Source organism: Martes martes (assembly GCF_963455335.1).
Source record: "Martes martes genome assembly, chromosome: 14".
NCBI lineage: Eukaryota > Metazoa > Chordata > Mammalia > Carnivora > Mustelidae > Martes > Martes martes.
The window spans coordinates 8941941-9055530 of record NC_137902.1 but is presented as its reverse complement, the minus strand read 5'-3'; the positions used below and the strand labels follow the sequence as shown (position 1 = coordinate 9055530).

Genomic DNA, 113590 nt, shown 5'->3' with positions numbered 1-113590 from the left:
TGGGAATTTCTCCCTCCTGGTGCAGACCCGTCTCCTGGGGGAGTGCCCTGTCCTCATGACAAATTCCTTACAACCCAGAAAGGACGAGGAGGCTCTTGATGACCAGAGCTGGCTCTACTCCACGAAGCCACCCTCATGTCCCTCTTGGGCTCTCGGGTCATGCCATTCGCCCCCCGCGTTGTGCACCTGCCGGGCCCACGTGCTCTCTTCCCTTCCGGCATCTCCCCCTCTGCACTGTGTGGGGCTCCTTGGTTTGGGGCCACTTGGTCTCTGCTCAGACAGGGCCCCTCTCCTCCCATGGGTTGTTCTTATAACGTCCTCTTGATCTCTGAGCTGGGCATACTGCATCCGAGCCCTTGAGTAATTCCTTACTAGGCTGGCAGAGTCGCAAAGTTCCCCTTGAACACCTTAGCTGGGGTGACGGCAGAGCTGTGTCCACTAGGGGGCGAGCTGGCTTCAGGAAACTCCGGGGAGGTGTCCAGAGACCTGGAGGTGAAGGGGAAGGATGCCAGGAGGTAGCAGCCAAGAGAGCAGGAAGCCGCGGACGGGAGCGGGCAGCTTCCTTCCGCTCCGCCTGTGCATTGCGCGGTCCTGGGCAGAGGCTCTGAGCCTACCGCCTCTCTGCCCTCCTGTCGCCGCAGCCCTTTCTTGTGCACGGTGCTCCTGGCCCCCACTGATTTGTTTATTGCTTGTTTTTCTGGCGGAAATGTCACCCCCTGTAAGGGCAGGGACCTTGGGCCACAGCCCCATAGGAGGAGGAGAGCCTGGTAGGAGAGGAACACTTGGAGGAGAGGCTGAAGACGGGCAGTCGTAGAGACACGTCTGCGGCGTCCTGCCTGTTCTCTGGGAGGCGTCCTGCAGCCTCTGGCCGGCGTCCTGCAGCCTCTGGCCGCCTGCGCTTTGGAAGTTGGGACTATTTTAGGGGCAGGGGAGCACCGCTTGGCCCTGGGAGCACCTCTCTGATCTTCCATTTGGGTGGCTTCTTCTCCCTCCTGCTGTATTTACCTTCCCTTGATGGCTAAGCATTTCTCCTAATTTTGAAAGTTAGCGGGATTTAGGTGCCCCCCTGGCACTGGGCTGTGATCTGGTTTAAGCCACTGTGCATTTGCTCATGGGACACTCCTTGCCCGAGGACCCCCTCTACCATGGGTGCCTGACCCCACACACCCACCCAGAGCAGAGCCTGGGAACCTGCCTGCTAAGAGGCGCTCCAGCTGAGAACCCCTGCCTGCGGAGACCAGACAAGGTGTCTCCTTGTCACGCTGGGCCAGAAACACCGGGAACCAAGGCGACAAGTGGGTCTTCTCCAGGGTGGCAAATTGTCAGACCAGGAACGTTTATTCACAGGCATGTCTGCCTTCCTCTGTGCCCATCCCCTGCCCCCGAGGGCCCTTGGGTCCCTGCCATCATCGGATGCTTTTTTGGGCTCTGATGTCCGTCACTTGCCCCTTTCTGGGGTGCTCAGCAAGCAGTTCCCCCTCCCTGGGCCTCTGGAGCCCTCCCTGGTATTATCGGTTGAGGCTGCTGGGGTTCCAGGCAGAGGATGGGGAGAGAGGGGGACAAGTAAGGAGGAGGAGCCGGCAGGCATGATGGGTCCAGCTCGGGGCGAGGCAAAGGCAGGAGCTGAGCAGAACCGGGTCAGAATGCACTTGCTGCTGGTCCACAGCCGGGAGCGCATTTTCACCAGCATCTCAGGGATGCTGCAAACACTCTTCAGCTGCCTCTGGCCTTGGGCTTCGGTTTCTTCCCGTCTCTGACTCTGAGCAACCAAACACCCCTTCTCCGTCCAACCACGTTTAACAATTGCTTACACTTTGCTCTATTTCCTGTTGATAAATAAAAAAAAGAAACACCCCGGAAACATATCTGAGCTCTCCTTTGATTGCTTTTGCGCAACCCACTCTCCCTGCCCCTCACCCGCTTGTTATTAGTTCAGTGTGTCCTTTTTTTCATACACGTATATGTTACATACATACCTATGGGCAGTGTGTATCGGTTTATGTGGCTTGAGGAATTTTGTTAATGATATCTAGTGTGTACTATTCTACAACTTGTTTTTTTGTAACTCAACTTTGTCTTTTGAGATCACCCTGTGTGTGTGTGTGTTTGTGTGTATATACACACACATCTACATTTACATATATATGTAAAATTTGTGTATATATATGTAAAATGTATATATGATATGTGTATATATATATAAAAGAAGTATATATATTATACATAATATAGGATACAATAATGTATATTATAACATAAGTATACACACACACATATTTCTATTTCACTCCATGTTAGTATTCCATCATATGAATATGTCCCAATTGATTTTTCCATTTTCTGAATGATTGGACCCTTATGGCGATGGGGTTCGGCCTCTTGATCTGCAGAGCAGGAATTGCTACACCTCTGTCACGCACCTTGGAGCTTATGTGAGGGGGCACAGGGGATAGTACCTTGCATGGCGATTGGCCACAGAAACTTCTCAAGACCTTCCAGGGGGAGTGGTTTTCAGCTCCCAGGATAAGTGCTGGTGCAGGACACTCTATGTCCAGTGTCTTCTCCAATGTTCAGTGATGGCAGCCTCTCAGGTTGACCCCACGAAAGGGGGGCTTGTGACCCAGCGAGTAAGGTCAACACTAGGCTCCATCTGACACTGGAAGAAACATTAGGAGTCATGTAACCCAATTTCCTCCACAAGGGACCACCACGGGCTGCCCACCCCTTGCGTGCACCGCCCGCCCCCCCCCCCCAGGAATGGGGAACCTCTAGCCCCAAAGGCAGCTCAGGCTTGTATTGGGTCAGAAATCTGTGTGTCCTGGTGAGTTCCACTTTTCTGTCTAGGGCTCCACGGTATGTGGCATATCTAGCAGCGGCTGGTGTACGGCCCAGACCCTGGTCTTCCATTCTCCAGGCTAACGTCACACTTTAGAAAGGAGATGTGACTCTCCGAGGACACCTTCTCTTACGCCCTTGCGTCCTGCCCATCCTCTGAATGTGCTCCTGTTCCCAGTCGTCGGTAAATTCTGGCTGAGCTGAGAGCCGGCTGGAGTGTTTGGGCCTGCAGGACACACCAGAGAGGGCATGAGGCGCCCTCTGCGGCTGCTTTCTGTCTCTGTACAAACAACGTCATCCTGAACGCCTGGGGCTTTTCTGCTCTCGTGTCTTCCTCCCATTCATCACTTTGCTTGGAACTGATCCTTCAACCAGTTCGCACGGAAATCCAGACGGATGTCTAGGTAGCCTCTTAATCAGTGCGGCCTCTCTCCTGGCACCATGAGGGGACCAGGGGCCTGGCGGCTCTGCGAGCCTAGACTCTTCCTTCCCAGGCCTCTGAAGCCCACTCCCATGGGCCCCCATTCTTTGATGACGACAAGTGATGCTCAGCCTTGGATAACTTGCACTTGAAAGCAGTGTCGAGCGCTGCCTTTTCACTTGTCTTTTCAGTGAGAACCAAGAGCTTCTGGGCTCCAGGTTGTGGGTCTCTTGGAAGGAGCACATGCAAATGCTAGAGCTGTTGGCAGCCTGAGGTTTCCTTGAGAAGCAGAGAAAATGCAATGAGAGGGAGGGAGGGCGGCGAGAGCAATACAGAGCAGGGCGTGGACAGGCAGCGAAGGAGGGGGCCCCGGTGCGTCCAAGCCCTGCTTCCCAACCACTCGCGCGGCCCACCAGACGCCCCGCGTGCTCATAATGAGTCTTCCTTCGGCACAAGCCAGTTTCGAAACTGTGCAGTGTCTGTTCCTTGCAACTGTGTGAGCCTTGATTGACGCAAACACGAAGCCAAGACAACTTTCTTGCCCAAACCAGCCACTTGACCCACTCCAGAGCCACTCCTGCCCCCTCTCTGTCCTGTGCCCTTGGCCTCTCGGCTGCTGTCCTCCCAAGTGCACTTCTGCAATGTGTTTTTATCATGAGCCGTGTCTATTGCCTTGGATGGTGGGAGGACACCACACTGGAATTAATAAAACGTGGGAACACAAGAGGAAACTCCTCGTTAAAAGGGCCAATCTGGACTTTGTTAGGGACTCCGTTCCCCCAGTTCATCTGGCCTGGAGAGAGGAAAACAGCTTCCAGATGGAAAACACCTGGGCTTAGAACAGATCTTTGAGTTTACGCAAGCAGAACCGTCCAGCCCGAGACCGCCGGAAGTGCTCGGCTGTCTGGGCCTGGTTCAACGTCAGTCACGCCAGGTTGCTAGAAAAATTGCGTTACCTAAGGAGAAAGTCCGCCCCCGTCCCTGGCCCACTTCGGGCCACCCAGTGTGGCAGCTTGGAGCCTTGAGTTCCACAGCAGCTCTGCCGGGACGCAGGGGGCAGCCTCGGTTCTGGCCTGAGCTCCGCCACTCAGCTGGGCCACCTTGGCCAAGGGAACCTTCACTTCTGTGGGTTGTTGTTTTTTTTTTTTAAAATGGTTGTAATGAGTCCTGGGTCCACCTATTTCGTAGAGTTTTGGGAGAACGAAATGGTAAGAGTAAGGAGTGAAGGAGTTTTTGCCGAGCAGCCATAGGCATGACAAGAATGGCTGCCATCTCTACTGAACGTAGAAGTGTGTGGACTCTCGTATTTCGACCTCTAACACCTGCAGAGGATGAGATGAATTTGGACTTTTCCTGGGAAGCCCGGAGAGAAAGGTTAGCAGGCTCAGAAAAACCAAGGGCAGAGGGGGCAAGGGGCACAGCATGTGATAGGAAAACAATGGGAAGTTCTTGAAGGTGTGAAGAACCGAAGGAAGGATTTCTCCACGGTGTCCCGGCTCTTCTGTAAACTCCCTTCCTTGCCCCCAAACTTCAGTGCAGGTTTGCTCATGGGTCAACGCTTGGCAGAGAAGAGCAATGGGGGAGGTGGCAGTACCATGGCAAGACCAGCTTGGAGCTCAGTGGGCACAGGAAGCTGGAGCCTACAGTGACCTTGAATATGAGCTACAGAAATCATGGGGATTGTGCTGATGCCCTCAGCAGGTGGCAGAGGAGCGGGAGCCCTTTCTACATAAATCTTATAGACCTGGGCGCGTGTCATGGGAAAGGGCTTGAAGAATCATGGGCACCCAACACCTTCATGAGGTGTCACCTCTGCTTTCTACTTCCCCTCCCGTGTTCTGATGTCACCTCTCCGTAGCACATCCAGAGGACACTGGGTGTCTATCTGTGACTTTCTTGTTCCTGTGAATTTATTCCCTCCCTGAGCTAGGATGCTGGCATGCAGAGAGGAAGAGCGTGAGCTTCCCATGCTCCAAACTCACTGGCTTTGCACTTTTAAGAATCTTTGAGACGTACAGCCGAGTCATCTGCCAGGATCATCACCCACAGTCCCCATCAGACTGATTTGTTTGCTCACAAACCCAACCCAATGCTTTAAAAGAAAACCTTCTCGGAGGAAAGCTGAGGACAGAGCATTTCCCTTGGTGGGTGCGGACAATACCCAGCATGCAGGCACAGCCCAAGATGGCGCTGCCCGGGGGCAGTGTGGTGCTGGGTTGTTATGGAAATGGTTTCCTGACTGGAGCCAAGGGCACTTCCTTTGGCTTGACCACACCCTTAGCTTCTTTTTATTTTGGATGAAAATAGCCAAGCAATTTGGCAGGAGACCTTGACCACTGGATGTGGAACTCGTAACTTCTGGGAAAGAGAGTAGCACGGTAAGATGTTTACATGGTGACTCTTAGGATGCTACATTTTTCATGGACAATTTCTCTTCTGTTGTGTTCTTTCAGCCTCGAGGGGGCCCAGTCCATAATGAGTTAAGGTAGGTGTCATCTCTGATGTTTGCAAATGCTCTGTAGATTAGTTCTATAGCTTAGCTAGGCCCTTGACATATATTATCTTATTTAACCTTACCATAAATGAAATAGGTATTATTTTAGTCTACGTAGAAGAAAACTGAAGCTTCAGGTTTGCCTGACTCCAAAACTCTTCTCCCCCCCACCCCCACCTGACGTGTCCTTCCAAGCTCAGCTGGAAAGCCTATTGTTCTAGAAAGCCAATTCCTACCACTGCCACCTGGGGACTCCCCCGCCCCAGCCCTCTTTCCTGGATTCTTAGATCTGTGCTTGTGTGATGTTGGCTGAGAAACCCTACTTCACACCCCCCCGTGTCTTCATCCCAGTTCCTGAAATCTGTCAATACGCTACCCTAGATGGCAAAACAGATTTCTGCAGGCGTGATTAAATTAAGTATCTTGAGATGTGAGAATTATTCTGGACTATCTGGGTGGGTCTAGTGTGACCACAAGGGTCCTCAAAAGAAGGAGGCAGGAGGGACAGAAGGAAAGAAAGGAGATGTCTCTACAGAAGCTGAGGTTTGAGGGATGCACTTTGAAAGCAGAGGAGTGGACACGAGCCAAGGAGTCTGAGTATCTCCAGAAACTAGGAAAGGCAAGGAAATGGCCCCTCCCCTAGCACCTCCCTAAGGAATATACAGCCCAGCTGACACCTGGACCTTAAACTGTGAAGCCCATTTTGCTCTTCTGCCCTCCCAAACTCTAAGATGATAACTTTGTGTTGTTTTGAAATACCCAGTTGGTGGCACTTTGTTATGAGAACAATCAGAAATGAATACAGTCTGTGTTGGGATTTCTTTTCCTGCACTTACATCTACCTCCCTGTCAGGATGTACGTTTCTGAAGGCTGGAACCACTTAAGTCAGTAGCTATATTTTGAGCAATCACTGTATTTTTGAGCATCCTGGAAAGCAAGGCAGACGAGAGTGACACATGTCTCTGTCCTCAAGAGAGAGAGGTTTGTAAAAATACAAACTTTGTATTTTTAGGGGTCCCACTCAAAACCTTGCACAAAAGAGATGGGTGGTAATTAGTGACTGAGGGTCCCCATGATACAAAGAAAAAATTTTGATCATATGAAAGAAAACACAAATATATTTAGTAAGCTTTTATAAATGAAACTAGAAATAGGGGTCCTCTGATTTTTAGATTAACAGCCATGAAAGTAAAAATGTCCTTAAGCTTAATTTAATTCCAAATGAAAGAGAACAAGAAGGGGAGGCAGCTGGAGCACTGGCAATGTGAAGGAGGGAGGGGATTTGTGAGAGGCTGGTGGAAATTAGCTGAAGGCTGTGAAGCTTAAAGGGCTGGGAGGTTCTGGAAGGCGGAGGGGCTTGGTAAACTCCTCTAATTAAGTCTGCCTCTATGACCTATAACTGCTTATTCTTGCCTTTGAATTGTTAACTAAACCAATTAGACCATTTGCCCAAGGTTCGAGAGGTCTTCATCTTTACACCTTAGCTCTTACCTCTGAAAAGAATAGCAGGGAGCAAGAACTGGAATTGTTAGATTCTGCTCCCCACACCAAGTGTGCCTTGACCCCTACGTCAAGGACAGGCATCCTGCCAGGGAGACCGCCCTGTACCCAGATAGGTCAACTGCTTCAGTGTGCAATTCTCCAAGATCACCTGTATCAGAATTACGTGATTCATATTAAGGTTCCTGAACCTTCCCAGACCACTTGATTCTTTTTTTTTTTAATTAATTTATTTATTGTGGGCGTGGAGGGGAGAAAGAGAGGGAGTGGGGAAGGGCAGAGGGACAGAATTCTCAAGCAAACTCCCTGCTGAGCATAGTGCCCAACTTGGGGCTGAATCTCAGGATCCTTGGGATCATGTCCTGAGCCCAAACCAAGAGTTGAACCCTTAACCAACTGAACCACCCAATGGAACCCTTAACCAGTTGAGACACCACCCAGACCTCTTGATTCTGATGTTACCTAAGATTTGAGAACAGTGCAACTTTACAAAATAACAATCTTGGTAACTTTATGAGCTCTATTAGCATGAAGTTTGGGGCCTTATTACACTTGGACTGAACCAACTGATTTTTGTGTTTGATTTTCCTTTTAATCTCTAGAGAATTGGACAGTTGGATAAGCCATACCCCATAATTGCCCTCTATTAAACCATTATTAGGTATCACAACAGTAGATGTTTTATGGCCATTTCCAGCGTATGCCAGTTGCACGAAATAAAAATTTATTACTCTACCCGTTTGACACATCCCATCAGATCAGTACACTACTCAATAGCATGATATATGGCTCTTAGAAGCCCGATGGTGGGAAAAATAGAGGATGGTGGACTTTGCCTAGAATACTTTTGGGAATCAGTGCTATCCATAATAATAAAGCCACTGTTGGGAAAAAGTCTATTCCCACACTCCAAGCGTTTGATGACCTGGATGTCGGTAATTTGTTGTTTTACAACATGATGAAGCAATGAATATTAATCTTTCTGGCAGATTATTTCATCACTCTTCATTACTGGCATTATCTACGCTATAAATGATTAACGGCCATGTAGAGATGGACACACTGGGTAATGTCCCTGCATGCAACGCTAGGAGGCTGGTAGGGTTCCTTGTGCTCATTTTCATGCACAAGGAACCAGTCTGATCAGCTAAGGTCGGGCAGCTCCCCAGCAGGTGGGCTTCTAGACACTAGCCCTGGGCTTGTGGTTGGAGATATGAGTTACTCATGATAAAATGATCAGAGAATGGTGAATGGTAGATTTCTTAAAAATGGCATTGAAAAGGAAGGTCAACACAAGGGCTTTAACTTTTCCTAGATCGTGGGTGCATGTTGTGTGGTGTTCACGTTTAGAATTACACTGCATTTTTTTTTTTTTTAGAGGGAAGGTAGGGGAAGGAGCAGAAGGAGAGGGAGAGAGACAGTCTAGGCAGGCTCCACGCCCAGCATGGAGCCCAATGCGGGGCTTGAACTCGTAACCCTGAGATCATGACCTGAGCTGAAATCAGGAGTCAAATGCTTAACCGACTGAGCCACCCAGGCACCCTACGCCATATTTTTAAAATTGCTATTTTGAATATGCTTCCTGGAAAATCAAATATGTAAAAGAGATGAGCCAGAGGGAGTGTTCACATGACAGCAAAAGTTTTGCAGCAGGAGCCAGTGGGAAGCAAGTAGGGCTCTGGAGGTGGATAGAATTAGGGTTCAGCTGTTGCTCAGCTAGCTTAGTTACTAGCTGTGTGTCACTGGGCATTTTTCTCAACTTTATTTCATCTCTAAAATGGGCCAATAAAGTCTACCTTATAGAACTCTGGTGGGGTTTTGAGACACTTCATATAACATGGCAGCCCTGAGGTTGATCCTTGCTAAATGGGGGTGACAGTGGTGATCTTCAACCCCATTATCATTCTTCAGTCTGACCCCTTAAAATATGTGAAACAATAATTCGTGCCGAATTTTTAGAACAGTATTGATTACAGAAAATGTATTCTGCCTCTCCCACCCCCCTCAGAGGGATATATGAAATGTTTTATTCATCTTTGTGATCACCTTCCCTCCCACAGTTACCTGGGGCCTATGGCCCTGTTAAGAGGTGCACACTTACATAGACTGTGGTTGAATTGGGTTGGCAAAGCAGTCTTGACAGGGGGTGGGGAACTTGGGTTTCTCACCCTGTAAGCAGACCACAATTAAATAGCTAGACCTGAGAAGAGTCAACAGAGACTATTATGCCCATATATTTACCTGTAATTAAGATACACAATGGTTCTTTGAAATAGGTGTGCAGTGGGCGTCACAGCTCCTAGCACTGCGAGATCTCGGGAACCTGTCTGGATTTCCTTTTTTTCTAAATTCGATTTTGCCGGAGACGTCTTTGGGGCCTTCTGGCCCCTGGCTCTGGATCCAGTTTTAACAGCAAAGGGAATAAGCTAGAGTCTCTTTGTAATCATAGGCTCTTTGGCTACCATGGACTCCCATGGGAGCTGGCAAGCATGTCTGACCATAGGAAGAGCAAATGCAAGGTCAGGGTTAAGCATTAAGTCCTGGCACCACTTCATTGCTCTGTAAAGAGGGTGTGATCACAGTCGTGTCTTGGAAACTATGAGGATACATGAGATAAATGATGCCACCGTTCTCAGCACGACACGCTGAGCCAGATAGAGCTTACTGCTGTCATGTCATCTGGTCTTCCAGGCCGTCTGGGTGCCTTCCTGTGGGTGACTGTGATTGCAGAGCATGGATTTCTGCACATCAGGCAACAGCCTGTACAGCTCAGACTCTCCTGAGAATTGGAGGAAAGCCATGAATTCCACCTATGTCTAGCAAACCCACACCCCTCCCCGCCCCCCACTCACTAAGTGTCCATGGGCCCCTCGATTCCGTAAGTCTATGGGACTGGGGTTTGGAACATGTGACTCAAAGGAAATTACCAGTAAAAGTATGGAGCACTTACTGTGAACTAGCCTTGAAGTCCATTAGGATGCAAAATGGCAATGGCATTTACTACTTTTCACCAGCCCTTTCTTCTTCTTCTTCTTTTTTTTTAGTATATATTATTGATTTGACAGAGAGAGAGATCACAAATAGTCAGAGAGAGAGGGGGAAGCAGGCTCCCTGCTGAGCAGACAGCCTGATGCGGAGCTCGATCCCAGGACCCTAAGATCATGACCTGAGCTGGAGGCAGAGGCGTAACCCACTGAGCCACCCAGACGCCCCCCCCCCCCACCTTTCTTCTTTTTGAAGCTGAGTGTCCAGTGGGCTGACCCCAGTCTTCTTCCTTGAATCTCAAATTTGACCAAGGTCAGAATCTGGATCTCCATGGAGGAGATGTCTTTCCCAGGGAAAGGTCTAAACGCTCAGATGAGAACACCCATACTAACGAGAATTGCCTTTATGGCTCTTCAGTCACGTTAGAAGTATTTTTATGGTCAAGTTCAAGTAAGCTGTCCCAGTAACCTTCTTACAGGGAGGGATGAGGTAAATCTTGGACAGATCACATGGTTCTTTTCTGGTGGTTAGTAAGTAAGTTACCGAATAAGGTACTTGGGGGAATAAGATAAATTAGGAGTGGATAAAGGAGAGAAATGCTGGTTCATTCCATCTTTACCCACATGCTTGCTTGTTTATTGTTCCTCCTACAGTCTCGAAGCCCCAAATAGGCAGGACCCCTGTGTTCTTGGCTCGCTGCACAGTGAGTGCCTGGCCCATAGGAAATCCAATAAACAGTCGTGCTGTAATTGATGAGCTCTGATTCTCAGACCGCTGTTCCATGGCAGAAACTCCACCAACCGGCATAAGCACTTCCACGGGTATTTTAAGGACCCATGGAATGGTTTTGGCGTCTCTACTTGTGGTAGAAAAATATATTAAGAGAAAAATCATCGGCTCATCTAGAGCACTGAGCCATCCAATATATCTTTCCCGAAGTTCTTAAAAATTCAAATAAGGCTGGAACAGCTTATGCGAATTAAAATGTTTCCTTCATGGTTGTTACAGTCATCTTCGCTTTAGTAACATTTGCTGAATCTGTGACTAATTTGTTGTTGAGTTTTTGACAAGGAACACAACATCCAAATACGATGTTGTTTTTGTAAGCTTTTCGGTCATTTTGCATTAAAGCTTCGGTAGCTGGTTTTATTATGAATATATTTTATGTATGTGCAATAGATTTAAACGATGTCAAAGTTTACACGGTAGGAGGGGGACGTCCCCTTATAAATTTACATTGCCACTTTCAGAGGCAAATATATTTCATATCTTGCTGTTTGGTGATCCCAACTTTTATGGATGTTGGCACTTACCGATACGACTGGAGGGCCAGGAGATGGCTTTGGCAATGCAGGTACCAGTAGGAAATAGTCTGAAATCTCCTAGTGAAAATATGGGTCTTTGTCTGGTCTTTTGCGCTCTTTAAGTGAAGATCTTAGACTGGTACTAGGCTTTAGCATTCCCTTCACAACTACGGGTCTCTCTTTTCACAACGACAGAACAAAACTCAGGTTCTGATCCATGTTAACCCAGTCTGTATTTTGAAAAGCAGAGTGCGTCCTTATGAGCACATTGCTTATCTCTAGGCGCTCAGAGTTAAGCTCAGAAGATGAGAAGTAGACGTAGAAGAAATTTGACAGCGCTAGATGCGTATACGAAATGCCCCATCAGTGGGGAGACATTTTCCCATGCTCCATTAAAGGCGGCAGTTCAAGGTGGGTCTTGAGGGGTAAATAAAGTTGCAGGAGGTGCTGAGCTGTTGTAAGGAAATGAGATGAGTTGAGGCAGGGTAGGTCTAGTGTTGGGACATGGGTCGGCCAGGAGGAAAGGTTGTGCAGACGCCAGTGGATTGAATGGAGATAGTGGAACGCCTTGAATGTCAAACTTGGAAGTCTGTCTTGTAGACGATGGGCACTGAAGGCTTCTAGAAGATTGTCTGATGGCAGCTGGACACAGGGCAAAAGACTAAGGAATGGATTCAAAGCCCAGAGAAAAAGCCCAAAGCATAGAGGTGGCTATTACGGGCCTCTAGGTCCATTCACAATTTCTGCAGAGAGAAAGCGGAGCCTCGTTCTGCAGCCACAGATGCACCGTCTCTCCTGGATCAGACGCACGCACGCGGCCCACCACGATCGGGCTCCTCCGTGCTTCTGAAACCCCAGCTCTCGCCACTTGCCTTCCTGGATGTTATGCTTCCCTTGCGATTCTCCCAGCGTGTCTGTGCTTCGTTTTTAATTCATGCCCCTGTACATACTAATCCCCGTGCCCTGAAAGCCCTACCCACCTGCCCTCCCTCCCCGTGCCTCCCCACTGCCTCCTCTTTCCTTCTGTGACTTGGCCCAAGCACCGCCTTTATGATTAATGCTCTTGCCCTGTGCCCTTCCCTCCAGCTGGGAGCCTTTCCTAGGTGTCCACAAAAGCCTCTTTGTCACCTTATCGTGCTCTGTTGCTCCCAGCTTGCACAGGTCTTCCCGTCGCATCATACACTCTTCAAGGGAGGAGACGCTCCTTCCCTCATTTCGAATCCCAGTACCTGGCCCAGGCCTTGACAGGGCGCGATCGCTCTATGTTCTCTTCCTGAGTTCATGATGGAGATGAACTCTTCACTTTCTCCTCCCAGGAACTGACTTGAGCTAAAGCAAAACATTCTGAAGGGAGAGCTTCCAGGATGTAAGGATAGAGAAACCCTAGGAGTGCGGTTCTTAAGCGTTGGGCTGCGGCCCCTCGATGTGTTACGAACTCTTCTCAAAAAGCATCTGTAGAGGTGGATAAGCGCTTACAACACATTGTTGTTCTATCTTATCATCATGGTGCTGATTGTAGGCTCCCCGGGCTAAGCAGGGCCTTCGAAATGAGGAAGCTCTTTCCCTGATCTTGCTTCTAGGAGGCTTAGTGTGAAATTGGGTCAGAGACAGATGTGGAGGTGAGGATGTGAGTATGGAAGAGAATGTAGTCGGCAATAAATATTCCTGATCGAACAGAAATATGATCGCAGAGGGCAATTGAGTGACTATCCCACTAACAGTGGATGCTTTTATAGAAGGCATGGGAATTCTGTTGTAATCTTGAATGTTGTTTGTGTCTTATATTCTTCGGGTTCCTTCCTGCCAATATTCTGGGTGGGAACCGCTGCCCTAGAAAGTGTTCCTGAGGGTTTACTAGGCCCCCAGTCAAGAGGTCACAGGTCTTAGGGTGCAGACCATGGGAGATGTTAGTGGCCTCCTTGTTCCCTAAGCCTACCACCATTTTTTTCCCAAACTGATGAAATGATAAAAAGTCAAGGACTGCTTTGCTCTTGTTTTTACAAAATTGTCTTCCTTTGGCAAGTTCTACAAATGTGTCTTATATTCCAGGTTATGTAACCACTTCCCAGTAGCAATTATTTTTCAGTTGGACTATTCAGGGGTAGATGATTTTCAAGCTAGGAGAAAGGACAGTCACAATCACAGTGTGGAAATTTACTACCCCTTTTACAATTATCCTGAAATTGTGTTAGTGGTTGGCTCTTCATCATAGATGGTGACTAATGTCTCCCTTCCATATGCATCTCTTCTGCCTGCTTGATCAGTAAGTGTCTGAGAAAAACATGCTGAGAAAAAACCCCACCAGGCTTGTGGTTTTGTGAATTTTTCTTTGCCATTGTGTCAGTTTTTGCTTGACGTGTTTCAAGATGATTTTGACAGATGCAACCGAAGTTTGGTGAGATGTTTCTTTTATTACTCTGTGGCACTCCTCTTTCTATTAGTGATTTTTACCGTAAGTTGTATCATATTTTGCTATCAATGAACGTCCTCATGCCAATTTTGATTTAGCACTGACGTGGGATGTACAGCCTTTCCCAATATTTTCTATGCCATCTTGTTTTAGGCATAACTTTAGAGACAGGATATAGCTTGACGTTTAATAAAAAAATACAAATGGATAGCCCTTTTCTTTTAAGCAGTAGGCATAACCTATTTACATTTATTTTGATTCTTTGTATATTTGAACTGATTGTAAAGACCTCTCTTAACGTTTTGTGCTCACTGTCCTTTCTGCTTGCATCCTTCTTCCTTTCCTTCCCGCCTTTACTTAGACTGATGACATTTTATTATGTCCTCCATTTCCTCTTTTTCCTTCATAAATTTTGCTTTTTTTTAAAGATTATATTTCTTTATTTGAGGGAGAGAGAGGGAACACAAGCAGGGGGAGCAGCAGGCAGAGGGAGAGGGAGAAGCAGGCTCTCTGCTGAGCGAGGAGCCTGATGCAGGGCTTGATCCCAGGACCCTGGGATCATGACCTGAGCCAAAGGCAGACACCTAACCGACCGAGCCACCCAGGTGCCCTGAATTTTGCACTTCTTATTTTAATTCTTGCCATTAAATTTCAAAATATAAAATTATTCATATCTATAGTTTTCCATCTTGTAATAGCTATTGGCATCTTGATAACATCTGTCCAATGCATTTATTGTGTGTAAACATGTCTCCAGGAGTGATGTCATCATAACTTATTACACCCACATGCAGTCTTACAAATACTTTGTGCAGGTTTCTACTGTTTGGGGCATTCGTCTTCAACTCTTTTGAAAATAGCCTTCCTTTTGCTTTTGGAAACTGCTTCATGCGGGTGGGAGCTGCCATGTTCTTGAGACCTCGGCAGCTGCCCTTTGACGATTGGATGACGGGTGAGCATGTGACCTCACATTAGGCCAATCAGAGTCCTTTCCTGATTTTTTTGAATGGGAACAGGAAAAAAAGAGGGCTTGTCCTCTCTAGCCACAGACGCTGGGATGGCTTGGGGGTGGCGTGAATACCATGGCCTCGGGTGGCCGCTTCTTCCAATCCTCAGTGGAAGAGAATGAAGAAACAACACAACCCCTCCAAGAGGCACCTGACTGAGTGGTACCTGACTCCTCAGGAACAAGAACATGAACTGGCTGGAGGCTGTCAGCCTGCCGAAGGACCTAGATGGTCAAATGAGCACCTACATTTAGGGAGGAAAAGCCCCTTTATGCCTAAAGTACAAATGGTTTTGACTTTTCTGTGGAGATCTAAAAGGGGTGGGGGGAGGACGTTCAGAATTGTAATCATGGTCCTTCAAGGAATAGTGGGAAGAGACTCAGGTTCATGGACACAGATATGCCACCACCTGAAGAAAGAGGAAAGAAGCAGCTTTGGAGAAGAAGAGGAAGCTGGAGTGGGATTGGAGAAAAGTTTCTGGAATCAGGGAGGATGAAAGGATCAAAGGGAGTGACTCTTTGAAGTCCATGGAAGTGGTCCCTTCAGAACAAGGATGGGACCATGAACTATGGTTTGTGCTAGAAGGTGAATTCATATACCGTGTGAACGTGAGAGATGACACTGTCTAAAAGAGAACATTCAAGATGAATTTTGAAGAGATTTTGAATGACAGGCTTGGTTTAATACCTGACCTCTGCCCGAATCTTCTCTTGTTCTCTGTGCTGGTTTGGAGGTGCCCATGTGTGCACCTGCTTACAGCGGACAGAGGTTATGTGCCTTCCGGGCGGAAGCTCGAGAGGCATGACCGTGGGCCGCTCCAGCTCATTCCTGGTTGTGCGGGTCTCCCAGGAGGACGGAGCAGGGTGGGGGGGGGGGATAGTATTGGCTCAGCAGTGCTGGGACAAAGGGAAATGGGTGTTTTCTCTTCCTTATTTTGGGCTGTGTCTTACAACTTTTATTCTCATGGCTTTTGTGCTTTATTTTCCATGAGAAAGGGTGAGTGGAGAGAATGGGGCCTTGGCTTTTGAACACCTTGCCCAATGTGCAGGTTTCACCATCAGGGCCTGGTTCAAAGAGATATCCTAGCTTGAAGATGGGGAGATATGTTGGCTTCTTAGCGAGTCCCTTCTTGTCCGGAGATCTCCAGACATTACATCTGCGTGTGCTGGGGTGAACATGGCGATGCCAGCAAGTCCTGGCCAGATGCCCTTACGGAGGACACCCGAATGCAGACGCTGACGCTTGGAGTGTTAGCTCACAAGCTCACGATGACAGATGGCTGCAACACTCCGAACACATCCCGGGGCAAAGGAAAACAGAGAGCGATGGGGAGAGGAATCCTGTGAAAGAGGTAGCTGGGAGGGAGACCTGCTCCAGGCACAAGCCAGCAGGAAAGCAGTCGGAGGGAGATGGGCAGCCGGGCCAGGGACAAGAAGCCCGGGGCTCTCTAGTGGCACCAAGTGTGACTTCTGAGATGGGCAGCCCACACACGGGGTGGGGCTGGGAGAAGGTGTAGAAAAAGGTCCTGAAAGCCAGCAAGGCAAAGGGGAAGCTATAGGACACCAGCTGCTGTGGTTCCAGAAGAGCATGAAAAGAAAGAGGGAGATAGAGCAGGAAAAGGTTGGAAAAGGTTGAGGCCTCACAGCATGGAACAGCAGACACAAGGTGACCGAGCTGAGGTGAGAGAGGGGAGTTGGGCAATCGTGTTGGCAGCACGAACAGGAAGCCGCCCCCTGATCCCTCGGCAGCCTCTGCCATAGGCATTGCCACACAAAGGGCACTAAGATAATCTGACCCTTGTGCCAGGGCTTCTGGGACACCGTGGGGGCTGTGATGGATACTCATTAATAGACCATTTCCTCAGTCCTTCTTCCGGAACACACTAACTGCCAAGGGCACCTGCGTGGAGAAGAAGCTGCGTGAGCTGCCCCTCCCCCCCCCCACGATGGCTGTCCCATCACACACGTCCCCTGCCTGAACTGTCTGGAGGACCAGCAGCTCTGTGCCCCCGCCTGCAGCTGCCCTTCCTCAGGAGGCCTTTTCAGAGGCAGAGTGACCAGTGGGAGGCAGAGGGGTTGCGTCTATTCTACCGACTTCCCTGAAACTCTGTGGTCTCATCTGTGAAATGGTGGGAAGGAGAGAGAGGACTGGGCATGGATGTTCACCGGGGGCCTTGCTAGTTCTGGGATCCGGTGACTTAGGGGCACCTTTAGCTGCAGGTGTGCGAGTTTCCAAGTGGAGAAGGGAAGGGGTCCTGGAAACTGGCGTGCTCCTGCTCTTTGGACACAAGGCCAATTAATTTCCCTTTCTCAGCCAACAGAAAAGAAAAATTTAAGCTAAAAGTGAAGGGAACTAAACTAACCCTTGGAGCCACATGATAAGTAAGAAGCCCAGCTCCAGTTGGGGACAAAGAAGCAGCAGGGCTGGGAGGCACAGCGTGACCACGACAGTCACCACGGCGGTTCAGAGAGTAGATCCTAAGAGTTCTCATCACAAGGAAAAAACACATTCCTTCTTCTTCCTGTTGGCTGCATCTATATGAGAGGCTGGATAGTAACTAAACTTACTATAGTTGTCATAAGTAACACACATCATTATGCTATATACCTTACACTTAAAAATGCTGTATGTCTGATATCTCAATCAAACTGGGAAAAAGAAGTCTGACTCTCCCCACCCCCAAATCACTAGGAAACGTTATTTTAATGTATGAGAGGGGTCCTGATGGATTCCTTTAAATAACCAGCTTCCCCAATTGCCGTACAAATAGGGTCCCATTCACACAATGTTTCTCATGAAGTTTGAAGAGCAGGTCTGTTGGGTAAAAAAAAATGTAATTAAGATTCTTTCCGGGGCTGGTTTGTGACTCATAAGTTCTTTAAGAATAGGCAGGAGCCTGTGTGTGATGGGAAGCCATTTGTTTTATTATTTTATAATCTACTTAAAAATTGTGCTCATCCTTTAGAAATTTGCTAGTATAAGTGATCCACTAAATAAGTGTAATTGACGATATCATCAAAACACAAGTTTACTTTTTGTTTTTTTCCTTAAAAATGTATTCAACGGGAATCTCTTCCCCTATTGCAGTAAGAAAACTTGGGCTGGAACTTCTTCAGAAATAGTGTGCTATGGTCCTTTGAATCACAAAGCAGTTTTTGGGCTAGTGGCCTGGGGTCACTAAGGCCTGGGCACTAAGCTTAGGGCTCAGACACAAGGGTCAACCCCAGCTTTGTGACCCAGCTAGCCGGGGCAGAAAGCAGGTGCAGCAAGACCTGCCTCCAGCAGCTTCAGTGGTGGGTGGAAGGGAAGACCAGGAGTAGCACAGTGTCAGTTAACCACTCAGGGAGGGTCACTGGAGGAGGCAGGAGGGGCCCTGAAGGAGGGTGGGTATGGGTCTTCTCATCAGCACCGGTGAATGAGAGGCTTATGGCCAGAGATGATTAGGAAAAATTAGCGTGGAATTTCTTCCATCGCAATATTATGGGGCAAAGACAAAAATGTATTCTTCTTTCTTCTTCTTCTTCTTTTTTTTTTTTTAAAGATTTATTTATTTATTTTAGAGCAGAGGGAGAGAGAAGCTCAAGCAGACCCCGTGCTGAGTGTGGAGCCCAGCGTAGGGCCCGACCTCACAGCCCCAAGACCATGACCTGAGCCGAAACCAAGAGTCGGATGCTTCACTCACTGAACCGCCCAGGGGCCCCTACAACTGTATTATCCTTCTTAAGGATATTTATTTGGGGAGTGTGTTTAATACAAATGTAAAGTGAGTGACGGGGATATAGTTTGCTCTCTTAAATAAAATAAAGCATTTTCTCTTTTTAAAAAATTGGACTTTTCTTCCATTATGAAATCACAAAATGATCTGGGAGTTAAATTTTGATCACTGATTGCAATGACTGGTCAACGGGACTGTTTTTGGTTTTCGGTTTATCATTTTTGCTTCTGTTTTTGAGGAGACCGTTTTAAACCTGGGCACAAATGATAACTCGGGACTCAAACTTTACCTCATTTTAACTCCCTCTGGCTGCTGTCCTGTCGGTACATTGGAATTATCTGAAATGGTTCGTGATCAGGCACTTACAAGATCTGGGGCTATCTCTCCTAGAAATGTCAAGGATCTTCCCGTCCCTATCCGCGGGGCCCAGTGGAAGCTCTCACCTGCTCTGTAGGGCCTGGGTAGATCCCCCGAGTCCACAGAACCAGCTTCACAGAGCCCCCCTGGCCCAAACCACCCACCGGCCCCAGCATGGGCAATCTTTGTACTGTTCATGAGTTCATTTTTACTTTTTAAATAAAAAAAAATCATTTGTATAGATAATAGTTCAAACCAACCAGTGATTTTCTATTTGTAAAAAGTTAATAGGTAATTTAGATGAAGATACAAATTTTTTAATGTCTACCGCCTCATAAATCTTTTACTATTATGGATCTAACTCTTATCTGTGCCCCAGAGACAAGCTTAGAAAGGTCTTTGAATTCACTGAAGTCTGTTTCCTTAAAGCCATTTCCCTCCTGAAGTCTCCAGCACGTGTCTCTAGCGCCAATCCTGATTCAGAGGTCTCTAAGGGGCCAAGTGGTTTTCCTGCGTTATTTTCTGCCGTGCCAGTGACATTTCTCTCCAGCTGGATTGTAAGTGCCTTCAGGCAGGGATCGTTTTCTTCTTCCTAGTAGGTTTCCAGACCTCTGGCACGGGGCATTGGGTATGACTGTGTTTTTGAAATATGTGTGCCTCCGTGTACCCCAATACGCACATGCTGTCATGTCTTGTTCTGCCGTCTGTCTTTATAAAACTCACCTCTCACCACTCTCCTTCTCAAAACCCTGCCGGGGCTCCCATGTCCCACTGAATTATATACAGAGTCCTCGAGGAGCTATTTAAGACCAGCAACCCAAACCACTTTTCTGCTCATCTCAAATGAATTCTCTGCGGCCCCATTCTGAATTTCCTCCCAGCCCTGCTCAGAGCGTTTCTCTGGGGGTGCCCCAAAACCACCTAGGAAGTTCGAACAGAAATATCTCCAGGCCCAACACCAAAAGCAATGTATCAGAATCTCAGGGTGAGGGGCCCAGGCATCTGTATTTTAAACCGGTTTCCCTGATGATTCTCCTACAGGACCCACCACAGCTCTGTGACCCCCATCTTAGAATGAGTCCTAAGAACCCCAGCAGCCCGCCATTGCATGTGGTTCTATTGGAAAACAAAATGGAAATTCAGCCAGCTCCGACCCTGTGTAAGTTTCTGTGTTTAATGAAGGTGGCTTCTAGTAGGACCTGGAAAAAGCAGCTTGGGGTTTCTCCGTCCCCAGGGAGGGCCCTTCTCACCTTTGGGCTACAGGGCAACGGGAGGCAAGGTGGTTTCTGGTTCAACCAGGAAGCCAACTTGGAGAAATCTGGCTCTCTTATCTCTACTTTTATCTAGCAGGTTTCTTTACAGCTTGCTACGGACCAGCAGAGTGTGATTGAAGAGTGGCAAGGAGACAGACCATGAGAGCTCTGTAGGGAGGCCATAGCTGGACCAGGAAGATCCTTGATGAGGGGGTCGGGAGACCGGGTTCCAGACTTGGGAAGACATATCCCCTTCTGGGGCTCCATTTCCTCCTTAGAAAATAAGGGGCATTGATTAAGTGACCTCTAAATTCTCTTTTTGTATTGGGAAGATATCTCCGAAAACAGTCATTTCTAACCAACCTATTTTCGTTGGTTCTTGCATATACGTGTTTTGTTCTGTTTTTAACATTTCTCAGATGGGGAATCATCTCCACTCAAGAGACACTTAAAAAATGTAAATTCAATTAATTAACACATAGTGTATTATTAGTTTCAGAGATCGAGGTCAGGGATTCATCAGTTGCATGTAACACCCAGCGTTATTCCATCATGTGCCCTCCTTCATGCCCGTCCCCCAGTCACCCCATCCCTGCCCCCCACCTTCCCCCCAGCAACCCTGTTTGTTTCCTAGAGTTAAGAGTCTTTTACAGTTTGTCTCCCCATCTGATTTCGTCAAGACACCATTTTAACATGTCTCATCCTTCTTCCTCCCTCAACATGGTTACTTGATCCAATGGCAAGACTTACATATAACCAACCACATGCTGGGATCGAGGACATTCTGCATCTTTTATGTGGGGGAGACAGTTTTCTCTCCTTGTGGATGTGTGACTTTTCCCCCTTCTCCTTGGTGTCTGAGGAAAGAAGAGACAATTCTATAGAATTCTTGAGGGAAATAACAAATGTTAGAAGAGAAACTACCTTTCCTGGATGCTTGTTAGCCCAAGTAGGGCTCGAACACATCACCCGGGCTGCTGGCAGTGAGGAGGAGGAGGAGGAGGAGCAGGAGGAAGGGCGTAGGGCATCCATGTGTGGGACCTCGTGTATGGGATTGAGATTTTGCACATCTGTCTGCATAGAAGAGTGAAAGTCTTCTGGGAGTTTGGGGTGTTAGAAAATAGGATAGGATGGAAGGTTTTCATCAAGTCAAAGTCAAAATTCCAGGCAAGACCTGAAGGGCAGCAGATACCTATCTCTGGGCTGCACAGGCCACACGCTGGGTGGTCCTCAGCGTTCCAGTGGCCGTCCAGAGAGAGCAGCTTCTCTGCCGGAGCTGAGGCTGGTGGGAAGGAGGCTGGTACAGAAGCACAAGCAGCCCCTCATCCTCTTCGTTCACACCAATGGCACCTCTGGATGTGGGACTATGCTTGACAGTCACTGTTCTTCACCTAGGTAACCTGTCCATGAACCATTTGGGAAATGATTTTTTTCAGGTCTGGGGAACAAGAAGAGTTAACACCTCTAGGAACCACAGATGGGTTAAATCTTATGCTGATCTTGTTTCCTTCTTTGCTTGGGTGCTAGGAAGCAGACAGCCACAACTCCAACTGATCCCTAGCAACTACAGTCCTCTGGGGGAGGGCATTACGGCATTTCCAGTTTGGTTTGTAATTTTACCCTGGCCTCATTTTCCTAGCCCACCATTAGTTTTCCCTTTACAAGGTCTTCAACGTTTCTTTCTTTGCTGTCCCTTCGTATGTGGTTTTGAAAATTGCACGAAATTGTTTTGGAGCAAGGGCCCAGCCCCACATGGCGTGTGAGAGAGAGGAGGCCCAGGGTGATTGTGGGCCCTGGTGGCCAGCAGAGAGAAAAGTCTTCCTAGAGGGAAGCAAGATAGATTAATCCAGGTTTCTGAAACATGGTTGGGCAATGAGAAGGAAAGAGACCTTGAATAAGTCTCTCGTGGTTGAATGAGAAAGCGTTATAGCCCTTCCCATGCCCTGGCACTTTTGGCATGAGGAAAGGGTTGAACCCTGGCATGCCTCCCAGTCTGTACCCCGTCCGCAGAGCCCAAGCCACTCTGGGAGCGACCCCAAAGGTGCTGGAGGGCTCAGCTGCTCCAGCCCAGCCTTGGGTAAGCATGGCTCTTCCCACAGGGCTAGTGCTCTCTGGCCTGGCGCCAGCTCCCCGCAGGGCGCTAATCTCTCAGCCTGATCAAAATCACACTTTAAGGTCATGGAAAAAATGTGTTTGCCCAATTACATCCAGTGAAATGGTGGGTCCGACCTCTCCTGGGGGATCCTGTCCGGGCACACATGTGCGCACACACTTGCGCGCACACACACACACTTGCGCTGGCTCTCGGGGCTTTGTGTTGTAATAAGGAAGAAGGAAATAGGAATGAAACCTTTCTCACTCAAGGAACCAGCTTGAGAGTCAGAGACAGCTTTGTGGAGGTCATCAGTCGTGGCTTCCCTCTTCACTGGACGCACATAAGACGTCCATTATGGCTGGGCTGCTGTCAAGCTCTGGGGACACAGCGGGCACATTTGTTTCTTTGGTTTGGCTGAGTGTTGTGTGCTTGTCATTACCCCTTAGGCATTCAAAATTCTTCCTTTGTTCGAATTTCCTTGGAGTCACAGCATTTGTTGTGGTTTTCAACACCACCTGTCAAGGCCATGACAAAGACTGACGTGGTGGTTGTTGATGAATAAAGCAGTGGATTTGAACCACTGCCTTGAACCCAAGGTGAACCAGTTCTCCAGAGTGGAAGGGCCACGGCGATGGCCTCCTCCTCTCCAGGGCCATACCTGCCACCTGAGTTCCCTTAGGACTACAGCCAACGTGGGCAACAGATGATCTTCTTTTTAAAGAAAAAGCTTTCCTTCTGGGTGATGGCTGTCGTTCGGGCTGCTGCCCTTGGCCTACTTTGCTACTTTGCTTCCTACTAAACTCTTGGAGTTTAGAGCCACTGCCTCCCCCCTCAGAGTCAGAAGGAGAGCAGGACAGAGGCAGCCTCTCTGAGCCTGGAGAGCAGGTGGTGTGGGCCTGATGAGTGTCCCACTGGACTCCCCTCGTGTTGACCTCCAATCCCGGGCCACAGAGAAGTGTGAAGATTGGCAGCACTGGGAATGGTCAGGCTGGGTTTGAATCCGGGTCCCTTCCCACCAGCATCTCCCCCTCCTGTGAGCCAGCTCTGCTCTCTTCCTTGTTCCCTTTCCCTCCTCTGTCCCCGGCTTCACTGGCTTGTAAGGCTTATACTCCTTGTTAAAGGCGTATTCAGTGAGATGGACAGAGAGTTCTGGATTCCAAGGGGAGATCCTCCATCAAATCATCCCACCAGGACACTGGAAGTGGGTTCCAGCAGTCAAGGCCTGGGATACAGAGTACGAAGCAGGATGGTCTTAGGACAACTAGACAGACATGTGGTCCCGACTCAGGCTCCGCTGTGGAGTTTGGTCTTTCTGTGAATGTACTAGGATTGCCCCCGAAGGCTTCAGCAGAACAATGGGACCCATCCTGTTTTTTCAAGTTCCCTGTAGCTGCTGGATGGAGTTGAGATTGGAAGGGGGCCTAGGGGCTGTGGGGTGAGGCCAGGCTTGGGGTGGGGGGCTGGCCCTGGGGCTGAGCAGTAGGGGGAGTAGCCCTCACCAGCAGGTGACTCTGAACTAACATCCCTCCTCTCTCTTGGTGGTTTAGTGTCCATTAATTTATGAAATGGTGATGCAAGTAGGAATTTAAAAACATTTTGGGGGCACCTGGGTGGCTCAGTTGGTTGAGTGGCTGACTCTCGGTTTTGGCTCAGGTCCTGATCATGGGTGCTGGATGGAGCCCCACGTCAGGCTCCGTGCTCAGCCGGGAGTCTTCTAGAGAGTCTCTCTCTCTCCCTCTCCCTCCGCCCCTTTCCCCCAGCCCCACTCTCTCTCTCTCAAATAAATAAATATATCTTAAAAATTTTTTTTTCATTTACCAAATACAGGATGGTAGCATTGTGTTAATCCCAAAATAAAATTTGTTTGAAAATCAACAGGTTCATAACAATAAATGTTTGGAAACAGTAGGCCTGCCTGGAGTGTGACAGGCCAGAGCCTTTCATTTCTTGGACCCACTTCCCAGTGACCCTTCTTTACCCCCCACGGCCACTCCCCGGGTCTTTGGAACTTCTGGAAACTCAGCCTGATGCTGCCAGACCCCAGTCCTGGCACAGAGCCCATACCCTCTCCTGCCTTTGGTGCCGGCACACGGATGGTGACCTATCCAGACCTCATCTCACCGGTGCCTCTGTTCCTCCGCAGTTCATCAGCCACCCCATGCCCAGCCTTTCAGCACACCCATGACCTTCACGTTAACCCCTCTGATTCGTGGCCCAATCTCAGCCACCCTGGCTGCTTATTAGACCTTCAGCTCACCTTTCCCAGGGCCCCTCTCCCACCCCTCTAGGCTTAAATCAACTGAATAAGTAGATGAAGGTTTTGTGCAGGTGGAGATAGCCAGCAGGTAGCCAGACAGGGGAAGCTGGCTGGGTAGAGAATGAGGGTCAGAGGTGCAAAGCTGTGGGGGTAGATGGAGTCCTTCAGGGGAGGAAGAGCAGGGACCTGGGGCAGAGCTCAGGAAAGCGCCCATCATTCCCAGTGTCATCCCCATTCCTTCCTCCCAAGTTCCCTGTCTCAGGTGGTGGCTCCTTTAGTTGGTGTCGCAATGACTCAAAGCGGAACCGGACATTCTAGGCTCTCCTATCTCTGTGCCCACTCCTCTAGCATCTAGCTGGACCCCAGCTTATGGCTCTGACTTCAGTTATCTCCCCCTGCCAAAATCTTCCCCACGGCTACTGGCCCTGCCACATTCCTGCAGTGCAGGGCTGTGCCTCACTGGACTGCGTGCCCCTGGATGGGGATACGAGCCAGGCACGTAGGTGTGCTCCCTGCAGTTTGCTAAGTTAGCGTCGCTGTCCTGTGAGCAAGCCTTGGGGTTACCCGAAGGACCTGCCAAAGCACGGATTGCTGGGGGCCGCTCTGCAGCCCAAGATGTTCGGTTTTGACACGTTCTTGGGTGATGCTGACCCTGGGGGTTCAGGAAACTCACTCTGAGAACCAGCAGTTCAGTGTATCCAATGCCTGGATGAACCTACACGAGCATTGATGTTCTTGTCCATCCGGAGGGAACTGGGTGCTCCCTCCTTCAAGGCCACGTGCAGCAGTGAGGACACCCTTGGATGCATGTGCTCCCAGTGGCGCCTTCTTCCACTGGGCTCTTACCACCTCCCCAGTCAATTCTAACCCTGCAGGTGTTGTAGGAGACGAGCATGAGGGACCGTCTTACGGTTCAGGATGCCCTCTGGGTAGACATTGACCAATCATCAGCCCCTTTGGATCCCAAGACTTCTCCTGAAATAACTGAACTTCAGTCTCTTCGTCTAGCAAAGCGACCACCAAATGTTATCCTTCTGAAACAAATAATCATGAAGTGAACCACATGGGCTGTGGCCCAAGTTCACCTGTGCTCTGGCTGGAGGTGCCCTGCCTAAGAGTCTCCCATGTCTCTCCCATAGCAGGGGCCGCATGTCTGGGAATTGGGAGCGCAGTCATGACCACAAGCATTTAGAAGTGCCCTGAACAGTTCCTTTTGCAGAGACTTCCAAGAAAGGACAATGACAGGTTCCATTATCTTGAGAGTTTCTTTTGGACACCATCCAGTTTCCTTGTTCTTTTCTTTGCTCACCAAACTACTGGCATATAATTTGGTCTTTCAAGCAGACTGATTCTGGAGCCAAAGTATACTCCTATTGTAAATGAATGAATTGGCCCCCTGGCTTACCAATTAGTGTCTGGTGAGTATAATTAGTGTAACTGGATTTCCTAGAACCTGATCGCCCTGGGGTGAATTGAACTTGGAAAGGCTAACACTCCATGATGCTGACGTCTCACATGAGGGTGCCCCCACCATCTCCCAGGCTCCTTCCCCTTGCTTCCTTCCTTTCATCACTGGACCTTCACCCTTGGGGGCTCCCTGCTCAGTTATAACGACCCCCTTAGAGAGGCAGTGCACCGGACCTCACTAACCTGAGCCTCCGTGGGAAAGAGTTGTAAGTAACTCTTTCGAGAATAGTGATGGTTGTTGAAGGAGAAATGGCTCCCGAGTGTCTGATGGTAGGGAGAGAAAGGGGCAGACAGGCAGCAGAGAGAGACTGGGAAACACAGTTCTGATTTCCTTTTATTTTTCCATTTTGTTGTGGGCCAACTCTGGACTGCAGCTGCCTATGTGGCTTCCAATTGTCTTGGTGTAGAGTTAATGTTGTCCTTAAAAATATTCTCTCTTCACTCCTTTGGGGACCTAGGGTCTTTCACAGGGCATAGGTCAAAAAAATCAGCACCTGTTCTGAAGACCTCAGAGCCTATCTTCTTTCTTTACTCATGCCTTTGAATGTTTCTGAATATCAGGATGGCCTTTGGTGGATGGCACCCAAACCCAAGGCTCGCCATTGGATTGGAAATACAGTCTCCTAGGGGTAGGATGAGGAAGGTTTTGGGGTTTAGTGGGAAAATACCAGGCATTAGAGTCAGACTTCTGGTTCAAGTTCTAGCACTGCCACTTCCTAGCTGTGTGATTTTGAGTAAGTTACTAACCCTCTCTGAGCCTCAGATCTCTCCAAAGCAGTTATTGAGCTACTGTGATATTTGGGTCACCTCGTCCAAAGTAGCTCTTGCCACCAATACTCCGTTCGATCACCTTGTTCACTTCCTTCCTAATTCTTCCCACAATCTGAAATGCTTGTCCCTGCTTGTTTATCTTGTCTGTTCTCTGTGTTGCCCTAATTTATAAAGCCAGTGAGGGCAGGTAGCATGTCTGCCTGGCTTTGGACTTTAGCCCCATTACTTAGAGCAGTGCCTGGCACATCATAAGTGCCCAGGACATATTTGCTGAGTGAAGAGATGAACAAATATAATCTTTAGCATGTGGTCGGTACCCAGCACCCAGTTAATGTAGAGCTCACTCTGTGTGAACAGTCCTGGTCTCCTTCTTCCAGATCTCCTCACACTCATTCAGTCAATTCAGTCTGCAAATATTTTGGGGGCACCTACTCTGTGCTAAGCATAGATTCTGGGGTTACAGCAGTGAACAAAACAGACACAGATCCCTGCCTTGTAGAGCTTGTATTGTAGCGAGAGCAGACAAGCAAAACAGTAAAGATATAAACTATAAGGCGGCCAGCTGGCGAGGGGCACGTGGAGCATGGTAAGCCAGGAAGGGGTTAGGCAGCGTTAAAGAGGGGTGGTTAGGAAAGTCTGCAGGGAGGAGACATATATCAGAAAAAATCTGAAAAGGGAAGGGAGTGAACTCACAGATTTCTGAGGGAAAGTGTCTTCCAGGCAGAAGAGACAGCAGATGCAAAGGCCCTGGGGCTGGACTATCACTGGAGTAAGCTGGCCCTGTGGGGCCTGTAGACCATGCCAGGGCTCTCGGCATTATCCTGAGATGGATGGGAGGAACATGATCAGACTTCTACTTTTCAGAGGTCATTAGAGTTTGTTTCTGGAAGAGTTTGTTTCTAGAAGATTCTTCAGTTGGCTTGTGTCCTGATGGACAGTAAGCTGTATCGATCCTCTTACTCTCCATCTTTATGATGGGAGGCAGTCTCTGCTGGAAGTTGTCCTGGACACTGGCCTGGCTCTGAGTTACCCCCCCCCCAACGATCTCAGTGTCCCCACCTCGAGGCTACATGTTGGTGACCCTGGAAAGCAGGAGTGGGAGCTCCTTCTGAGAACCCACCTTCCACAGCCAACACCTCTCGAGCCCCCGCTCTGCTTGAGACACAGTGATTTCAGAGGAGCAGCAGGGATGGGGAGACAGCTTGGTCTTCAGATCATGGCAGGGCTGCACAGGGTGGGGGTCCCTTGTAGCTTGGTTGGGAAGACGGGGTCTCTGAGAGCAAAGCTGAGTGGCACCATAAGCATTATAGACACAGTGCCCCAAGGGTTGTTACCATGGTAACAATGGCTAGCAGGTGTGAGCTGTCAAATCAGATTTTGGAGGTCAACCTGACACCTGAAGGGGAGCCACAGTCACACAGACTTCTGGGACCCAGTGGCCAGAAACACACAGCCATGTCTGAAGTTGTGGCAGCCCACCCCTTCCCATCCAGGCTCTCGGGCCTCCCTCCTGTACCCTCAGCTCAATGACCCTGGTTAGTCCCAGGTCACAGGGCTTCTGGTCTCAAAGACAGGAGACCCGGTGGCAGGGGTGGGGTTGGGGAAACTGTAGCGCCTCCAGCTCCCCCTGATGGCCGGCCGGGCACTTGTCCGTGCGTAGAGCCAGTCTCCAGAGAAAGGGGGCTAGGCCACCTAAGTTGAGGGCAGTTGCTGGCTCTGGGGAGTCTGCCTGGGACCCCAGCTCAGCACTGGGGCAGTGCCTCTGGCAATCCCCGGAGGCTCGCTGGGCCTCCAGCTCCCCGTCCTGTAAAAGGAGGGGTGGAAATGGCTCCAGGCATTCGCACAGGCTGCCCTATAGGAGGAAATGGGGTGTGCAGTGAGAGAGAGGGTGGTGAGGACAGAAAGGAGGACTGGCTGACCCCGCAGGGGACTCCTCCCACCACGGTCTGAAGGGCTCTACTGACCTGTTTTACCTTTGGGGGCTTCCCATGAATTTCTATTTAGGAAAGTTTTTTGCTGCTGGAAAAGTAAACACCACATGCAAACCTATAGGGTTCCAGTGTGGGCCGTGCCTCCGGGATTGAGGGCAGGGGCAGGGTGCTTGGTTTCACCTCCAGAGTCTGCAAACAGGCGGGCGTCAGGATCCTCTTTGCCTGGGGAAGGTCCTTCACACGTGGGGCCTGGGGGCCGAGCCTCAGAGCTTTGATGAGCTTCTCCGCCCTGTTGCTCTTCCTGGCAGCTCCATAGCTCTGGTCTTCCGCCCAGACATGCTGCTGACACACGGGCTTCTGAGCCAGTGGGCAGGGGAGAGGCAGGCCCTCAGAGAGGGAGCAGATGCTGCTGGAATGGGGCGGGGGTCCTCCCCGGAGCCTCTTCTCCACACAGGAAGACCTGTCTGAATAGGGTCTTATCACCCACAAAGGGCCTCGGCACAAGGGGTTCCTGGTGATGAAGGACCTCCCGTGATGGCGGCAGGTGCCCTCAGCTCCACTGTGGTCTTCCTGCCCGCTCAGGACACCCACCTTCCTCCTGCTCCGTGACATCACCCATTTTCCCACCGGGGTCAAGTGGCTTTGAAGTGACGGGCAGGTTCCCTCCACTTCTCTCTCCCTGGAGTCTTTTGAACAAAAAGCTCACAAGTTCTCGTTGTCTTAGGCTCTTTACTGCTGATGAAAGAGGAGGAACGGGGTCACAGAAGTAATAAAAATGGGGGAGCTGTGCTGTTGGGAAAATCATACCAAGTTCCAAGAAGGATGTTCCCAGTTCTGAGCTGAGCTGTCGATGGGGTTTATCCCCCGGTCTTCTGGCAGGACACCCTCTTGCCGCCTTTCTCACATGGTCCAGAGGGTGATGCCTTGGTCCTCTCCGGGTCTTCCCACTGGTGGTCACCGGATGGCCCCTGTTTATATATGGAGAGGATGTTTAGGTGTCCCCCCTCTGAGAAACGGCCTCTGTCATCTGATGCGGATACTTTTTCTGTGTGTTCCCAATGCAACTTGCATGAATGCTCACTGGTCCCTGTTGTAATTGTCACCATGTGGGTCAGGCAGTGTGCTTCAAGTAAGGGAAAGACACATTGATCCCCTTCTTCTTCACAGATATTTCATACTCCTACCACCCCTTTGCTCTGCTCTGCTCAAGGCAGACATCACGAAGCAATCACAGCTCCCTTGTTCTGAGGATCCCAGGCCCACCTCCATGTTCATTTTCAGCCCAGCCCACCAGGAACCAAACTGTCATAGCCTCCAGGAGAGGAATCCGACGTGCTGTCTAGTCTCAGGCATTCCTAGCAGGTGGGCTTCCTTGCTCTCCTGTCACCTGATACCTACCAATTGTTGGACTGACAGCCAGAGAATAAAAAACAGTGAGGCTATCTTCCAGAAATGTGCCTGCTTTCATCAGGGGGAGAAGTGGAAGTTGAGAACAACAGGATTAAAAGTGAAATCCCCAGGTTGAATGTATCTTTCATCTGGATGAAGCCAAGTGTGGACGCCCAGCATTAAATCCTGATTGGCACAGGTTCCTGGTATCCTTCCAGAATGAAGCACCAGGAAAGGATGGGTTAGCACCTAATGGCAAGGCAGCCAAGTGTCATTCGATAGTCTCGGTGTATCAGCGGAGAGGAGGGACACCGCTCCTCCAGGTCAGGATAACAGAGGCAAATGCTACAAAGCCATATGCTAGGGCTACCAACCCCTGAGAGCATTTTGATAAAAATAAATGGCAGGTAACCTTCTTGGAGATTAGAGTCTGATGATAGAGGGCAAAGTGATATCTACATAAGAAACCCAAGGAGAGGGGCGCCTGGGTGGCTCAGTGGGTTAAAGCCTCTGACTTCGGCTCAGGTCATGGTCCCAGGGTCCTGGGATTGAGCCCCGCATCAGGTTCTCTGCTCAGCAGGGAGCCTGCTTCCCTTCCTTTCTCTCTGCCTGCTTCTCTGCCTACTTGTGATCTATGTCTGTCAAATAAATAAATAAAATCTTAAAAAAAAAAAAAAGAAACCCAAGGAGAGGGATGGTGTGTGAGGTAGGAGGAGGTCAAGGATTGTGGGTTTGCCAAGCTCCAAGAGTTATACAACGTGAATGCCGAGGCCCAAGAAATCAAAGCCTGTGATATGGTTGGAAGGGGCTCAAGTTTGAGGTCACATGTTTCTCACCTCCTGTGCTACAGGATTAGTGTGAGATCCAGAAGATGGTGGAAGTTAATTCGAGCCCACAGAACCTATGGGCTCAGCCCTCATACCTTCTACTCTTCCATGATGTTGTTTCTCCAAGGCAAGGGGCCAATAAGAGAGTGCATTGCCAGGACAAATCATCCCAGAAATACTTTTCCCCTTGGCACCACGTTCTGTGTTTGCCCAGCAGCCCACATCCTGCTCTGCCCCGCATCTTCTGACTTCCCACAAGTTAATTCAATTTCTCCACGATTAAAATTGAGCCTCTATACAGAGAGCACCTGAGAGTCCTTGAGTTGCTCCTAAAAGGAAATGGGGAACTGTATCACTGTCCGTGTGTCTGGCACTGGAGAACTGCCAGATCATTCATACAGCAATCAATCTAACACACCTAACTTGTTCCCACTGATTAGCCATCGACTGTTAGCTCAAGTCCTCACTTCCTTTACGCTGATTTATGGCAGCAATAGAAATATACCACCCTGGGGGACACGCCTCCTTTCTGCAGGAACCTATAAATGTCAAGGTATTTTTATTCTAATTGAGAAGAGCCCAGCAAAATGGGGATCTCCATAGTCATCCTTGAAATATGTCTTTTACTGGATCCAGTTCTTTCTGCAGGTATATATATCTAACTCTTCATTCGTTAATTTCACTCTTGCGAATCCAAGTCATGGCGGGTTCTATCTATTTATTCCCTGGTGCTAGACTTTCCATCGTGAGGGGAGTTTTGTACCAAAGAGGAGACAATGCTTTGCTCATAATTGTCATTGCAAGTATTGACAAGGAATGGCTTTGTTTTGTTTGTTTGTGGTTTTTGGTTCTGTTTCGCTGAGAAATACAATGGTCGTAGTTAGAAAAAGTCAGTCATTATGTCGATGTTTCCAGGAGTAGCTCAACTAAGGAAATGATTGATTTGCCATAGAAAAATTCCTGAAGTTAAGGAAAAGTGCGTGTGTACTATTAATAGACTGTAAACCTAACATCGCTGGTTAAGGACGTGGTCTGTGTACTCTAAAATGGGCAGTAAGATGGCCCCCGAAAACACTCATTACTTGGTTTCTTTCTGCAGGTGTATATGGCTTGGTAGTATTTACCAAGCAAACTCAGGTCAAGTTGCTGAGCACAGACAAGATCATTAAGACTCCAACTTTGTGCCTGTCTCTGTCTGCTTTAGATAAATGATCTGAAGCTTAGGGTGTGAAGGTATTGAATGTACACAAAAGAGGCACTGGCAAGTCAGTGTGGCTGTGGCATCTCAGTGTCGATGTAGGGAGAAACTGTGTGAGCTGGCCGGCTAGCCAGTCTGCCTGTGAGCTATCTGTGTCTGTCCCCTTCTGTCTCTGTCTCTGCCTCAGTTCCTCCGTTCTGTTTTCTCTTCCTTCCCTCCTCCTCCTTTCTCTGCCTCCCTTCATTCCTTTCTTCCTTCCTTCTTCTCTTCTGCCTCCTTCCTGCTTTCTTTGGTGTCACCTTTTGCTACATTCATGAATTTCAGAAGACAGGGCAAAAGTACCCTAATTTCTAGAGAACTTCCAGAACTCTCACTCCTACCCCCAGGTTTTATTGGGGAAGCTCTGGAGATGCAGGTTCGTCTGGGAAATTGCCTTCATGAACGCAGCACCCCATAAGGACACCCCCTCCCCCCACTGGTGCAGGTGATGGGGCCTGGGTCTGCTCTGTGAGATGTGGGCTGCGGGCATGGTGACACAGGTGGGCGGGTGGACAGAGGACGCCCACCTTCTTCTCTTGTCAGGGGGACACCAGACAAGAGAATCCACATCTACAATGTGGATTCGCTGGGCTGGCTTTGGCTCTGAAAGGTGACGTGGGATTTAAGTTGGCCCCTGAGGGACAGGGTGCGAGCAGCCCCGTTCTCATCTACAGAGGGGGTGAGGGCAGCAGCGGCCGTGGATTGAGGGAACGCGTGGTTTTCCCACGACGTTCTGGGCATGCGCACGCACACGCGCACGCATGCGTGCCCACGCTTGCAGTTTAGAGGAGGGAGCGGACGTCCCCAAAGTGCTTCCTCTGTCCGGAGTGCCCAGCGGAACCGCGTGCCTGTGTCCTCCTGTGTCCATCCGCTGACCACCCCAGAGCTCGTTGTCACCACTTCCACATGCAGATGCGGGCAACAGCCCCAGGAAGGGTGCGTGGCTTGTCCCAGGTCGGCCAGAGTGAGCGGCTGGGCCAGGATTCCACCCTGGAGCTGGTCCACTGGCACGCGGGTAGCAGTTTCGGCCCAACGACCCCGTTGCTCCATGCAGAGAGGCACCTGCGTTGCTCCATCCGTTAAGCGTCTGCCTTCGGCTCGGGTCATGGTCCCAGGGTGCTGGGATTGATCCCGCATTTGGCTTCCTGCTCAGGGGGAAGCCTGCTTTTCCCTCTCCCACTCCCCCTGCTTGTGATCCCCCTCTGGATGTCTCTCACTCTGCCAAATAAATAAATAAAAACTTAAAACACATGCTTGCACACACACACTCTGACGCACACAAAACCACAGATACATATAGACACACATACTACACACATGGACAGCGTAATCCTATGGTCATCACTTTTATTCTCCCATGGCATCTTTTTTTTCTTTAAAGATTTTATTAATTTATTTGACAGACAGAGATCACAAGTAGGCAGAGAAGCAGGCAGAGACAGAGAGAAGGGAAGCAGGCTCCCTGCTGAGCAGAGAGCCCGATGCAGGACTCCATCCCAGGATCCCGAGATCATGACCTGAGCTGAAAGCAGAGGCTTAACCCACTGAGCCACGCAGGCGCCCCTCTCCCATGGCATTTTAACTCTTACACTAAATTATCTGTGAATTTTTTCTAGGGATCCTGCTATGCTGGGGGTCCATAGAGGGCAAGGACTGTGTCTTGCTCATTTAGTACCCAGCACAGCACCTTGCGTGGCCAAGAGCCTCCAGCGTGCCTGGCTCCTACTGAACATAAGGGAGTAGTAACCTGGATGCCTGGTGCAGGGCCAGCTCAGCCAGAGAGCGTTGTGCCCATGAGCCGTCTCCAAAGGCGTGTCCCCTGGCTCGGTCCTGAGCAGGATTTCTGTGTCTTTGTGTATAGTTTATGGGGAGCAATATTACCCACATTACTGTGTATTATTGCTTCAAGGTGTTTTGCTTTTTTGACACATGGCAATGGAATCTCATCATTTTAATCTGAATTGGGGGAGGCACACAGCGGAGTTCTGGGGCACCCTTGCTCAGGGCTCTTGACCTCAGACACGAGTTTCCCTTCTTGGTAAGCTGTGTGACTTTTGACAAGCTGTTTTACTTTCTAAGTCTTGGATTTCCAGCTATAGAATAGAAGTGCACAACACTTGTACTGTTACAGATTTTGTAAAGTGGGGTACTACGTGTCGCGCACTTAGCTCCATGCCGGGAATACAGAGCTTGCTCAAAAATATTAGCACTTCCTCTTCTGCTTCTTCCCTTTGACCTTCCTCCTTCTCTGCTGCTCTCTACCATCAGGTTTATATTCTTCCTTGGTCTTCAATTTTCCTTTCTCCATGGACTGTTAGCTCAAGTCCTCACTTCCTTTATGCTGATTTATGGCAGCAATAGAAATATACCACCCTGGGGAACATGCCTCCTTTCAGCAGGGAACCTATAATTTTATTATAGGTTATTTTATTTAAATTATTTTATTATTTTTATTATCACGTATTTTTATTCTAATTGAGAAGAGCCCAGCAAAATGGGGATCTCCATAGTCATCCTTGAAATATGTCTTTTACTGGATCCAGTTCTTTCTGCAGGTATATATATCTAACTCTTCATTCGTTAATTTCACTCTTGCGAATCCAAGTCATGGCGGGTTCTATCTATTTATTCCCTGGTGCTAGACTTTCCATCGTGAGGGGAGTTTTGTACCAAAGAGGAGACAATGCTTTGCTCATAATTGTCATTGCAAGTATTGACAAGGAATGGCTTTGGTTTTTTTTTTTTTTTTTTGGTTCTGTTTTGGTTGAGAAATACAATGGTCATAGTTAGAAAAAGTCAGTCATTATGTCGATGTTTCCAGGAGTAGCTCAACTAAGGAAATGATTGATTTGCCGTAGAAAAATTCCTGAAGTTAAGGAAAAGTGCATGTGAACTATTAATGGACTGTAAAACTTTGACATTGTTGGTTAAGGACGTGGCCTGTGTACTCTAAAACGGGCAGTAAGATGGCCCCCGAAAACACTCATTACTTGGTTTCTTTCCGCAGGTGTATATGGCTTGGTAGTATTTACCAAGCAAACTCAGGTCAAGTTGCTGAGCACAGACAAGATCATTAAGACTCCAACTTTGTGCCTGTCTCTGTCTGCTTTAGATAAATGATCTGAAGCTTAGGGTGTGAAGGTATTGAATGTACACAAAAGAGGCACTGGCAAGTCAGTGTGGCTGTGGCATCTCAGTGTCGATGTAGGGAGAAACTGTGTGAGCTGGCCGGCTAGCCAGTCTGCCTGTGAGCTATCTGTGTCTGTCCCCTTCTGTCTCTGTCTCTGCCTCAGTTCCTCCGTTCTGTTTTCTCTTCCTTCCCTCCTCCTCTTCTCCCTCTGCCTCCCTTCATTCCTTTCTTCCTTCCTTCTTCTCTTCTGCCTCCTTCCTGCTTTCTTTGGTGTCACCTTTTGCTACATTCATGAATTTCAGAAGACAGGGCAAAAGTACCCTAATTTCTAGAGAACTTCCAGAACTCTCACTCCTACCCCCAGGTTTTATTGGGGAAGCTCTGGAGATGCAGGTTCGTCTGGGAAATTGCCTTCATGAACGCAGCACCCCATAAGGACACCCCCTCCCCCCACTGGTGCAGGTGATGGGGCCTGGGTCTGCTCTGTGAGATGTGGGCTGCGGGCATGGTGACACAGGTGGGCGGGTGGACAGAGGACGCCCACCTTCTTCTCTTGTCAGGGGGACACCAGTGGGCACCGGCTCGGGGGCCATCCGGGGGCTGGAAATTGTGTCTCCATCAAAATACTTGAAAATGGCCAGGCAGGGTAGTTAGCTCTAGCTTTCATCTCTACAATGTGGATTCGCTGGGCTGGCTTTGGCTCTGAAAGGTGACGTGGGATTTAAGTTGGCCCCTGAGGGACAGGGTGCGAGCAGCCCCGTTCTCATCTACAGAGGGGGTGAGGGCAGCAGCGGCCGTGGATTGAGGGAACGCGTGGTTTTCCCACGACGTTCTGGGCATGCGCACGCACACGCGCACGCATGCGTGCCCACGCTTGCAGTTTAGAGGAGGGAGCGGACGTCCCCAAAGTGCTTCCTCTGTCCGGAGTGCCCAGCGGAACCGTGTGCCTGCGTCCTCCTGTGTCCATCCGCTGACCACCCCAGAGCTCGTTGTCACCACTTCCACATGCAGATGCGGGCAACAGCCCCAGGAAGGGTGCGTGGCTTGTCCCAGGTCGGCCAGAGTGAGCGGCTGGGCCAGGATTCCACCCTGGAGCTGGTCCACTGGCACGCGGGTAGCAGTTTCGGCCCAACGACCCTGTTGCTCCATGCAGAGAGCCGAGGAGATGACCCTTGGCATTTGCCTCACGCCGGAGCCCCAGGGGGGGGCGGGGGAGCTGGGCGTCAGAAGGGCCACGGCAGCTGGCTTGGTCCTCAGCTCTGCTCCTTGCACATGCCCTTGAGAAAAAGCTCAGTGCCCCCAGGGCCGTGCTGGGCCGGACAAGCCGTGGAGCCCCTGCCTCTTCTCGCCACGTCTTTGGTGCTGTCACTTACTGGCTCTGGGACCCCTCCCAGCCTCCGTTTGCTCATCTCTTCTGGGACCTTGTTCCAGCCTCCCTGGTGGTGTGGACATGAGGTCAGCAAGCAGCGTCTGGCACAGACAAGGTGCCTGGGAGCCACTCACTGTTACTGCGCTGGGTCCCAATGTTGTACCCAAACCTCACTTCCCAAGTGCGAGGTGTTGTCTTGGATTGGATCCTAGAACGGGAAAAGGAAAAGCTGGTAAAATCCACATAAAGACGGAGTTCCGTGAGTAGGGAACGACCGAGGGCTGGTCCAGCACCATGAGAAATGCATCACGGTCTCCCTGGATGCCCTCTCGGGAACGGGGGCCGTGTGTGTGGGAGCTCTCTCTCTGTATTAGCTCCACAACGTGTCGCTAACTCCAAAGTTATTCCAAGAAAAATTTTAACATCACGGCCTTGGGTCCCATTTCTTGCAGGCCAATGATTTGCTAAACGAGGAAGCAACAATTGCTTACAAATGAATTCCCAACAGATTGTTCAACCTTGTACGCACCTTTTCCACAGCTTAGCAGGGGTTTTGCAATGATTAATGCCTTAAATAAGAAGGAGGAAATCGAATGAAGGGACATTCAGATGTGGGGAGAATGTGTTTCATGTGGGTGGCATTTGGACTGGGGGGAGGCACTTCTGAATCATTTAAATAACAGGCCACCAGGCTACCTTCCAGAGAAGCTCTCCCTTCTTCAGCAGATGTTTATTATGCAAACTCACCCATGGGTATCCTGGGACTTAGCCTGATCTCAGTCTGCTGGATGTTCTAGAATGAGGAGAAAGTTCATGGCGGTGCGTCAGACTGAGTCCAGGTCGGGGGGCCTGGCATCCAGAATCCCGCAGTCCTGCTCAGTTGTCTTCTCCAGCCCCATGTGTCTCCACATCTTGCTGGGCATCTCCCACCTGTCTGGCTGTTTCCCACTCCTTCCACGCTGTTTTTGACCCCGAGATTTTATTTGTTTTGCATGATACCTTGGATCTCACTGTCTGGTACAAACTGTCTGTACTCCCTGCCTCCCCCACTCCAGTAGTGCTGCCTCTTTGCCTTGTTGCCTGCATTCATGCTGTTCCCTTCACCTGGAACAGTCTTTTTTTAAGTACCATGGACACTGCCCATCCAGGAATCTCTCCCTCCTTGACATACACTCTCAACACACACACACACACACACACACACACGGGGCACCTGGGTGGCTCAGTCCGTTAAGCATCTGCCTTCGGCTCAGGTCACGGTCCCAGCGTCCTGGGATCGAGCCCCGTTTGGGCTCCCTGCTCAGTGGGAAGCCTGCTTCTCCCTCTCCTATTCCCCCTGCTTGTGTTCCCTCTCTCTCTGTCTCTCACTCTGCCAAATAAATAAATAAAATCTTAAAACATACACACACACACACCCCTGACACACACAAAAACACAGACAGGTATAGATACACATACTACACACACAGACAGTGTCATTCTATGGTCATCACTCTTATTCTCCCATGACATCTTAACTCTTGCACCAGATTATCTTTGAATTTTTCTAGGGATCCTGCTATGCTGGGGGTCCATAGAGGGCAAGGACTGTGTCTTGCTCATTTAGTACCCAGCACAGCACCTTGCGTGGCCAAGAGCCTCCAGCGTGCCTGGCTCTTGCTGAACATAAGGGAGTAGTAACCTGGATGCCTGGTGCAGGGCCAGCTCAGCCAGAGAGCGTTGTGCCCATGAGCCGTCTCCAAAGGCGTGTCCCCTGGCTCGGTCCTGAGCAGGATTTCTGTGTCTTTGTGTATAGTTTATGGGGAGCAATATTACCCACATTACTGTGTATTATTACTTCAAGGTGTTTTGCTTTTTTGACACATGGCAATGGAATCTCATCATTTTAATCTGAATTGGGGGAGGCACACAGCGGAGTTCTGGGGCACCCTTGCTCAGGGCTCTTGACCTCAGACACGAGTTTCCCTTCTTGGTAAGCTGTGTGACTTTTGACAAGCTGTTTTACCTTCTAAGTCTTGGATTTCCAGCTATAGAATAGAAGTGCACAACACTTGTACTGTTACAGATTTTGTAAAGTGGGGTACTACATGTCGCGCACTTAGCTCCATGCCGGGAATACAGAGCTTGCTCAAAAATAGTAGCACTTCCTCTTCTGCTTCTTCCCTTTGACCTTCCTCCTTCTCTGCTGCTTTCTACCATTATTTTCATTTTCTTCCTTGGTCTTCAATTTCCCTTTCCCCATGGACTGTTAAGTCAAGTCCTCACTTCCTTTACGCTGATTTATGGCAGCAATAGAAATATACCACCCTGGGGGACACGCCTCCTTTCAGCAGGAACCTATAAATGTCAAGGTATTTTTATTCTAATTGAGAAGGGCCCAGCAAAATGGGGATCTCCATAGTCATCCTTGAAATATGTCTTTTACTGGATCCAGTTCTTTCTGCAGGTATATATATCTAACTCTTCATTCGTTAATTTCACTCTTGCGAATCCAAGTCATGGCGGGTTCTATCTATTTATTCCCTGGTGCTAGACTTTCCATCGTGAGGGGAGTTTTGTACCAAAGAGGAGACAATGCTTTGCTCATAATTGTCATTGCAAGTATTGACAAGGAATGGCTTTGTTTTTTTTTTTTTTTTTTTTTGGTTCTGTTTTGGTTGAGAAATACAATGGTCATAGTTAGAAAAAGTCAGTCATTATGTCGATGTTTCCAGGAGTAGCTCAACTAAGGAAATGATTGATTTGCCGTAGAAAAATTCCTGAAGTTAAGGAAAAGTGCATGTGAACTATTAATGGACTGTAAAACTTTGACATTGTTGGTTAAGGACGTGGCCTGTGTACTCTAAAACGGGCAGTAAGATGGCCCCCGAAAACACTCATTACTTGGTTTCTTTCCGCAGGTGTATATGGCTTGGTAGTATTTACCAAGCAAACTCAGGTCAAGTTGCTGAGCACAGACAAGATCATTAAGACTCCAACTTTGTGCCTGTCTCTGTCTGCTTTAGATAAATGATCTGAAGCTTAGGGTGTGAAGGTATTGAATGTACACAAAAGAGGCACTGGCAAGTCAGTGTGGCTGTGGCATCTCAGTGTCGATGTAGGGAGAAACTGTGTGAGCTGGCCGGCTAGCCAGTCTGCCTGTGAGCTATCTGTGTCTGTCCCCTTCTGTCTCTGTCTCTGCCTCAGTTCCTCCGTTCTGTTTTCTCTTCCTTCCCTCCTCCTCTTCTCCCTCTGCCTCCCTTCATTCCTTTCTTCCTTCCTTCTTCTCTTCTGCCTCCTTCCTGCTTTCTTTGGTGTCACCTTTTGCTACATTCATGAATTTCAGAAGACAGGGCAAAAGTACCCTAATTTCTAGAGAACTTCCAGAACTCTCACTCCTACCCCCAGGTTTTATTGGGGAAGCTCTGGAGATGCAGGTTCGTCTGGGAAATTGCCTTCATGAACGCAGCACCCCATAAGGACACCCCCTCCCCCCACTGGTGCAGGTGATGGGGCCTGGGTCTGCTCTGTGAGATGTGGGCTGCGGGCATGGTGACACAGGTGGGCGGGTGGACAGAGGACGCCCACCTTCTTCTCTTGTCAGGGGGACACCAGTGGGCACCGGCTCGGGGGCCATCCGGGGGCTGGAAATTGTGTCTCCATCAAAATACTTGAAAATGGCCAGGCAGGGTAGTTAGCTCTAGCTTTCATCTCTACAATGTGGATTCGCTGGGCTGGCTTTGGCTCTGAAAGGTGACGTGGGATTTAAGTTGGCCCCTGAGGGACAGGGTGCGAGCAGCCCCGTTCTCATCTACAGAGGGGGTGAGGGCAGCAGCGGCCGTGGATTGAGGGAACGCGTGGTTTTCCCACGACGTTCTGGGCATGCGCACGCACACGCGCACGCATGCGTGCCCACGCTTGCAGTTTAGAGGAGGGAGCGGACGTCCCCAAAGTGCTTCCTCTGTCCGGAGTGCCCAGCGGAACCGTGTGCCTGCGTCCTCCTGTGTCCATCCGCTGACCACCCCAGAGCTCGTTGTCACCACTTCCACATGCAGATGCGGGCAACAGCCCCAGGAAGGGTGCGTGGCTTGTCCCAGGTCGGCCAGAGTGAGCGGCTGGGCCAGGATTCCACCCTGGAGCTGGTCCACTGGCACGCGGGTAGCAGTTTCGGCCCAACGACCCTGTTGCTCCATGCAGAGAGCCGAGGAGATGACCCTTGGCATTTGCCTCACGCCGGAGCCCCAGGGGGGGGCGGGGGAGCTGGGCGTCAGAAGGGCCACGGCAGCTGGCTTGGTCCTCAGCTCTGCTCCTTGCACATGCCCTTGAGAAAAAGCTCAGTGCCCCCAGGGCCGTGCTGGGCCGGACAAGCCGTGGAGCCCCTGCCTCTTCTCGCCACGTCTTTGGTGCTGTCACTTACTGGCTCTGGGACCCCTCCCAGCCTCCGTTTGCTCATCTCTTCTGGGACCTTGTTCCAGCCTCCCTGGTGGTGTGGACATGAGGTCAGCAAGCAGCGTCTGGCACAGACAAGGTGCCTGGGAGCCACTCACTGTTACTGCGCTGGGTCCCAATGTTGTACCCAAACCTCACTTCCCAAGTGCGAGGTGTTGTCTTGGATTGGATCCTAGAACGGGAAAAGGAAAAGCTGGTAAAATCCACATAAAGACGGAGTTCCGTGAGTAGGGAACGACCGAGGGCTGGTCCAGCACCATGAGAAATGCATCACGGTCTCCCTGGATGCCCTCTCGGGAACGGGGGCCGTGTGTGTGGGAGCTCTCTCTCTGTATTAGCTCCACAACGTGTCGCTAACTCCAAAGTTATTCCAAGAAAAATTTTAACATCACGGCCTTGGGTCCCATTTCTTGCAGGCCAATGATTTGCTAAACGAGGAAGCAACAATTGCTTACAAATGAATTCCCAACAGATTGTTCAACCTTGTACGCACCTTTTCCACAGCTTAGCAGGGGTTTTGCAATGATTAATGCCTTAAATAAGAAGGAGGAAATCGAATGAAGGGACATTCAGATGTGGGGAGAATGTGTTTCATGTGGGTGGCATTTGGACTGGGGGGAGGCACTTCTGAATCATTTAAATAACAGGCCACCAGGCTACCTTCCAGAGAAGCTCTCCCTTCTTCAGCAGATGTTTATTATGCAAACTCACCCATGGGTATCCTGGGACTTAGCCTGATCTCAGTCTGCTGGATGTTCTAGAATGAGGAGAAAGTTCATGGCGGTGCGTCAGACTGAGTCCAGGTCGGGGGGCCTGGCATCCAGAACCCCGCAGTCCTGCTCAGTTGTCTTCTCCAGCCCCATGTGTCTCCACATCTTGCTGGGCATCTCCCACCTGTCTGGCTGTTTCCCACTCCTTCCACGCTGTTTTTGACCCCGAGATTTTATTTGTTTTGCATGATACCTTGGATCTCACTGTCTGGTACAAACTGTCTGTACTCCCTGCCTCCCCCACTCCAGTAGTGCTGCCTCTTTGCCTTGTTGCCTGCATTCATGCTGTTCCCTTCACCTGGAACAGTCTTTTTTTAAGTACCATGGACACTGCCCATCCAGGAATCTCTCCCTCCTTGACATACACTCTCAACACACACACACACACACACACACACACACACACACACACGGGGCACCTGGGTGGCTCAGTCCGTTAAGCATCTGCCTTCGGCTCAGGTCACGGTCCCAGCGTCCTGGGATCGAGCCCCGTTTGGGCTCCCTGCTCAGTGGGAAGCCTGCTTCTCCCTCTCCTATTCCCCCTGCTTGTGTTCCCTCTCTCTCTGTCTCTCACTCTGCCAAATAAATAAATAAAATCTTAAAACATACACACACACACACCCCTGACACACACAAAAACACAGACAGGTATAGATACACATACTACACGCACAGACAGTGTCATTCTATGGTCATCACTCTTATTCTCCCATGACATCTTAACTCTTGCACCAGATTATCTTTGAATTTTTTCTAGGGATCCTGCTATGCTGGGGGTCCATAGAGGGCAAGGACTGTGTCTTGCTCATTTAGTACCCAGCACAGCACCTTGCGTGGCCAAGAGCCTCCAGCGTGCCTGGCTCCTACTGAACATAAGGGAGTAGTAACCTGGATGCCTGGTGCAGGGCCAGCTCAGCCAGAGAGCGTTGTGCCCATGAGCCGTCTCCAAAGGCGTGTCCCCTGGCTCGGTCCTGAGCAGGATTTCTGTGTCTTTGTGTATAGTTTATGGGGAGCAATATTACCCACATTACTGTGTATTATTACTTCAAGGTGTTTTGCTTTTTTGACACATGGCAATGGAATCTCATCATTTTAATCTGAATTGGGGGAGGCACACAGCGGAGTTCTGGGGCACCCTTGCTCAGGGCTCTTGACCTCAGACACGAGTTTCCCTTCTTGGTAAGCTGTGTGACTTTTGACAAGCTGTTTTACCTTCTAAGTCTTGGATTTCCAGCTATAGAATAGAAGTGCACAACACTTGTACTGTTACAGATTTTGTAAAGTGGGGTACTACATGTCGCGCACTTAGCTCCATGCCGGGAATACAGAGCTTGCTCAAAAATAGTAGCACTTCCTCTTCTGCTTCTTCCCTTTGACCTTCCTCCTTCTCTGCTGCTCTCTACCATCGGTTTCATTTTCTTCCTTGGTCTTCAATGTCCCTTTCACCCTTGTTCTTGTCCTTCAGCGGGCAACTCCAATTCCTTCTGCACCGAACAGACTCCGCCCCCCACAAAACCTGCCACCCCATCTCCACCTTCTGCTTCAAATCACAGCTCCTAATGCATGGTCAGTGCAGAAAAAGGAGGAACTAGAGAAAAATGAAAGAAAAAGTAATAACACCCCAAATCCATCACTCGAGATGGCTGTTGTTAAAATATGTGTTCCTTTTAAGATACGTGTGATATAGTGTAACATACAGTTTTTCTATAATTTATCTTCATATTCTGAACATTCTAACATGCCATTCATAGTTTTTGGACATTGAGGTCATTTTAGATTTTCTTCTTTTTTAAAAGTTTCAGCTTTAGGGGCACCTGGGTGGCTCAGGCGGTTGGGCATCTGCCTTCAGGTCAGGTCATGATCTCCAGGTCCTGGGATGGAGCCCTGAGTCAGGCTGCCAGCTCTGTGGGGAGCCTGCTTCTCCCTTTCCCTCTGCCTCTCCCCCTGCTTCTGCTCTCTCTCTCTCTCAAATGAATAAATAAAATCTTTCAAATTTTTTCAGCTTTAATGAGGTATGATTATCAATAAAGTTATAGGATATTTGAAGTGCACCCCATGGTGATTAGACAGAAGTATCTGGTGTAAAGAGGCTTCCCACTGAGTTAACACATGCATTACCCCACGGGTTTATCTCTCTCCATTTTATTTATTTTTTTGATGAGAACTTTTAAGTTCTATTCCCTTAATAAATTTCAATTGTGAAATACAGTATGATCGACTGTAAGCCACCATGTTTGCGTTAGATTTTCAGACCTTACTCATAGCAGAAATTTGTACCTTTTTACTAACCCCTCCCTTTTTCTTGTGCCCCTTTCAGGTTCTTTATGTAATGGGCAGTACTGTCAACACCCACACATCTTTGTTTACATTGTAGAAATTATGAAGATTTCCTTTGGCTATATTCTCTCTTTTTTTAAAGATTTCATTACTTTGAGAGAGAGAGCATGAGTGGGGTAGTAGGGGAGGGGATGAGGAGAGGCAGAAGGAGAGGGAGAAGCAGGCTGAGTGGGGAGCCTGAGGTGGGGCTCAATCCCAGAACCTGGGGATCCAGTTGTGTCCTGAGTGAAAGGCAGACGCTTAACCAACTGAGCTACCCAGACGCCCCTCCTTTGTCTATATCATTTGAAGCGGCATTACAGAGTCAAAGAGTTGATTACTTCTAAGGCTTCTAAAACATATTGATAAATTATTTTCCCAGACGTGTACCCATTCTTTCCCCTATGGGTAAAAAACAAAAGTGGCAATTTTTCTACACTTTGTCTAGATCTGAATATTATAGCTCAAAAATCTTGGCTGAGTTGCTGAATGAAAGTGGTATAGAGTTATTTCAGTTTGCATTTCTTCGCTTACAGTGAGGGTGAGCATTTTCAAGCCATTTATGTTCTCTTTCCTTGATTGTCTGTATATTTAAAAAGTATTGTCCAATATTTTTGAAAGTTGGTGTCTTCCTTGTCAATTTACCTAAACTTTCTATATGAATTGATCATGAATACTTTGTCCATTATATTGATGACAGATATTTTCTCAGTTTTTTATTTGCCTTTAATTTTGGATTTTGATTTTTTTCCTGAACAAGTATTTTTTATTTTTTGTGTAATTAAATTTCTTGCTGTTTTCTTTTGTGATTTCCTACTGATTTTAAATCTAGACATTTCTTACAGAAATCAGATAAACATTTAACTAATTTCTTAATTTTGTGTGTTTAAATACCTAGTTTTTTAGCTCTAAAAATTATTTTGCTTTTTGGTGCGGTGTCAGTCTTTAAAATTATACATATATATATAATAACATACACACACACATATATAATAGAGATGCAAGCAGGGGTGGGAAGGGGCAGAGGGAGAGGGAGAGAGAGAATCTTAAGGAGGCTCCATGCACAACATGGACCCTGATGTAGGGCTCATCTCAGGACCCTGAGATTAAGTCAAGAGTTGGATGCTTAACCAACTGAATCACCCAGGCACCCTTTTCTCTATATTTTAACTCACATTGCTTTATTTTGAATATTTTTGAGCTAATGATTTTTTTTTGAATGCCAGCTACATGAGAGACACTATCTTAAACACTTGATGTATTTTTTGTCTTGGTTTTGTCTTCACAATAACCCTATGAAGTAGTTCGTGTACTTACCCTTTTACAGATAAGGAGATTGAGGCCGAGTGAGGTTAATGACTTGTTCGGCTTTAGAGAAAGAATGAACAGCAGAGCTAGAATTTGAACCCGTGGACCCCTGTCCCAAGTCCTGGGTGTACAAGTCCCACTTCGCTCTGTCAGAATCTAATCCTTTTCAAGAACTTATCTTTAGCCTGTTAATTTTTCCTAAAGAACTTTGGCACCCTTTTTTAAAGAACCACTCAATCAAAGAAAAACCTTCGAACAGGAATTATAGTAAGCCTGTGGGTTGGTTTACAGTGACTGACATTTCTGTATTCAGTCCTTCCATCCAGAAAGCTGGTTCATCGAGCTCTTCCTCTGCAGGAGACTGCCAAGAAGCTTTGCATGGAGTTTGTGTTTTTATTCTTTTTATTCTTTCTTTTATATTTTTAAAGTGGGATCCATGCCCAATGTGGGGGCTTGACCTCACAGCTCTGGGATCAAGAGTTAGATGCTCTACCAACTGAGCCAGCCAGGTGGCCCTGTACTTTTATTCTTGTAAGACTGTTTGGAAGGAGCCTTTATTCATAGTGTCCCAACTTCCTCAGAGCCCACTGTAAGCCCCGTCGTCCCCCCTGCCTGGCTCACATCTGCTTGTAGTTCCTGGAGTAGTACCAGGGAACCACATACGATCTCCACCAGACCCTGGGCACCCGTCAACCGAAGTCCCTTGCCCTCCAGCTGGTTACGTGGCCATGTCACCCACTAGAGCAAACTCGCGAAGGACGAAGGATGGTGGAGGCACCGTGCCGTGTCAGATCTCCCCCTACCTGAGGCGTCCAGCATCCTGTAGGATCTCTGTAAGCGGTTGTTGAAGGAAGTGTATCTCACCTGTCTCTTGAAACTGCTGTTACATTTCCCTTACATAGGCTGCAACTCAGTGGTTTTCAAACGTATCAGAATCACCTGGAGCGGGGCACCTGGTGGCTCAGTGGGTTGGGCCTCTGTCTCCGGCTCAGGTCATGATCTCAGGGTCCTGGGATCGAGGCCCGCATCAGGCTGTCTGCTCAGCAGGAAGCCTGCTTCCCTTCCTCTCTCTCTCTGCCTGCCTCTCTGCCTACTTGTGATCTCTGTCTGTCAAATAAATAAATAAAGTCCTAAAAAAGAAAAGAATCACCTGGAGTGCTTGTTACAACCCACATTTGGGCCCCGCCTCCAGAGCTCCTGATTCGTAAAAGTCTAAAGGAGCCCTAAGGATCTGCAGTTTTAAGAAGTTCTGTGTGATGACTGCTGCTGCTGATTCATGGCCCCCACTTGGAGAACAGCTGCTCTGAAATACCCGCCCCCCTTTTTTTTTGTTTTAAGAAAGAGAGAGAGAGAGAAGAGAGTGTGGAGCTGGGGCGAGGAGGGGGGCGGAGAGGGGCAGAAAGAGAGAGAATCTCAAGCAGGCTCCATGCCCAGTGCAGTGCAGAGCGTGATGGGCTCGATCCCAGGACCCCGAGATCATGACCTGAGCTGAAATCAAGAGTCGGATACTTAACTGACTGAGCCACCCAGGCGTCCCTAAAATAACTATTTCTAAAGTGACTGGGAAAGGTAGTTTGCTGGTTATTCAAAAATGTCATTTAAAATGGGGAACCATAAACTATGATACATACAGATTTTAAATGTTTTGTTTTAACTGAAGACACATCAATACACTTTGAGTAACCAGTTTGTTGCTGTAGGATTTTCTCCCAGGAGGGATCTTCTGTGGTTCTGCAATGTCTCTCTTACATAAGGCATATCCATGTGGCATATCTGTAATTTCTAGGTTTTGCTTCTCCAAAGGGGAGCGTGAAACGAAAGACACTTGCAAAGGGGTGTGAGCCCCGAAGGTCTGTTGTAGGTTTTTCTGGCACTCTTCCCTGTCCCACCTGCCTGGTTTCTTTTTTAGCAACTGGGTTTTATTTGCAAAGCATTCAGCCTTATTTGTATAGAAAGCCATCTTTCTTTTTTTAGCCCACATTTCTTTGACTTACTTAATATTTAACTGATTTTAATGCCAAGGACAGCTGTCATAAGCAAATTCAGGACTCATACCTGCCTCTAGCTCATTGTACAATGAAGCTGGTTGGAATGGAAGTTGCCAATTAGGCTAGAAAACAGCCTAGCAGCGCTCGTGGTCAGTAGGTTTACAGGGAGGATGGAGGGCATTAGTTGACCGGCGAGGGGCTTAAATAAAGGTCAGTGAAGGGAACTTCTTGTTTACTGCCACCTACTGGATGCATCTCTGCCAGAATATTCAGGTACTGCAAATAAAAATACAACGCACCCAGTTCAATATGAACTTCAGATTTATAAAGAAAAAGAAGTTTTTGTTTTGCGTGTCTGTATGTAAGTGTGTCTCAAGCAAATATATTTGGGACATACTTATACTAAAGAAGTATTCATTGTTTACCTGAGATTCAAATAAAAAGATTTTTTTTTTAGTATAATATGTCCCATAGAATATTTGGGATATATTTATATTAAGACATATCCTTGTTTATTTGAAATCCCAATGTAACTGGGCATCCTGTATTTTATTTGACAATCCTTTTGCTCCATTTTTTTCTTGACATATGTGTATGCCTTCTTTCAAGTCTAGAGGAAGTATCTGACCCTGTCTGGAATCCTCCTGCTTCTCTTCTAAGCCTATGACTCGCTCCCTTTGAGATTCCCGGCCCCTTTACTCCGTGCTCCTGCCAGGGCAAGACCAGAGTACTGGCTACCAAGTCCGGCTGCCGAGTCACCTCTGAGCTCCAGAGGACTGAGCCTTGCCTCGCTGATGGATCCCTCCCTCCTCCCTGACTCTCAGGGCAGTGTCTCCTGCGCAGTCAGGGATTAATCCATACCTGATGAGTGAATTATTTAATGAATGAGGCCCAGATAACCCTCCAAAGTCAAGTCTGACACAGCCCCCTCCCCTGCTTGAAATAGCTAGGTGGTCAGATCTAATGCTTGTTTTCAGAAGAGCTCTCATTTGGCCCCTTTTCTTTGTCTGTCTCAGCAAGATCAAGGACAAACATCGCAGAAACCACTTCTGAGATGACACAGACATCAACAGGTAACTCTAAACTCTCGGTGGTTGTGGGGCCCACGCCTACCCCCAAGGGCCTATGAGGGACTGCTGCTGACAATCTTGCTGGGTCTTAGATGTAGGACAAGGAAGGTCCTCTTCTGATGGGGTCCACCTGGGCCCTCAGCCCCTTCCTCACAAGGTTCCACACAGACCAGAAGACAGGCCTGGAGTCTCCATGCCAGCCAGTGCCCAGCCACACCTCTTTCCTAAGTCTCTGTCTCCCAGGGTGTCCCCAAGGGGGGTTTGCAACCCCTCAGCAGGACAGTGAAGGCAGGTGGGGACAGGAGCATTTAACTAAAGCTCTCTGGGTATAATCAGTTACTATTCCTCTTCTTTCCTAGATTTTTATCAAGTATTGGGAGAACAGTGGAAACCTCTACCTCCATTGATGCTTTAAGTGCTAACTTCTTCTGCCATTTCTTGGTCTTATTACAGTCCTGTGTGTGCATGAGTGTGCTTGCTTGTGCAAGATGGCAGACCTTATGATTGGGCCACACAGGTCAAATGTTAAATATATATCTACCAAACTGTGAAATGGTTAACAGCAATGGCCTCAGCACAAAGTCCTGCTCCTTATCACTTACCAGTCGGTTGGTCTTGGGTCACCTTCCTGAGCCTTGGTTTTCCCATGGGTTATTTTGAGGATTAACTAGGATGATACATGGAAAGCCCTTGAATAGGATCCGAGGAAGTCACAGTTTGTCAGAACTCAGGACAGACTGTCCTGGATGACGTGTGCTGTTCAGGAAATGAATCCTACCTATGGCCATGGGGAAGACCCCAGGGTCATCTGCTTGCTGAGGAGTGGTGGTGGTGGGCTCCAGGAGATAATGGGTATTACATGGCTCAGGGCAGAGTAGTAATAGCAGTGACCCCTGTTCTCCAAACTGATTTCTCTATCTGGGAAATGGAAATAAGAATAGTACCTTGGCCAACTTATTTTACCTCCAAGTGCTTCAGTTTACTTCTGTGTAAGAGGAGGGAAACCCACTTTTATGGGTTGCCATGAGGACCAAGAGGGACAATGTGGGTGAAGCACTTAAGACAGTGAGTGTTGGAAATTGTATGATCATGGTCAGAAATTAGGGGGGGGATGTTCTGATGCAGATATTTCCTAGGTTTGTGGCCTGTGTTGGAAGAATGTTCTTGCTGTCTGTTTCTATCTCATATTGCTTCATCATCCTCACGTATGTGCAGCCACATGTCTTTACTTGCCCTCTTACTGGGCCATCAACAACATGAAGCAGGGCATCTGGGAAGTGCATTGTGGACCCCAAATTCAAGGTGTTGAGACAAATGGCATAGATCTCTGGCAGCAAGTCCCCTTATTGACCTCTTGGTTTTACCAGAGAGATTCCAACCTATGAACCTCTGACTGTTGCTCCTGGCGGGACTCACATTTACAAGGAATCTGAGTTTGTTGGATGCCTTAACTTTCCTTATACCAGGAAGTAAGAAAAAAGGGATCATGAAAACAACCTCATTGGAATTTTTAATAAGAATTTAAACCTAGCAATCCCCCTTTAGCAAGTAGATTTTGGTATATAAGCATTAGAAAAAATAAAAGTTAACATCATATGTCCTTTTAGCAAAAGGAGATAGTCTGAGATCTTGCTGCAAAAAATCACCAATGAAATCCTTTCCATTGAAGTGGTTGAGAGCACTATTTATTCATTTATTTATTTATTTAATTTTTAGAGAGGGGAAAGAGAAAAAGAGAGAGAGAGAGGAGGGGCAGAAGGGGAGGGAGAGAGAGAATCTTAACCAGGCTCCATGCCCATCTTGGAGCCTGATGTGGGGCTTAATCTCATGACTCTGAGATCATGAACTGAGCTGACATCAAGAGTCAGATGCTTAATCAACTGAGCCCCTCAGGCACTCTGGGAGCAGTATATTTTATTTTTGTACTTAAAATTATATTACTGACTCCTTTATTTTTGAATTTGAGGAAATTCATCTAGGATATTATCAATTGAAGGCCCAGAATCTGAGATTTCAGATGTACAAGCAATTTCACAATTATTGTTAGCATCTACGGGGCTACTCTCTATCTCTTTACATTCCTCTTCTGATTCATCTAGTTATTATGAAACATCTTCAATGTCAATTTTCTTCTCTTTGCTGCTGGTAATAGACAATGAAAACGTCTAAGTTCTTAACCACAGTCAATGAACGCTGAAAGCATCTTACAAAGACAGTGCCTCCAGTCTTTTTAAAAAATACCTTCTTGAAAGGGAATGTGGTATTTGGGGCACTGAAGAATGATGACCTATCTTACCACTTCATCTTTCTTCTAGATAATGCTACCATTCTCTCACTGTCTTATTATATAACTCTTTTTTAGTGATAGTTAATAATTAATGAGTAATGATGGACCAATTCCTTGAATGATGAAATAGCACATTATTTCAAGCTATAGGAAAAACGGGATCATTAAGAGCTTGTAATGTATTTTGGATTTATAGAAGGATCCAATGAATCCATACAGTGACTATAAGATATAATGATTTTTATTCTATTTTCTTTACACAAATGAATATTCTTTTTGTTCTTTGGAAGACCTTTTGAAACATATAAGAGTCATGAAATATCAATCCTCACAGAGTGAGACCTGCTGGAAAAAGAAACTCAAGAAATAAAATTGAGTCTGATGGACCTTGAAGGTGTCCTAAGGGTTAACTTGAAGTGGAGGGGCTTAGAGTGCTTTAGAGTGGTCTCACGGATAGTAAAGACCCAGGGCCCTCTGCATGTTGGCTTTGTTCAAATTACATTAGAAGTTTCTCAGGATATGGATCAGAAGGCACAGGATATCGGACAATAAAACATGTACTTATTTAGGGAGCCTCTGTGTGGCTATTCCAAATACTAACTCCACTCAAATTTCAGACCAGAGTGAGGATTCAACTGGCATCCAGAGTCCTTGACAACCAGTCTGAACTGCCTTTTCTTGTCCTGCCCTTCTTCTGAGCACAGATTACATCCTGTAACTATAAATTGTAGCATTAGGGGACAGAGTAAAAAGACATGTACTTTATTACATCTAAAATTATTCAACACCCCACATCCAACCCACTTGTAATCTACTATTGCAAAATCCAGAACACTTTGCAAGAATACAGGAGGCACAGACCCAAGAGTGAGCCACCATGCCCCCTGGCACAATTGTAAGGTGATGCTCAAGCCAATTTCTGTGACTGTAGATCATTTACAAAGAGTGGAACCTCCATTCCAAGATGAATTTGTTTTCTTTCTAGGTCTGGGGAGTTCCTCAACTACAGACTATGGGAAGACTTTTTTTTCTTTACTTGTCTTCCTAGAGTTTTGCTTACTGTCAAGGCCAGTCAGTTCTGCTGTTGTTGTTGGCTTGTTGAGGTTGAATACAGTTTTGGCCACAGAACAAATGCCTGCCCTTTGGAACGCAGGGATGGGAAGGAAGGGGTCAGATGATGCTGAGACCCTAGGCATGTCCGAGATGCACACTTAGCCAGTCTAATCTGTCATTTTCCTTCCTTCTTCTCTCTGCCTTTCAATCATTTGGTGCATGGGATTAGCTTCAGCGTTGTGTCAGGAGACATGGATGATAAAAAGCCAGTGCCTCTTCTTACCATTAGTGACAGTTATCTGGAAGATGGCTAACATCCCACAAACATTTGCTGTGTACCCTGCACAAAATTATTTTCATATACCAAATAAGTTAATGTAGAAAAAAATCATTTAATATACTGCTTGGTGCATAATAAGGGTTCAATGAATGCACATAGTAAGCACTATGGTCATGAAATCTTTCCAACATTTTTAGGTAAGCAGTATTATTACCTCCACGTTGCAGATGGGGAAACTGTGGCATAGTTAGGTCAGTTGTAAACAGCTATATGTCCAAGGTCACGGGTGACTAAGTGTCTGGGCAGAAATTTGAACTCAGAACAGGCACCTTTGCCTCTGTCCACTATTCTTACTAAATCTATCCATCTCTCCTCATCCTCTGAGGGAATCCACACACTTTGCGCTGAATTTGATATGTCAGACCTTGATATGCTCTCTTAGGACAGTGGACCCCGACATGGAATTCTTGGCTCTGTTGAGGCTAATCCCTGCCCATTCAGAGCATGCTCTGAGAGTCCAGAAGTGACCTGGGAGGGGCTTTAACAGAGATTTCTGGTAATTGACACCCAGCAAAGGGCAGGTTGATGCAGGGAGACTGAGAGCTCTTCTGCAGGGACATTCACAGGAGTGACCAAAGAGGACAGCAGGAAGGGCTGAGGAGGCCTGCAGTGCACCTTCGGAGCACCCTAGAAAGAGCCCACTTGGCTTTTCATTACAACAACCTTACAACAACCACAGAAACCACCTGCCCCCTCATCTTACATCTCATTCCAACCTCTCTGGTCACTCCCTGACCATAGATTTCTCATAAATTCAAACTAACCACTGAAAAACCATACCTAGGACTCACCTCATACTGTCAGGATGTTGGGCTGGATCTCTTGAGACCCGTTCCCTGTTTTGCTTGCGTAATTAGTGCAGGTGGTTTAGCGGGCTCGTGTCAGGCAGGAACATGGTGCCCATTATGGTGGCACTCAGGCTCTGTCAGCCCTCACAGGAGGCTTGAAAGGTGAGTTGAGGCCCACTCTTGGATGAGTCCTGAGGACTGGACCCTGATGGCAGTGGAAAGTACATTGAGGCCTTTTGAGTAGGGAAGTGTGTTGAACGTATCCGCATTTTATAAGGTAAAACTTGGGACATTCTAGGGGAGAGAGGTAAATCCTGTCAGCAGAGGAGTGGGCACAGAGTAAACATTCCATAAATGCTTATTGAATCCACCAATGTGGATGGATTACAGAGGGAGGGGCAGGGAAAGGGAGATCCACAGGCAGGCCCCTGGAGTAGGCCAGGTTCAAGAATAGGAAGATCTAATCTAGCAAAATGGTGGTGTGAATAAAAAGAAAGACAACCTTGTTGATAAGTTAGATATAAGAGGTACAGAAGGGGAGGAATCAAATATAACAACCAGATTCCCAACACGTTTCTTGTGGAGCATGGTGACACTGTTGATTCAACTGGAAGAAAGAGACTGTGTTGGGTTTGGGACATGGGGTGGATGTTCAGGAGGCCACTGGAAATGTTGGTCTAGGGCTTGGCTGGGGTTATAAGGGCTGATCAGCATGGGAGAGATGGATTTTGGGGTCTTCCTTCTAGAAAGTTCTCAGAGTACATGAGCTCTTTCAGAGGGAAGACAGCGTGAGAAGAGACCTAAGACAGTGCTTGGCAGAGCAGCAACGTTTAAGGTGTGGAGGGGAGAAAACAGGTGAAGGAGATGGGGCAGTGGTGAGAGGAAGGAGGAGACCAGGGGGTGTTGGTGAGTGACAACCAGGGAGGCAAAGAGAGTGGATGAGGGCTTTCCATTGTGTCAATGCAGGTTTGCCTCTGAGGCTGGTGAATGGAAGTGACCGGTGTCAGGGTCGTGTGGAGGTCTTGTACCACGGCTACTGGGGCACCGTGTGTGATGACTACTGTGACATGCAGGATGCAGAAGTTGTGTGTCGGCAGCTCGGCTGTGGCCTTGCAGTGTCGGCACCAGGCGGGGCCCACTTTGGTCAGGGCTCGGGGAACATTCTCTTGGGCTTTGTATACTGCTCAGGATGGGAGCCCTACCTGTCAAGCTGCTCCCACAGCGGGTGGTACAAACACAAACGTGGCCACAGGGAAGATGCCGGAGTCGTGTGCTCAGGTAGAGCTGACCTCACCTTAACCGTGCCACTTGGACAATAGGGGCTCCTGCTGATCTAACATCCCCTTGCATGTGGACAGTGCTTTGTATTTTACCTGCTTTACTCTAGGTCATGTCTTTTTTTTTTTTTTAAAGATTTTATTTATCTATTTAAGAGAGAGACAGTGGGAGAGAGCATGAGAGCCGAGAAGGTCAGAGGGAGAAGCAGACTCCCCATGGAGCTGGGAGCCCAATGCGGGACTCGATCCCCGGACTCTGGGACCATGACCTGAGCCGAAGGCGCTCGCTTAACCAGCTGAACCACCCAGGCGCCCCTCTAGGTCATGTCTTATCTGATGTTAGAGGGCAGGTCCCTTTTCAGATAAATGGAGGCTCAGAGAGGGCAAGTAGCTTGCCTGGAGTCCTAAAGCCGGGGAAGTGGTGGAAGTGGCTTTCAACCTCGGCCTCCTCCAGAGTTGGCCAGTGCCTTCACCCAGTGGTGTCGTTCTGAGGATCCTGCCCTGGGGTGACAAAATACCTTTCTACATGGCATTTTCTCCTCCTTTTGCAGTCAGGAGAGAAGGACCAGAGAAGTCTGGTCTTTAAAACTTAAATCTAAATCAAACAGAGAAGTAAACAGTATGTTCTCTTTATTGGGGATTAAATGACCTGCTAGAGATAGATACACCTGCAATGGGAGACAGAAATTCTTCCTGACCCAACCTAGGGAAACCCAATGCTGACTTTCTCCTTTGGTCACAGAGGGTTGGTTGGTGGTCACATACCAAGAGGTCTTTTTAATCCACAAAGAAACTCTGAAGATAACAATCATTGTGTCCCCCAAAAGGGGTTTCCTAGTTGAGTTGTCCATCTTTAGAGAGACCTCTGGCATTTGCTCTGTGGATTGGTATGTGCACGTGCCACCATGCATGGGATGTGACCCTGATAATCCAACTATGACATGAGAATGGCTTCTGCCAGAGAGTATGGCCCTCCAAGCAATCACTTTGGAGTGGGTTTATTTTAGCATTTGGGGATGCATCCTTGAAAACTGCCTTTCTTCTTAGTTGGGGCCACCTTCCAGGAATTCTCAGCAATGGTAGATATTTCTCATCTGAGGGGGTAGATAAGTTATAGAAATAAGAAGTTGGGATTTGAAATGTGAGTTTGTTAATCAGGTGGGGCTGTTCATCAATGGGGTGATTTTTTGTTGGAGACATCGGATGCAGAGGGGTGGGAGGTTGATGGCAGGAGCAAAAAACATCTCTGGTGGCATTCCAGCATTACACAAGGGCTGGCAAAATGGCAGAGAGATGAACTCTGTCTTGTAAGTAAGAAACACAGACTTTTAGCAGTGGGTAGGGTCACTGCATCCAGCCCTTGTTTCGGAGATGAGGAAGCAGAAGGCTAGCTCTTCTCAAATGAGAGCCAGCGTCGAATGACCTCTTCCGTCCTCCACTCGGTAGCTCCTTTGTCTCCCACAGAGGCATCTCTGGCAACCACTGAGGCAGAAGGTAACATTGCATTTATGTGGGATCCTTATGGCCTAATTACCTGAACTCGTGAGGTCATCTCTGATCCAGAAGAGGTACAAAAGGTTTAAGAGATAGGGGTTCTCAGTTCCCAAGAGGGAACCTCTGAACAAGGCCTCAGGCCTAAATGGGTAACCCTTCCATGGGCCATGTCCCTGAGACTGGGAAGGGATAGACCTGCACAGCTACTTCTAGGGAGTTCCAAGTTCGAGCTTGGTGTCCAGGCTTTAGGGGGGAGCTCATGCTCAGTGCCTACCCTTGTGGTCCTCACCACTGCATGCTGTTGCCTGGACAGACTGGGGTGCTGGGTCTCTGGCTGCAGGACCTGGAAAGGCAGATGCATCAGAGGTCCCATGCATCCCCCACCCCCTGGGGGCACTGCCAATGAGAGAGCCAAGAGGTAGTCAATACAGCTCAAGTTTTTGGCAACCTGAGCTTTGGGGGGGAAATTCACTGCCTATATCCCATGGGAAACTTTGACCCTAGGACAAGAGAAGGATAGCCTTCCCATGAAGGCCCCTGACCAGAAGTCAGCATGGATTATTTGGGAATCTTAATGGTACACATGTCAGGCATTTCTGTTCCTTAGCTGTTATGCTTTCCTGTCCCTAAAGCCCATGGGGTGATGTCTGACTTGACCATTTTCTATTCCCTGTGATTAAGGACACGGATGTCACTAGAGCTAAGGATGAGACTGACTTTATTATAATTTGACCATGTCTCTCCCAAGATTCTTATTTGCAACAGCTATAAGAGGAGAGTCTACTCCTCTCTACAGTAGCTTCCCATGAGAGCCCTGCTATGTATTAGGAGTTATAGCTGGGCCTGACAAGTTCTTTTGCACAACTAGTCCATCCAGGGTGCAAGTGAAGGGCTCAGGGGCTTGGCTATCTAACTATGACAGAGGACTCCAGATAGGTCTTACCTAGAACTACTCTTGCAGAACCTCAACTGTGGGGTGGAGGTGGGAGACATACTTCCTCCAGATTCCCCCCCCACCCCAAAAAACCTCATGTAGAAGCCCAGCAGGGCATTCAGACATACAATGAATGCTCTGGTGACAGTGGACTAAGAGGAGCCTTCAGGTCATCTCCTCTTCAAGCCCCAACACCCAGTAGCCTCTTACTGGGAACTGGGGCAAAGAGCACAGTTTCTTGAAGCAATTTGAAAATAATAGTTTTAAAGCCATAATATTACTTAATGGGTAAACATTAGAAGCATTTTCACTAAAGTAAAAAGGCAAGGATGGCATTCAGGCCTCTTGTCATTTAACAGTGTACTAGAGATACTAGCCAATGCAATTAGACAAGAGAAATCAATTGGAAGGATAAAGATTAGAAAAGTTATTTTCCCATCTATTCGTAGAACTCTGCACTGGTCACATGTGAGATGGTGAGTATCAAGGTCAGTAGGTTGGTAAAGAGATATTCCCCTAAAATAGCCTTATAGAATGAAAGAATTTGAGGTTGGCATGGTCTGTTCCCTTTTCTAAAGTTATATAACAAGATAAAATCCAAGTCAGAAATGATATCTCTTAGCAGATTCTACTTTAATTTCAGTCCTTGAATCTCCTCAGAGGGGACCTAACTTTACATTTTCTGTTTTTTTCCCTGTCCTTCTACAATTTGTCTATGCAGATAGCACTATAGAGGATACTATGGCTACTAGTGCAATAGGTAATGAATAATTTTATTTGGTTCTCCCTCTGAAGGTAATTATACCAACTGTATACATGGGTTTCACCCTTATACAGGGAGATGTCTAGGGGATGGGTTAAAAGGGTGTTGTATACATACAGCACAAAGGAAGATGCCATGTGACCCTGCAGAAAACAGTTTCAAAAGCTGTTTTCCATGATGTCTAACTCTAGTCATTACCTTTATATCAACAACAGATATAGATAAATATTTCAATCTACCACCCAAGGATCATTCTCAGCTTCTAAATAAAGTTTGGGTTTGCAAGTGACAGGAGGCATCTCAGGGTGTGTCTTTCCTTATCCTTGTCCCTGTGTGTGTGTGGTTGTAGAGCTGGGAATAGAGAGAGAAGTCTCTGAAGATCAGATCCTGGATCTGATCTTAGAGCATGACCCACTAATTCCACTGAGATCCTGGGCTTATTACAAAGATCTTCCCCACAGTGTTCAGTGTAAGTTCTGGGGGCCTCTCTAGGACTGTGGGACCATGCAGGTCTTGTGGCTCCCAGGCCATGACATAGAGCCCTGAAAAGAGGAGAGCCATGTGCTGGACTGGCACCTTTCTTCCCAAGGTGCATCACTTCCTGAGATGTTGGCAGAAACAAGTCAGGATGCCACAGAAGGCAATAAGTTGCCCATTCATGCACGGGTCTTGGCATGCCCCAGTAGCTGTAGAGCTCCAAGATGGGTGTGCCCAGGGTGGATTAGGCTTGTCCACCCCCCCCCACCTTCATCCAGGTGATGGGGTGCTTCTTTACAGTGGAGCATCCTCAGCCTTGAGCTGATTAGGATATCTCTGCTCTTTTACTTGTGCTGAAGATTAACCACTGGGCATGCTGAAAAGTCATAACCTGTCCAGGGGACATAACCCAGAAAGAAGTCACTGAGTCTTACAAATGCTTTTAACTTATGACCTTGAGATACACTCGGTGAGGGATTTCTGTTCTTTATCCCTCAGGAGCTGAGTCAGGTTTGAAACTGAGGCTGGTGAATGGAGGTGACTATTGTCAGGGCCGTGTGGAGGTCTTGTACTGAGGCTCCTGGGGCACCATGTGTGATGACAGCTGGGACTCCAATGATGCCAATGTGGTCTGTAGGCAGCTGGGCTGTGGCTGGGCCATGTCAGTCCCTGGAAGTGCCCAGTTTGGTCAAGGCTCAGGGTCAATTGTGCTGGATGACATGTGATGCTCTGGGCATGAGTCCTACCTGTGAAGCTGCCCTCACAATGGCTAGAACTCCCACAACTAGAGCCATGGAAAAGATGCAGGTGTCATCTGCTCATGACACCATGTGGGGATGAAATATACCATTATCTCTCTCTGAGATTATCTTCAATGGGAAGAAACACACTGCCCTCGATAAGACCCACATCCAACGCTCTCTGAGGTATTCCATGAATCCCAAGGTTTCCTGGTAGCAGCTGGCTACTGAGTGCAATGGAAAGGAAAGTGTTGGGTCACTGTCCTCCCTATTTGGCCAACAGAAAAGAATCAATATCACTTGGTGGCAACACGGCATACTGGGGGAAAGGGCCATCCACTGTTCACTGAACAGAAAAAATGGGTCTCTTCCTTCTTGGTAGGATCATGTATTCTGCCCACACCCCTCTTCCCAGGGCCTGATGATCAAGGCACAACTTTTGGGAACACAGTTGGAAAATAAACCACCTTCCCTCCTTCATGGTTGTATTCCTCTGGGTCCTCCATGAAGCTGACTCAGAAAACAGGATTGCAGTCTACACTGTGAATTTGGGAGGGCTATAAAGAGCAGTTCGGAAGTGAGCTACTCTGTAGGGAATGGCAGGTTGCTGGAACATGGAAAGCTAATGAGTCTGATGTAAATGTGGAGTGTGAGCCTGACCCACTGCAGAAAGTTCAAGAAAGCTTGTGAAGCCTGTGAGCATTGCACCTGGGCTGGTGGAATTTGGGTCCTTCTAAACGAACTGCCCTGAATCATTCTTGTTGCTCCTGTACAGAGGGAACGCTATGTCTTTGATAGTATGTGCTGGACCTGGCAGGGCTATTCCTCCTCCTGGAACAGTAGTACTAAGGCTCAGCAAGGCAAGCAATGGGAGGGTGGGGCTCCCAGAGGACTGAGGGATTCAGGGCGGGCTCTGGCTCTGTCCACCCAAAGGCATGTGGAAGTGTGATCTCAGGTGGTATACACTGAGTTTCTTCAAATTTTGGTCCACTTGGGGCACCTGTGTGCTGTGTCTGACTCTTGTTTCTTTCTCTCAGCTGCTTGGCCTCAGTCCACAATCCAGCCAGGTGAGTCCTCGGCCACCCGACTCGGGCTTTTCTCTCCCACCCACCCTTCTTCAGACAGGCTGGTCAACCTGCTGCTCTTTGTGAAACTTGTGGACACTTTAATTTTCCCCACTGTCACTGAGATATTGGCAGGTGGTTCTTAATTAGCTGTGAGATTTCCAAGCGTCTCACCTTCCCATGAGTGCATGAGGTTCCATCCAGTATGTGGAAACTGTCCTAAGGGATGGCAGCCTGCAATTTCAGAGAACTGGCCCATGTGCCATGAATCTCAGCTCTCATACAATCCGGACTGATAGGTTGAGTGGGAGAATGGATGCTGAGGACCGCCTATGTCCTCCTGAAGAGCCACCAGGGCAGGCTGGCTCCTGTCCTGGGCTCAGTGCTTGCAATAGTCTCAGATTCCTTGGACAGAGATGTGCATCCAACGAGGCAGGGACAGCAGTTGCAGGGGATGGGAATGTCAAAGGTGATGGAGGTGCTCTAGGAACTGGGATATCTAGTTGGATCTGTGGTGACCCTCAATGCCCCTGAATCTTTTCTCCAAGCACCTGATATGCCAAGGCCTTCAGATCTACATGAGTCAAGAGAGATGGGTGGTAAAAGTTTTCTACGGGAAAAAAGAACATGCCAGGCTTAGAGATGTGGAAGCACCCATCTGACCTCCCCATAGCCTTTGTCCCAGAAAGATTAGCAGAGCAGGAGACTTGCACAGCCCACCCATTTGGAAGGTGGCAGGAATGCAGTTGGGCAACTGTCCTGATGCCTGTGACAAATGGTTTTCAGAAAATGCTTATCATAATGTTTAACTCTGGGTTTTACCTTTCTTGTCCTTTGCAGACCCCACCTGGTTCACCACCACCGCAGCTTCAAACACAGAATTCGGTAAATATTTTGTCCACCCTCCCAGGATCATTCTCAGCTTCTAGATAAAGCTTGGGTTTGGAAGTGACAGGAGGCATCGCATAATGTGTCCTTCCCTATCCTCCTCCCTGTGTGTGTGTGTGTGTGTGTGTGTGTGTGTGTGTAGCTGGGGAATAAAGAGAGAAGTCTCTGAAGATCAGATCTGGGGTCTGATCTTACAGGGTGGCCCACAGATTCCATTGGGATCCTGGGCTCATGTTGAGCAATGATCCTCCCCAGTTGTTGAGTGTAAGCCCTGGTGGCTTCTCCAGGGCTGCTGGGACTATGCTGGTCTTGTGATTCCCAAGCCATGGGATAGAGCCCTGAGAAGAGGAGGGACATGTGCTAGGCTGGCACATTTCTTAACAAGATGCATCAATCAGGTTCTGGGATGTTGGTAGAACCAAGTTAGCATGCCATGGGAGGCAATAAGTTGCCCCCTGAGGCACGGGTCCTGTCATGCCCTAGTAGCTATAGAGCTCCATGCTGGGTGTGCCCAGTATGGACTAGGTTTGTCCACTCCCTCACCTCCATCCAGGTCATGGGGGGCTTCTTTACAGTGGAGTGTCCTCAGCCTTGAGCTGATGGGATGTCTCTGCTCTTTTACTGTGGTGAAGATTAACCTCTGGGCATGTTGAAAGGTCATTATCTGTCCAGGGGACTTAGGCCATGTAGAAAACCTTGAGTCTTACAAATGTTTTAACCTTATGACCTTGAGATGTACTCGGAGGGTTTCTCTATTCTTTATCCCTTAGGGACTGAATCAGGTTTGTCCCTGAGACTGGTGAACGGAGGTGACCGTTGTCAGGGTCGTGTGGAGGTCCTGTACCGAGGCTCCTGGGGTACCGTGTGTGATGACGACTGGGACACCAATGATGCCAATGTGGTCTGTAGGCAGCTGGGCTGTGGCTGGGCCATGTCAGCCCCTGGAAGTGCTCGGTTTGGGCAAGGCTCTGGGCCGATTGTCCTAGACAACGTGCGCTGCTCTGGGCATGAGTCCTACCTGTGGAGCTGCCCTCACAATGGCTGGAACTCGCACAACTGTGGCCATGGAGAAGATGCTGGTGTCATCTGCTCAGGTGGGGATGAAATATACCCATCTCTCTCTCTGAGATTGTCTTGGGTGGGAAGAAACAGTCTACCCATGACAAGGCCCACATCCAAACCTCTATGAGATATTCTGAGCCTCCCAAGTTTTCCTGGAGGCAGCAGGCTACTGAAGTACAATGCAAAGGAGAGTGTAGGATCTGCTGTCCTCTCCTTTTTGGCCAGCAGAGAAGGGTCAATTTCACTTGGCAGCAACATGGCATACTGGGGGAAAGGCCATCCACTATTCAGTGAACAGAAAAAATGGTATTTTTCCTTCTTGGTAGGATCATCATCTCAGTCCTCACCCCTCTTCCGAGGGCCTGATTATGAAGGCATAGCTTTTGGAAGCACAGTTGGAAAATAAACCACCTTCCCTCCTTCGTGGTTGTTTTCTTCTGGGTCCTCTATGAAGCCGACTCAGAGAACAAGATTTCAGTCAACATTGTGAACTGGGGAGGGCCGTGAAGAGCAGTAGGGTACTGGGGAAGGTGCAAAGAATGGCAGCTCACTACTCATGGAATGTTAAAGTAACACCTAGGAATGTGGGGCTTGGATTGACCCCCTACAGAAACCCTGAAAAACCTAGTGAAGCCTGGGAGCATTGCACCTGGGCCTGTGGAATTGGGGTTCTTCTAAACTAACTGCCCCAATTAATTCTCGATGTTCGTATGCAGAGGGAACCCAATGCCTTTGATGGCCCGTCCTGGGCCAGGCCAGGATATTCCACTTCCTGGAAGGCCAACCCTCAGTCCCAAAAAAGCAGGCAATGGCAGCAGGACAGAGTGTGGGGCTCCAAGAGGACTGAGGGATTCAGGGTGGACACTGGGTCTGTCCACGTGAGGTCATGTGGAAGTGTGATCTCAGGAGGTACACACTGAGTATCTTCAACCTTTCGTCCACTTGGGGCACCTGTGTGCTGTGTCTGACTCTTGTTTCTTTCTCTCAGCTGCTCGGCCTCAGTCCACAATCCAGCCAGGTGAGTCCTCGGCCACCCCACTCAGGCTTTTCTCTCTGCTGACCATTCTTACTCTCCCCGCCCCATCTAGACTGCTGGAACCCCTGCTTTTGTAGAAGCTATGGGCACCTTAATTTTCCCCACTGTCACTGAGATATTGGCAGGTGGTTCTTAATTAGCTGTGAGATTTCCAAGCGTCTCACCTTCCCATGAGTGCATGAGGTTCCATCCAATATGTGGAAACTGTCCTAAGGGATGGCAGCCTGCAATTTCAGAGAACTGGCCCATGTGCCATGAATCTCAGCTCTCATACAATCCGGACTGATAGGTTGAGTGGGAGAATGGATGCTGAGGACCGCCTATGTCCTCCTGAAGAGCCACCAGGGCAGGCTGGCTCCTGTCCTGGGCTCAGTGCTTGCAATAGTCTCAGATTCCTTGGACAGAGATGTGCATCCAACGAGGCAGGGACAGCAGTTGCAGGGGATGGGAATGTCAGAGGTGATGGAGGTGCTCTAGGAACTGGGATATCTAGTTGGATCTGTGGTGACCCTCAATGCCCCTGAATCTTTTCTCCAAGCACCTGATATGCCAAGGCCTTCAGATCTACATGAGTCAAGAGAGATGGGTGGTAAAAGTTTTCTACGGGAAAAAAGAACATGCCAGGCTTAGAGATGTGGAAGCACCCATCTGACCTCCCCATAGCCTTTGTCCCAGAAAGATTAGCAGAGCAGGAGACTTGCACAGCCCACCCATTTGGAAGGTGGCGGGAATGCAGTTGGGCAACTGTCCTGATGCCTGTGACAAATGGTTTTCAGAAAATGCTTATCATAATGTTTAACTCTGGGTTTTACCTTTCTTGTCCTTTGCGGACCCCACCTGGTTCACCACCACCGCAGCTTCAAACACAGAATTCGGTAAATATTTTGTCCACCCTCCCAGGATCATTCTCAGCTTCTAGATAAAGCTTGGGTTTGGAAGTGACAGGAGGCATCGCATAATGTGTCCTTCCCTATCCTCCTCCCTGTGTGTGTGTGTGTGTGTGTGTGTGTGTGTAGCTGGGGAATAAAGAGAGAAGTCTCTGAAGATCAGATCTGGGGTCTGATCTTACAGGGTGGCCCACAGATTCCATTGGGATCCTGGGCTCATGTTGAGCAATGATCCTCCCCAGTTGTTGAGTGTAAGCCCTGGTGGCTTCTCCAGGGCTGCTGGGACTATGCTGGTCTTGTGATTCCCAAGCCATGGGATAGAGCCCTGAGAAGAGGAGGGACATGTGCTAGGCTGGCACATTTCTTAACAAGATGCATCAATCAGGTTCTGGGATGTTGGTAGAACCAAGTTAGCATGCCACGGGAGGCAATAAGTTGCCCCCTGAGGCACGGGTCCTGTCATGCCCTAGTAGCTATAGAGCTCCATGCTGGGTGTGCCCAGTATGGACTAGGTTTGTCCACTCCCTCACCTCCATCCAGGTCATGGGGGGCTTCTTTACAGTGGAGTGTCCTCAGCCTTGAGCTGATGGGATGTCTCTGCTCTTTTACTGTGGTGAAGATTAACCTCTGGGCATGTTGAAAGGTCATTATCTGCCCAGGGGACTTAGGCCATGTAGAAAACCTTGAGTCTTACAAATGTTTTAAGCTTATGACCTTGAGATACTCAGAGGGGGTTTTCTGTTCTTTATTCCTCAGGGACTGATTCAGGATTGGCCCTGAGACTGGTGAATGGAGGTGACCGTTGTCAGGGTCGTGTGGAGATCCTGTACCAAGGCTCCTGGGGCACCGTGTGTGATGATGACTGGGACAACAATGATGCCAATGTGGTCTGTAGGCAGCTTGAGTGTGGCTGGGCCATATCAGCCCCTGGAAGTGCCCGGTTTGGGCAAGGCTCAGGGCCAATTGTTCTAGACAACGTGCGCTGCTCTGGGCATGAGTCCTACCTGTGGAGCTGCCCTCACAATGGCTGGAACTTGCACAACTGTGGCCATGGAGAAGATGCTGGTGTCATCTGCTCAGGTGGGGATGAAATAGACCCGTATCTCTTTCTGAGATGGTCTTGGAAGGGAAAAAATACACTACCCATGACAAGGCCCACATCTAACCCTCTCTGAGGGATTCTGTGCCTCCCAAGTTTTCCAGGAGGCTTCAGGCTACTGAGTACAATGGAAAGGAAAGTGTAGGTTCTGCTATCCTCCTCTATTTAGCCAACAGAGAAGGGCCAATGCCACTTGGCAACATCATAGCATTCTGGGGGAAAGGGTCATCCACTATCCAGTGATCAGAAAAAATGGGTCTTTTCCTTCTTGGTAGGATCATCTGCTCTGCCCACACCCTTCTTCCTAGGGCCTGATAATGATGAAGTTCTAGAATATAAGTGAGGTTCGGCGGGGTGAGGTCTGGAGCTGATGACCAAGAAAGAATTCTGGAGACATCTTTGGTGCAAAATGGTGGTTTATTAAAGCACAGGGACAGGACCCGTGGGCAAAAAGAGCTGCTGCCCCAGGGGTGTGAGGGGTAGTAGGTTATGTACCATGGAGTTGGGGGAGGTAACAAAAAGGAGGTTTCAATAGACTTTCACATGCTAAAGAGGACCTACAAGATACAGAATACCAGAGGCCTCACCATTGCCGAGGTCTTTTTGCACTCTAGCAAGGTCTTAACATTAAGATGGGTGGGAGATTCCTTAAGGAATCAAATATTCCTTAAGGAATCACATATGTCCCACCCAGGAGTGGGGGTGGGGGAAGGTTGGAGGGTATCAGCTTTTGCTTTGTCCTCAGTCAGCCTTCTATTCCCTCATCAATTATCAAGGCACAACTTTTGGGGAATGGTTGGAACATAAACCACCTTCCTCCTTCATGCTTGTATTCTTCTGGGTCCTCCATGAAGCCAACTCAGAGGACAATATTGCAGTCAACACTGAATTTCAGGGGGCTGTGAGGAGCAGTAGGGTACTGGGGAAGGTACAAGGAATGGCAGCTCACTACTGATGAAGTTTTAGAATAAAAGTGAGGCTCAGTTGGGTGGAGGACCGGAGCGGATGACCAAGAACAAATTCTTGAGATATCTTTGGTGCAAAATGGTGGTTTATTAACGCAGGGGGACAGGACCCATGGGCAGGAAAAGCTGCTGCCACCGGGTTGTGAGGGGTGGCTGATATGTAGGATGGGGTTGGGGAGGTAAGGAAATGGGAAGTTTCAATAGAACTTTCATAACTAAAGAGGACCTACAAGATACTGGATACCAGAGGACTTGCCATTGTCAAGGTCCTTTTTCCCTTTTTAGCAAGCTATTAACATTAAGATAGTTGGGAGATTCCTAAAGAATATCAAATATGTCCCACCCAGGAGTGGGGTTGGTGGAAGGTTGCAGGGTGTCAGCTTTTGCTTTGTCCTCAGCCAGCCTTCTGTTCCCTCATGATAGTACATGGAATGCTAAAGAAACATATAGGAATATGAGGCTTGGATTGACCCCTTACAGAAACCCTAAAAAACCTTGTGTACCTTGGGAGCAGTGTACCTGGTCAGGTGGAATTGGGGTACTTCTAGACTCACTGTCCCAATTCATTCTTGATGTTCCTATGCAAAGGGAACACAACGCCTTTGATGGCCTGCCTAGGATGGGCGGGGACTTTCCACCTCCTGGAACACCAACCCTCGGGCCCACCAGAGCAGGCAGTATCAGCAGGACAGAGGGTGGGGCTCCCAGATGACTGAGGGATTCAGGGTGGGCCCTGGCTCTGTACACCTGAGGGCATGAGAAACATGATCTCAAGTGGTATATGCTGAGTTTCTTCAACCTTTGGTCCACTTGGGGCACCTGTGTGCTGTGTGTCTGACTCTTGTTTCTTTCTCCCAGCTGCTCGGCCTCAGTCCACAATCCAGCCAGGTGAGTCCTCAGCCACCCCACTCAGGCTTTTCTCTCCCACCTACTCTACTTCCGTCATGCTGGTCAAACCACAGCTCTTTGTAGATCCTGTGGACACTTTAATGCTCCCCCCTGTCACTGAGATCCTGGCAATTCTTAACCAGATGTGGGATTCACAAGAGTCTTAACTGGATGTGGGATTCCCAAGAGTGTCACATTCCCATGAGTCCATGAGTTCCATCCAGGATGTGGAAGCTGTCCCAATAAATGGCTTCCTGTGGCTTCAGAGAATTGGCCCATGAACCATGAATCTCAGCTCTTGTGTAATCCGGGCAGGTAGGTTGAGTGGGAGAATGGACGCTGAGGACTGGCGCCTTCCTACCCAAGAGCGACCAGGGCAGGCTGGCTCCTGTCCCTGGGTCAGGGACAGCCTCCGATTCCTTTGCCACAGATGTGCTTCCAACGAGGCAGGGACAGCAGTTGCAAGGAGTGGGAGAGTCCCAGGTGATGGAGGTGCTCTACGTCCTGAAAGAGCTATTTGGCTCCGTGCTGACCCTCAACACCCCTCACTCTTTACTCCAAGCTTTTGTTATGCCAAAGCCCTCAGATCTACATGAGTCAAGAGAGACAGTGGCAAAAATTTTCTACAGGACACAAAAGCAAGCCAGGCTTAGAGATGTGGAGGCACCTGGTTGGCCTCCCCAACGCCTTTGTCCCGGAAAAGCTAGTAGAGCAGGAGACTTGAACAGCCCCCCCAGAGGGCATGTGGCAGGATGCAGATGGACAACTGTCACAATGCCTGCCACATGTGGTTTTCACAAAATGCTTTCTGTGCTATCTAACTGTGGTCTTTCCTTTCTTGCCCTATGCAGACACTGCGTGGATCACCACCACCATGGCTTCAGAGACAGAATTTGGTAAATATTTCAGTCCACCCTCCCAGGATCATTCTCAGCTTCTAGATAAAGCTTGGGTTTGGAAGTGACAGGAGGCATCTCATGATGTGTCCTTCCCTATCCTCCTCCCTGTGTTTGTGTGTGTGTGTGAGTGTGTTTGCGTGTGTGTAGCTGGGGGATAGAGAGAGAAATCTCTGAAGATCAGATCTGGGGTCTGATCTTACAGGGTGGCCCACTGATTCCATTGAGATCCTGGGCTCAAGTTCAGTAAAGATCCTCCCCTAGGTGTTCAGTGTAAGCCCTGGAGGCCTCTCTAGGACTGCTGGAACCACGTTATTCTCATGGCTCCCAGGCCATGTGTTTGAGCCCTGAGAAGAGGAGGGACATGTGCTGGGCTGGCACCTCTCTTCCCAAGGGGCATCACCTCCTGGGTTGTTGGCAGAAACAAGTCAGCATGCCATGGAAGGCAATAAGTTGCCCATTCATGCACAGGTCCCGTCATGCCCCAGTGGCTGTAGAGCACCATGCTGGCTGGTCTCAGTGTGGATGAGGCTTGTCCACCCCCTCACCTCTATCCAGGTCATGGGGGGCTTCTTTACAGTGGAGTGTCCTCAGCCTTGAGCTGATGGGATGTCTCTGCTCTTTTACTGTGGTGAAGATTAACCTCTGGGCATGTTGAAAGGTCATTATCTGCCCAGGGGACTTAGGCCATGTAGAAAACCTTGAGTCTTACAAATGTTTTAAGCTTATGACCTTGAGATACTCAGAGGGGGTTTTCTGTTCTTTATTCCTCAGGGACTGATTCAGGATTGGCCCTGAGACTGGTGAATGGAGGTGACCGTTGTCAGGGTCGTGTGGAGATCCTGTACCAAGGCTCCTGGGGCACCGTGTGTGATGATGACTGGGACAACAATGATGCCAATGTGGTCTGTAGGCAGCTTGAGTGTGGCTGGGCCATATCAGCCCCTGGAAGTGCCCGGTTTGGGCAAGGCTCAGGGCCAATTGTTCTAGACAACGTGCGCTGCTCTGGGCATGAGTCCTACCTGTGGAGCTGCCCTCACAATGGCTGGAACTTGCACAACTGTGGCCATGGAGAAGATGCTGGTGTCATCTGCTCAGGTGGGGATTAGATAGACCTGTACCTCTTTCTGAGATGGTCTTGGATGGGAAGAAACACACTACCCATGACAAGGCCCACATCTAACCCTCTCTGAGGTATTCTGTGCATCCCAAGCTTTCCTGCAGGCATGAGGTTACTGAGTACAATGGAAAGTAGAGTGTAGGGTCTGCTGTCCTTCCATATTTGGCCAATAGAGAGGGCAATATCACTTGGCAACAACATGGCACACTGGGGGAAAGGGCCATCCACTGTTCAATGAGCAGAAAAATGGGTCTCTTCCTTCTTTGTAGGATCATCTATTCTGCCCACAACCCTCTTTCCAGGGCCTGATTATCAAGGCACAACTTTTGGGGAATGGTTGGAACATAAACCACCTTCCCTCCTTCATGCTTGTATTCTTCTGGGTCCTCCATGAAGCTGACTCAGAGAACAGGATTGCAGTCAACACTGAATTTCAGGGGGCTGTGAGGAGCAGTAGGGTACTGGGGAAGGTACAAGGAATGGCAGCTCACTACTGATGAAGTTTTAGAATAAAAGTGAGGCTCAGTTGGGTGGAGGACCGGAGCGGATGACCAAGAACAAATTCTTGAGATATCTTTGGTGCAAAATGGTGGTTTATTAACGCAGGGGGACAGGACCCATGGGCAGGAAAAGCTGCTGCCACCGGGTTGTGAGGGGTGGCTGATATGTAGGATGGGGTTGGGGAGGTAAGGAAATGGGAAGTTTCAATAGAACTTTCATAACTAAAGAGGACCTACAAGATACTGGATACCAGAGGACTTGCCATTGTCAAGGTCCTTTTTCCCTTTTTAGCAAGCTATTAACATTAAGATAGTTGGGAGATTCCTAAAGAATATCAAATATGTCCCACCCAGGAGTGGGGTTGGTGGAAGGTTGCAGGGTGTCAGCTTTTGCTTTGTCCTCAGCCAGCCTTCTGTTCCCTCATGATAGTACATGGAATGCTAAAGAAACATATAGGAATATGAGGCTTGGATTGACCCCTTACAGAAACCCTAAAAAACCTTGTGTACCTTGGGAGCAGTGTACCTGGTCAGGTGGAATTGGGGTACTTCTAGACTCACTGTCCCAATTCATTCTTGATGTTCCTATGCAAAGGGAACACAACGCCTTTGATGGCCTGCCTAGGATGGGCGGGGACTTTCCACCTCCTGGAACACCAACCCTCGGGCCCACCAGAGCAGGCAGTATCAGCAGGACAGAGGGTGGGGCTCCCAGATGACTGAGGGATTCAGGGTGGGCCCTGGCTCTGTACACCTGAGGGCATGAGAAACATGATCTCAAGTGGTATATGCTGAGTTTCTTCAACCTTTGGTCCACTTGGGGCACCTGTGTGCTGTGTGTCTGACTCTTGTTTCTTTCTCCCAGCTGCTCGGCCTCAGTCCACAATCCAGCCAGGTGAGTCCTCAGCCACCCCACTCAGGCTTTTCTCTCCCACCTACTCTACTTCCGTCATGCTGGTCAAACCACAGCTCTTTGTAGATCCTGTGGACTTTATTTTTTCTTTTTTATTTCTTTTCAGTGTAACAGAATTCATTGTTTATGCACCACACCCAGTGCTCCATGCAATACATGCCCTCCTTAATACCCACCACCTGGCTCCCCAACCTCCCACCCCCTGCCCCTTCAAAACCCTCAGGTTGTTTTTCAGAGTCCATAGTCTCTCATGGTTCACCTCCCCTTCCAATTTCCCTCAACTCCCTTCTCCTCTCCATTTCCCTATGTCCTCCATGTTATTTGTTATGCTCCACAAATAAGTGAAACCATATGATAATTGACTCTCTCAGCTTGACTTATTTCACTCAGCATAATCTCTTCCAGTCCCGTCCATGTTGATACAAAAGTTGGGTATTCCTCCTTTCTGATGGAGGCGTAATACTCCATAGTGTATATGGACCACACCTTCCTTATCCATTCGTCCGTTGAAGGGCATCTTGTTTCTTTCCACAGTTTGGTGACCGTGGCCATTGCTGCTATAAACATTGGGGTACAGATGGCCCTTCTTTTCACTACATTTGTATCTTTGGGGTAAATACTCAGTAGTGCAATTGCAGGGTCATAGGGAAGCTCTATTTTTAATTTCTTAAGGAATCTCCACACTGTTCTCCAACGTGGCTGCATGAGCTTGCATTCCCACCAACAGTGTAAGAGGGTTCCCCTTTCTCCACATCCTCTCCAACACACGTTGTTTCCTGTCTTGCTAATTTTGGCTATTCTAACTGGTGTAAGGTAGTATCTTAATGTGGTTTTAATTTGAATCTCCCTGATGGCTAGTGATGATGAACATTTTTTCATGTGTCTGTTAGCCATTTGTATGTCTTCATTGGAGAAGTGTCTGTTCATATCTTCTGCCCATTTTTTGATATGATTATCTGTTTTGTGTGTGTTGAGTTTGAGAAGCTCTTTATAGATCCTGGATATCAACCTTTTGTCTGTACTGTCATTTGCAAATATCTTCTCCCATTCCGTGAGTTGCCTCTTTGTTTTGTTGACTGTTTCCTTTGCTGTGCAGAAGCTTTTGATCTTGATGAAGTCCCAAAAGTTCATTTTCGCTTTTGTTTCCTTTGCCTTTGGAGACATATCTTGAAAGAAGTTGCTGTGGCTTATATCGAAGAGGTTACTGCTTATGTTCTCCTCTAGGATTCTGATGGATTCCTGTCTCACATTGAGGTCTTTTATCCATTTCGAGTTTATTTTTGTGTACAGTGTAAAAGAATGGTCAAGTTTCATTCTTCTACATATAGCAGTCCAATTTTTCCCAGCACCATTTATTGAAGAGACTGTCTTTTTTCCACTGTATATTTTTCCCTGCTTTGTTGAAGATTATTTGACTGTAGAGTTGAGGGTCCATATCTGGGCTCTCTACTCTGTTCCACTGGTCTATGTGTCTGTTTTTATGCCAGTACCATGCTGTCTTGGTGATCACAGCTTTGTAGTAAAGCTTGAAATCAGGTAACGTGATGCTGCCAGTTTTATTTTGGTTTTTCAACATTTCCTTAGCAATTCGGTGTCTCTTCTGATTCCATACAAATTTTAGGATTATTTGCTCCAGCTCTTTGGAAAATACTGGTGGAATTTTGATCGGAATGGCATTAAAAGTATAGATTGCTCTAGGCAGTATAGACATTTTGACAATGTTTATTCTTCCGATCCAAGAGCATGGAATTGTCTTCCATCTTTTTGTGTCTTCTTCAATTTCTTTCATGAGTGTTCTGTAGTTCCTTGAGTACAGATCCTTTACCTCTTTGGATAGATTTATTCCCAGGTATCCTATGGTTCTTGGTGCTATAGTAAATGGAATCGATTCTCTGATTTCCCTTTCTGTATTTTCATTGTTAGTGTATAAGAAAGCCACTGTTTTCTGTACATTGACTTTGTATCCTGCCACGTTACTAAATTGCTGTATGAGTTCTAGTAGTTTGGGGGTGGAGTCTTTTGGGTTTTCCATATAAAGTATCATGTCATCTGCGAAGAGAGAGAGTTTGACTTCTTCATTGTCAATTTGGATACCTTTTATTTCTCTTTGTTGTCTGATTGCTATTGCTAGGACTTTTAATGTTCCCCACTGTCACTGAGACCCTGGCAGATCTTAACTAGATGTGGGATTCACAAGAGTCTTAACTGGATGTGGGATTCCCAAGTGTCACCTTCCCATGAGTTTCATCCAGTATGTGGTAACTGTCTCAATAGATGGCAGCCTGCAGTTTCAGAGAACCGGCCCATGCGCCATGAATCTCAGCTTTCATACAATCTGGGCTGAGAGGCTGAGAGGGAGAATGGACACTGAGGACTGCCAAGTTCCTCCTGAAGAGCGACCAGGACAGGCTGGCTCTTGTCCCTGGCTCAGTGCTTGCAACAGCCTCAGATTCCTTGGACACAGATGTGCATCCAACAAGGCAGGGACAGCAGTTGCAGGGGATGGAAGTGTTATAGTGACGGAGGTGCTCTAGGAATTGGGATACCTAGTTGGCTCCATGGTGACCCTCAACACCCATGATTCTTTTATCCAAGCCCCCGATATGCCAAAGCCCTCAGATCTTCATGAGTCAAGAGACGAGGGTGGCAAACGTTTTCTAAAGGACAAAGAGAAAGCCAGGGTTAGAGATATGGAGGCACCTGGCTGACCTCCCCATGGCCTTTGTCCCAGAAAAGCTAGCAGAGCAGGAGACTTACACAGCCCACCCAGGGGGAAGGTGGCAGGATGCAGACGGACAACTGTCACAATGCCTGCCACAAACGGTTTTCACGAAATGCTTTCCATGATGTCTAACTCTGGTCTTTACCTTTCTTACCCTATACAGACACTACCTGGTTCACCACCACCCCAGCTTCAACCACAGATTTTGGTAAATATTTTGTCCAACCTCCTGGGATCATTCTCAGCTTCTAGATAAAGCTTGGGTTTGGAAGAGACAGGAGGCATTGCATGGTGTGTCCTTCCCTATCCTCCAAACTGTGTTTGTGTGTGTGTGCAGGTGTGTTCGTGTGTGTGTAGCTGGGGGATAGAGAGAGAAGTCTCCGAAGATCAGATCCAGGTTTTGATCTTACAGGGTGGCCCACTGATTCCATGGGGATCCTGGGCTCATGTTCAGCAAAAGTCCTCCCCCAGGAGCTAACTATAAGCCCAGGAGGCTGCTCTAGGACTGCTAGAACCATGCCGGTATTGTGGCTCCCAGGCCACCGGGTCGAGCCCTGAGAAAAGGAGGGCCATGAATGGGCTGGTACCTCTCTTCCCGAGGGGCATCCCGTCCTGGGATGTTGGCAGAACCACGTCAGAATGCTGCAGAAGACTAGAAGTTGTCCATTGAGGCACGGGTCCCGTCGTGCCCCAGTGGCTGTAGAGCTCTATGCTGGGTGTGCCCAGGGCACATTAGGCTTGTCCACCCCGTCACTTCCATCCAGGTCCTGGGTTGCTTCTTTCAGTGGAGCGTCCTCAGCCTTGAGCTGACTGGGATGTCTCCGCTCTTCCCTGTGCTGACGATTGACCTTTGGCATGTTGAAGGTCATTCCGTCCCCAGGGATTAGGGCGAGGTCAAGCCCTTGGGTCTTACAAATGTTCTAAGCTCATGAGCTTGACATAGACACGAAGGGGGATTTCTGTTCTTGATCCCTCAGGGACTGATTCAGGTTTGGCCCTGAGGCTGGTGAACGGAGGTAACCGTTGTCAGGGCCGCGTGGAGGTCCTGTACCGAGGCTCTTGGGGCACCGTGTGTGACGACAGCTGGGACACCAATGACGCCAACGTGGTGTGCAGGCAGCTGGGCTGCGGCTGGGCCATGTCGGCCCCCGGAAGTGCCCGGTTTGGCCAAGGCTCGGGGCCGATTGTGCTGGACGACGTGCGCTGCTCCGGGCATGAGTCCTACCTGTGGAGCTGCCCTCACAACGGCTGGAACTCGCACAACTGTGGCCATGGAGAAGATGCTGGTGTCGTCTGCTCAGGTGGGTCCTCAAGATTTTGAGCCTCTACGTTGGCTTGTTAATTCTCTAGAAGAACTATTTTCTCTCACGGTTGCTTCATCGTCCTGAGCTTGCTGAAGGGTGGCCATTTTCCCTCTTAGCTTGAGAGGAACGTGCATCACCAATCCCCAATCATATTGATGTGGCTGAATTTCACGGCAGGACACAGCATCTTTATCAGCCCGTTGAACAGCCGTGTGTTAGTGGGTGTAAAAGTTGTGAGAACAAATGCCTGCAGTATTTTTTTTTTTTTTTTTTGGTGATATCCTCCGTGAGGCTACCAAGGAACCCCTCTCTGAAAGTCTTCTTAGCGACAGGGGGTCAGGCACTCAGCGTTTCTGGTTCTCTGGATCCCATGAGGCTTCTTTCTGCACAGCATTCCCAGAGACTGATGACGTGTCCTCTTATTTTGCAGGTGGACAAAGCACTACTACTACCCCAGGTGAGTGGCTGCACCCTAGCCCAGCATGTTTCCTCTCTGGAATTCAACGCTCATGTTTCTAGGAACTGAAGAAGAGGTCTGGCCCTTCTCTTTGAGGACTCTGGTATTTGTTACAGTGACCAGCTGAATCCCCAGGACTTGGGCTCCCACTTAGCTTAGCCTCAGGGCCCACCAGGATCCCTTGCCACTGTCTGCTGCCAGGTTTGCCCAGAGACGCTGCAGTGGAAGGATTTTTGGTCTCCTCTGTTCGTTTCAGAGGAGAGCAACTGCTCAAGTCAGAATTGTGATCATTTGGGAAATACGACCAAGGAAAACTCCTACCACGGCTTGTGCGTTCAAGAATCCTATCCCGTTGGGAGAGTAATTCCCAAGGTTTCCTTTACCCCACAGCGAAAACATTCAGTGCCAAGTCTGTTGCGCAGTGTAGCTCCATCCTCTAGGCCATCTGGGCCGTTCGCAGTGCACACTGGAATTGTCCAGGTTCTGAGAAGTCCTGCACGCAGGGAGAGACTGCTGTGCAGTTACGTTTCCTTGCCAAACTAATGACCATGGAATGAAAACTTTTCCAATCAAATCCCAAAATCACTTCATTTTCCTTCCAGATTGGTGGCACTCATCACCTGCAACCACTACTGGTAAGTCTCACGTGTTTCCACCTGAGGGCTTGGGCTTCTCTTCAACAGGTTGACTGTCGATGCAGCAGGTGTCTGTCCATGCACAGCCCAGGTCAGCCTGTAAATACAGCCTCCCCGCTGCATACCGCTCCCAAGTTGCCCACACACAGCCAGTCTCTATCTTCCAGACACTCAGCCATTTTATCCCCCCAGCCGGGTGGATGACTTTCGTTTTAATAAGGAGACCTACTTCCCCTTCTTCTAAGGAAGTGAAATAAGTCGTTCTTCAAAGAAGAAACTTAAAGGCTGTATTTCTTGGGGTACCTCAGGAGCTTTGAGAGAAGGAAGGGAGACAATGAATGGATATTTTCGCAAATAATCGATCCTTTCCAAGTGAACTTTACCTCGTGGCTGCTGCTCCATAGCTTTCCCTCACTCTTAAGAAGTGATATGGCCACTTGTTTCTGTCATTGAATATTTCCTCCCCAGCCATTTAGATGCCTTCCTTGTGTTTCATTACACAGCTATGACCATGAAATAGTGAGCTAGTCCTGAGTTGCGGGACACTTGCGTTGTTCACATTTCCTCATTCTTATGAGTGATCCTCTGATGCAGAATAGTTTTTGAGTCTTTGCATCCCTCCCCTATTTTTCCCAGAGAAAAGAAATAAGATTACTGGACTAAAGTAACAAAATGCCTAGGACATAGAACGTGCTTACAAAATGCCAACTCTTCTGATGTTAAGTATCCTAAGGTCTTTGCTATATATGTGGCCCAGTGGCCATCAAGACTGTTGTAAAATTTCAGAATATTGGAAGAGAAACTGATCTCCTCCCTCAGCTCCCAGAGGACTGAGGGATTCAGGGCGGGGCCTGGCTCAGTCCACCTGACGGCACGTAGAAACAGGATCTCAGGTGGTATACGCCGAGTTTCTTCAACCTTGGTCATGTTGGGACACCTGTGTGTTGCGTGACTGACTCTTGTTTCTTTCTCTCAGCTGCTTGGCCTCAGTCCACAACCCCGCCAGGTGAGTCCTCGGCTACTGTCCTCAGGCTATTATCTGCCTCCCACCCTTCTTCTGTCACGCTGGCAAAACCACCACTCTTTGGAGAACCTGTGGACACTTTAATGTTCTCCACTGTCACTGAGATCCTGGCAATCCTTAACCAGATGTGAGATTCACAAGAGTCTTAACTGGATGTGGGATTCCCAAGAGTGTCCCGTTCCCATGAGTCCATGAAGTTCCATCCAGGATGTGGAAGCTGTCCCACTAAATGGCGTCCTGCGGCTTCATGGAATTGGCCCATGAACCATGAATCTCAGCTCTCGTGTAATCCGGGCAGATAGGTTGAGTGGGAGAATGGACGCTGAGGACTGGCGCCTTCCTACCCAAGAGCGACCAGGGCAGGCTGGCTCCTGTCCCTGGGTCAGGGACAGCCTCCGATTCCTTTGCCACAGATGTGCTTCCAACGAGGCAGGGACAGCAGTTGCAAGGGGTGGGAGAGTCCCAGGTGACGCAGGTGCTCTAGGTCCTGAGAGAGCTATTTGGCTCCGTGCTGACCCTCAACACCCCTGACTCTTTTCTCCAAGTTTTGCTATGCCAAAGCCCTCAGATCTACATGAGTCAAGAGAGATGCGTGGCAAACGTTTTCTGCGGGACAAAAAGCAAGCCAGGGTTCGAAATGTGGAGGCACCTGGTTGGCCTCCCCAACGCCTTTGTCCCGGAAAAGCTAGTAGAGCGGGAGACTTGAACAGCCCACCCAGGCGGCATGTGGCAGGATGCAGACGGACAACTGTCACAATGCCTGCCACAAACGGCTTTCACCAAATGCTTTCCATGATGTCTAACTCTGGTCTTTCCCATTCTTGCCCTATACAGACACCACCTGGTTTGCCACCACCACAGCTTCAACCCCAGATTTCGGTAAATATTTCCTCCACCCTCCCAGGGTCATTCTCAGCTTCTAGATAAAGCTTGGGTTTGGAAATGACAGGAGGCATCTCATGGTGTGTCCTTCCCTATCCTCCTCCCTGTGTTTGTGTGTGTGTGGCTGTGTGTGTGTGTGTATGTGTGTGTGTGCATGCGCATGTGCGCGCTCGCACACGCGTGTGTCTCTGGGGGATAGAGAGAGAAGTCTCTGAAGATCAGATCCAGGTTCTGATCTTACAGGGTGGCCCACTGATTCCATGGGGATCCCGGGCTCGTGTTCAGCAAAAGTCCTCCCCCAGGGGCTCAGCGTAAGCCCTGGAGACCTCTCTAGGACTGCTGGAACCATGCTGGTCTCGTGGATCCCAGGCCATGGGGTCGAGCCCTGAGAAGAGGAGGGCCATGAATGGGCTGGTACCTCTCTTCCCGAGGGGCATCCCGTCCTGGGATGTTGGCAGAACCACGTCAGAATTCTGCGGAAGACTAGAAGTTGTCCATTGAGGCACGGGTCCCGTCGTGCCCCAGTGGCTGTAGAGCTCTATGCTGGGTGTGCCCAGGGCACATTAGGCTTGTCCACCCCGTCACTTCCATCCAGGTCCTGGGTTGCTTCTTTCAGTGGAGCGTCCTCAGCCTTGAGCTGACTGGGATGTCTCCGCTCTTCCCTGTGCTGACGATTGACCTTTGGCATGTTGAAGGTCATTCCGTCCCCAGGGATTAGGGCGAGGTCAAGCCCTTGGGTCTTACAAATGTTCTAAGCTCATGAGCTTGACATAGACACGAAGGGGGATTTCTGTTCTTGATCCCTCAGGGACTGATTCAGGTTTGGCCCTGAGGCTGGTGAACGGAGGTAACCGTTGTCAGGGCCGCGTGGAGGTCCTGTACCGAGGCTCTTGGGGCACCGTGTGTGACGACAGCTGGGACACCAATGACGCCAACGTGGTGTGCAGGCAGCTGGGCTGCGGCTGGGCCACGTCGGCCCCCGGAAGTGCCCGGTTTGGCCAAGGCTCGGGGCCGATTGTGCTGGATGACGTGCGCTGCTCCGGGCATGAGTCCTACCTGTGGAGCTGCCCTCACAACGGCTGGAACTCGCACAACTGTGGCCATGGAGAAGATGCTGGTGTCGTCTGCTCAGGTGGGTCCTCAAGATTTTGAGCCTCTACGTTGGCTTGTTAATTCTCTAGAAGAACTATTTTCTCTCACGGTTGCTTCATCGTCCTGAGCTTGCTGAAGGGTGGCCATTTTCCCTCTTAGCTTGAGAGGAACGTGCATCACCAATCCCCAATCATATTGATGTGGCTGAATTTCATGGCAGGACACAGCATTTTTATCAGCCCGTTGAACAGCCGTGTGTTAGTGGGCGTAAAAGTTGTGAGAACAAATGCCTGCAGTACTTTTTTTTTTTTTTTTTTTTGGTGATATCCTCCGTGAGGCTACCAAGGAACCCCTCTCTGAAAGTCTTCTTAGCGACAGGGGGTCAGGCACTCAGCGTTTCTGGTTCTCTGGATCTCATGAGGCTTCTTTCTGCACAGCATTCCCATAGACTGATGACGTGTCCTCTTATTTTGCAGGTGGACAAAGCACTACTACTACCCCAGGTGAGTGGCTGTATCCCAGCCCAGCATGTTTCCTCTCTGGAATTCAACGCTCATGTTTCTAGGAACTGAAGAAGAGGTCTGGCCCTTCTCTTTGAGGACTCTGGTATTTGTTACAGTGACCAGCTGAATCCCCAGGACTTGGGCTCCCACTTAGCTTAGCCTCAGGGCCCACCAGGATCCCTTGCCACTGTCTGCTGCCAGGTTTGCCCAGAGACGCTGCAGTGGAAGGATTTTTGGTCTCCTCTGTTCGTTTCAGAGGAGAGCAACTGCTCAAGTCAGAATTGTGATCATTTGGGAAATACGACCAAGGAAAACTCCTACCACGGCTTGTGCGTTCAAGAATCCTATCCCGTTGGGAGAGTAATCCCCAAGGTTTCCTTTACCCCACAGCGAAAACATTCAGTGCCAAGTCTGTTGCGCAGTGTAGCTCCATCCTCTAGGCCATCTGGGCCGTTCGCAGTGCACACTGGAATTGTCCAGGTTCTGAGAAGTCCTGCACGCAAGGAGAGACTGCTGTGCAGTTACGTTTCCTTGCCAAACTAATGACCATGGAATGAAAACTTTTCCAATCAAATCCCAAAATCACTTCATTTTCCTTCCAGATTGGTGGCACTCATCACCTGCAACCACTACTGGTAAGTCTCACGTGTTTCCACCTGAGGGCTTGGGCTTCTCTTCAACAGGTTGACTGTCGATGCAGCAGGTGTCTGTCCATGCACAGCCCAGGTCAGCCTGTAAATACAGCCTCCCCGCTGCATACCGCTCCCAAGTTGCCCACACACAGCCAGTCTCTATCTTCCAGACACTCAGCCATTTTATCCCCCCAGCCGGGTGGATGACTTTCGTTTTAATAAGGAGACCTACTTCCCCTTCTTCTAAGGAAGTGAAATAAGTCGTTCTTCAAAGAAGAAACTTAAAGGCTGTATTTCTTGGGGTACCTCAGGAGCTTTGAGAGAAGGAAGGGAGACAATGAATGGATATTTTCGCAAATAATCGATCCTTTCCAAGTGAACTTTACCTCGTGGCTGCTGCTCCATAGCTTTCCCTCACTCTTAAGAAGTGATATGGCCACTTGTTTCTGTCATTGAATATTTCCTCCCCAGCCATTTAGATGCCTGCCTTGTGTTTCATTACACAGCTATGACCATGAAATAGTGAGCTAGTCCTGAGTTGCGGGACACTTGCGTTGTTCACATTTCCTCATTCTTATGAGTGATCCTCTGATGCAGAATAGTTTTTGAGTCTTTGCATCCCTCCCCTATTTTTCCCAGAGAAAAGAAATAAGATTACTGGACTAAAGTAACAAAATGCCTAGGACATAGAACGTGCTTACAAAATGCCAACTCTTCTGATGTTAAGTATCCTAAGGTCTTTGCTATATATGTGGCCCAGTGGCCATCAAGACTGTTGTAAAATTTCAGAATATTGGAAGAGAAACTGATCTCCTCCCTCAGCTCCCAGAGGACTGAGGGATTCAGGGCGGGGCCTGGCTCAGTCCACCTGACGGCACGTAGAAACAGGATCTCAGGTGGTATACGCCGAGTTTCTTCAACCCTTGGTCATGTTGGGGCACCTGTGTGTTGCGTGACTGACTCTTGTTTCTTTCTCTCAGCTGCTTGGCCTCAGTCCACAACCCCGCCAGGTGAGTCCTCGGCTACTGTCCTCAGGCTATTATCTGCCTCCCACCCTTCTTCTGTCACGCTGGCAAAACCACCACTCTTTGGAGAACCTGTGGACACTTTAATGTTCTCCACTGTCACTGAGATCCTGGCAATCCTTAACCAGATGTGAGATTCACAAGAGTCTTAACTGGATGTGGGATTCCCAAGAGTGTCCCGTTCCCATGAGTCCATGAAGTTCCATCCAGGATGTGGAAGCTGTCCCACTAAATGGCGTCCTGCGGCTTCATGGAATTGGCCCATGAACCATGAATCTCAGCTCTCGTGTAATCCGGGCAGATAGGTTGAGTGGGAGAATGGACGCTGAGGACTGGCGCCTTCCTACCCAAGAGCGACCAGGGCAGGCTGGCTCCTGTCCCTGGGTCAGGGACAGCCTCCGATTCCTTTGCCACAGATGTGCTTCCAACGAGGCAGGGACAGCAGTTGCAAGGGGTGGGAGAGTCCCAGGTGACGCAGGTGCTCTAGGTCCTGAGAGAGCTATTTGGCTCCGTGCTGACCCTCAACACCCCTGACTCTTTTCTCCAAGTTTTGCTATGCCAAAGCCCTCAGATCTACATGAGTCAAGAGAGATGCGTGGCAAACGTTTTCTGCGGGACGAAAAGCAAGCCAGGGTTCGAAATGTGGAGGCACCTGGTTGGCCTCCCCAATGCCTTGTCCCGGAAAAGCTAGTAGAGCGGGAGACTTGAACAGCCCACCCAGGCGGCATGTGGCAGGATGCAGACGGACAACTGTCACAATGCCTGCCACAAACGGCTTTCACCAAATGCTTTCCATGATGTCTAACTCTGGTCTTTACCATTCTTGCCCTATACAGACACCACCTGGTTTGCCACCACCACAGCTTCAACCCCAGATTTCGGTAAATATTTCCTCCACCCTCCCAGGGTCATTCTCAGCTTCTAGATAAAGCTTGGGTTTGGAAATGACAGGAGGCATCTCATGGTTTGTCCTTCCCTATCCTCCTCCCTGTGTGTGTGTGTGTGTGTGTGTGTGTGTGTGTGTGTGTGTGTGTGTATGTGTGCGTGTGTGTCTCTGGGGGATAGAGAGAGAAGTCTCTGAAGATCAGATCCAGGTTCTGATCTTACAGGGTGGCCCACTGATCCCGGGCTCATTTTCAGCAAAAGTCCTCCCCCAGGGGCTCAGCGTAAGCCCTGGAGACCTCTCTAGGACTGCTGGAACCAGTCCTAGAACCAGTCTAGACTCGTGGATCCCAGGCCATGGGGTCGAGCCCTGAGAAGAGGAGGGCCATGAATGGGCTGGTACCTCTCTTCCCGAGGGGCATCCCGTCCTGGGATGTTGGCAGAACCACGTCAGAATTCTGCGGAAGACTAGAAGTTGTCCATTGAGGCACGGGTCCCGTCGTGCCCCAGTGGCTGTAGAGCTCTATGCTGGGTGTGCCCAGGGCACATTAGGCTTGTCCACCCCGTCACTTCCATCCAGGTCCTGGGTTGCTTCTTTCAGTGGAGCGTCCTCAGCCTTGAGCTGACTGGGATGTCTCCGCTCTTCCCTGTGCTGACGATTGACCTTTGGCATGTTGAAGGTCATTCCGTCCCCAGGGATTAGGGCGAGGTCAAGCCCTTGGGTCTTACAAATGTTCTAAGCTCATGAGCTTGAGATAGACACGAAGGGGGGATTTCTGTTCTTGATCCCTCAGGGACTGATTCAGGTTTGGCCCTGAGGCTGGTGAACGGAGGTAACCGTTGTCAGGGCCGCGTGGAGGTCCTGTACCGAGGCTCTTGGGGCACCGTGTGTGACGACAGCTGGGACACCAATGACGCCAACGTGGTGTGCAGGCAGCTGGGCTGCGGCTGGGCCACGTCGGCCCCCGGAAGTGCCCGGTTTGGCCAAGGCTCGGGGCCGATTGTGCTGGATGACGTGCGCTGCTCCGGGCATGAGTCCTACCTGTGGAGCTGCCCTCACAACGGCTGGAACTCGCACAACTGCGGGCACCACGAGGACGCAGGTGTCGTCTGCTCAGGTGGGTCCTCAAGATTTTGAGCCTCTACGTTGGCTTGTTAATTCTCTAGAAGAACTATTTTCTCTCACGGTTGCTTCATCATCCTGAGCTTTCTGAAGGGTGGCCATTTTCCCTCTTAGCTTGAGAGGAACGTGCATCACCAATCCCCAATCATATTGATGTGGCTGAATTTCATGGCAGGACACAGCATTTTTATCAGCCCGTTGAACAGCCGTGTGTTAGTGGGCATAAAAGTTGTGAGAACAAATGCCTGCAGTACTTTTTTTTTTTTTTTTTGGTGATATCCTCCATGAGGCTACCAAGGAACCCCTCTCTGAAAGTCTTCTTAGCGACAGGGGGTCAGGCACTCAGCGTTTCTGGTTCTCTGGATCTCATGAGGCTTCTTTCTGCACAGCATTCCCATAGACTGATGACGTGTCCTCTTATTTTGCAGGTGGACAAAGCACTACTACTACCCCAGGTGAGTGGCTGTATCCCAGCCCAGCATGTTTCCTCTCTGGAATTCAACGCTCATGTTTCTAGGAACTGAAGAAGAGGTCTGGCCCTTCTCTTTGAGGACTCTGGTATTTGTTACAGTGACCAGCTGAATCCCCAGGACTTGGGCTCCCACTTAGCTTAGCCTCAGGGCCCACCAGGATCCCTTGCCACTGTCTGCTGCCAGGTTTGCCCAGAGACGCTGCAGTGGAAGGATTTTTGGTCTCCTCTGTTCGTTTCAGAGGAGAGCAACTGCTCAAGTCAGAATTGTGATCATTTGGGAAATACGACCAAGGAAAACTCCTACCACGGCTTGTGCGTTCAAGAATCCTATCCCGTTGGGAGAGTAATCCCCAAGGTTTCCTTTACCCCACAGCGAAAACATTCAGTGCCAAGTCTGTTGCGCAGTGTAGCTCCATCCTCTAGGCCATCTGGGCCGTTCGCAGTGCACACTGGAATTGTCCAGGTTCTGAGAAGTCCTGCACGCAGGGAGAGACTGCTGTGCAGTTACGTTTCCTTGCCAAACTAATGACCATGGAATGAAAACTTTTCCAACCAAATCCTAAAATCACTTCATTTTCCTTCCAGATTGGTGGCACTCATCACCTGCAACCACTACTGGTAAGTCTCACGTGTTTCCACCTGAGGGCTTGGGCTTCTCATCCCCAGGCTGACTGTCGATGCAGCAGGTGTCTGTCCATGCACAGCCCAGGTCAGCCTGTAAATACAGTCGTCCTGCTCTATACCGCTCCCAAGCTGCCCACACACAGCCAGCCTCTACCTTCCACACACTCGGCCTTTTTATTCCCCCAACCAGGTGGATGACTTTCCTTTTAATAAGAAGACCTACTTCCCCTTCTTCTAAGGAAGTGAAATAAGTTGTTCTTTAAAGAAGAAACTTAAAGGCTGTATTTCTTGGGGTACCTCAGAAGCTTTGAGAGAAGGAAGGGAGACAATGAACGGATATTTTCGCAAATAATCGATCCTTTCCACGTGAACTTTACCTCGTGGCTGCTGCTAAATAGCTTTCCCTCACTCTTAAGAAGTGATATGGCCACTTGTTTCTGTCATTGAAGATTTCCTCCCCAGCCATTTAAATGCCTGCCTTGTGTTTCATTACACAGCTATGACCATGAAATAGTGAGCTAGTCCTGAGTTGCGGGACACTTGCGTTGTTCACATTTCCTCATTCTTATGAGTGATCCTCTGATGCAGAATAGCTTTTGAGTCTTTGCATCCCTCCCCCATTATTCCCAGAGAAAAGAAATAAGATTACTGGACTAAAGTAACATAGTGCCTAGGACATAGAACGTGCTTACGAAATGCCAACTCTTCTGATGTTAAGTATCCTAAGGTCTTTGCTATATATGTGGCCCAGTGGCCATCAAGACTGTTGTAAAATTTCAGAATATTGGAAGAGAAACTGATCTCCTCCCTCAGCTCCCAGAGGACTGAGGGATTCAGGGCGGGGCCTGGCTCAGTCCACCTGACGGCACGTAGAAACAGGATCTCAGGTGGTATACGCCGAGTTTCTTCAACCTTGGTCATGTTGGGGCACCTGTGTGTTGCGTGACTGACTCTTGTTTCTTTCTCTCAGCTGCTTGGCCTCAGTCCACAACCCCGCCAGGTGAGTCCTCGGCTACTGTCCTCAGGCTATTATCTGCCTCCCACCCTTCTTCTGTCACGCTGGCAAAACCACCACTCTTTGGAGAACCTGTGGACACTTTAATGTTCTCCACTGTCACTGAGATCCTGGCAATCCTTAACCAGATGTGAGATTCACAAGAGTCTTAACTGGATGTGGGATTCCCAAGAGTGTCCCGTTCCCATGAGTCCATGAAGTTCCATCCAGGATGTGGAAGCTGTCCCACTAAATGGCGTCCTGCGGCTTCATGGAATTGGCCCATGAACCATGAATCTCAGCTCTCGTGTAATCCGGGCAGATAGGTTGAGTGGGAGAATGGACGCTGAGGACTGGCGCCTTCCTACCCAAGAGCGACCAGGGCAGGCTGGCTCCTGTCCCTGGGTCAGGGACAGCCTCCGATTCCTTTGCCACAGATGTGCTTCCAACGAGGCAGGGACAGCAGTTGCAAGGGGTGGGAGAGTCCCAGGTGACGCAGGTGCTCTAGGTCCTGAGAGAGCTATTTGGCTCCGTGCTGACCCTCAACACCCCTGACTCTTTTCTCCAAGTTTTGCTATGCCAAAGCCCTCAGATCTACATGAGTCAAGAGAGATGCGTGGCAAACGTTTTCTGCGGGACAAAAAGCAAGCCAGGGTTCGAAATGTGGAGGCACCTGGTTGGCCTCCCCAACGCCTTGTCCCGGAAAAGCTAGTAGAGCGGGAGACTTGAACAGCCCACCCAGGCGGCATGTGGCAGGATGCAGACGGACAACTGTCACAATGCCTGCCACAAACGGCTTTCACCAAATGCTTTCCATGATGTCTAACTCTGGTCTTTCCCATTCTTGCCCTATACAGACACCACCTGGTTCGCCACCACCACAGCTTCAACCCCAGATTTCGGTAAATATTTCCTCCACCCTCCCAGGGTCATTCTCAGCTTCTAGATAAAGCTTGGGTTTGGAAATGACAGGAGGCATCTCATGGTGTGTCCTTCCCTATCCTCCTCCCTGTGTTTGTGTGTGTGTGTGTGTGTGTGTGTGTGTGTGTGCATGCGCATGTGCGCGCTCGCACACGCGTGTGTCTCTGGGGGATAGAGAGAGAAGTCTCTGAAGATCAGATCCAGGTTCTGATCTTACAGGGTGGCCCACTGATTCCATGGGGATCCCGGGCTCGTGTTCAGCAAAAGTCCTCCCCCAGGAGTTCAGCGTAAGCCCTGGAGACCTCTCTAGGACTGCTGGAACCATGCTGGTCTCGTGGATCCCAGGCCATGGGGTTGAGCCCTGAGAAGAGGAGGGCCATGTGCTGGGCTGTACCTCTCTTCCCGAGGGGCATCCCGTCCTGGGATGTTGGCAGAACCACGTCAGAATTCTGCGGAAGACTAGAAGTTGTCCATTGAGGCACGGGTCCCGTCGTGCCCCAGTGGCTGTAGAGCTCTATGCTGGGTGTGCCCAGGGCACATTAGGCTTGTCCACCCCGTCACTTCCATCCAGGTCCTGGGTTGCTTCTTTCAGTGGAGCGTCCTCAGCCTTGAGCTGACTGGGATGTCTCCGCTCTTCCCTGTGCTGACGATTGACCTTTGGCATGTTGAAGGTCATTCCGTCCCCAGGGATTAGGGCGAGGTCAAGCCCTTGGGTCTTACAAATGTTCTAAGCTCATGAGCTTGAGATAGACACGAAGGGGGATTTCTGTTCTTGATCCCTCAGGGACTGATTCAGGTTTGGCCCTGAGGCTGGTGAACGGAGGTAACCGTTGTCAGGGCCGCGTGGAGGTCCTGTACCGAGGCTCTTGGGGCACCGTGTGTGACGACAGCTGGGACAACAATGACGCCAACGTGGTGTGCAGGCAGGTGGGCTGCGGCTGGGCCACGTCGGCTCCCGGAAGTGCCCGGTTTGGCCAAGGCTCGGGGCCGATTGTGCTGGATGACGTGCGCTGCTCCGGGCATGAGTCCTACCTGTGGAGCTGCCCTCACAACGGCTGGAACTCGCACAACTGCGGGCACCACGAGGACGCAGGTGTCGTCTGCTCAGGTGGGTCCTCAAGATTTTGAGCCTCTACGTTGGCTTGTTAATTCTCTAGAAGAACTATTTTCTCTCACGGTTGCTTCATCGTCCTGAGCTTTCTGAAGGGCGGCCATTTTCCCTCTTAGCTTGAGAGGAACGTGCATCACCAATCCCCAATCATATTGATGTGGCTGAATTTCACGGCAGGACACAGCATCTTTATCAGCCCGTTGAACAGCCGTGTGTTAGTGGGCGTAAAAGTTGTGAGAACAAATGTCTGCAGTACTTTTTTTTTTTTTTTTTTTGGTGATATCCTCCGTGAGGCTACCACGGAACCCCTCTCTGAAAGTCTTCTTAGCGACAGGGGGTCAGGCACTCAGCGTTTCTGGTTCTCTGGATCTCATGAGGCTTCTTTCTGCACAGCATTCCCATAGACTGATGACGTGTCCTCTTATTTTGCAGGTGGACAAAGCACTACTACTACCCCAGGTGAGTGGCTGTATCCCAGCCCAGCATGTTTCCTCTCTGGAATTCAATGCTCATGTTTCTAGGAACTGAAGAAGAGGTCTGGCCCTTCTCTTTGAGGACTCTGGTATTTGTTACAGTGACCAGCTGAATCCCCAGGACTTGGGCTCCCACTTAGCTTAGCCTCAGTGCCCACCAGGATCCCTTGCCACTGTCTGCTGCCAGGTTTGCCCAGAGCCACTGCAGTGGAACGATTTTTGGTCTCCTCTGTTCATTTCAGAGGAGAGCAACTGCTCAAGTCAGAATTGTGATCATTTGGGAAATACGACCAAGGAAAACTCCTACCACGGCTTGTGCGTTCAAGAATCCTATCCCGTTGGGAGAGTAATCCCCAAGGTTTCCTTTACCCCACAGTGAAAACATTCAGTGCCAAGTCTGTTGTGCAGTGTAGCTCCATCCTCTAGGCCATCTGGGCCGTTCGCAGTGCACACTGGAATTGTCCAGGTTCTGAGAAGTCCTGCACGCAAGGAGAGACTGCTGTGCAGTTACGTTTCCTTACCAAACTAATGACCATGGAATGAAAACTTTTCCAATCAAATCCCAAAATCACTTCATTTTCCTTCCAGATTGGTGGCACTCATCACCTGCAACCACTACTGGTAAGTCTGACGTGTTTCCGCCTGAGGGCTTGGGCTTCTCATCAACAGGTTGACTGTCAATGCAGCAGGTGTCTGTCCATGCACAGCCCAGGTCAGCCTGTAAATACAGCCTCCCCGCTGCATACCGCTCCCAAGTTGCCCACACACAGCCAGCCTCTACCTTCCAGACACTCAGCCTTGTTATCCCCCCAGCTGGGTGGATGACTTTCGTTTTAATAAGGAGACCTACTTCCCCTTCTTCAAAGGAAGTGAAATAAGTCGTTCTTCAAAGAAGAACCTTAAAGGCTATATTTCTTGGGGTACCTCAGGAGCTTTGAGAGAAGGAAGGGAGACAATGAATGGATATTTTCGCAAATAATCGATCCTTTCCAAGTGAACTTTACCTCGTGGCTGCTGCTCCATAGCTTTCCCTCACTCTTAAGAAGTGATATGGCCACTTGTTTCTGTCATTGAATATTTCCTCCCCAGCCGTTTAGATGCCTGCCTTGTGTTTCATTACACAGCTCTGACCATGAAATAGTGAACTAGTCCTCAGTTGCGTTGTTCACATTTCCTCATTCTTATGAGTGATCCTTGATGCAGAATAGCTTTTGAGTCTTTGCATCCCTTCCCCATTTTTCCCAGAGAAAAGAAAGAAATCTACTGGCCTTAAGCGAACCTTGTGGCTGGTACATAGAATGTGCTTACGAAGTGCCAACTCTTCTGATGTTAAGTAGTCTAAGGTCTTTGCTATATATGTGTTCCAGTGGCCATCAGGACTGTTGTAAAATTTCAGAATGTTGGAAGAGAAACTGATCTCCTCCCTCAGGAAGCTCACAGTAGTTATTAATTACTACCAAATTTATGATGTAATTACAGGTGTTACAGGTGTTTCAGGGGGGAAGTTCGGTGTGCAAAGAAGGCATATTCCCAGAGGCTTAACTTGATCAAGTGATAAGGGGATGTTCTTTACAAAGGTGCCGCTTCTGCCAATGCACACAAGGAGAAGCCAGTGTACCCTCTGCCTTGCCTTCTAGCCAGAGGGAACACTTTGTAGGCCTGGGTGGGAAGGAGCTTGGCTGTTGTCAGATCATTTGGGGGAGCTCTGTGCGCAGGTTAGAACTCCTGACTTTATCCTAAGGACGGTCAGAGCTGCTGGCAAGTTTTAAGCTGGTGAATTGCAAAAGCAAAGTGTGTTTGCAAAAGATCGTCCTTAACTTTTATGCCAAACTGTGTGCTCCCTGAGGGCCGAGACCATATTTGCCTTTTACCCTCTTGCATCCTTATTACCTAGCATTGTGTCTGGCACAACATAAATGTTTCTAGAAGGAATAAATGAACACACGAATGAATGGGTGAATATTTAATCCCAATTGACATTTTGATATATTCGCTCGTGTGGACACATACACAAATGACAGCGTGCCTTATGCCTTATTTTATAAGATCTGTTTCCACATGAGCATAGAATACTTATTTTTATGTCCTTAACATTGGCATTTTTATGGTATTAAAATTATTTTTACACCATAAAATTGAATGGGCATGCAGTTTTTCATTCTATGGATCTATCATGATTTCATTAAACAATTAGTAATCACAGGACAAAAGAACCAATTCTTTCTGAGTCTATTCTATATACTTAGGTAATCACATACAGTAATACTTTTATTTTATTTTACAATTGTGTCTATTCCATTTTTAGAAATCTGTAATGCATACCCGGTGTTATGAAACTTTAGCTTCATTTTTTATTACTTCCCAGTATAGAAATAGAACTTAAGGGTAGGCATATTTTAAAGGCTAAATTATCTTTGAGAAGCACCATTTTTCCACAGAAACAGAGGAAATATTTGCAAATCACACATCTGATAAGAGACTTGCATCTAGAATCATAAAGGACTTTTAGAAGTCAATAATAAAAAGTCCAATAACCCAGTGAAAGAATGAGCACAGGATCTGCACAGATTTTTCTCCACGGAGGAGATACCAATAGTCAACAGCATATGCAAATGTGGCCACTTGGTTATGTCATTGAGTTTTTTCAGTGCACATGTGTGTCACATCACTATCCATCAGGGAAATGCAAAGCACATCCACAAAGACATTCTACTTCACACCCAGTCGGTTGGCTAGAATTAAAAACTCATATAATGACAAGCGCTGGTGAGGATGTGGAGAAGTCAGAGCCCTCACGCCCGGCTGATGGGAATATAAAATGGTACCTCCACTTGGAGAAACCCTTCGGTCGCTCCTCAAAAAGTGAAACATTGAGTTACCATATGACCCAGCAACCGTAGCTCTAGGCGTACACTCAGGAGAAAGGAAAGCATGTGACCGCATGCAATGTTCACAGGTGGGCAGCTGAGTTCCTAATAACCCTAAAATGGAAACAATCTGAAAGTTCATCCTGGTGAATGGATGTACAAAATGTGGTCCTTGCATACGCCAGAATAGTCCTTGGCCATGGTGGAAGGTGAAGTTCTTGTGCTGGTTCATAGATGCTACAACAGGGACCAATTTTGAAAACAAGATACGAGTCAATTTTGATTTCTGTTATCACTCAGTGACTAGGAATTTTTAAATGGTCTGTTAAACCAACCAACAAAAGTTTAAATGCTTAATATTATTAATATGATTTAGCATTCTGTGATAGATAATAGCAGCTGATACCGTTGGGCGCTTGTTACGCACCAGGCCCCGCTCTCAGGGTTCATGTGTATTATCTCATTTAATGCGCACAGGAATCTGACGAGGCAGACTTTATTAGCACTCCCATTTTTCGGAGAAGAAACTGAGGCAGAGAGTTTCTGTAACTTGCTCGAGTTCATGGAGCTGATAAAGGCAGAGACAAGATGCAAGCCCAGGCCTTCTATGGCAGAAACTGTGCTCTAGACCCCACTTCCCACTGTTTCTTGTCAACTGGCGGGAAACCTGGGGTATCAGTTACACTGCAGGGTGCTCTCCAAGGGCCAGCACTCCCGCTCAGTCAAGATGATCCCTGGACTCCACTGAACAAGGACAATAATCACTTTGTTGCTTTCTTGGTGTTTTTGCCCCAAGGTGACTCGTGCTCCCTCTGGAGCTTGGGCCACCTCTTGGTGGAGAGTCGCTTTTCTAGGCCCTCTGAGGGAGGCAGATCCTCAGATCAAGGCCGGTAATGCGGGGCAGCCCAGGACCAGGAGCTTGTCGGCTGTGCCCTTGGTCTTTCCACTCCAGGAGGCCATGCAGGGGCCGCCTCATCTCTGGGGGTTTCCAGACCCTGGGGCCGTTATGCGGCTGCACAGCTGGCGTGCATGTGTGTTCTCACCCTTCCGTTTGCTCTGGGACCCTTAGCAATGACATCGCATCTGTCAGCCTCAGTCTCCTCCTGTACGAAGAGGAGATGGTCACGAAGCACCTGCTTCCGATGGCGATTACAGACCTAAGTGTCTCATGCGTGTAAACCCTTAGGACAATGCCAGACAAGTAGGAAATGAGGAATAAGTGATGCTGTGACTTTGGCTGTGGCCCTGATGACCCCCAAGTGATGATGGGGCTGGGGGAGCAGCTGGGAAGAACTGCCTGGAGCCTCCCGCTAGTAGCACAGGCCTTACGGCCCTAACTCCATGACCCACCAGTACGCTCATAGAAGGGATCAGACTGTGAGTCACATGGGTGTGCCCTTGTCTCGTGCAAGCCCCTCCTCCGACCATGCTTCCGAGACTAATGCTTTTCTCCTCTCCCTTTCCAGGAAGCCCGCCAATAATGCACGGTAAGTCCCTGTGATTTCTACCCAGCCCCCTGGCTGGCCCTCTCCACAGCTGTTCCCAGGATGCCCCTCGCTCTCCCAGGAATTGCCCCTTAAGTCTTCCTGGCACTGGTATCCTGTGCAGCAGATGTCCCCACCCGAGCAGGGCTGGGCCTCCCTCTGGGCTCCTCTTTGAGCAGCAGGAGCCCGGCCAGCCTAAGATTCAGATCTCCAGTCAGCCCCCAGGAGAGGCCAGGCACTCGTGTAGGTCCTGCCTGTTCCCTCAGACACCAGGCCCTGGTCAGTGAAGGCCAGTGGGTCCTGCCTCATCACCGAACTCCGTGCGGAGCCACCAACAGCTGCGATGGCCCACGTCGGAGGGGCTGCTGCGCGTGCTCTAAGCATTCTCAGCAACTCGTGGTCCTGAGGGTTTCCCCCTCCATCTCCATCGTCCCTCCTCACCACCTGCTTCCTGCAGCAGCGACCCCTCAACCTCGTCCCCGTCCATTCTTTACACAAGAACTGGGGGCGTCCTTATGAAATGCCGGTGTCAGTCCCAGCCTCCACACCTTCGCACCCTTCACGTGACTCCTCGGGGCCTCTGGGTGCAGATCTCCACGGCTGGGCGCAGAGCCACCTCCCTGTCTGTTTGCTCTCCTCCCCCACCCCTCCCGCTCCATCCACGCTGACGTTCGATAAGCATGCTGGTGGCTCTCAGGCCGGTCTCTCTGCATGGAACCGCCCCCCCCCTACTTTTTTGCCTGACCGCTTCCCCTCCAAACACTTGTTCTGTTTTCTCCTTCCAGTCTGGGTCAGAAGCCAATGCTCTGGGCTCCCACCCTGTCCTGGGCTTACCCTGATCACAGCCGGCTCCCGTTACGCTAGGATTTCCTCATTCCTGTGCACCGCTCCAGGCTGTGAGCTCTCTGAGGGCGAGCGTCCAGCATCTCGCTGGGAACCCAGGGTTGGCTCATTTCTGCACAGAGCCAGTGAGCACTGAACAATTGTGCCAACAATCAGGAAACTGTTACCTTTTTTCTTGGTCAACAGCTCCTGTTCACAATGTCACCCACCCAAACAATAAGTTCTGGGCTCTCTGACAAAACCCCCTTGCCCTTCCCCTCAATGACAGTGCCACTGGGTGGGGTGGCGAGGGAGGGGGGTGAGGGGACAGTGACAAAAATGAGGAGATGGCTTCCCTAAGTAGAGCCTCCCTGTACAGTCCGGGTCTATACCACCTCCTGCTGAATTTCTGGCCAGGGGATTGTTTAAAAATTTCCCCAGGTGACTGTACAGTGGGCTCGGGGGGCCTCCACATTTCCATTTCTTCTCGACAGGAAATTATTCCTGCGGAGGCTTCCTGACCCAGCCATCCGGGTACTTTACCAGCCCGTTCTATCCGGGGAACTATCCAAACAATGCCAATTGTCTGTGGGACATTGAAGTCCAAAACAACTACCGTGTCACCGTTGTCTTCAGAGATGTCCAGTAAGTGCATGGGTGCAGAGCCGAACACATGGGGGACCTCGCAGATATCTTAGAACAGAATGAATCGTACCTAGCCTTTTGGAGGGATGTTGGCCCAACTGACATTTTCTCTTAAAGGTTCAATTTTTTTACCCAGAGGCAGCCTGTGGAGGTGGGACCAGCACAAGAGCCCTGGTTTAAAGTCCCGGGTCTGTCACTAATTTGCTGTGTGACCACAGGAAATCACTTAATTTTTCTGAACCTCAGCCAAAACAGGGGAATAAAATACCTGCTTTCCTCTCGTCTCTGGCTACTGGGAAGGTCAGGAGAGAGAAAGAGGTGAAAATGCTTGGAAATGTTATCCCGCGGGAAGGGTGACTCTTAGGAGTAATGATAAAACACAGAATCCTATTAACCACACCAGTTGTTGTTTTTTTAACCCTTTTCTCTCCCTTGCCTCCTTTCTTGGGGGGTGAGTTCTGGGCGGGGGCTGGTCAAGCAGAGGTGGGGAAATCTCGGCTGCAGAGGCTACGTTATCCGTTCCTCATTTAATAAAGAGTGGGAATCACTGCTTTAAGCAGAGGAGACAGCGTCAAAGTCCCAGTACTATATGATTGGTCCAAGGAGGGGGTGACCACGCAGAGGTAAGAGTATTTTCTGGCATCCAAGAAAGAGGGTGCAATCATTTCTTTCTGTGAAAGCCACTACTGAACACATCAGTCGTCTCTCTGGCTCTTTGGTTGCTGTGGCCTTGAGAATCTCTGCCTCGGAAATTCATCCGGGTTTTGCATAAGTTATAATATTATTTTAATCGCCTCATCATTGCAACTCATTTTAGATCCCAGATATTGTACTTTGAGCTCATGTGATCTGTGGAGAAGGTCGACCACCTAACCCTCAGGGAGCTTATTTGACTTGTCCGAAAGTCATTAGTCCAGTTAGGTATTTCTATCACTATAGATTCGTGATTACTTATTTTATTCAACGGGAAGCCGGGGTCTTTTTGATTGAAGAAGCGGTCTAGGACAGGCTGTGACCCCTTCCTTTCATGATGCAAAGGACTGTCAGGAGAGGGGCTGTGGGTTTCGTATGTGCGGACGGAGATCCGCGCGTGCAGGTCACGGGATAATTATCCTCCTATTATTCTCAGCTATTACTTTTGTCAGCATTTCTGCCACAGAGATGTGACCCCCCCCTCACTGAGCTACGACTCCCTGCCTCCCATCGCGGCTGAAAGGGAAGCTGAAACTCTGCGTTCTGTCCCCACAGGCTTGAAGGGGGCTGCAGTTATGACTATATTGAGGTGTTCGACGGCCCCGCCCACAGTTCCCCTCTGATCGCCCGGGTTTGTAATGGATCCGTGGGTCCCCTCACTTCCTCATCGAACTTCATGTCCATCCGCTTTGTCAGCGATGGCAGCGTCACGAGGAGGGGCTTCCGGGCCAACTACTACTCCAGCCCTTCTGAAGATAACACCAGTAAGTCCCCTGGTGGGGGCTCGTGGTGGGGGGCCCCTCTGCTCAACCCTTCTGTGGTTGAGGAATAAGAAATGAGAGCAGCTTTGTCCCATCACCAAGGCTTGATCTGGTGTCAAAAGGGGCCACGAGCAGTGGTCTTGGGACTCCGCTGCCCAGAAATGAGGTCCAGGGCCAGAACGGGCTGACGGGCGGTGTTGTGGTCTTCCTGCGGTCGGCAGAGACTGAAAGGAAGGTGTGAGGTCGTACCTTCAGCAGATGGTGAGACGCCAGTGCCAAGGACACAGGCGACCACCTGGCCGCTGTGACTGCGTCCCGAGACTTGGCGAATCTGGCTGCTCTCTGAAGATGGACTAAGCCGGTCCCTCGGCCACTTGCAGCTAATGGCCACGATTTGAGCTGTTAAGTGGACTGATTTACAGATTCCCTAGGGACTGAGTGAGGGAACGTCCAAGCTCTCTTTGGCAGTCAGGATTTTTTTTTTTTAAAGATTTTATTTATTTATTTGACAGACAGAGATCATAAGTAGGCAGAGAGGCAGGCAGAGAGAGAGGAGGAAGCAGGCTCCCTGCTGAGCAGAGAGCCCGATGCGGGGCCCGATCCCAGGACCCTGAGATCATGACCTGAGTCGAAGGCAGAGGCTTTAACTCACTGAGCCACCAGGCGTCCCGGCGGTCAGGATTTTAAGCATGACCCATTCCATAGCTAAAGGACTTTATTTTATAACATCTCCTTCATTCAGCTGGAGCATTACTTTACTTTATGGATAAATGGCAGGTTGGCAAAACATTTTACTCATCTCACATCCTGCCTCCACTTCTCCATCAGGGGAATCTGAAGTTCCTGTGCCCTCAAAGGGGTCTTGTGAGAAAGACATGGACCTGAGCCATGGGGCACCTGCGGGGTTGGGGCGAGGCCTATTCCGATGTGGACCATCCTTGTCCGCCATCTTGGTCTCTGCACCATTATGTGGGAGGAGTGCCTAGTGGGCTTGCTGGGGTGCTGACTGCCTGCATTGTTTGCCCTTGGCCACCAGAGTTGCTTTGTCTGCCAAACCACATGCAAGCCAGCGTGAGGAGGAGCTACCTCCAGTCCCTGGGCTATTCTGCCATGGACCTTGTCATTTCCACCCAGAATGAAAGTTACCAGTGTCAGCCCCAGATAACAGCCAGCCAGGTGTTGTTCACAATTCCATATTCCGGCTGCGGTACCACCAAGCAGGTAAGTCTGGGGTTTCCTGCTCTATCTCCTGCTGAATAAGCTTTCTTATAGTGATGTGTGCTGTGATTCTTGAATTCTGGGGACCCCAGTGACGTGATGATGGTATAACCAGGGTAATGAGGGTGAAGATTTAAATCTATCCCTTAGTGCCATGATGTGTAGCTATAGCCACTTTGAAATGTAAGGATGGGGAAGGAAGGTCAGCAAGCCATTTTCCCCTACCTTGTCGGGCACAGCGGGTGCATGGCAGGCTGCCTTCCCATCAGCAAGGACCACAGCAGCTCTCAGGGGAAGCTCCAGGTTTTATAGGGCCTGAAGCTTATACAGTTTGGGGTTGATGTTGGTGAAAGGGGCGGGTGCCTCATGAAGCAGAAGAATGCAAAAGTATCTTACTTTTGTAAGTACAGAAACATAGGGCTGTGCCAGCACACTGCTAGGCCTTGGAGGAACCTGTGCACAGGGGAGGCCCAGAGCTGAAGTTTTATTAGCTTCACAGTAAATCAGCCTCTGCAGCTGAGCTGTCACCATCTAGGGTGACCAGTTGTCTTGGTTTGTCTGGGACTTTTCAGATGTCAGCATAGAAAAGTCCCATGTTCTACTAAACTCCTCGGTCCTGAGCAAACTGGTTGGTTGTTCATCCTCCCATGGCCGAGCACTAGGATTAGCAGGTGTCATACTCCCTGGACACCCACCCAGAATTCTCTCATTGTCACTCCACTTTAAATACAGGGAAGCTGGACTTTGAGGGGTCCAGCAGGTGGCCCAAGGCCACTTGGCCAAGAAGTAGCAGGACAAATGTCAGACTCTGAAAATCTCCAGAACCTTACACTGAGTGAGAGAAGCCAGCCACATAAGAGTAACCACTCCATGATTCCATTTCTATAAAATTCAGGAGTGGGGAATAAATGTAGGATGGAAAGCTGACCTGGTTGGAGGGGATTGCCTGCAAAGGGGCAGGAAAACATTGATTTGGCTTGTGGCAATGTTCTGGATTTTATTGTGGTGGTGATTATCATCAAACCGCACTGGATGGCATGCTTACAATGGTTGCATTTAATTTTATGTAAATTTATTGCAAATCATCTAAATTCCGAATTTTGGGATGACATCTAAGTAACAAGGAACAGACACCGTGCAAATATTTTTATGTGGCTTAGGACTACAGTAAATACACAACATGAAATGCTCGAATATGTGCAATGTGCATGACCCACACACTCAGAGGACATCAATTTGTCATTCACCAAAGATGTACTGAGCATTTGCTGGGAGCCAGTACTGGGCTAGGTGCTAAGATGACACTGTTTGTTACCCAGCAAGGTCATTGCTGATCCTTTGACACATAACAAACAGTGGGAGAGGAAGAGGATAGTCATTTAGCCCAACAGATCCCCATGGCTGGGGGAGTGACAAAGGGTGTGTGACAGGAAGTGATCCAGCATCGCTCAGCTGTCCACATGAGTCTCTGGGGGAGCCCCTACCCCAGAGGTCAGAGACCCATTGCAGCTAAAACTCCACCCTATGTCACTTGCAGTCCCGGCAGCCTCAGATACCAAACGGTAATAGCTACTGAGCCATTCAAACAGCGCGGTGAAAACTAATCCCACCAGCCCCTCCTTCAGGTGCATGGCTGCCTCCCTTGGTATCTCCCAGCCACAGCGAGAATGAAGCAAAGCAAGCAAGAAAGACCCTGAGCCATGGAGTCTGAACTCAGCGTGGCCATTCAGCAGGGCAGGGGGGCATCCAGACACACCCAACTTCTCACATGGAGCAACTCCTAGGAGGCCCCAACACCTGGCCCACACCACACTGCGCTCCCCATTACGTGGGAGAGGAAGGGGTTGTATGAAAGGAGGGAGTCCTTCTAGTTAAACAGCATGTCCAGCCCAGATAATGGGAGCCATGGCACCCATGCACCTTCTCTGTGTGGTCCTGGGAGGGTTCTGAAGTCTGGCTGAGTCACTTCGCTCTCATCGTAACCAATATCAGCAGTGAGCTTCCCTTAGCAGGTGACATTTGCTTGACTTTGCTCTCCTGCCTTCCTCTCCCAGGTAGACAATGATACCATCACCTATTCCAACTTCCTCAAAGCAGCTGCTCCAAGTGCCATCATCAAGAGGAAGATGGATCTCCACATTCATATCAGCTGCAAAATGCTCCAGAACACCTGGGTTGACACTATGTACATCGCTAATGACACCATTGATGTCAATGAAGTGCAGTATGGCAATTTTGACGTGAACATGTCCTTTTATGCATCATCTTCATTTTTACACCCGGTGACCAGCAGCCCCTACTACGTGGACCTGAACCAGAACTTGTACCTTCAGGCTGAGATCATCAATTCTGATACCTCCCTGTCCTTGTTTGTGGACACCTGTGTGGCGTCCCCATATTCCAATGACTTTACATCTTTGACTTATGATCTAATCCGGAGTGGGTAAGCAGTGTCTTCATGGGGCGAATGTCAAGCTTCACCCAACAGTTCAAACATGAGTAGCCCAAAGTCTCAAGGATTTTTGGTTCTAGTAGATCCAACTTAACCAGTCAGATTGTCCTACCTGGTTAACATCCATGGAAATGGATGTGTGGAGAAGTAATGAGCCCCCAGTGGTCACCAAGCAGGTTAGCTGTAATTGGGAATCAACCCAGGTGGCTGAACTCTGTAAGAAGATGTGCGTGTAGTGGGGAAAGCCTTGATTCTGCAACAGCTTGAGACTGAGATGCCGGCTCCGCCATGTACCCATTGCATCACTCTGGGCAAGCAGTCATATCTCTCTGAGCCAGTCTCTTCACCCTTAAGATGTGAAGCGTGGTGCCCACATCATAGGCTGTTGGGAGGATGAGATGGGAAGGAGGCGAAGGGGCTCTGGGCAAAGAGTATGCACAGCAGGTGGTCCACAAGGAATGTTGCCAGTAATAGGGTCAGCAGGAGTCTCTTGACCTAGCAGCTGAGAATGGTGGGTCTAACCAACTCGAGAGATGCAGAAGTCAGGTCAGTGGTGTCCAGACTGGGATCAGTGGTGCCCAGATTGGGCTTGTCCACTACAGTCCTGCTCCCCTGGATGACAGGACTCTGGGGAGGGAGAGTTTGCTTCTTCTGAGCTCATCAATGGGTCCTGGGATGCTGGGATGTGCAACTCCCATCCCTACTCTTCCGTCCCTGCCCATTGGTGTGTGCACCCTTTCTTTGCTGATAATTTGACCTTGGCACTTCAGTAACAATCACACAGAAGTATCAGATAGAAGTTGTACTGATAGGCAAAGGGGCTGTGCTAGGAATCAGGGTTGGGAAGTGCGGGGACTCACTAGCTATCCGTGGGCACAGCCAGGTCACCTGCCTGGATGCCCATTAGAGGAATCAGGAGCTTCGAACACAGCCATGCCTGGGCCCCACCTGCACATTCACTTTATTTGATCTGTCGTGGGGCTTGGGTATCTGTAGTTTTAAAATCCACACCCCCCGGCCCAGTGATTCTGAAGTGCAGCCTGGGTTATGGAGCCCTGGCTCCTCCAGACCGCACTGACTGGTGTGGTTTTATGCAAATGCAATTATTGCCCAGCAGCCCTGGGGTTACCCTGACCTCATTTACAACTGTCCTGCTTCCTGACAAGGTTCTGGGTACCTTCCTTCTCATCTTTGCTGCTAAATTGACCCCTGTGGAAAAAAAGAACATGGTATTTGAGAGGATGTGCATTGAAAGTGAAGGAAGGAGACTCTGGAAGGGGCAGGAAGATACCGAGGGAAACCTGGGCCACATTTCCAGGCAAATCAGGCTGCCCTCGTGATGGCTCCCATCCACCACAAAAAAATTTCCACCCTAAACCCCAAGGACCAGTTTGCTTCCGTCTTTGCTACATCACCCCAAATCCTCCCGTTAAGAGATGTCGTGGGTTACGGAAGCTGCTTGCTCCTCCGGGGGTAGAGCTGGGAACTGCTCCTGATCTTGATCTTTCAGGAGAGTCGTCTTTTTTTTTTTTTTTTAAGATTTTATTTATGTATTTGACACAGAGAGAGAGCAAGAGCGAGAGAGGGAACACAAGCAGGGGGAGGGGGAGAGGGAGAGGGAGAAGCAGGCTTCCCGCTGAGCAGGGATCCCGATGCGGGGCTCGATCCCAGGACCCTGGGATCATGACCTGAGCTGAAGGCAGATGCTTAAGGACTGAGCCCCCAGGCGCCCCTCTTTCAGGGGATTCTTAAGTAATCTTCCTGCTAACACCAGTGGAGATGAGGCAGCCTCTGAGGAAACAAGGAGGGGGTCGATATTGGAGTAGGGGGTACTGGAGAGCACTCAGGCTTGTGTGGAAAGCAGGGCCACCCAGGGCTCAGGGCAAGCTGAGGTGGGTCAGGAGATACAGCCCCAGAGACTTGGGTGGGGACGGGGTGCTAGCCCCGGAAGACACCAGAGAGTAGCCCAGTTGGCCTTGCCTGGCCCTGCAGGCAGAGAAGGAAAGGAAATGCCGTCTTCCTCAGTGCCCTCTCTCTGGGCCCCGCGTTTCCAGCGCCCCCCCCCGGCCCCCAGCACCCGGCACCCAGGGGCACGGAGCCCCCACTGTGCCACCTGGGCCCTGTTGGTCTGTGTGGAAAGCCGGGGCTGCTGTGCGGCTTCGGGATGCTGCTGCCGCAGCTGCGGGGTTTCCCGACAGTCGGTGTGGGGGCCCCGCGTCCTGCGGAAGGCGGCGCGCCCCCAGCGCCCCCAGCGCCCCCAGCGCCCCCAGCGCCCGCAGCGCCCCCAGCGCCCGCCGCTGACGGCCGCTCTTCTCCTCTCGCAGGTGCGCCAAGGACAGCACCTACCGCTCCTACCCGCAGCCGTCGCCTCGCATCGCCCGCTTCCAGTTCAGCTCCTTCTTCTTCCTGAGGCGCTTCCCCTCCGTGTACCTGCACTGCAAGATGGTGGTGTGCAGGGCCGACGACTACTCCTCCCGCTGCCGCAGGGGCTGCATCGTCAGGGCCAAGAGGGACGTGGGCTCCCACCAGCAGGTGGACGTCGTCCTGGGACCCATCCTGAAGCGGGCCCCGCGCACCGAGAAGAGGGACCTGGCGACGAGCCGGCCCTCCCACCCTTAGGCCCCAGAGTCGCAGGGACCCGGGATGTTTCTGTGGGCGTCGCGCCCCCTCCGATTGGACACCCCCCCCCCACGTGCCAGGCCTGCTGGGCCCCATAGGGCGATGTGGAGTCCGCTAGATCGCTCCCCGCCTTCTTCCGGCGTTCTGGTCTGTGGGGGACCACGTGCGGTGCTTGGCCAAGAGAGTTCTGATCTGCGACACAGACACACTTGCCACCTTTATCCTCTGGCTCCTGAACTCCCCGCACCTCACGCTCCTTTTCTGTGAAACAAAGACGTGGATATCTACCGGTTAGGACTGTTGAGGGGGTGCAATAAAATAACGTTAGTTAAACTGCCTTCCTGTCTGCCTGGGTCAAGTTCTTGGGTGCGATGAACAGCGGGTCTTGGTACTATTGTTACCATCATTGATATCAACAACACGACACCAACGGTGACGTCAGTGCTCATGACGGTGATAACAAGAGGCCCCTGCGTCCCCAGGCAGGGCCGTGCGGATGCAGGCAGGATGGGTTTATCCAGCGGCTCACAGGGCTGACATTTGGGGGGTCAGCCATGCCATCTCCTCATCTCCAACGGGGATCGCATTTCTCGCTCTGCTGTTTTCTTGTGGGTGTGGGCGAGGAAGGGTCCTCAGACTGAGACCCAGGGTTTCTGGTCTAGGCTGAGGACAGGGCAGCAGATGCGGTAGCACGGGTGACGGGGACAGGTGTGGGGTAGCTGCACTTGCCACAAACCCCCTTCTTGGTTATTGGGATCCACCCGTGGGGCGTCTTTGGTGGCTCTCTTTGTGTCGCGTATTGGGGCAGTGGGCGTGTCTAGCTGATTCTGGGCTCTTACCTCACATATGCACTCCTTGAAGGACTATTATGTGCCGGGAATCAGATAAACAAGCAGAAGGAGATCAAAATGCCTGCCCCCTGGTGCTCACATCCCACTGGAAGGGGATGTAATTCAGAAATAAGTTGTGTGCAGGGACCCTGCAGTGGGGGTGGAGCTAGGGAGAGACACGGGATAGGGTGACCGGTGAGGGGGGCTGACAGGGACGCTGCCCACTTCCCATGGGCACTGCAGTAGCTCAGGGCCTGAGGACCTCTGGCCTGGGGTGCTTGTACCCATTTCCCAGCTATCTAAATGTCCCAAGTCTCCCTTCCCATCCTTCTGGAACCTCTGGCCACATTTGAGCTCCCAAAGCCTAACTCTGACTTCCTGTCCAAAACCTTTCCTGGCTGATACTGGCTGACCGGACACTGAGATCCTTCTGGCCGCCTTTGGGCTCTGGCCTCAGTTTCCTATCTGGCACCTCTCTGTCCCTTCCTTTTTCCTCTCCTGTCACACAAATGATTCTGATTATCATCACCCAGACCACCATCCTCACTTGTCACTGCCCCCTCTCCACGGGGCTCATTCTGATTCCCACCCTCCTCTCCTTCCCAGACCTGCCACCGACTGATGTGGAAAAGCAGGCCAGCCCTTAGGGGAGCTGCCACAGCCCTGCCGTCTCTGCTGGGCCCTTCATGGCCGTGGTGACCTTCGCCTTGGGGATGAGCACCCTCATGGCTAGTGGGTGGCCTCCGAATCCTCAGATGTGAAGCTGGGACAGTGCGCATTGGCTCAAACACTGCCCCCACCTTCTCTGGAACACATGTGAGAAAAGAAGACAGGAGAGCCCAGGGCTTGGTACCCCGCAGGGCCGTACCTTGGCACAGATGTCCGGTGAGCTGTGGCCACAGACAGATAGAGGCTGGTTTTCCTGGAAACACAGGCTCGATGCTGGGGAAAACACGTCAGGCAAGTCGGGGGGAAACCCTGCATCTCCAGGGAGGAGCATCCGACAGGTGGGCAGAGCCAGATGTTCTGGCAGCTGTACAGATGGGTAGAGGGGCAGCTTATAGATGCCAGACAGTGAAAGACAAACACGCAGAGATGGGTGTGAGAGGAGCAGGAGACAGGGATAGAGATAGAGAGGCAGAAGGTGTGGCTGTGAGTGAGCGGGACATGGGGCCAGGCCCAGGGCTCCGGATAGAGACAGTAGGACAGGGCAGAGCCAGACAGACTCCCATGGCAGTAGGAGCCCACTGTCTGCGTCACAGCAGGGCCAGGTGGAAAGGACCCGGGCTGCTGTGATTTCCAGCCACTGAGACTGGTTTCGGGCCGGGTTGCTCACTCCCAGCCGTACACGAGGATGAGTCCAGGGCTTTCAAGCTTCAACTGCCTACTTGAACCCAGACCAGTTAGATCGGGATCCCTGCAGGTGAGCCTGACTGTGGTGATTTAAAATCTCCAGGCGGTTCCTAGGCAGGCAAGATTGAGAACCACTGGTGGAGGCGTCCTTTGGTCCCTCTGAAGAGGCCAGCTGGGGCCCTGCTCGTGAGAGGGTGCAGAGGAAGGCCAAGGTCGCTGCCGTCCCCGAGGGAGGACTCTGGAGGCAGGCTTGCCCTCCCTGTGTGCCCAGGCACTTTCCCTCTGGAAACCTCCTCAGCCTCACTCTGCAGAGACCATCTTAAAGTGGCTCTTCCCACAAGGACCTCGTTTGACCAGCACCGTTGCTGCAGCCTGTCCTCTCAGAGAAAGCATGGCGTGGAGAGACGCTAGTTCAGCATCTCTTGCCCGGGGAGGTCTTCAAACACAGAGTGAAATGCAATCCCCCGACAGCTGCGCTGGTCAGGTGCTATCACTGTCACCTGGCAGGGAAGGACACTGAGGCTCAGAGAGGTGAGAGAGCACAGAATCCAAGATGGGGTGGGGCAGGCCGGGGGCGCTGCGGAGGCCAGCCCCAGACTCCAAGTGCCGGGTTTTCCTCCCTCCTGTGTCCCCAGACCTAGGCGCCAGCCGCCCAGGGACACTGGACTCACAGAGAGTTTGTCCTTCTGGCTGCACCTGACAAGGCTGTCTGCAGCTGGGTGGGGTGTGGGACCCACGATCCTTAAGGAAATTGGTGGCAAATGAGGGGCTCTCTGATGCTTGTGAGGTCCACACCCATCTACAGTGACCTCTCCCTGTGCCGGGGTGGCCGCGCCTCAGGACCTGCTCACAGCCCACTCACTAACCCTCAGCTCCTCCTCGGCAGAATGCGGACACCCCAGCCCTCTGCCCCAGGAGCCAGGAGAACAGCAAGACAATGTCACCAAGTTGTCCCGAGTTGTCTCCTTCCCCTTCCGGGGACAGAGCCTGCCCTCCAGCCCCTCCCACGGGCACAGCCTCTCGGGACTCACACTCCTGCCATTCCACCTGTGAACACCAGAGGGTGACACGGCTGTGCCTTAAGGCCTTTTGCTTCTAGGGACCTTGTTACTTTGTTCCCTTTGGACGCCAGTGCTGGACCATTACGGGAATTGCTTCGCATTTTTTGCTCTAATAAAGAACCCCAGAAAAGGGCTGCCTCTGCCTCCTCTCCCTACCTGTAAGAAAACAGAATCCTGTCTGGATCTCGAGCAACAGAGGGTGGGTATGTCCCATTTTGCCCTGATTTCCATGGCAGCCTAAGGAGGCTAACCGGCAGCCCCCGGATTCTGCGCCCCAGTCCTGTCCCTGGCTTAAGGGCCCTCAGAATGACCAGCACAGGGTTCTGCCCAAGACAGAGGCTCCTTTCTGGACAGGTTTGATCGGGGCAGCTTCTGGTGCTTGCCACCCAGGGACAGCCTCAGCTCATAGTTGCTGCAGGGAACCATGGGTTGGACCCGAGTTTCCTCTAGATGACTGCGTTTGGCTGGGACATATGGTACCAGTGTGTGCGCACAGGACCGCTGCCTCGCCGCATGCCAGGCGGAGAGAGGAAGTCCCCCCGGGGCAGCTGGCTGCCGTGGGGGACTGCATTTTCAGAAATCTTGCAAATCTGCAATTAATCAGAGCCATTAGGAAAGATTAAATGGTAGGAACTTAATACGTTAGTACTTAGTAGTTAAATAAATTGCACCCAAAACAAAGGTACTTACACGCAAACGCATCCTTTTAAAATTATTCAACTCCATTCTGTTGTTATCTTTCCCTGAGGGGCTTTCTAGGATTCTATCTGGTGGAAACTGTACGTACGGGGAGGGGCGGCAAGTCCCTTCCCAGCCCCGTGTTCAGTGATGCCGTGCTGATCCGGGAGACTGGCCAGAGTGGGAGGTCTGACATCACAGGTATCAGGCTGTGTTTCACAACTATGCTCATTGCCGGATATTAAATATTTCCCAACCCACCACGCCCACATTCACCAGGAAGGGGACTCCAGGAGCTTGGAAACCCCTCTAGCGGTCTCCTCTGTGCTAAGATTCCTCCAACAACATGACATCTTGGGAGAAGCACCTGCACTTCCGAAAGTTTGGCACCTGAAGCTACTGGGTGAGGAGCGCCCTCAGAGCTTGCATGGGCTCTGATGAAAGCAGGGCCCAGGTGAAGCCCAGGTGAGGCCAGGTGGGCACCTGAGATGGGGAAGGGGCCCAAGTGCTGATTGGGACAGGTCAGGGACAGTGAGGCAGGAGCTGGGGTTTGTGGCACAGCAGACAGAGGGGCACACAGCACATGTCGCCATGCCTGAGACTAGCTCCCCAGGCCCTCTCCTGTCCCTCTTTGTTAAGGGGAAAATTGGAAGCCTCCCAGCCCCAGCTCTGGCCTGAGGTTACTTGCAGTGACATTTCCATTTCTCTGGGACCCTACCTTTGAGTGTAGCCAGGAAACTGTGCCTTCCATGCTCTGAAATGAGGACCAACATGCCTGCCAAATCACAGACAAATATTTGTACCATGGAATGTTCTAGAAACAGAAGCTCCAAGAGTGAATGAAGGAGTGCTGTGTGGACATGATTTCTGAATTACAATGTTTCAGTGAAAGCCATGATAATATAACCAACACTCACCCAAAGGAGTTGAAACCTGTTCACACCAAAACCTGCACACAGATGGTATAGTAGCTATATTCATGATGGCCAAAACTCAGAAGGAACCAAGATGTCCTGGGCAGGTGAATGGATAAACAGACTGTGCTCTGTCAAGACAATGGAATATTATTCAGTGCTCAAAGGAATGAGCTATCGAGCCATGAAAAGAAATGTGGAGGAAACCTCACTGCACATTGCTAAGTAAAAGAGGCCAGCTATGGGATTATACGATCCCACTATGGGATTTTCCAGAAAGGGTAAAATGATGGAGACAGTAGAGATCAGTGGTTGCAGGGATTGGGAAGGAGGGATGAATTGACAGAGCACAGAGGATATTTACGGCAAGGAAAATACTCTGTATGACATTCTAATGATGGATATATGTCATCGTACTTTTGTCCAAACTCATAGAATGTAAGCCACCCAGAATCAAGGCTAATGTAAACCATGGACTTCAGCTAATTATTGTGTTTCAGGGTAGATTCAACATTTAGGACAAATGGATCTTTCTGATGAGTCATGGTGATACCAGGGGTGGATTATTGCTCATGCAGCAGCAGGGGGTAAACCTAAAACTACTTTAAGAAAATATGCTTAAGAAAACAGAAGTAATGCCAAAGATTTCCTTAAAAATACTTTTCTCATCCATGCATCAATTTTTTTGATTCGATAAATATTTCTTGAGCGCCTTAACAAAATGGAATTAGTTAGCAAAAGTTTTCTGCTCCAAAAGATCAGAGTTCCAGATAGTTTTACAAGGAAATATCACAGTGTTCCCTCATCTTTATTGTACTGGAAACATCTTAGAGGAAACAAAAAGACTACCTAAATAATTTTGCAAATATAGAATAATCTGATATAATTCTAATCTCATTGACTGAAGGACAAGAACATTACAGGGGAGGAAACTTTAGGCAATCTAGTTTATGACTGTAGATGGGAACAGAGGATAAAATAAAATCGAATAGGAGAGAATTTTCAGAAACTGAATTCAGCAGTGTACAAAACCTTCTTAAAAACTAAGATCCATCCTAAGGATGCAAAGATATTTTGAATCAGAACATCTACTGATGTCATTTCCCAAGTTAACAGGATAAGAACTAAAATTCAGGGGCACCTGCATAGCTCAGTCGGTTAAGCATCTGCTTTTGGCTCTGGTCATGGTCTCAGGGTCCTGGGATTGAGTCCCACGTCAGACTCTCTGCTCAGCAGAGAGCCTATTCCTCCCTCTCTCTCTGCCTGCCTCTCTGCCAACTTGTGATCTCTCTCTCCGTCAAATAAATAAATAAATAAAATCTTTTTTAAAAAAAGAACTAAAATTCATATTGACACTTGAATGGGTTAGAAAGAAAAGTCAACAATGTTCAATAGCTTTGAATGATGACAAAGAAAAAACCCTCTTACAAATTAGTCATTGAAAGGAACAATCTGAATGACAGAAAGTGCAACTACAAAAAATCTCCTTCAAATGTCGAGTTCACAGGTGAAACTTCAGACACAATTCCATTACAATCAAGAGTGGATGGAATGTCCGTCATGACCTTTACCCAACCTTATACTGGAGGCTGTCATCACCGAGGCTTTCTTCCCCCACAAGAAAGAGACAAAGGGGTTTGAAAAATTGACAAAGAAGAACGGAAATTATTCTTATTTTAGCCAATATGGTAAACACGGAAAATCTAAGATCATCTACATCAAACTGTAGAAAAACAGAAAAGGAGACAGACGGAAAGAACCAGACTCTTAACTAGAGAGAAAAAGCGGTGGTTTCCAGAGGGGTTGGGGGACATGGATAAAGGGGATTCAGAGTACACTGAACATGATGAGCGTTGAGACATGTATAGAATTGTTGTGTCATAATGTTAAAAAATCATAGGAATATTTAGGTTAAGGTTGCAGGGTCCACATGTGAAAAGAAATCATGCTTCTGGTTACAATAATAAATTAGCATATCAGATTTCTATGGAATGAAGTGTTGAAAGATGTAAAAGAAAATGTGATAAAATGGGGAGACATCAATGTTAATGGCTCAACAGCTTTGATCCTATAAACATGCCAACATCTTCCCAAGAAATCTACTGACTTAATACCTTCCAAACAAAATCAAATTTCCTAGTGTTTGACGAGATAATCCAAAGCTCATAGGGAAGGACAAAGGGTCAAGAATAGCCAAGACAATTTTGAAAAGGAACAGAAATCACACAACGGAAGGGGAAAATGGACCTGCTGCTCACAAGGAGAGCTCTACAGTGTGGTCATTAGCCTACCAAGCTATTGCACAAGGAGAGGCAGCTAGACCGGTGGCGGAGGGACAACCGGAAGTCCATGTAGAGCTAATGAAATTAGCATCGTCCCTTCTGCCATCCACAAATAATCGGTGACAATATAACTGTTAGTTAACAAGATTGTGGATAAGTGAATTTTAGATGGTTTGTGTAATGAAATATTTTACAGTGTTCAAATAAAGGACCGAGAGCTTTTTCTATCAACCTGGGTAATTACCAAAAAGTATGTAATATTGAGAAAAGAAATATTTTCAGGGTAAAACCATGACCTAAACTTTCAAGGCAGTGACAGAGTATTCCACAGTGTGTATGGACGCATCCGTACTAGCACTCCGATGGTGTTGTGGTCCTTTGTGGCAATAGGATGATGGAATTCGAGCTGCAGACAGCCGTAGGCAGTCATGGATTTGATCCGCGGCACCATGTTCTTGATATGACCTTTGGAAGTCCAGTCAGTAGAGTTGGATAGTATTTAAGTCATTAAGGGTGATTTTATGTAAACTTTCCAGATGGGTCTTTCCCAGTCATTACATTTTTACCTACATCCCAGATTATTCTTGATAGTGGGTTGTAGTTTCACACAGCTTTGCCTGGATTTTGGAGATTTTGGTGAAGCTCCAGATCAGAGGGACGCATATGCATATACACCTTAGGGCCTCTGAGGAGCTGAGGGGTTGACTGGGGAAGCTGGCTTTGTAAAAACTTGCCCAAGCTGCCTGGGTCTCCACATATGAGGAGCTGCACCACCCCCCCCCCCCCCCCCCGGTCTGCTCAGCATGGGGCCTCGAACAGAAAACAGCCTGGTCTTTTCGCAAGCCCCCTGAAGGATGAGAGCTTGGCTTTCTAGCTCCAGGCACCTACAGGGATGCGAATGTTTTCAGATGCATGTGACACACATGCCAGCTGCAACTGCCTTGCACGACAAGGACAGGTGTTGACGCCTTTAGCTGGAAGTGAGTGGGGAGGTCTCAGGGCTGAGGTCCCCCAGGGGCTCAGGGCTGGCATCCCTGCCCTGCTCTGCTCTGCCTGCTGGTGAGTTGGCCTCCCTCTCCGCATGGCCCCTCGGGGACAGCAGCTGGCTCCCTCCTTCTGTGGCCACACTTGCCCTTCACCTCACTGTCCCATTGGGGTCCCAGTCTCATCCCTACACCGGTCACCCAGGAGCCAGGCCAGCTCCTGGTGACAACCACCTTCCCCACCCCTGAGGCCAGGATTCAGAGCTGGGGCTACGCTCAGCCTCTCCCTGGGCCCATGGGACACACAGGGCAGGAATTGGAATCTGGATAAAACTGTGGCGCTCTGTTGACAAAGACGGAGGTTCCGCGGGGGCCGGACTTCCACAGGGCCCACCAGACCCTGCCACTCAGCCCCACAGAGTAAAAGCCAGGACGCCGGGAAGGGGATGACACGACCGTGGGACATCATCGGGGGGACAGTAGTTGGAAGCTCTGGCTGGTGGGAGGCACTGAGGCCAGGGGTTTGTGAACAAGGTGGAGAAAGTCCTACAGTGTCGTGGAGAAGGAGGGAAAGATCTGTAGGGGGGGCAGCGCCCCAGGAAGAACAGGGAAGGGGAGAAAACCGGTTTGTTGGGGCCACCGGGGAACTAGGCACAACATCTGGAGACTAAGCTCCAGAGACATGTAACTTAAATGTTTTTAAGTAACTTATATATTTCCGACAGAGGACAGTGTGACTGAAGGTCCCTCAGACTTGGGTTCCCGAGTGTACCCTGGAAAAGGAACTGGGTCTTCTTTTTCGCTCCCAGGCTGGCAAACCGAGCTTGGCTGCTGCTGGGGGAGGACAGCAGGCCTGACCCAGGGACCCTGGGCTGGGATGGACGATGAAGGACGAGCCTCTCTCCAGGGTCGTCCTGTTTGCTCCCTCTGGGCGTTTACCCCAACGCGGGAGCTGCATGGTCCACCCCGCGGACCGGGCACAGGGAGCGTGTGAGTGCGGGGTACTCGTAAGGGGTACTCATAAGGGGCATTTGGGAAGGAGTAAGACAGGAGAGTCCGGTGCGAAGGAGAACCTCAGGGGGCTACGGCATTTCACACCGGCCAGAGCCCGGGCCCGACCCTCGGAAGGAGAACTGGCCCCGTGTCTTTTGCAACTTGGCTTCCTCCGTCTTTCCTCTGCTGGGAGCGCTTGAGCCCCGCTGGATCGAAGCCGTTTCCAGCTGTTCCGTGGGAGGTCGAACGCTCTTCACACTGTGAAGCCACGAGGGCCCTCTGAAAAGCAGATACGGGCTGGAAGGACAGGAAGCTTCTACATTCCGGGAGAAAAGGGACGCAGTCGCAACAGCCATAGAAAAATGGCCCGAAGATAGGGACAGATTTCCCACAAGAGCTGCAGGTGGCCTGGACACACAGGGAGATGCCGACCCCGCTGGACATTGGAGAAATGTACACGTTTAAAAATTGGCTCTTAGCTCTCCCGTATGTCACCAGCAAGACTTGTTGAGAGATTTGGGAAAATCTGGACTTGTTCCTATTTCTGGAAAAGGGACACTCATGTTGTCTGGGTTGGCATGTAAATCACTAGTGTTCCTTGTTGGACAGTTCGGCCACCATGGCCTCTTTGGGGCAAATGACTGCCATTGTGTGGATAGACCCTGGTGTTTTTCTCCATTCTTGGGGGCATGGATATGGGGTTGTTGCTACTTTTGGCTCTTACAGTACTGCTGCCGTGAACATTCATCAGCCACTTCCGGTGGGGATAGGTGTTTTCGTTTCCTGGAATGTACACCTCGTGGCAGTGCTGGGCCACGTGGTCCCTCTTGTGTGACCTCCTGAGAAGCTGCCAGACTTTCTGCCATAGGGGCCGTGCTGTGTGTCTACAGCGGCGACACTGCCCCAGACTAACCATGGGTGTCTCTGTATTGGGCAGATCTACTAAATACAGACCTGTGTACACCTGTCATCCGGGAGGTCACACTCCCCCAGAGGCTGATCTGCCCCACATCGACTCCACCAGTGTGGACTCACACCCGGAGCTGGACTATTCGGACTAATAGTCAAAGGACTATTCGGGTGACTCTGCTCCAAGTGACCCACAGAGGGCTCTCAGTGACAATGGACACTAAGGAGGTCCATCCTCTTCTGGTTCTGCCACTGTCAGCCTCTGACCTTGGACAAGTCTCCTGGTAACTCATGGCCTCTGTTCCTTACCTGTCCAGGCCAGCTGGCCCGCCTCCCCGGCAGGGCTCTGAAGCTCATGCGAGCGAACAGAGGTGGGAGAGCTCCGAGTTAACCCCGGGCAGGATGGCTTTCCAAACAGGAGGAGGTGTTGGCCTGTGGCCAGCCTGGCTGTCTCATCCAGGACCACAGAGGGAGGCCACTCTGCCCCTCACGTCTCAGTCTAGGTGAGAAAGACAGTGAACCTGGCTGAGGAAGACACGGGGTGGTGGGCAGGTGCCCACGCTTACCCCTGGAACCTTTAGGGTTTTGAAGGGGTGGGGGGTGGGAGGTTGGGGGAGCCAGGTGGTGGGTATTATGGAGGGCACATATGGCATGGAGCACTGGGTGTGGTGCATAAACAATGAATTCTGTTACGCTGAAAAGAAATTAATAAAAATAAATAAATAAATAAATAATTTTTTAAAAATATTATCTACAGATTCCAGATGTTAGAAGAAAAAAATAAATAAATGTTTATAAAAGAAATAAAAGAAAAAGAAAAAAAAAGAAGTGCTCCTGGGGCACTGCTGGCCTCGCAGCAGAGGGAGGGCAGGGGATCAGATTTCAGAAGCCGCGTCTACATAACCACGGGCCTTCGGAGCCGCCCCCACCCCGGGCTTCTGCCAGGCCTGCTGAGATGAGGCTCTTCAGCGCCCTCCCTTGGGTCTTGCTGCTCAGTGCAGGTAACCGGGCCCAGCAGCCCCTTTCTCCCGGGGCTCTCTCGCTCTCCTGCTCCGCTGACAGCCTTTGGGCCCTCTGCTTCCTGCCACCGTAGAAGCCCCGTGGGTGACAGACACCCTCCTCCAACAGAACGCCAGCCCTCGGCCTCAGCTAGAGGAGGAGGGGGGTAGCAGAAATGACCGTGACCCCAGCTTGATGCCATCCTGCTTTTTGCACAATTCTGGGCTCTTCTGTCCCTCTCTTGACACGTGTGTGTGCAGGCCTCCTTGTCCCTTCCTATCTGAAGCAAACTGGCCATGGGGTCTTTTGGGGGGCCAGCCGTGGGCTCACTCCGGACTTGGCAGCGGTGAATCAGACCTGGCTTGGGCTGATGGTGTTCTCGGACATGTGACAGCGGGCGGGTGCTGGAAGGGGGGATCCTGGCTTGACCTGAGTCAGGGTAGGCATCTGTCAGGGAATCAGGGGCCCCTGGAGAGGCCAAAGCCTGTGGGTGTGTCTGCATCTGCCCCAAGCAGGCGGACATGGTAGCAACAGCTCCTTCACGAATCAAAAGCAGAAAACAGCAGGTGCCAGCCGGGCCCAATGCCCTGAGGAGGCACAGTCACCAGCCTTACAAAGGCCTGGCCGTGGGGCTGCACTCAATGCCCAGAGAGACTTGCCCTGATCCTGGGTGCCAGGAGGAGAAGAGGGGCATCCATTTCACAGGAAACCACTGTATCTCCCTGGTTCTCTCTGTCTCCCTGTCTCTCCCCTGCCTGTCCCCTTTCTCTGCAGCTCCTCCTTCCATACTCTGCCTGCCCCTTCTGCTCTCTCTTGCCCTCGCCCAGCCCCTCCCAGCCTGGGCTAGTTCTCCCTCTGCTCCCTTGTTCCTAGTCCATATCGCCCGGAGGGCTGCCCCTGCCATGGAGCACTCTTTCCCGCTCTCCTGCCAAGATTTCTGCAGATACCAGTCTGCACCTCTGCCTGCCCTCTTCTGCCTAAAGGTTATTGGTCCAGTTGGGGAGGCCTGTCTCCATCCTCACAGAGATAACTGGTAAGGTTCCTGCCCTTCAGCACAGTCCACAGGGCCTTCAAGCACAGATCATGAGAAACCAAAGAATCTGGCTGGAGGGGCTGATCTGATACACGTGGCCTTTTTGTCTCCCCGGGGTCAGCAGCGCACAAAAAGGCAGCTCCCAGGAAAAGAGGCAGGTGTCCAGGCTTGAAGGCAGGAACTCCGAAGTGCTGTGAGACCTTGCCTGAGTGGTCCAACCCGTCTGATCCTCAGCTGTAGGGGAGTCACGCTCAGCAGGGCTGTCCTGAAGAGAGACAGAACCATGCAGGCCTTTTCCAAGTAAAGCTTCTATCAGTAGAAGGCAGCTCCTTCTGGAAACACGGAGCCACTCTGGTGATGAGTCATCTTAGAGCCAGAGGTGTTAATGGGTTAAGGATGTTTGAGGAGTAGGGGAGAAACTTATTTCCTCTACCCTCTTAGGTTCTCTGGCTTGGCCCAAGATTCTACCCGACCTGAGGCTTTAGTGGGAGAGAAGCGTAGACATTTTTCTTAAATCTTTGTGCCTGTCCGTGAGGGCCTTCCCAAACAGATGAAGACCCCAAGCAGTGGCCAGAGCAGCATGTTCATGCAGTTTGGACCTAAAAGGTCACCTGCATCAAGCAAGGACCAGATAAAAGATGTGGGTAGGGGCTGGAGATTAGCGGTCCTGGGTCCGTGTTGTCTAGGGAACAGTTCAGTCAGGTGTACACAGACCCGAATCTGTGGCCACCACAAGTGGTGAGGAGCAGGTGCCTCTGGCCCCGGGACAGGGAGGCCACCATCCTCCTAAAAAAGTCTATGGATGCTCTTTAAGTAGAAGAGTGTGGATCAGAGCCCTTCCTGCCTCTGCTGTTTCTCAAGCACCTTCAGCTCAGATCTGTCAATAGGCCAAAGTGGCAATGTTAGGGTGGCATGTCCTGAATTGCTACAAGGGGGAGCATGTTGCAAGGCCTGGACCTACGAATCTAGAGCAGAAAAGCTCATGGGAGATGTGGTCCAGTCCAGAGATGTC

At 49.6% G+C, this 113590-nt stretch overlaps 1 protein-coding gene across 4 annotated transcripts; it reads left to right on the top strand.

Annotated features, from left to right (window-relative positions):
* Positions 1–39141: 39141 nt before the first annotated feature.
* DMBT1 (deleted in malignant brain tumors 1) lies at positions 39142–100882 on the top strand. 4 transcript variants are annotated; one of them, XM_080823375.1, is made up of 37 exons: positions 39142–39201; positions 48582–48638; positions 59826–59855; positions 60693–60737; positions 61511–61834; positions 62791–62820; positions 63696–63713; positions 64482–64805; positions 66648–66677; positions 67529–67573; positions 68348–68671; positions 70059–70088; positions 72992–73036; positions 73806–74129; positions 74563–74589; positions 75192–75224; positions 76201–76230; positions 77083–77127; positions 77939–78262; positions 78699–78725; positions 79328–79360; positions 80338–80367; positions 81219–81263; positions 82059–82382; positions 82816–82842; positions 83445–83477; positions 84454–84483; positions 85335–85379; positions 86183–86506; positions 86942–86968; positions 87571–87603; positions 91316–91336; positions 92650–92800; positions 94049–94257; positions 95291–95475; positions 97527–97915; positions 100249–100882. In XM_080823375.1, the coding sequence occupies exons 2-37, from the start codon at positions 48620–48622 to the stop codon at positions 100541–100543; spliced, it is 4275 nt and encodes a 1424-aa protein (XP_080679501.1). In that variant the 5' UTR covers positions 39142–39201; positions 48582–48619; the 3' UTR covers positions 100544–100882. The 4 variants fall into 4 exon arrangements, with proteins under 4 accessions (XP_080679501.1, XP_080679502.1, XP_080679503.1 ...); XM_080823376.1 differs by lacking the exon at positions 63696–63713; XM_080823377.1 differs by lacking the exon at positions 70059–70088.
* Positions 100883–113590: the final 12708 nt, after the last annotated feature.

Coding starts and splice junctions, on each gene's coding strand:
- DMBT1 (XM_080823375.1), top strand. Junction 67,574..68,347: donor GGCTTCAGAGACAGAATTTG/GTAAATATTTCA, acceptor TTTATTCCTCAG/GGACTGATTCAGGATTGGCC. Junction 82,843..83,444: donor AAGCACTACTACTACCCCAG/GTGAGTGGCTGT, acceptor TTTTCCTTCCAG/ATTGGTGGCACTCATCACCT.